The sequence below is a fragment of the Alnus glutinosa genome, chromosome 5 (assembly GCF_958979055.1).
Source record: "Alnus glutinosa chromosome 5, dhAlnGlut1.1, whole genome shotgun sequence".
NCBI lineage: Eukaryota > Viridiplantae > Streptophyta > Magnoliopsida > Fagales > Betulaceae > Alnus > Alnus glutinosa.
In genome coordinates this window covers 3,720,005-3,864,183 of record NC_084890.1, presented here as the reverse complement: position 1 = coordinate 3,864,183, position 144,179 = coordinate 3,720,005, and the positions used below count along the sequence as shown (strand labels likewise).

The following is a 144,179-nucleotide window of genomic DNA, read 5'->3' as shown; positions in this document are numbered from 1 at the left end:
CTTTCCTTATTTCTGGTTTGAGCCGTTAGACAACAAGAGAGTTGAAAAAGAGGGAGAGAAAGAAAAGAGTTGCAGAAAAATGATCAAGGAAGAAGGAGATAGCTTTGGAGAGAATTTTCTAGTTTTCCACTTTGTTTCTTTTCTATTTTTCTGGGCTACAAACCGTGAGCAAGAGAGAGAGAACTGCTGCTGAAATTAAAAGAAAAACATAGAGAAAGAGAGAAGAAGACTTCCTGCAGAGAGAAAAACAGAGAATGAGAAGGATCGAAGAGAAGAGAGCTTCGGCTTTGTGTGCAAGACCCATCACCCATGCTCTCTTTATATAGAAGACTTGAAAGGTGTAGATTATTCCAGCACCGATTTTGATCTACGGACAGAAATCTTGCAGGTGTTTCAAGAAATGATTACAAGATAGGATTTGGCTTGATATCTTTTATCTCCAAGGAACTACTTGGTTGGATTCTAACTAATTACTTCTAAACTTGACTTTGGTCTCTTGTAGTTAGGTATTGATGGTTAAGATTGTTCAAAAACTAATCAAGGGCTGGAGGTTAAACGTGGGGAACAAGTTTGAGGGATGAGATATTTTGGTTAAAAGTCCATGAACGGGAAGAAGGAAGAAAGCCATGCGTGAAGGAGAGCTTCATTTGGGCTCTAAGTTTTTGCTCCACATGTGTGTGCTGCTGGGTTGGTTACATAAGTCTGGGCTGTTATGTGGACTGGGCGGCTGGGTGCTGGGTTCATGGGCTGGGTTTATGGATAAGTAAAATGAGCCCACAAATTACATAATTGAATTTTCGTCCAATTCAGAGATGTAATTTTTCGCGGATGTTTTCGGGTATTAAACGGAGTCCAAAAATTATGAAATTCGGAGGGTAGTTAGAGGACTTCGAGACGTGCGTTCTGGATTTTGAATCGACGAAAACGGAGTTTGTTTGACCCTATTTTCGTTATTCCAAAGTTTAAGGTCCGTTTGAGTTTTTATCAAATTAAAACTATAAATGCTTCTAAATGAACATTTATTTTCATAAATATTCATATATATTCTTTTATCATATTACTAGGTCTTAAATCATATTTTAATATATTTTATTCAATATATTAAAATATGGGGTATTACATCCCTCCCCCCTTAACAGAATTTCGTCCTCGAAATTCGAAAACTGTAAAGTTTTCCTTAACGAAGATTTAGATTTCTAAATCTAAAGTCAAGGGTCAGATTTTAAGACAGAAAACTTAATTGTTGAATATGAATTACTCTAACTATCACCACTTAAAAGTATTCTAAGGAAAGAAAAATAGTGCATATTTCTATCATCTTGCCATAATACCTTACCTTATATGATCTTCTATCTGACCTTCACCATCCACATCATTTCCATTTCTCTGCTTCAACGTAAAGGTCTGCTCTTATCGTAGACCTCCATCTACTTTGTTTGTCCGTATTAGTAGTACCTGATCAGATCATTGTATTTCCAAATATCTCAAGTAATATGCTAGAATCTCATCTCTTATTGTTAAAATTTCATCTTACGTTATTGAAATTCCAGCTCCCAATCCTAGGGAAGAATCTTATTCAAAGTCCAACGTCTTGTTTAAAGGTTCGTCCTTTAGTTATTCCTCAAATAAGAATTAGCCCTTAATTCTTCGAACCTAAAAACATATATCATATCATGATAATAGATCACGCTAAGCAAAAATTTCGAATCAAGGCATCACTTACCTCAATCATTCTCAAGTGCGGTTTAGAGGGAAACTAAGGTATTTCTCTTTTTGTCCGATGAATCAAATTGTCATACATCACTAAGTTTATCTCGAACTCAGATTGTATTAGTCCATAAGTATTTTGATCTATGCAATCACAACTATCTTTAAAATTCATAATATCCTTAACTGGAGTGTAAGGCCACAAATAACCCTTATTCAATTAATTCTTGCTCCTCTTTATCCACAAAAAAAAAAGGGTGGAAGAAAATAATGTCTCTTAATTCTATCTTCAAATTAGTCCATAGACCTCAATTTATAATTTAAACACCCTCCTTGCATTCCATTGCAAGGTTTAACCTCGATATGGATCAGCTAGTAAACAAACATTCACTTAACAGACAATTCAAGGAATCAGTCATTCCAAAACCAATAAGGTATCACATCAAACATCAAAATCAGTTACCTGATTTAGAAACAATCTTCCTTCATCTACCACGTAGCATTTCTCACTTTCCTAAATTTCAACTGGGCATCGATATTAGCGGTATATCATAACCTAGTCTCCGTGTTGTCATAATCATTCTATCATGATTCCAAAATATAAATCCATAAACAAAATTTCTATCCGAATGAACTTCAAGAATGGATTTATTTTCATGTATTGTTTTCCAATATCAAACACTTAAGTCCTTTTCTACAAGGTCATCAAAATCCTTTCAGTGACTCGAATCATATCTCATAACTTTGAAATTAAAGATTACTTCAATAATATCAACTCATCATCAAGTCTCCAATATTTGGCGAATACAATATTTAATCTTTGAAAATCCTCAAGTTTAGCCCATCAAAAGTCAATTTGCATATCCTCAATTAAAATCTATCTCAGATTATCTAAAATATCACCTTCCCAATTCATTTGGCTAAAATTCATAAATATCATATCACATCTCAGTAGCCAAAGCAACTTAAACTCATCAGTACGGCTAAGCATCAATTTAAAATCATCAGAATAAATGCTAACTCATCCTCAAGCTTATCATAACTAAAACTGGGGAATCAAGAGTTTCAAAATTAAACCAACTTTAGCTCAATATATATATATATATTAGTCTTGGTGAGTACTAACCCTATATGAATAAGGCTATCATGCTAATACTGTACTTCTTAAGAATATAAATTCTTAATCCAAAAAGTTGAGTACTAGCTCTACTCAATTTTAAATATAACCAAGATGGTTTATGAACTTACCTTGTATACTTACCCATAGCAATCTTGCGTTGTATCAACTCTTGGTCTTCTTGGTGTGAGCGTAGGTATTCTCATTAAGGATGTGTGATTTTGATTTTGCTGACCATTGCTTCCTTTTGATGATTCTTTAGGCTAGTCTTTAACCCATTGGTTTGTGTTTGCGACGATTAAGTCAAGATCACTCTTTTCAAGGCGCGGCTTATCAAGACGTAAGGGTTTCCATTATCCAACAATGGTGTGAAAAATCCTTCTTGGTTCCGAACGTTACATGCCTTTGTCGACGTTGTTCTCCTTGTCATCGTTGTTCAATTGTGGCGAAGAACATTCAATTAGTCAATCAAACAAACACAGTGGCAAGGATAACCAATCGACCATTAAAGTGATAGGAAAGAAAAACAATGTCAGTTATAAAATGAGACCTATCATCTTACTATCCCGTAGGACTAAGGACTCAAAGCAAATCATATGCCACGTATATCAATCTATACCTCAAAAGGAAAGGCTTGGATATCAATATCTCTTCAAATGATTAACTCCTTAATTATCACAAAATTTCTATCTCAAAATTTAAATCAGCAACCCATTGCCTGTATGACTTCAAAATCCGCGGATCCAAATATCCTCTTGGGTATCATATACTATGATTTTTATCAAAACTTTAGCAATGTAAATCTAAAATACCTGAATGATCAATAATCCATACCTCAAAGTATTGCGGCCTCCTTTGTGAGTTCATTGCATTACCCAAATCACATATAAACAATCTTATCAAAGATGTGAGAGGAAATAATATGGTCTTATAAAATCATCATAATCCCTCAAACCTCTATTTCCTTATTTCTTTATATAGTACCATGATCTTCTCATTATCCCTACATAAATATTATTATCCTCGAAAGTCATTAGATTAGATCCCAAATATCAATCTAATTTAATAATGCAACCCACCATGCTTCCGCTGCGCTACTCTAATAATTAACATGTATGTCCATCAAGCAAGGGTTTCTAAGAGAACAAATAAATCACATATTTAATTCTTAACTTAAGCTCTTAAAAACCTCAACGATTCATCAATAGATCATCTTTTCCAAAATCCATCAGATGCATAGGAAGATAATCTCTCCAAATATCATCAAATCATTTGATCAACTAACTTCCTCAAACATAGATAAATCAGCAATCTACAATATATACACCTATCTTCAAAAGATAACAGATTTGGAATAATAGATACTCATTAGTCACAACATATCTTTTCTTACATTCTAGGGTTAATCGGATAGACCTCAAAGCCTCAAAATTATCTTTTGATTCTTAGGTTATCCTTATTATGGTCACGAGAAAATATTATCTCCAAAACACAAAATTATTAGCAAAGTGCTTAATAAATTTACCAACTTAATATCCATAAGTTCTGTCAAAGTATTGAGCATTTGAATTCTATATCTCCAAAAAGCATTTCATGACTATACCTCAAAATAATACTAGATATCAAATTATCATAATCATGAAATTACTTCTATTCACATACCTCAAGTGTCTTATCCATCTTATACTCGGATCGTCATTAGGGTGAGAGATCTCTGCACTAAGACATCTAAATCTATTAAACCTTGATAACAGAATGTTTACTCTACATTAATGCTTATCAAATGTCAATACCATCATCTATCTATGAGCTTTGTAGATAGATCAAATAAACTCACAATATCCATTCAATATTTATAAAATAATAGATTTTAAACTCAAGGTCATATACGAGAAATTGATGACATTTTTTTTTTTATAAATGAAATCAAAAGTGGTTCTATGTGCCATATATATATATATATTTTAAAAGCTTCTTCATATTAACTCCTTTGTTTTCATAAAACTCTATTTCAAAATCTTTTTGAACCATATTAGTAGTGCATAAAAGAGTATTTTTCATCCAGATACAAATTTTTTTTTATTTTTTTTATTTTTAACAAAAATACAAATATGCATGTATTTGTTATTTTCACAAACTTTTTAAGATGTTTTTATAGCATCAAAACATTATTTTTGTTAAGCAATCAAGGGAATAAATGTGGAAAGTTTATTCTTAAAACATTTTCCTCATTTCAAAATCATTTCTTAATAAAAGTAGTTTCATATTTAGTAAAATTTTCACTTAGTATGCAAATCAAATTAATATGTTTTCCAATATAGTACAAGATATTGAAAAGCATATATTCATACATCATCAAGGATGGAAGCATACATAAGCATACATCACACAATATCAAAATTCACACAAAGTATTTTTTTAGAAAAATGATTTATACTTATAGCTCTTGTGTTATTTCTAAACTTCTAAGGTCAAGTCTTCAGGTCCTCAGAGCAAACTGCTCTGATACCATTCTGTAACGCCCCGCCTTTTACAAAAAGGCGTAAGTGAAAATTTCGATTTTCACGTGACATTACTACAACATCAGAGTTATAAATTGGTAGCGGAATATAATTTATCCAACAGACTTGGATTAAATAACACATCAGAGCTTTTTAAATTAAATACCTCTAGACATTCATTAGAAAATACTTAGAACAAATACATGGAAACAGGTGTCCATAGTGACACAAGAGAATACATGGAAATTATTAGCAATCTTGTCAACATAAAATGTTATAAACACAGAAGACTACAAACAAAATACAAACTATGTATCTTTAACTTGAAGACCACTCGAGCTCTAATCTTTGTCTATAAACCTGCACCAATGTATATATATATATATATATATATATAGAAATAAAAACACAAAACAACCTAAGTGAGTCCACTGTTTCCCATAATAATATGAATGCTGATTTACTAATAAATGCCACATAATGCAAATATGGTTTTATAGTCATGTATATACGCAATATACAAACCGTGGTAGCTAATCACAGTCATATATTAAATGTATACCTAACCATAAAACAGTAATATGACTGTTTTAAATGCAAGGCTTAATTATCAATTTTATGCACTCATCTCGTGAAGGAACCAACGGTCCGGATTAGCGTGTCACGGGAGCCAACGGTCCCAGTTGGTAATACCATCAACACCCCAGCTGTATTAGCCAACTCTCACATTTATTAGTTTGTTACTGGAATCCAAAGGTCCCAGCAGACTATGAGCCAAAGGTCATAACCCGTTTAATTAATTAAGTGTCACGGAAGCCAAAGGTTCCACTGGCAGCCATCACCCCCCCGCTGCATACCAGCTTTGTTATTAACCATTTTAGTTAAAAATAGAAAACATGTAAGAACACATGCGCAAACAAATAAATAAAGCAGTAAACACAATATCATGGAAAAATCCACCAGCTTCGTTCTCAGTAAGTATAGAGATACTTACAGTTCTCTGCTACAAAGAGAGATCCACGGAATAAAGACTGCACAGTTATATACATTTGATAATATATTAGTATAAAATACTAAGAACCTATTTGAACATTTTATCACTTTCGACTTACAAATCACTAATCCCAATTTCTAATGTCGCTTAGATATTATAACGGCATAAAATAGGTTAATTATATTACCACATATTTTATGCGGACATTATTACGGCATTTATTAATTAATATCCACAATATCCTTTTAAGTAAAACGGTATTATAAAAGCTTATCTGTTTTTGTACCAAATCAACATAGTGACTTGATTAATATAATTAATTGGTTTTATATTTTAAGAGTACCCAAGCGGTACAATATAAATAATCCTTATTTTAATCTTATTATAAAATTTGGGTGGAATAACGGCATTAGTGTTACTAATGCCTAAAAGTACTTTTAGAATTTTGGACGGCATAATAGTGTTTTTGTAAAATATTGCTTTTTATTCGGGTATCACAACGTGATTTATTATTTAAAAATGCCACTTGAAATACCTTGTCAAAATAGAACTTATGATATTATAATATTTTAACTTGAAAATCATAATAACCAAGGTATATCACAAAATATATCATTTTTAAAATATACTTTATATAATCAATTATATATATATATATATATATATATAGCCATCATTAAAAACATACACACACTACACGTTTCACACGTTTAACAAACACACACACCCACCTTTTAACAAACACACAAATACATGTATTACACCCACACGCCTTCACTCACACACGCTCACATCTGCATCACACACACATTTTACTCTCACACACACATTCCTCATTCAGCACACGCATCTTTACATATTACCATATACACACAATTTTCTTTGATAAGGAACTTACTGAGTCTTTCTAAAATAAGTTGGCTTTGTCCTCTCCTTTGTTGGATGCTGACCGAGTGTGTGAGAGGGACTAAGAGAGGAAAAAAAAACAGGGTGTTCATGCTCTGTTCTTCAAGAGAGAGAGGGACAGTGGGTTCTTTGAGAGCTTTTCCTTTCCTTATTTCTGGTTTGAGCCGTTAGACAACAAGAGAGTTGAAAAAGAGGGAGAGAAAGAAAAGAGTTGCAGAAAAATGATCAAGGAAGAAGGAGATAGCTTTGGAGAGAATTTTCTAGTTTTCCACTTTGTTTCTTTTCTATTTTTCTGGGCTACAAACCGTGAGCAAGAGAGAGAGAACTGCTGCTGAAACTAAAAGAAAAACATAGAGAAAGAGAGAAGAAGACTTCCTGCAGAGAGAAAAACAGAGAATGAGAAGGATCGAAGAGAAGAGAGCTTCGGCTTTGTGTGCAAGACCCATCACCCATGCTCTCTTTATATAGAAGACTTGAAAGGTGTAGATTATTCCAGCACCGATTTTGATCTACGGACAGAAATCTTGCAGGTGTTTCAAGAAATGATTACAAGATAGGATTTGGCTTGATATCTTTTATCTCCAAGGAACTACTTGGTTGGATTCTAACTAATTACTTCTAAACTTGACTTTGGTCTCTTGTAGTTAGGTATTGATGGTTAAGATTGTTCAAAAACTAATCAAGGGCTGGAGGTTAAACGTGGGGAACAAGTTTGAGGGATGAGATATTTTGGTTAAAAGTCCATGAACGGGAAGAAGGAAGAAAGCCATGCGTGAAGGAGAGCTTCACTTGGGCTCTAAGTTTTTGCTCCACATGTGTGTGCTGCTGGGTTGGTTACATAAGTCTGGGCTGTTATGTGGACTGGGCGGCTGGGTGCTGGGTTCATGGGCTGGGTTTATGGATAAGTAAAATGAGCCCACAAATTACATAATTGAATTTTCGTCCAATTCAGAGATGTAATTTTTCGCGGATGTTTTCGGGTATTAAACGGAGTCCAAAAATTATGAAATTCGGAGGGTAGTTAGAGGACTTCGAGACGAGCGTTCTGGATTTTGAATCGACGAAAACGGAGTTCGTTTGACCCTATTTTCGTTATTCCAAAGTTTAAGGTCCGTTTGAGTTTTTATCAAATTAAAACTATAAATACTTCTAAATGAACATTTATTTTCATAAATATTCATATATATTCTTTTATCATATTACTAGGTCTTAAATCATATTTTAATATATTTTATTCAATATATTAAAATATGGGGTATTACAGACGGAGATGATACCTTCATCAAATTTCCGTCCAAAAATTGACAAAACTCCACGTCAACACTTCTAAGAAGCTGACATGTGTCCTATACCTAAATAAAAATTAAAAACTAAAAAAAAAAAAAAAAAAATTAATTTTAATCCTCTCTGTTTTTGGCCTACGGGGTTCGGCCACCCCACAAGGCCACCCCTCCCCCCCCCCCCCCCCCCCCCCCCCCCCCCAAAAAAAAAAAAAAAGGTTTAGGGTTTGACCCTAGTTTGGGGGTGGTCGAGCTACTCCCAAGACTCTTGGGAATGGTTTTGGTTACCCCCATTTTGCTCTTTGGCGGTGGGGTGGCCGAGTTACTCCCAAGACTCTTATGAATGGTTTTGGCCACTCTCGTTTTACTCTTCGGCGGTGGCTGAACTACCTCAAACTTAATTGTATGTATATATATATATATATATATATATATATATATAAAATAATATACAAGTACGTATAAATATTATGGCCATGTTTGGTTGTTTGATAAATGACAGACATATAGAATAATGGGTTGTTAATTTTTAAATTATAAAAAGTGATAGATGTGATATAAAGTAAAAAATGTTTCTATAGAAAAGTGAAAATTTTTTTTATTGTAATGAATTTTTTATTTGAATAATAATAAAAAAATTATTAATGCGATATAAAAAGTAGAAAAAGTTGAAATGTTGCGATGTCATTGTTATTAAAAAATGTTTAAATAAAATAAAAAATACCAAAACTCTCTCTCCTACTACTGTGGCCTGCTCACGGCGTTGCCAAAACAACGCCTATTTTTTTTTGGGTGACTTGCGTGTCAAGCAGACGCTATGCATAAATATCAGTCCCTTTGGTTGACTTGCGTCAGGCAGACGCCTCGCCGAAACGGCAAGTCTTTGCGACTGCACCGCCATGTATACTCGCGTTCATCAAAGCATAGTAATACAATACTGAAAAGTGAAAATCTTCCATAGCTGCAAATTGGTTCATCAAAATGCCTTCCTTCAATCCCTTCTCTCTTCCCATCGTGTTCCTTTTCCTGCTTAGCTTCCTCAGCCTGAGCGCTCATGTAGCTGAGCCATTTCAAATTTTCCACACCTGTGCAAACCATTCCTTCGCCCAAAATAGCGTATATCCCTCCCGTCTCAACTCCCTCCTCTCTTCCCTCTCCTCCAACGCAACCGGCAACATTGAATTCTACAACACCTCCGTCGGCGAAACCACCTCCAACCCCGTCTACGGTCTCTTCCTCTGCCGTGGAGATCTCGCTGCTGAAATGTGCCGAAGATGCGTGGTCAACGCAGTCCAAGCGCTCGCCAGGCAGTGTTCAAGCGAAAAGGTTGCTATTATTTGGTACGACGAGTGCATGGTACGCTACTCCAACTTTCCGATCGGTGTTAAAAAGTTTGGGGTTAAGAAAGTGAAATTTTCCGAATTTGAAGATCTGTACAACCTTGTACAGTGCACACCGGACCTGTCCAGCACCGACTGCAATAGTTGTCTTCAGTTCACTATAAACCGCCTTCTTATATTTTTTGGTGAAAGGCAAGGGGCAAGAGGTCTCTTACCTAGTTGTAATGTTAGGTACGAATTGTACCCATTCTACAATGAACCCACGGCGCCCGCGCCTGCACCAGGACTTGCTCCTCCACCTCCAAGCTCCGTAGCTGGATCAAAAGGTGAAGTGGTCTACTCTTTTCCATGCTTTTCATTCTTCTTTATTCTTATTATTTTCGCAGAACAGAACCCGAATTTGGTAGGATTTATTCATTGAAAAATTTATTATTTTCATAATTAGAATAACTATTTTCTTTTAAAAAAAATAATAATAATAAATATTTTTCTAAAAAATAGGGGAATAGCTTTACTACAATATTTTCTAAAAAAAAAAAAAAAAATTATATTATTTTCTATTTAGGTAAATCTACCTAACCTTCAAAACTTTCAATTTGGACAATATTTTTCGATCTACAAAAAAATTGACAATGTTCCCTAATAACAAAATACCCTTAATAAAATAAAAAATACTAAAATTAAAAAAGAAATACAAAAAATCAAGGGTGTCCAAATTTTAGTATTTAAGAGAAAAATTAAAAACTTTTGATTTTTTTTTCAAATTAAATAATTTCGTTTTCTACAAAAAAAAAAAAAAAAAAGTTAATTTTTTAATTAAAAATTTTTTCGTTTTTTATTTTGAATATTTAAGGGTATTTTTGTTTTATTGCAAAAATTATAAGGTCATTCTTGTTTTTTTTGCTGGCCTTGGAAGAACATTGTCCAAATTAAAAATTTGAGAGAGATTTATCGATTGGGTGGTACTTTTAAGAGGGGGTATATGAACCTTTTCTTTTCTATTTTCTCTCGAACTTAAACAAATAAAAAAAAAAAAAAAAAACTATGTGATTACTGTGTAGTGGTTGGCAGGCCAGCCAGAGATAGAACCAATTAAGTGTGGTCATATCACTCCCGAAACACCTCATGGTAGACTTTTGAGGCGTTTCGATGGTGGTACGACCACCCGGCTCACCCCCAATTCTGTGGCCACCACTCCGGGAGTGGTCATGGCTACCCACCATAATTCATGCTTTTTTTTTTAAAAAAAAAAAATGTGAAATTTTAGTAATTTTAATTTGAGTCAAATTACTGTAAGAAATTTCTGTCTTTATTAAATTCTTCTTCTTAGTGATGTAATGTCAACGTGGACAGCATGCTTTACGAAGCTTTATTAAATTAGGGAAAATGTGTTACTTGAAAGTCATTTATTATTTGACGTCAAAAAAATTTATAATTTAATATTTAGATTTTTTTTACTTAATTATTTTAATTTCATTAATCATCAAAATGTGAAGCCAAAAAAAGAAAAAGAATTATCAAGATCAACTATCTATTGCCATATTAATTTGTACAAAATTTTATAGTAAAAATTGTATCTCTTACTCCACTCATATAATTTCTATAGATACTTTGGTTTGAATCACGGCCTGTTTATATCTCATTATTGGAAAAATTAGGTACAACCGTACAAAGTGAAAGTCATGCCGACGTGGGTCGCAATTATAAATGATTGAGTTGTAAGTTTTAAGATTACTAGCACTAAATACTTAACTATTTTTTTTTAAAAAAAAATAATGAAAAAAAATTAATCAAATCAGACTACTTTTTCAATTTTTTTTTTATTTAAATACATCTTACAATAATTTTCTTAATTTTTCTTTATATCATTAAAATAATATTTTTTTGTTTTACTCTTCTCCTTTTTTTTTTTTGGGCCTTTTCTCCCATAGACATCCTTTTCTCTCTCTCTCTCTCTCATCTCCATCCATCTCTCTTGTATTCTCCATCTCTGTTTTTGGGTTGAAGACTTTGTGGATTTAGCATGTGGATTTCATGGATTTTGTTTATTCAATCCTCGGAAGCTTCATTGAGACCGTGAGAGAGATAAAGGCGTGAGGGGAAGAAGGGATTGGAAAACGTTAAAGGAGAGTGCTTTTTTAGGAATATAATAATTCATTGGATAGCTAAACTACAAGGTTTAGAGAAAATATAGAGGAATTGATGTAGGTGTATTTTTGTAATTTTTTCTATATATTAGGAAGGAAATGGGCTATAAGGTGTTTGCTGTTAAATTATCACTTATCTTAAAAGTTTAAGCTAATATGAAGATGTAAATTTAATCACTTTGTCAATACTTTAACACTGCCCTCATGTGTGAGTTCAAACTACATTTTAATAGATGCATCCCAACATGTGAAATATTTAATTGAAATGGAAGGCATATGACAGAGTCAATTAGGTTCAAACTCAAGACCTTTAACTCTGATACCATATTAAATTGACAGGGTTCGAACTCATGACGTCTACTCTGGTATTATATTAAATTACCACTTATCTCTAAAATTTAAGCTTATAAAAAAAAATTTAATCATTTTATCAATACTTTAACATCTACTATTAACAATCTAACGCAGATGATGAACTATAATAGTGTATATAATACAGCTAGTCATTTACTATTTTTTTTCTGCGATATCAACCGCGACCTTTACATCAAAGGTTCTTGACCGGCCGTTATATGAACTCCATTTGGTAGATCACTTGTAGCGAAAATCTCTTAGCAAAAGGGTAAGAGGATGAAGTAAGAGCAGACTTGATGTAAAAATTTGAATCATAACGAAAGTTCTTTGTGCTATAACAAACAGCTTCTTGTTGGTCGAGGACCATTGTACTGTTTTCACATGTGGCTGAATCATGATATGCATGCAGGAAAAAACAAAATCTCAACAGCAACGATAGTTGCCATTGCTGTTCCAATTGCTGGATCTGTGGTGTTATTCATTTTGGGCTACAGCTGTTTCCTAATTAGGAGAAAAAAGTACAATGCTGTCGAAGGAGAAATTGGTAAAGAATAAGTATATGATTATTCCGATCTTTAATTTAATTTGTCTCTTGTCTGCAAACGCTGCTATTTGTAGTGCTATCTCTTATGTCCACTGTTTACATTTGTAGATGCAAATGATATGACAAGTACTGTGGAGTCCTTGCAATTTGATTTTGCTACAATTGAGGCTGCCACAAACAAATTCTCAGATGATCATAACAAGTTAGGTGAAGGTGGATTTGGTGCAGTCTACAAGGTAAGTATAACCAGCTAATTAGCTCATACACATATTCGAAATCCAGAAGCTTTAATATTGGGATTTTAGGAATTGTACCAAGTGAACTGTTCTAAAGGTTGGGTGAAATACATTCTTAGGGTATACTTCCTAATGGGCAAGAAATAGCTGTTAAGAGGCAATCGAGAAATTCTGGAAAGGAGAAGAACAATTTAAGAATGAAGTTGTATTAGTAGCCAAACTTCAACACAGAAATTTAACAAGGCTATTGGGATTTTGTTTGGATGGAGAAGAAAAGATACTCGTTTATGAATTTGTACCCAACAAAAGTCTGGACTATTTCTATATGGTATGTCCACTTTAACATATATCCAATAGTCTTTGCCATTTTGATTGCATAAGAGTAATTTTTAGTCAATATGCATTTGTATCCAATCTTTTGTTCATATAGCATGAGTAATTTTTGTAATGAACTTGTAGACCCAAGAAAACAAGAAGAATTGGATTGATCAAGACGTCACAATATAATAGGCGGAATTGCTCGAGGAATTCAATATCTTCATGAAGATTCTCGATTAAGAATTATACATCGTGATCTCAAAGCCAGCAATGTATTGCGAGATGCCAATATGAATCCAAAAATTTCAGATTTTGGCATGGCAAGAATTTTTGGAATTGAACAAACACAAGGAAACACAAGTAGAGTTGTGGGGACTTAGTAAGTTCTAAAGTTTTCTTATTCTTTGCTTCATCAAAACTAAGGAGTACATTTATTGGTCATCCGAACGTATAGATTGTTAGAATAATATTTAAATGATTAAATCTTTTATTTCCTATCAATTTAAGCTTTTGTGATAAGTGATGATTTAACATGATATTAGATATGATATTTTCCTCGCCTTACTGATTTATTTCATTGTATAGGTTGATTTAATTTTATATTACTTTTCATTAGTTACTTGATTGTATTTCTTATTCTAATTGGCCTTATTCAACTATAAATAAGCACTTTCTATACACATAACACCGTTTTCTATTATCTTGTTTATTTTAATAAGAGCAAAGGTTCTTACTTTAAATCTTCTCTCATTTATTCACGTCACATTTTAATTAAATATTTAACAATATATTGGGTCTCACTTATTAAGGGGGAATGTTATAATTAGAAATTATTATATGATTAAATCGACTATATCCTACGAGCTCAAGCTTTTGAAATAAGTAATAATTTAATGTAGATCACTGAAATCGAACAACATATATAGGTAACTATATATAGTGTATAGTTTGATCAATGTGAGTACAAATGTTATGTGTCTTATATCATTTTGGAAAAGCAATTGGCTATGAATTCAATCCTAACAATTAGAGTATAGTTAAAAGGACTTTATTTATCTTTCAAATGGCACAGTTATATTTATGGTGCTGGCTTGCAGTGGGTATATGTCTCCAGAGTACGCAATGCACGGAGAATTTTCTGTGAAGTCAGATGTGTATAGTTTTGGTGTGTTAATTCTAGAGATTATCAGTGGCAAGAAAAACAATAGTTTTTATGAATCAGAAGGTACTGAAGACCTCTTGAGCTATGTGAGTATCAAACAGATACTGTAATTTCTTTTTCCCGTCTGGGAAGAGAAGCTTGACATTGTGTGTACTAGGTGATAATTTGTTGCAGGTTTGGATGCATTGGAGGGATGATAGGCCCTTGGAATTGTTGGATCCAAGTTTGAGAGATTCTTATTCTCGAGATGAAGTCCTTAGATGCATCCAAATTGGCTTATTATGTGTTCAAGAAGATCCAGCTAATAGACCCACCATGGCTTCAATACTTCTCACACTCAACAATGGCTCCGTTACACTACCATCACCGCAAGAGCCTGCATTTTTCCCCCGCACTGATCAGTCTACAAGTGAGGCAACGCCATGGTCTGTTAATGAAATGTCCATTATTGAACTACAACCTCGATAGTCCGAATAAAGCATCTACAACCTTTTGTTTATGGAATATAAACTCAAGACGTACAGTACGATCTAGTATGTTACTTACGAGCTCCACGTCAAACGTTTATCTTGAATGCTATGTTCCAATATAGACTGAAAAGGAATAAAGGATTGTTGATTTTGTAATAGCTTTTATTGTTAAAAACTTATATTGGGTGGAGAATATAAATAAATGTAAAGTACTAAGTGAGATTGTGCTATATAAATGATTATGAATCTCACTATTTTTTTTTTTTTAACCCAAAGCCATCCCATACTTTAAACTCTATAACTCCACTCGATGTCCTATCCAAGCTTTTCATATGATTCATCTTCCTCTTGAACCATTAACTTTTCGACAGGCTGCTGCTAAACCGGAGTGGTATGTTGCAATAAGCAGTGAATACAGTGCTTTAATGAATAATCAGACTTGGACTTTCTATCCATGACCTAATAATGATAATGTGATGAGAAACAAATGGGTATCTAAAGTTAAAGAAAAACCTGGTGGAAGTGTGGATAGATGCAAAGCCCAATTAGTTGCCAAGGTGTTTGATCAAAAAGTCGAATTGACTGCCATGAGACTTTTAGTTCTGTTACCAAATCAGCAACAATCCCCATAGTACGTTCTCATTTTTGTAGTTAATTTTAATCGGCGCATATGTCAATTGGGTACTTGATGAAGAAATGTATATGAAAAATCCTCAAGGCTTATCGCTTTTGAAAGGATTAGGGGCCTGTTGGTAGGCTCAGAGGCGATTGTCAATCAGGGCCCATATTTAGATCTGATTAAGTTGGTAGGAATAAATAAATTCAATCATTTAATTATATTTTAAAACTTCAAAACTGACATTGAGACAAGAAAAAATAATAATAATAAGTTCAACGCTGCACAATCGTCGTAAAAAAAATAAATAAAAATAGAGGAAATGTTCAAGTACTCTTACTGCAAAGTTCCTTACAGATTGAAGTGTCGGATGATAATTACTGAAATAATTAATGGTAGACTTTTCAATATTATAACTAACCTTAAGCTACGTATCCCCTAAAAGTGAATGGTTTTTTCCGTAAAGCAGCACTACAATGAAAATTCCTTAATAAATTTGTACATGCTATTGAAGTTTTCATGATTGGAGTCCTGCGGATTTTCACACCGTTTCTAGGGTTCATCAGTGCCTGAATTTGATGAGGTGCGGTCATGGCGAGTTATCCTGCAGCCCTCTCCTCATACTGCCGCACTCCTTGGGCCCGGCCAACTGGATGTTTTTTTTTCCTAATATTCCAATTTCTCAAATACTGAAAGATTTCTCAAATAATTAAGCAACTTTTTTTTTTTCCTAGGAAGATTGCTCTGTTTCTTACAGATGAGGCTTCTATCTCTGCAACCTTTACCTCCGCCTTGCAGCAAGTCGCAATACTTTGCAGCTTCATTTTCAACTTCTCTCTGATCTTGAACGTTGCCCAGAAAATTTTTGTTTGGTTAAGAGGAAATCAGAAAAGAGAGTACAAAAAATTGGCTTCAAACCAAAAATACTTCCAACGTTTGGTTCAGTCTCAGGCTTTTTAAAATGATGATGTTTGGTTCAGTCTCCTCAGCCCTTGTAACCCCTCCTTTTTTTGTTTTAATTTTTTTAAAAGTTTTTAATAATTTTTTTTTTTCAAGTTTATTAATTTTAATTTTTAATTAATTTTTAAAGATTTTAATTTTTAAATTTTTTGTGTTGTGTCACATGTCAAACCGTTAAATATTAGACAAAAAAAATAGACGAAGGTACTAAGTTCATTTATTTTCAAAATTCAAGTACATCTGCGGACTGCAATACGAATTGAAACTCAAATACTAAAAAATAAAGTTGTCAAAACTTAGGTACTAGAAGGGTATTTAACCCTAATAAGAACCCAAAACAATCATGGCCGTTCATAAAATTCCAGAATCTGCAGCCGGATCCAAACATATTTGTTTTCACTACTGCATTTTATTAGGCACATCTACTTCCAAACGGGCGTCTATGTTTATATATGAATGTACATATGTTCGACTAAAGTTTAGATTCTAGGTAGCAGATAACTAAGACAGACAACACCTCGCTTCCTCACACTATCGAGGGTGTATTTGAGTGATCCACCGAATATGGAATTGATTGGGTAGTAGAATCATCATGCGCCGCTTCCTTTGTTTTCATGTTCCTCTTTGCTCTTCTCCAAAACAAAAATGCCGGCTGCTGCGGCAACTGTAGGCTAACAAAGTGACTGTCGAGCACGAGAACAACTGTTGCCATTGTTGGTCGGCTGGCTGGATCCTCCTGAACACACAATAACCAAATATGGATGCATCTAATGACTTCATTTTTTGAAAATGAATCTCTCAATGTTGGATCCAACAGTTTCAAGGGGGTTCCATTCTTCCACTGTTTTCCATATCTTCAATAATTCATTTAACAATATTCAGAATCCTTTATCTTTTCCACTTTTTCAGTAGTGATTGATTATTAGTTTTTTTTTTCTCTTCAGCACTAGGAGGCGATTACATTGGCTTTCACAAAATAAAGCAAAATTGAAATAATCTGATCCATACTCACAAAGCTTAAGAGGTCCTCATCATGTTTTGATTGGTAGAAACAATTGTTCATTTTACCACTGATAATCTCTAGAAGTAGGACACCAAAGCTAAAAACATCGGACTTCATAGAGAATCGTCCATGCATTGCATACTCTGGAAACATGTAAACACTACAAACGAAAACCCACCATTGTAATAATTTTATATTAAAAAAAACAAATTTTTTTAAAAAAAAAACCAAGAAGAAGTAACATTTTGGAAGCTCATAGGCCAATTTATCTCCTAATAATTTCAGTTCAAACAGAACTCTCAAATTATCAAGGTTGAACTTTTTCTTATCATCAATTCTCAGAATTAAGCTACTAGCTAGAAAAGAAATAAATTTGTTGATTTAAACTATGAAAATACAGTTATAGTAATAAAAATTTTACTATGTTCCAACGATTCTACTTGTGTTTTCTTGGATTTGATCCATTACAAATATCTTTGTCATGCCAAAATCTGAAATCTTTGGATTCATATTGCCGTCTAATAAGACATTACTAGCTTTAAGATCGCAATGTATAATTCCAAGCCGAGAATATTCGTGAAGATAAAGAAGGCCTCGAGCAATCCTTCTTATAATCTTGTAACGGGTTAACCAATCCAGTTGTCTTTGCCTTTTTGTGTCTGTATTTGTCAAAATTAAATATTCAACTTGGAAATAAATAAGTCTCAAATGGACCCAAAATAAAAAATTAATAAAGAAGTAGATATAAGTTTAGATTGGCCAAACCGAATAAAAAGTAATCAAGGCTGCTGTTGGGCACATATTCATAAACTTAAGAGCCTTTTCGTCTCCTTCCAAGCAAAATCTTAGGAGCCTCACTAGATTTCTATGTTGAAGCTTTGTAACCAGCATAACCACATTCTTAAATTCTTCTGCAACCTGCCTGGAGCTTTTGGATAGCCTCTTCATGCTATTTCTTGTCCATTGTAAAGGATTCTCTGAGAATATATTTGAAACAAGGTTATATATATAGAACATTCAATGAAAACACACACACACACACACACACACACATATATAAATATAAATAAATTTCGTTGCTAACTATATATATTCTACCTTGTAAACCGTACCAAATCCTCCATTTCTAATCTTGTTATCATCGTGGCAGCTTCAATTGTACCCAAGTCAAATTGCAGGTACTCTACACATGTAATTTCAACCCAAACTACACATAAAAACAGTAAATATATTGAATTCTGATAATTCAGAAAATTATTATAGCCGAATGTTTAGTGATGATCAACTAAAACTTTTATTTTTTGTTTACCATTTTCTGCTAGTGTATAATGTTATTGTAAGTCTTCTTTAATTTGTTCTTCTACGCAGGAAGAAACAGCCAATGGAGAAAAGCACGACAGAACCAGCAATTGGTACAACAATGGCGATGATAGTAACTAGAGATGACTTGCTTTGTCCTGCATTAACAACTATCCTGCGTCATTGTGATTAATGAATGCATGAAATTCTCTTTCAAAAAAAAAAAAAAAACTATGATGGTTCATTGGTTGGTTCGTTGTAGGAATAGATGGCAGATGCAATAATATAAAGTAAATATCAGCTGGTAGGTACCGAAACATTAATTAGAAGTAGTTGCGAACTCAAAAGGCTTTGGCGTAGGACGTGGGAAATGGAACGATGACTCTGACTTTTGGGATGGTCTAATTAAAAGGTAGTAATTTTGCATTCATGATACTCTAAAAGTCTCTATCTACTACCATGTGCGTACGGAGAGATTTTTTCCACCTCTTCAAACCCACGCTAAAATGGTTATGTTTCTAAAATCATTCACGTAACGGTCTTAAAATAAGCTTTTCTTTTCAAACTCCATTCTTGTGGCCGTAGGCAAGTTCCTTCGAGGACAAGCACCTCGAATAGCCTTATTATTTATATCTTTCATTCATTCAATTCCATACATTTCCATCTCAATCACTTCACACGTATATTACATTCCACAATTCATACTCTGTATCCATTCATAATATAGAGTACATAGAAAAAAATATGTTAAGAGTTCCGCAACTTACTAACATATACTGATTTCAAAGAACAGCAAACTATCGAGGGTACATTTCAGTAAATGATGCTTCATTAACTGATGGGCTTATAGATTGATCAGACTGCAGGTCCACTGGCTTGTTCGGCTTTGCTCCACTTGGATGTAAAAATGCTGGCTGCTTTGGTAATGGCAGCGTAACAGAGTGACTGTTAAGTATGAGAACTATTGTCGCCATTGTTGGTCGGTTTGCTGGATCTTCCTGAACGCACAATAAGCCCATTTGGATGCACCTAACGACCTCATTTCTCGAACAAGAATGTCTCACTGTGGGATCCAACAATTCCAAGGGTGTACCACTTCTCCATTGTTTCCAAGCCTGCATTCGTTCATTCAAAATAAGCAACATATATTATTTTATTTTATTTTCATAAAAGCAACACAAAAATTGAAATTATACGATCCATACTCACATAACTCAGCAGGTCCTCAGCAAGTTCTGATTGATAAAAAGAGCTGTTCTTCTTCCCACTTATAATCTCTAACATTAAAACTCCGAAGCTAAAAACATCTGATTTTACGGAGTATCGGCCATGTATAACATATTCTGGAGGCATGTAACCACTACAAACCAATACCCCCATCAAAACAACAGTTGAAGTAAAAAAATTAGACAAAAATTATCCAAGATTGTTCTTAGTACCATATTAGTATGATTTAGTTTATCTCAAGCTAATTGATCTCCTAGGATATTGTATTGTGAGTATCCGAGTAAGTGTTGAATCCCACATTGATTAAAAATAAATAGAGTATTATTAGTAATTAGTATACATAAGTGGAACCAAACTTATTAGAATAAGCTTTTGGGTTGGAGTGATGTCTAAACATGTATATTAATGTGTTTTTGTGGACTACAACAACCATACATTTTCCTTTTTCGTATTTCTCACATTCAAAAATGTTGTGAGTGCACTTATGATTGTCCTGTCCCACATTAAGAAAATATAAAGAAAAACAGTACTTAATATACTTAAATGTACCTAAGCCCATAAGCTTAGGTTTTTGGGTTAGAAGTGGTGTCTTAATATGTATGTTAACTTTCTCTTGTCGGACTCCCTAAATGTTTCTCTCCCCAACAAAAAGATAATAGAGTTTGTTGATTTAGATTATGCAAAGATGAAATAAACATAAAAACTTACTTTGTTCCAACAATTTTACTTGTATTTCCTTGAGTTTGATCTACTACAAATATCCTTGCCAAGCCAAAATCTGAAATCTTTGGATTCATACTGTCATCTAACAAAATATTGCTAACTTTGAGATCACGATGGATAATTCTAATTCGAGAATCTTCATGAAGATAAAGAATCCCACGAGCTATTCCTCCAATGATCTTGTAGCGTATTGACCAATTTAATTGTCTTCGGTTGACAGGATCTATTATTTTGTCAAAATTACAAGTTAGAATTAAAGGATCGAAATTCAACAGATCAAGGAAATATAAGTTCAGATCCCTTAATGAAAAGTACTTAAAAAAAAAAAAAAAAAAAAAAAAAAACACTTTAGTCTCTCATTATTTCATAGAGCTTCAGCTCCTTAGCTATGATTCAGTTTGTGAAAAGTTCATGGTAAATGAATTATTGAAGGATTTGCAAGTCATTAATATCATGTATTCTTCAACGACTAATCATGCATTCATTTAGACATAAAATGAATGGTAAAAAAAGAAAAGAAGTGGACATAAGTTCAGATTGGCCAAACCGAATAGAAAGTAATCGAGGCTTTTGTTGGGCACGTATTCATAGACAAGTAACTTTTCTTTTCCTTCATCGCAAAATCCTAGTAGCTTCACTAAATTTCTGTGATTAAGCTTGGCTATCAATACAACCTCATTCTTGAATTCTGCTGCACCTTGCCCATGTCTTCCAGATAGCCTCTTCACAGCGATTTGTTGTCCATTAGAAAAGATACCCTGTACGTGTTAGAATATAAATTAAATGATTAAATTAATTTTCTTTCTATCAATTTTAGCTTTTGGGATAAGTACTAAACATATGATATCAGAGAGAAAATTATGAGTTCGAATCATGTCTCTATAATTCACATTCTATTTTAATTAAATATTTCACGTATTTATAATACTATTTTAATGTAATCCCATCAAATTAATTCTTAATTTTTACATTTTAAAAAATTAGCATGCTAAATAACTCCTACCTTATATACCGCGCCAAATCCTCCTTCACCAATCTTGTTATCATCTGAGAACTTGTCCGTGGCAGCTTCAATTATATCCAAATCAAATTGCAAGGACTCTATGGTTGTAATTTCAACTCCAACTAAACATCCAAACAGAAAAGATTTGAATCGCAAATTTATGACACCACAAAGACTTTTTTTTTTAAAAAAAAAATAAAATTAATTATTTCGTGATCAAAGAATTTTTTTTTTTTTCTTCACCATTTTCTTCGGATGAAGTGTAGTGTTTCTTCTTTGGTCTCCTCCGAAGGAAGGAATAGGCAATGAAGAAAAGAACCACAGAGATCACAGCAATTGGGATAACAATGGCGACAATTTTCAGCGACGACATTTTGCTTCCTCCTGCATACAACAATATGCATCATTGGCATGCTACAGATTAATAAGATAGTCCATTGAGAATAGCGGGGCAAGTGCTTAAGAGCTGTGGTTTGTGGTTTGTAAATTGGCTTGAAGAGCTACGTACAGTTTATACTTTGGAAGTGTAAATGTACAGGATCCTCAAATTATCCTCAAAATATTCCCTTTGAGGAGGGTAAGTGTATAAGATACTTTTCTAATTTCCCCTTTGATCCATTGAATAAAAAAATTATAAAAATTGGACAAGATACTTGTCATTTTTGAGTTGACAGAAGAGAACATTAATAATCTCAAATGATAGATAGTAAGCTATATTAATTAAATTGGAGTAATGTTATACCTACATCTGAATCTTTTGGAAATTGGTTTTTTATTAGAGGATCATGCCACATATTCGGAATGAAGAGTGATAAATAGAATTATTAATATTGGAAGGGATATTACAAATTTGTTGATAGCTAAAGGGAGTGTGCTTTTGGCCTTTTCCCTATCTTTAAAATAATATAATATTTTCAAAACTCGCAGACTTGGAAAAACAAAAATTGAGAATTAGAGATTTTTTATGGATAAGGATCAATCATAATTTACTTGTTCTAATTGCTAATAATTTAAATGAGATTCATCGATCTGTTGGGATAAAATTAAATTACTAAATAACTTAAAATTTATTTGGGCAAATACGTGATTACTTGTTAATGAAATTCTTTTCCATCACCTACCATTTACTAGTAACCTAGACAAATAATGGAGTGGATCACAATCTCTTTTCATACCTGGAGGAAGAGGAGGAGGAGGAGGAGGAAATGCAGGCGAAGCAGCTGTGAAGTTGTAAAATGGGTACAATTCATATCTAATATTACAACTTGGTAGCAGAACCCTTCCGCCTTGTGTTCCATCACAGCACGAAAATTGATTTTCTATGGCGACTCGGAGACATCTATAGCAATCGGACACACTCAGGTCCGGCGTGCACTGCACGAGGCTGTACAGCTTCTGTGGCGCGGCCAGTGAACTGTTGAATTCCACTTCCTTCGTCGCAAACTTCTTTCCTGTCACAGAATTCGACGCAAGGGTCGCCAACGAATCCAATGTGCTGTCCACCAACCCGATGAAGCTGTCTCTCTCTGCCTCTTGGATAGACTGCGGGTTCGGCAGGGCTTTCCCGGGCCCGTAGTTAATGGTGGAGAAGATGGAGAAGTTGGAGTAACGTAACAAGCACTCGTCGTACCATATTATAGCCCCTTTCTGAAGGGGGCAGCTTCGTAGTATCTGTTTGGCTGCGTAGGCAACGCAGTCTTGACAGACTGGGGTGTTGACGTCGCCACGGCACAAAAAGAGCCCGGAGACCTCGCCAGCGGAGGCGTTGGAGAACCCAGTGACCGGAGTGGCTTTAGAGGAAAGAGAAGAGAGGACGAGGTCGAGATTGGATTGGTAGGTGCTGTTGGCGGTGAAGGTTGCGTTTAGCCCTGAGCATGAGTATAAGTTGGAAGTGAGTGCTGCTTCATTGCCACTGGCAAGGCTAAGCAACGAAATCACGAAGAGAGACGAAAGGAATATAAGAAATTTGAAAGAAGTCATTTTTGGGCAGGGTTCGTTCATCAGTTAATCGATCGATCTCTCCCGTCGATCTTTTCCATTCCATGTTTGTTTCATCAATGAGGTGCAGATATATATGAAGAGGACACGGGTGGTGATCACTGATCAGAGATGCAATTGGGGCCTTTTGACTATGGTCAACAAAACTTATTTTTTCCAAAACCTAAAAGATACGCCAGGGACCATGCATGGACGGAAGAAGTTGATTTTAGAACATTTAGATCTGTGTCGAAGGATTTTACAACAAATCCTGATTGAAGGTTTCTCTTAATCTTTTAAGACACTATGTGAGGAGCAAAAAGTTTATATATTATATAAATTAAGAAATGCTAGATGTTCTTCTAGTATATTTTTGGAGTCCTTCTATGCTGATATGACATCTTATTTTTAATAAAAAAAAAATTATATATTAAATCGAAAATACATATTAAATTGCAGTCACGTTTGTTTGGTGATCAAATCAATTGTAATTAATAGTATCGTATGATATTATCACAGACCTATTGAAACTAATTGTATTTTTTTTTTTTTAAGGTCTCTCGTTTAAGTGATGTAAATTGACTATTTAATTTGAATTTCGGTTATGTATTTATTTATTTAGATTGTTTTATTTGATAAAACATGATCAAATGAATTTAAATGAATTTAATTCCTAAGTGACTAATTAATTTGAAATGATTGGTCTTAAAAATTAATTTGACTTTTAAAATTATTATTAAATTTATAATATATCATTATTGAATTATGAGTTAATAATAATCTTGGCCGGTTATCCCTCGAGCATTTCTTCTTCCCAAACTATTAATTTATGCCAGTTTTTTTCAGGCAACGACCTGAAGTGTTTTTAGGGATAGATTTTTTGACCGATTCAAATTCATAGAGCTTTCTTCCATGCATGGTTGCTTGACTAGCTAACTTGGTCTTAAATACTCACGTGGGTGGGACTCACCCACTCAGATGGTTCCCACCCATGTTGTGCTCAACTTATTGTGCACCAAACTTTTTCCAAATCTTAATGATGTATGAGGACAGACGGACAGACAAGCATTCAACTTTGCTTGACTAACTTGGTTGACTAAGATATGAAATTAATTTGCACCCCTTTATATATATATATATATATATATATATATATATATATATATATATATACTTTTTTAACATTTTATTTTTAAATTTATGGGACCATTTTAAGTTATACAAATTTAATAATAAATTTAAGAGTTAAAATATTTTATTTTTTTGCTCCATGTGATATATTTCGTATCGTAAATAGTATCTCGTTTATAGTTAAAAACGAAGATGGTATCTTCGTCCAACTTCCATCCAAAAATTGATGGAAGTCCGATCCACGTCAACACCTCTAAGAAGGTGACACGTATCATATACCTAAATAAAAATTAAAAACTAAAAATAATAAAACTTTTTAAAAAATTAATTTTCAACCCCCCGTTTAGCCCATGCCCGATTGGGGTGGTTCGGCCACCAAAAAAAAAATGTTTAGGGTTTGACCTTTGTCCAGCCAACGGGGGTAGCCGAACCACCCCCAAAGCTCTTCGGGTGGTTTCGGTTACCTCTATTTTGCTCTTTGGGGGTGGTTCGGCCACCTTCAATTTTTGGACGGAAGTTGGACGGATATATCATCTCCGTCTTTAACCATAATCAGGGTACCATCTACAATACGAAATGAACCACAGGCCTAGGGGCACTACTATTTTTTCTTTTTTTTCCTAACGAGTATTTCATGATGTGTCAGGAGGTTTGACACGTCATTAAATTTTAGTGACATGTGATTTGTGACGTGTCTTCTACGTCACTACTAAAAATTTAGTAATGTGCCAATATTTGACATGTCACCAAATTAGAGTTTAATATGGATCATTAATGTTGAATGCTATGTTCAGTAATAAAGGATTGTTGATTTTGTAATAGCTTTTATTGTTAAAAACTTATATTGGGTGGAGAATATAAATAAATGTAAATTACTAATAGCACTAGCTTTAGATTCCAACCATTTTTCTTATATTTAAGGAACAAAATTACTTTTTGCTTCTCTATAAGAAAAACACTCCACAATAGATTTCTTTACCTTTTTCTATATCAATTAAATATTATTTTTTACTCTTATTTTATTCTTTTTATTTCTTTTATATTTTTTCTCTCTTCCCTATATCAATTAAATATACTTTTTTATATTAAAATAATACATAGGGAATGAATAGTAGACATGTATATATAGAGAATTACTATTCATTCTCAACCCTCTCATCTAAATATAGGGCATCTGTTGTGTGAGGTTTTTTGATTTTTTTCATAAATATTTTTTTAAATATAGAGAAGGGAACCAATATAGGGTAACTGCTGCTAATGCTCTAAGTAAGATTGTGTTATATAAATGATTATGAATCTCACTATTTTTTAACTTTTGATTAACCTCATATGATTCATCTTCCTTTGGAACCATTAACTTTTCGACAAGCTGCGGCTAAACCGGAGTGGTGTGATGCAATGTGCAGTGAATACAGTGCTTTAATGAATAATCAGAAGTGGACTTTCTGTCCATGACTTACTAGTAATCATAATGTGGTGAGAAACAAATGAGTATTTATTGAACAAATCACTCATATTTTATTGAGCATAGAGAGGAATAGAGTGGTCAGTAGGATCTTGTTATAAATATGTTATATTGTAACTCTAAATTATTATTGAAATAGTCGCACTCTTGTGAACGTAAACATATTACCGAACAATGTAAATCTGTGCCTTGATTTTCTTTTGCTCTCTCTTTAATTTCATATTATTCATCATTGTTGTGCACAGTAACAATAGTATCTATTCACACCGATGATAATGACTCCGATATGTTAACGAAGGCTCTAGCAAGGGAGAAGCTTAAGACTTGTCGCTTGATCGCCGGGATGGCGAATCCCTCCACCTAGTCGAGAAGGGGGAGATTTGTTGGGTTTGGGTTTCCCTCCTAAGTGAGGATGGCCCAATGCTTGTCTATGTTTTAGCCCATGGGTAGAGAGGCCCAAGGAGGGTTAATAACCCTACCTTTTACTGTAGCAAACAGTAGAGAGAGTGTGAAATTAGAAAACAAAAGGAGAGAAGAAGGCTGCCGTCAATTTTCTGGAACTTCTGTCCAGATTTCATCAAGTGCTCCGATCAACGAGCATTTGTGGTCCGATTGAGCTGAAATTTTGTGGGGATGTTCATGACACGTGAATCTTCATTGTGAACGGTGGAGATCAGATTCTGAGCATCCGGTGGTTGTCTTTCAGCCCGTGAACAGTAGCCTCCTCTTTGGTGAGATTTTTCCTTTATTCTTGTAAAAGTTGATTTGAGCGAAGAAATTGTATTTCTTGAAGATAATCTCTAATTGTATGCCTCTAGTTGAGACTAGAGAAGATTCATGTATTCCCGTAATTGTTGATAGTGGAATTGTTTGAGTGACCCAGTGGTTTTTCGTTCTCACACCGAGAAGGTTTTCCACTTAAAAATTGTGTGTCTTGTGCTTGTGATATTTGGATATATATATATATATATATATATATATATATATATTTTGCATATATATTGCTCTATTTAGTAGTTTCCTTGTAGATTCACACAAAGAGGAAGTTTGGGTATCGTTGTTATTCCCATCAAGACGTTCTTGCTACCCTCTTAAATGGCGTCAAACCAAAAATATTTCCAACGTTTGGTTCACTCTCCTCGGGCTTTAAAATGATGACATTTGGGTTAATAAGAACCGCTGTAGTTTTACAGAAGCCGAATGCAAACATATTTGTTTTCACTACAGCATTTTATTAAGCACATCCACTTCCAAACGCGCGTCTATGTATATCAGTATATATATGTATGTAGACATGTTGGACCAAAGTTAGATTCTAGGTAGCAGATAACTAAGACAGACAACGTACACCACGCTTCCTCACACTATCGAGGGTGTATTTGAGTGATCGATGCTTCATCAACAGGAAATGGAACTGATTGGGTTGTCGAATCGGCATGCGCCACTTCCTTTGTTTTCATGTTCCTCTTTGCTCTACTCCGATACAAAAATGCCGGCTGCTGCGGCAACTGCAGGCTAACAGAGTGACTGTCGAGCATGAGAACTACTGTTGCCATTGTTGGTTGGCTGGCTGGATCCTCCTGGACACACAAAAAGCCAATATGGATGCATCTAATGACTTCATTTATTGAAAATGAATCTCTTATTGTTGGATCCAACAGTTTCAAGGGGGTTCCATTCTTCCACTGTTTCCACATCTGCAATAATTCAATAAACAATATTCAGAATCCTTATCTTTTCCCCCTTTTTCAGTTGTGATTGATTAATAGTTCTTTTTCTCTTCAGCACTAGGAATCGATTACATTGGCTTTCACAAAGTAAAGCAAAATTTAAATAATCTGATCCATACTCACAAAGCTTAAGAGGTCCTCATCATGTTCTGATTGGTAGAAACAATTGTTCATTTTACCACTGATAATCTCTAGAAATAGGACGCCAAAGCTAAGTACATCGGACTTCATCGAGAATCGTCCATGCATTGCATACTCTGAAGACATGTAACCACCACAAACCAAAACCACCATTGTAATAATTTTATATTAAAAAATAAAAAACCAAGAAGTAACAGCTCATGGGCAAATTTGTCTCCTAATAATTTCAGTTCAAACAGAACTCTCAAATTACCAAGGTTGCAACTTTTTCTTATCAACAATTCTCAAAATTAAGCTATTAGAGCACTAGTAGCAGATGCCCTGTAAGTAGTTTTATTCCCTAAAATAAGGAAAATTTGAAAAAAAATTACAAAAAAAACAAGCCACAGCAATTGCCCTATTTTAGGGCTCCATGTTTGGGTAGCTACCGTGCTACCCAATACCCAATCCCTTATTTTAATAAAAAAAAAAAAAAAAAAAAAAAAAAAAAAAAAAAAAAAAATTCTCTCTCCACTCTGGCTCTATCCTTCACGCAGAGGAACTTGACTTCGACTTGAACAACTTTTGTCCAAGAATGATGTTCCCTATTGCACTCTTCCTCTTCTTGTTCCTCTCTCTCCGCTTCTCTATCCTCCTGACTGCGTGTTTGTTGTATTCACTGTTCTCCCCCGCGTCTCAACCTCCAAATCTGATGTGTTCCTCTTTCAACAATGGTAGAAACTAGACTAGTGCTGAGATGGGTTTGGAAGCTGGGATTTAGGCAAATTGGGGTCCTGGATGAACTGGACCTGGGAGAAAAAGACAGCCACGATTTTGACCGAGAGAAATTGAGAAGAAGATGAAGAAGGGTTGTTGTGTTGAAGAAGAAGACGAAGAATGGGTGTTTGAAGGGACAAACAAGACGTTGATGAGAGAGAAATTGAGAAAAAAAAATACTTTTGAATAAAGTTAAAAAAAAAAAAAAAAGTAAAAGTAAAAGGTAAGAAAAATATTATTTTAATATATAGAGAAAGATAAAGGGAAACTGTTGTGGGGTGTTTTTATATAGGGAGAAAAAAAGTGGTTTGATTTCCTAAATTTTTCCTAAAATAAGGAAAATGGTTGGGAATCTGCTGCTAGTGCTCTTAGAAAATAAAGAGAAGGCAAAACATACAGAGAAGCAGGGAAAGAGAAGAGGAAGAACACATGAAAAAATTAAGGACTACATTGTTGCTAGATTTCATTACATGTTCTGATTACAAACTAGTCTAATATATAGACTTGAGAAAGGGTTAAGAACCAGAGGATAAAGGGAAAAACTAAATGAGAAATACAAGAAGGTATGTGTGGAAGATTTGAGGAATGGTCTTTAAACTGGCATGAATTACTTGCTACTGCAGAGGAGTGGGCTTGCTGCAGATATGCTTGACTTGCTGTGGATGACTTGCTGCAGATATGGCTTGCAGATCTTGGATGACTTGTTGTAGAGGTTAATCCTCTAATATTCCCCCGCAAACTGATGGTAGGAATTTCCTTCGGTTTGACTATTGCTTCTAATGAACATTTTTTTTAAAAAAAAAAATAGAAACTAAACATAGAAAATACAACCAAAAGGTCTAAGAACAGCAAGCTTACAAAAAAGAAGGGAAATACATAAAAGAAACAAAGATACAAAAGAGAAATAAAACACATAAAAGAAACAAAGACAGGAGAAAAGGTGCAAACCAGAAATAGGGTCAACTATGGGCCAAGATAAGAAAAGAGGCAAATGTCTTGAAAATAAGCTTGGGACTTTGACATTTTTCACAAGCAATTGGACCATCAATGGGTCAAAAAAAAGCACCATCAAAGGGCTGACATGGGCTTGGGCCTTTGGACATTTGCTACAAGCGAGACATTGGGTCTACAATAGACTAAAAAAGGAGTCAACTAAGTGTTGACATGGGCTTGGGTCTTTAGAAATTTACCACAACCTAAACAATAGACAGACAATGGGCCAAAAGGAAGGGTGTCAACTATGAGAGAGACCTCATTTTTAATTTCATAAACTGCTAGCATCGAGTGATGCTTTTGAGGACACACCGAGGCAAAACAAAGAAAATGATATGAGAAGAAATATGAGAGGAAGAAAGAGAGGAAGACTTCTAGCATTTTTGATGCTTTTGACTTTGAGGGGATACTGACCAAAATAAAACAAAGAAAAGAAGAAGAAAAAAAAAAAAAAAGGAGAGAAAAGAAATGAAAAGAGAGAGGGAGACTGGTTATAAGGATAGGAAAGAAAAAGAGAAGAAAAGATAGAAAAGAATAAGGGCATTGAGCTGCTGGCAGGAAAATAAAGGAGAGGAAGACGTGTTAGAGCATTCCTAGCAGCTTTCCTTTCCTTCCCATCCATATTTTCCTAAATATAGGGAACAAAACTACTTTTTGCTTCCCTAAAAAAAAACACCTCACATCAGCTTCCATTTTTCTTATATCAATTAAATAATATTACTTTACTTTTTCTTTAAACTTTTTTATTATTTTATTATTTTATCAGTTCTCTCTCTCCCTCATCAGTAATCGACAACTTCCATGAACAGTTGTCGCTGGAGACACTGACGCCGGAGTGGGTGAGCCGAAGGCCGGTGATGGGTCGGTCTCAAATTTCCCAAGAGCCCTTTGGTTGCGCCGCCAGAAACTGCTACGTTTTGCGCCATCAGAAACCCAGGCATCGAGACCTTTCCGACACCGACTGCCTCCTTTGCTACGCCACAAGCCGCACCAAGCTTCCTCGCTGCCTCCTGTCGATCTCTGCACGCATTTACCTCAACGGTTGCTTCCTATGTATGATAGCTACAGCTTCTACCAAAATCGGTTAACCCTTTGATCGACACTATCAACTATAACTCCAAAAGTGGTTTGGTCGTGGATGAAGTAGGGAGGGTTGAGTTTGTGAATTCAGATGGGTTTGTGATTGAGAACGTGACAAGGACTGCTGTCACAAACGGAGGTTTTGGGTTGCGAAAGAAAATGGCCGAATGAAGAAGAAGACAAGAAAGGAGCTGCGAGCTGCCTAAAAATATGTGAGAGGAGAGAAAAGTTTTTTTTTTATGATTATAATAAAGGATGAGAATGCTACAGTGCTTCCCAGGGAACAGAAAAATGTAGGGAAGCTGCTGTGGGTGACTTTTTGTGACTTTCTTAAAATTTTTCTTAAAATTTACGGAACAGACCCCTTACAGAGAAGCTGCTGTGAATGTTCTTAGGCACGGGAGGGAGGGAGACCTGAAAATTTTTGGAGAGGGATACTTTCCTGGAAGACGTGCCTGAAGACTGAAAAGAAGCTAAAGAGGGTATGGGCTAGGAGCTGCTGGCTGACACGAGATGGGCTAGCTGCTACTGACTCTGGATTTTTTTTTTTTTGAGAGGGAAAAATTAAAAGGTCGGATGATTAAAAAGAGGAGACATGAATAGAGGGAGACTTGGAGATAACTACAACTATTGTTTATCTCCTACTCCAATCATAATTGTAAATCCAAGTTGAAAAATAACGTGACTCTTAAATTAACGCGAGTGTGTGATCAGTTGTGAACAAAATATATAAGTACGGAATTTAAAGGAAATAGATATTTGGTTAACGAAGTGGAAACTCATTTAAGAAAAAAACCACTCCGAAGCAGCCAAACCTAGAATATCCATTATTCAGAAGACAAAGCTACTTACAAAGCACTCGTACTCACATACCTTCGATACAGTAGTCATACCTTTAACTCTGACACGTAACCCAACGTGAACGTCTCCCAACCAGGTCTCCTACCTGAAGGGGTCTTCAATGGAATCCTTTAACTTCACAGGTTGATCAAATCATACACAAATATTCTAAAAGAGCTAGCAAATATCTCTGTTGCTGCCTAAACACCCTCTCTTAGTACACAAGAATTCAATACCGAATTCTCTAAATAATACAAGCCTAGAGACCTCTATATATAAACTTCAGAAAACCAAGTACTGATAGAAGTTGTAAACACTAGGTGACGTCTGGACTACAAGCAGCAACCGACTTCTATTCACGCGGTCAGACGCATTTGTTCAGTAAATCGAGTCTTCTCGTTTGGACATTGTTGCCCTGGCATTCGGGCGGTTGCTTGCCTCTGTTCCACTGTTCACAACCATCGCAATCCCGTTCGGACTTTTCATCGAAAATGTGCTTTCGGGTCTAGGTGTCCGATGGGCTGTTCGGACGCTTGTGCGAACAGGTACTCCCGATGGCTGGTGTCCGCTGACGTGTTCGGACACTTTTTCGAACACTGATGAGCGTCCGAACTCTTCCTTTATCTGTTTGGACGGTAGCTAGGGAACCGACTTGCTTAGCTGTAATTCGCACAAACTCTTCTGGATCAACCAGAAATTGCCTTCTTCATGTTGTTGACACTGACATTGCAATATTAAGGCTCTTTCCAAGTTGTGCAAGTAATTCTGAATATCTGAAAGACTCTGGAATATTTCGACATCCTTGTTTTGGCAGCAGACTTACATAAAGTGATTTTGTCAACCAAAATGTAGCCAATTATAAAATACTAACACAAGTATATAAATAAAGGACCATAGTGAAGAATAATTGACACATTGATTGATTAATATAATTCATCAATTCGTAAGTTGAAAAATTGCAACTCAAATTTAATAAATATTTTTGTGAAAGGAACAAGAATGTGCAAAGTTAATTGTGAGAAATATTCAACAGAAAATATTTGGTTTTCTCAAGCTTATACTTCTATCTATTCTATTGATTTGAGAATAGTTTGTGAGTTCATACTCATAGTCATAATTAGTCATCAAAAAGGAGGAGTTTAATGCCACACATAAGTGAGAGTATTAAAATATAAATGAAATAATTAAGCTTTTGAAGTAAGTGATAATTTAACCCTTGAAAATATACTTTAACCTCTGTAGGGTGCATATGAAGCTATCTAATTCACCTCTCATTTTAATTAAATATTTCATGTGTTGACCTCACTTATATAGTATTTAGGAGTTTAATGTCACACATAAGTGAAAGTATTAAAATATAAATTAAATAATTAAGCTTTTGAAGTATGTGATAATTTAACCCTTGAAAATATACTTTAACCTCTGTAGGGTGCATATGAAGCCATCTAAACTTAGCATGCTAAATAACTCTTACCTTATAAACCGCGCCAAATCCTCCTTCACCAATCTTGTTATCATCTGAGAACTTGTCCGTGGCAGCTTCAATTATATCCAAATCAAATTGCAAGGACTCTATGGTTGTAATTTCATCTCCAACTAAACATCGAAATAGTAAATACAATAATTCTTAAAATGAAAAGATTTCAATCGCAAATTTTTGACACCACAAAGACGACTTTTTTTAAAAAATAAAAAATAAAATTAATTATTTCGTGATTAAAGATTTTTTTTTTTTCCTTCACCATTTTCTTCGGATAAAGTGTAGCATTTCTTCCTTGCTCTCCTCCGAAGGAAGCAATAGGCAATGAAGAAAAGAACCACAGAGACAGAAATTGCGATAACAATGGTGACAATTATTGTCAGGGACGACATTTTGCTTCCTCCTGCATACAACAATATGTATCATTAATCGACATGCTACTGATCCGTCAGATCGATTAAGGTAGTCCATTGTCAAAACTACTGCTTTCCTGCGTAAATAGCAATATCAGACAGATTATACTGAAGTGGCGGCCCAACCTCAAAAGCATAATATATCACATGGTAGTGTCTTCTCCGTTACGATTAGTTTTTAAGTTCATGTTGATGGTTAGAGACCTTAGTGAAAAGAAGTCAGGAGTACAAAAATTCTTAAAAATCCCAGATTTAAAAAATAAAAAAAAATAAAAAAATCCAATTTTTACAACAAATTGATGCTGTTATAGAGAATCAGTGTATTTTTCATACCTGGAGCAGGAGGAGGAAATGCAGGCGAAGCAGCTGTGAAGTTGTAAAATGAGTACAATTCATATCTAATATTACAACTTGGTAGCAGAACCCTTCCGCCTTGTTTTCCACCACAGCACATAGGCAGACCTCCTATGGCGCTTTGGAAACATACTTCGCAATCGGATTCAGTCAGGTCCGGCGTGCACTGCACGAGGCTGTACAGCGTCTGTGAACTGTTGAACGCCTCTTCCTCCGTCGCAAATTTCATGGCCGTCAAAGAATTCGACGCCAGGGTCGCCAGCGAATTCATTGTCCTGGACAACAACTCATTGAAGCGGTCACTCTCTGCCTCTAGGATAACCTGCGTGCTCGACATGGATACCGCGGGCACTACGTTTACGGTGGCGAAGATGGGTTGGTTGGAGCAACGTAACAGGCACTCGTCGTACCATATTATAGCCACTTTGTCTAAGGGGCAGCGTCCTAGTATCTCTATGGTTCCGTTGGCAACGCAGTCTTGACAGACGGTGGGGTTGACATCACCACGGCACAAAAAGAGCCCGGAGACTTCGCCAGCGGAGGCGTTGGAGAACCCAGTGGCCCGTGTGGCGTTAGAGGAAAGAGGACGATGTCGAGATTGGATTGGTAGGTGCTGTAGGCAGTGAAGAAGGTTGAGTTTGAACAATAATGAGAGTTGTAAGTGGGTGCTGCTTCATTGCCACTGGCAAGGCTAAGCAACAAAATCACGAAGAGAGACGAAAGGAATATAAGAAACTTGAAAGAAGCCATTTTTGGGCAGGGTTCGTTCATCAGTTAATCAACATCTAATGTCTCTTCCATTCCATGTTTGTTTCATCTTTTGTTTTGGTTGCGTAATAAGTTTCGTCAATGAGATGCAGTTACGACGAGGACACGTGTGGTGAATCTGGTCAACAAAGGCTGCTTTGACTTTTTTTGGCTTTTAGTTTGAAAAGGAAAATTACAATGTTACGTGTCGTCAAAGTCATAACTCGATCCAAATTTTTTTCAAACTTTTTATATATTATTAGTGACATTGATGTAGCAGGTGAGAACCGACAAAATCACATTTTCTTTTTTTAAAGAGATTTTCGCCAAACTTTTTTAATGCATTTAAAAAGCATACGAAAAGGATAGATAACAATTTTATAGACTAAAATTAGAGGAACTAAAATTAAAGGAAGTTCTTCTGTTCAATTTGAAGGAACTAAAATTAATTTTTACCGAGCAAATTACGTACCCATGCTTTTTATAACGTACCTGGAGGAAGAGAAGGAGATACTGCCGTCAGATTGTAAAATGGATACAACTCGTATCTAATATTAGAACTGGGAAGCAGAACCTTTCCGCCTTGTTTTCCCGAGCAGCACTGAGGAAGAGAGCCTACGGCGCTTTCCAAGCAACGCATACACAGATCCGCGCTCATCTCCGGCGAGCACTGCACCATGCAGTACAGCGTCTGTGAGCCCGTAAAGTTTACTTCAGCTGACCCAAATTTCTTGTCCGATTGAGAATTAGCGGATCGCGTCGCCAGCGACTTCATCGTGGTTGACAACAACGCGTTGAAGCGGTCCAGCTCTAGGACGTTCTGGGTACTGGTCGGCAAGTTCTGGTAAGGCACCTAGTCGTTCAGGTAGGACTCGTTGGAGTACTGTAGCGTGCACTCGTCGTACCAGATTAGCCCCACCTTGTCGGAGGGGCAGCGATTTCTTATATCTGTCATGGCAGTAGATATGCAGTTTTGATAAAGGTCAGGGGTTAGATCAGCCCGGCAGAGCAAACGGCCGATGACGACGTCGGGAGGGGCCTGGCCGGCCTTGGTTGTGTAGAAGCCGTTGGGGCGGGTGGCGTTAGAGGAAAGAGCGGAGAGGAGGAGGTTGAGGTTGGCTTGGTAGGTGCTGTTGGGAGTGAAAAAGCTTGAATTTGAGCAAGTGTGATCGGCGTAAGTAGGTGCTGCTTCGGTGGTAATTAGGCTAACAAGCAAGGTTAAGAGGGAGAGAGTGATCACAAGGCATATGGGAAATTTGAAGGAAGCAGCGCCGGCCATGTTGGTGATTATTCTGGCTGATCACTCTGTTACTTGCAAATTTGCAAGTGTCTTCAGCTTCACTTTACCAATCTTTCTTCCACTTCGTGCGGCTTTATTTGGTTTATTATGCAGATAAGACTGGAGAGGCAGGAAGGGGTTGACTATTCTGTATGCGGGTTGAAAAAAAGAAAAAGAAGAAATTACACGATTAAAGTTTGGACTTTACTAGCCATCTACACGTATGTGGTTTGGAGTATTACATATTCGTATGGTAAATTTTTCAACTTACTGACTTCTAACTCACGCTACTAATATATATTCCTTACAAATGGATTCCGTGAAGCAGCATTTGGGTCAGTTCACAGAAATAAAGCAACAATTGGTTGAGATCAACACCAGTATACATGCCCTGTTAGAAGAGAGACGGTCAAGATCAGATAGGGGTGGGTGTTGGGTATATCGGTGTCGGAAACACCATAAACAATGAAAAGGAAAGAAGAAGGAATGAAACCATTATATGAAATCTGAGAGAGCGAAAAACGACCACTTTCTAGGAAATTAAATTCACATGAAAGATCCTAAAGCGCATCAAAGATCTAATAAGAAAAAGTAACAAAATTCAACAACACAGACAAGGTCACAAGAGAATGAAGAGAGAGGAAGGAACTTTAGAAATGCAGGAGGGGGGGATACATATTGATGTCAGAAGATGAAAAAAAAAAAATCCCAAATTTCAGAGATGCAGAAAAGCGAACTCCAAAGAAAGAGAGTGGATGAGTGAATGAGTACCAGAGACTCGGCCACCACTACAGACTCAGCCACCCAACCACCTTGACCTGACCGAATGACCCTCACCACCCTCTAACTCCATAAACCACAGTGACTGAGGCGGGAGAGAGAGAGAAAGACGGGGCGGGCTAGGCGTGGGCGGCTGAGCAAGGGAAGCAGATGGGCGTGAGGCTTGAGCGGCAGGGAGGGAGTGATCTAGGGTTAGGTTAATCATCATCGCGTGTGTATGGACCTTCAACATCAAATGATGTGGTTTGGGAAAAAAATCAAATATAGAGTACCAAAACAGCATCGTTTTACTCATTATCAAAACGATGTCGTTTTGATAACGAGTAAAACAAAGTTGTTTTGGTACTCGGGTTGGTAACCAACAAAAAACTTCTCACCAATTACTAACCGACAACAATTTCGAAAATTATTTTTATTCCAATTTTCAAATTTTAAATTTTATAGTAGGCGGTCGAAGGTGATTCGGTGGCGGTCGACGGGTTTTCAGTAGTCAGTAATGGAATAATTTGCACACCCCTAAGATCAAAAAAGGAAGATAGGCGTGAAAAAAGCATGAAATTTCCAAGGTTTTCTAAACCTAAAATCTCTCTCGTTGCGTGTTTGCGAAAACATTAACCTAATAGTTTTAAAGTAGGCTTTTTTTTTTCAAACTCCTGCTTCTAAAGAGTAAGAAATGTAAGGGACATATTAGTAGTGTGAGGGGGTTGAAGTTTGGATTAGTGGATTAGAAGGGGTCCACTTGATTAACCGATTGGGTCTGTAAAAGGGAGATCCAATAGGTAATAGGCGACTGAAGAAATTAGTAGGAAGTTATATCTTTCATTCATTCAATTCCATACATTTCCATCCCAATCACTTCATACGTTTATTACATTCTACAATTCATACTCTGTATCCATTCATAATACAGATTACATATAAAAAAATATGTTAAGAGTTCCACAACTTACTAACATATACTGATTTCAAAGAACAGCAAACTATCGAGGGTATATTTCAGTGAATGATGGTTCATTAACAGACAACGAAATTGATGAGTTGTCCACTGCCTTGCTCGGCATGGTTCTACTTTGAAGTAAAAATGCTGGCTGTTTAGGTAATGGCAACGTAACTGCAGAGTAACTGTTAAGCATGAGAACTATTGTCGCCATTGTTGGTCGGTTTGCAGGATCTTCCTGAACGCACAATAAGCCCATTTGGATGCACCTCACGACCTCATTTCTTGAACAAGAATGTCTCACAGTGGGATCCAACAATTCCAAGGGTGTACCACTCCTCCATTGTTTCCAAGCCTGCATTCGTTCATTCAAAATAAGCACCATATATTATTTACTTTATTTTCATAAAAGCAACACAAAAAATTGAAATTATACGATCCATACTCACATAACTCAGCAGGTCCTCAGCAAGTTCTGATTGATAAGAACGGCTGTTCTTCTTCCTACTTATAATCTCTAGCACTAAGACTCCGAAGCTAAAAACATCTGACTTTACGGAGTATCGGCCATGCATAGCATATTCTGAAGGCATGTAACCACTACAAACCAAAACCCCATCAAAACAACAATTGAAGTAAAAAGATGAGGTAAAAATTATCCAAGGTTGTTCATAGTATCATATTAGTAGAATCCTATCAGAACAACAACTGAAGTAAAAAGATGAGACAAAAATTTTCCAAGGTTTGTTCATAGTATAATATTAGTTTTATAATTTAGTTTATCTCAAGCTAAATGATCTCCTAGGATAATGTATTGTGAGTATACGAGTAAGTGTTGAATTCCACATTGAGTAAAGACAAATAGAGTATTAGTAGTTAATATACATAAGTGAAACCAAACTTATTAGAATAAGCTTTTGGGTTGGAGTGATGTCTAAAAATGTATATTAATGTGTTTTTGTGGACTACAATAACCATACATTTTCCTTTTCGGTAATTCTCACATGAAAAAATGTTGTGTGCACACTTGTGCTTGTCATATCCCACATTAAGAAAGTACAAAGAAAAACAATAGTTAATATACTTAAGTGTACCTACACCCATTAGCTTAGGCTTTTGGGTTAGAAGTAGGGTCTTAGTATATGTATGTTAACTTACTCTTGTTGGACTCCTTAATGTTTCTCTCCCCAACAGAAAGATAATAGAGTTTTGTTGATCTAGATTATTATGCAAAGATGAAATAAACGTAAAAACTTACTATGTTCCAACAATTTTTCTTGTATTTGCTTGAGTTTGATCTGCTACAAATATCCTTGCCAAGCCAAAATATGAAATCTTTGGATTCATATTGTCATCTAACAAAATATTGCTAACTTTGAGATCACGATGGATAATTCTAATCCGAGAATCTTCATGAAGATAAAGAATCCCACGAGCTATTCCTTCAATAATCTTATAACGTCTTGACCAATCCAATTGTCTTCGGTTTATAGGATCTATTATTTTGTCAAAATTACTCAAGTTAGAATTAAAGGGGTGAAATTCAACAGATTAAGAAAATGTAAGTTCAAATCCCTTAATGAAAAGTACTTCAAAAAAAAAAAAAAAAAAAACTTTAGTCTCTCATTATTTCATAGAGCTTCAGCTCCTTAGCTTTGATTCAGTTTGTGAATAGTTCATGGTAAATGAATTATTAAAGGATTTGCAAGTCATTAATATCATGTATTCTTCAACGTCTATTCATGCATGCATTCATATAGATATAAAATGAATGGTTAAAAAGGAAAAGAAGTGGACGTAATATAAGTTCAGATTGACCCAACCGAATAAAAAGTAATCAAGGCTTTTGTTGGGCACGTATTCATAGACAAGTAACTTTTCTTTTCCTTCCTCGCAAAATCCTAGTAGCCTCACTAGATTTCTGTGATGAAGCTTGGCTATCAATACAACCTCATTCTTGAATTCTGTTGCACCTTGTCCGTGTCTTCCAGATAGCCTCTTCACGGCAATTTTTTGTCCATTAAAAAAGGTACCCTGTGTTAGAATATAAATTAAATGATTAAATTCATTTTCTTCCTATCAACTTCAGTTTTTGGGATAAGAGCTGAACATATGGTATCGGAGCGGAAGTCATGAGTTCGAACCATATTTCTATATATAATTCACCTCTCATTTTAATTAAATATTTTACGCATTGGCCTCACTTATATATTAATGAGGAGTTTAATGCCACACATAAGTGAGAGTATTAAAATATAAATTAAATAATTAAGCTTTTTTAACACCTTGAAAATATACTTTAACCTCTGTAGGGTGCATATGAATATCTAAACTTAGCATGCTAAATAATTCTTACCTTATAAACCACGCCAAATCCTCCTTCACCAATCTTGTTATCATCTGAGAACTTGTCCGTGGCAGCTTCAATTATATCCAAATCAAATTGCAAGGACTCTATGGTTGTAATTTCATCTCCAACTAAACATCCAAACAGTAAATACAATAATTCTTAAAATGAAAAGATTTCAATCGCAAATTTTTGACACCACAAAGACTTTTTTTTTTAAAAAAAAATAAATTAATTAATTATTTCGTGATCAAAGAATTTTTTTTTTCCTTCACCATTTTCTTCGGATAAAGTGTAGTGTTTCTTCCTTGGTCTCCTCCGAAGGAAGGAATAGGCAATGAAGAAAAGAACCCCAGAGATCACAGCAATTGGGATAACAATGGCGACAATTGTCAGCGACGACATTTTGCTTCCTCCTGCATGCATACAACATATGCATCATTGGCATGCTACAGATTAACAAGATAGTCCATTGTTCTGTGGCTGGCAATGACCAATGGACTTTTGATTGGGAATAAATTCTAGAGCAAGGGAATGGGAGAATGGTGGGGCAAGAGCCTAAGAGCTGTGGTTTGTGGTTTGTAAATTGGCTTGAAGAGCTACAGTTTATACTGTGGAGGCAAAGGATAAAGTGTAAATGTACAGGATCCTCAAATATCCTCAAAATATCCCCCATTGAGGAGGGTAACTGGGTAACTGTACGTACAAGATACTTTGTAATTTCCCCTTTCCCCTTTTTCCTCCGTTGAATTAAAAAAAAAAAAAAACATTAATAATCTCAAATGATAGATAGTAAGATATATTAATTGAATTGAAATATCAAAAGAAATTATAAATTGGAGTAATGTTATACATACATCTGATTTTTTTTTAACATTTGCGGTATGAAAATCAATTTTTTATTAGAAGATCACGCCACATATTCTTTTATAAAAATGAAGAGTGATAAATAGAATTTCTCTGTAAATTAATATTATTAGATTGAAGAAATAAGTGTAATTCTACAAAAATTAAATATGATTTCTACTTTTTTGTCTTTAAGTACGAACTCTTCAAAGGCAAAAGAGAAATAGACGTGACGTGACTCTCTTTCAATTGAAAAACCAAAAAACCCCATGTATTATTGATTATTAATTTTTCTTTTTTTAGGAGAAACTTCTTTTTTTTTTTTTTTTTTTTCCAATTTTTAGGAGAGCCTATATTTGCTCTTTTTAACTACTAACAAATTTGTAATGCCTCTCAATTTTAATTTTTGCAATATTTCTCAATTTATCATTGGTTATAATATATGTCTCCTTTTGATACATTTTGACAAAAACATTTTTAATAAAAAAAAAAGACAATTTATAAAAAAAAAATACAAGTAATATTTATTGCACAACTCTTACGCAACTTTTGTACAACTGTAACTACTTTGTTCTTTTGTAATGATCAACCATGAGATGTATTTTTCTATATGTGAAGCCTAAATTTTCAATGGTTGATCTTTAAAAAAAATTATTAGAATTATGTAACAAACATTACTCTTTTTTTTAAACATTATTATTTTTATCACTTTGAACACACAAGAAAACATTACAGATGATAAATTAGAAGACATTGTAAAAATTAAATTGGAAGGGACATTACAAATTTGTTGATAGCTAAAGGGAGTGTGGTTTTTCCTATTTTTAAAATAATACAATATTTTTAAAACTCGTAGATTTGGAAAAATGGCCACTGAGAATTAGATTTTTTTTTTTTTTTTTTTTTTTTTATGGATAAGGATCCATCGTGATTTACTAGTTCTAATGGTTACTTTAAAAAAATTTATTTGGGCATATACATGGTTACGTCTTAATGTAAAGGTTTCATATCTCTTACTAATAACCTGGAGATCGAGGTAATTGAGTGAATCACGGACAATCTATTTTCATACCTGGAGGAAGAGGAGGAAATGCAGGCCAAGCAGCTGTGAAGTTGTAAAATGGGTACAATTCATATCTAATATTACAACTTGGTAGCAGAACCCTTCCGCCTTGTTTTCCTTTACAGCACGAAGCAAGATTTCCTATGGCGGCTCGGAGACATCTATAGCAATCGAACACAGTCAGGTCCGGAGTGCACTGCACGAGGCTGTACAGCGTCTGTGACAGCGCCTGTGAACTGTTGAATTCCTCTTCCTCCGTCGCAAACTTCTTTCCCGTCAAAGAATTCGACGCAAGAGTCGCCAACGAATTCATTGTCCTGCCCATCAACACGTTGAAGCGGCCTATCTCTGCCTCTAGGATAACCCGCGTGTTCGGCAGGAATTTCCCGGGCGCGTCGTTAACGGTGGCGAAGATGGATTCGTTGGAGTAACGTAACAAGCACTCGTCGTACCATATTATAGCCCCAATCTGAAAGGGGCAGCTTTGTAGTATCCCTTTGGCTGCGTTGGCAACGCAGTCTTGACAGACTGTGGTGTTGACGTCACCACGGCACAAAAATAGCCCGGAGACCTCGCTAGCGGAGGCGTTGGAGAACCCAGTGACCGGAGTGGCTTTAGAGGAAAGAGAAGAGAGGACGAGGTCGAGATTGGATTGGTAGGTGCTGTTGGCGGTGAAGGTTGTGTTTGAGCAAAAGTGATAGCTGTAAGTGGGTGCTGCTTCATAGCCACTGGCAAGGCTAAGCAACGAAATCACGAAGAGAGACGAAAGGAATGTAAGAAATTTGAAAGAAGCCATTTTTGGGCAGGGTTCGTTCATCAGTTAATCGATCGATCTCTGCAGTCTCTTCCATTCCATGTTTGTTTCATCAATGAGATGCAGATAATGCAATTGGGGCCTTTTGACTATGGTCAACAAAAGCAGCTTTGATTATTTTGCTTGCCTCTAGGTAGACGGAGAGATCTTTTTTCCAAATTTAAAAGATACGCCAGGGAACAGGGCGGACGGAAGAAGTTGCACTTTTAGAACATCCAATTTATAAAATTTACATTTATAAATAAGGTGTTTTCATTTATATTGAATTGATTAATATTTCTTATATAACTCTTGTACAATTTTAACAATATATATATATATTTTTTTTTAAGAACAACTATTGAATATTTAAGGCCTACATATAGAAAAATAAATCAAATGGTTTATCATAAAATAAAAAAAATAAATAAATAAAAAATAAAAAAAAATTAATTAAAGTTGTGCGAGAGTTATGTAAAAATATTTGTGCAAGAATCATTACTCGATTGAATTTTTTGTTTTTAAACCGACATGTCAACCACTTATTGGATACGTAAAATATGAGTTTTACACCAAATCTTGATAGAATGTATTCTCTTAATATTTTACTACACTACATGAGAAGCACAAGTTTATATATATATATAAATTATAAAAAAAAAAAAACATGTATTTTGTATATCCTCAAAAAAAACACATAATAATTTTATTAACCCTGATATAATATGACCTTTGAATAAGATTGAAGGGTGGTACGACTGGTCGCAGCACTGTCTGAACACGATTGCAATCAACTAATTGAGCCACTGAGACTCTCGATCACATTCTCGTCTGAATTGGGCTGCGGCCAAGCGCCAGTAAGAGACCTCCCAAGAGCCTTGGTTGCATTCCCAACCCGAAAAGGTTGCAACCGCGTCACACCAAGAGACTTCTCATTAGGCTCGGTCGCTGCCCGTCCCAACCATCTTATTTATATACATTGCTTTAAAATTCGACCGCTACAAGTTGTGCAACTGGTTGTTCGTCGCCCAAGGATATTATGTCTGAAAGGCTGGAGCAATGTTTTAAAGAAGGATGTACAAGCATGATGACATATAATAGTTATTCAAAATCTTAAGTTAGCGGTAAAGTGTACGTCATTTTGATGTATCATGAATAAGATCAATCTATGGTCAACATATCTGTGTATAGGGTGATCGCATATAACAGTATGGGAACACCCTTTTCAAAAAGAAAACTAAATTATTTGATAAGATCGAACAAAGTAATAAGAAATATTCCCCTTGATGTATATTTAATAAGAATGATTATCATTAAGTTCGGGCCAAAGTGTTTCGGTGGGATATACTAAAACTTTATTTTGTGCAAGGTGAGACGAAATCTCATAGGGTACAAAAAGGTAAATAATATAATTAAATTAGGTTATCAAGGAAAAAATGTAATGAACAAAGTAACAAATTGACTTTGGTTCAACTAGGGAATGATTCCATTAAGTTGTAATATGTAATAAATAAGTACGTAACAATGATTAATTCATTAAATCGAAAATCCATATTAAAGTGCAGTCACGTTTGTTTGTTGATATCAATTGTAATTAATAGTATCGTGTGATATTGTCACAAACCTATTGAAACTAATTGTATTTTTCCTTTTAGGTCTCTCGTTGAGGTGATGTAAATTAACTATTTGATTTGGGCCTCGATTATGCATTTATTTATTTGATTGTTTTATTTGATAAAACATGGCCAAATGAATTTAATTCCTAAGTGACTAATTACTTAGAGATGATTGGTCTTATAAATTTATTTCCTAAAGGCTTAAGCAATTAAAGAGTTTTGGGCTCTTGGAATTTATTCCAAAAGGCTTTAGTGGAGTTAAATAAGTATTGAGTCTAAGGGATAAAACTCAAGCCCATGCTTAAGAGTAACTAGTACTGGGCTACAGTTAAAACCCTTTCCAGAGGACTCCAGAAGAATTGTTGTAAAATATTTTATTTCAAGATGAAAAAGGCTGAACAAGGAAGTAATCTACACAGAATTTCACTAAGAATGAAATATCCTGGTGAAGGAAAGAATCTAGAAGATTTACAGCTGAGAAAATCGGTTTTCCCTACAAACCATCCGAACGCCCTAATCAGAAACTATGTGTCTGATCAAGGTCTGAACAATATAGTAGACTATGGAGTCAATAGCTCAAGGTCCAGAAGAGGTTCAGACGCCCCAGTAGATACTAAAGTCAATAAGTCTCTGTTCGCACAAGGTCCGGACGAAAATGTGATGTAGACGAAGAAAGGGTTTAATTTCATGATATCGTCCAGATGCCAAGGTTACTGGTCCGGACACGCGTCAGAAATTTACTAAAGATTCAAGTGAAGGTCTGGACACCACAAGCAATGTCTGGACGCCACCTATGGAAATCCGAGTTTGTGTAGAATTAAGATTTCTGAAGCCTATTTAAAGAGGTTTTGAGGCTATGTATTTGTAAGAATTCAATATAGAATTCTCATGTGCTAAGAGAGAGTGTTTAGGTAGATATTGTTAGATATGCTAACTCACTTAAATTATTTGTGTGATTTGATCAACCTTTTGAAATCTATCTTAGAGATGAGCTCTAAGCTAAAGGAGTCCGTTAAAAAACTCTTCAGACAGGAGGTCTGGTTGAGAGGCGTTCACATATAGGTACGTGTCAGAGTTAAAGGTACAACTACTGCATCAGGAGTATGTGAGTACGATTGCTTTGTAACTAGCTTTTTTTTTTTTTTTTTTTTTTTTTTTTTTTTTTTATAAATAGTGCATTTCCTGAATTTGGATGCCCCGGAGTGGTTTTTCTCTTTGGTACAAAGAGTTTCCACTTCGTCACCAAAATATATGTGTCATTTACTTTCCGCATTTTATATTTTTGTTGATTGGTTGATCACACACACACACACAAATGAGTCTTTATTTTTTAAATTGGTATCAAAGCAGGTTCACTCGTGTTTGGAATAATTTCCTAAGTGCTATCCTAGACTCATATTTTCTGTTCTAACATATCTATAAATCTTAATTTCATTATTGCCTTTGATGGCAAAAATTATGGCTATTGGAAAGCAAGGATGAGTTTCCTTTTAAAATCTATAGACGTTTGGCACATTGTTGAATCTGGATGGACATCACCAAATGCAACAACTGCTGCATGGACTATCATTCAAACCAATTCTTGACTTTCCAATGATAAAGCCTTAAATGCCATTTTCCAAGCTCTTTCATCATCTGAATTCTCACGAATCTCACATTGTGAAACTGCTCGAGAAGCATGGGAAATATTGGAAACCACATATGAAGGCACAAAAATTTTTAAATTTGTCAAACTTTAAATGTTGGTTTCCCAATTTGAAGGAATTAAGATGTTAGAAGACGAATCTTTTAATGAGTTTTACACCATGATCAGTGATTTGAGAAATTCTATAGTAAGTCTTGGTAAAAAGATCTCGGATGCAAAGTTCATTAAAAAGATTCACATATCTTTGCCTAAATGTTTCAGAATAAAGGCGATCACAATTGAAGAAAGCAAGGATCTTAATGCCATGAAGATCGAAGAGCTCATAAGGTCTCTTCAAACCTATGAGTTTTCTCTGCCCCCTGTCAAGTAGGCCAAGTCCATAGCGCTCAAAGCATCAAAAGGTAAAAGCAAAAGTTCTTCAAATGAAGAAACAGATGAAGAGGAAGGATTTTTAATGCTTGCCATAAATTTTAGAAAATTAATGAAGAATAAGAAATTCAAGAACAAGTTTTCTGAAAATTTGAGAGGTGAACTCAAGAAAGCTAAACAAGATGAAGCCAATAAGAAGGATTCTAGAGACCCTAGATGTTATGAATGTTCAGGCTACGGTCACATGTGGGCAGATTGCAGGAATCTCAAGCAGGCAAAAGGAAAGGCTCTTAACGTCACTCTCAACGATGCTTCAGAGGAAGAAAAAGAGACTCTAGGCAAGGATCTGAAATTTTTAGCCTTTATAGCTTCACATAATGATCATGAGGAGTCCAAGTCTTATTACTTTGAGAGTAGTCATGCGGAAGAACTTAAGAAGGCTTACAAGACCCTGTTCGTCAGGTTTGTGAAACTAAGAAAGAGACACCAAAAGAATGTGCTAGAGCTGAACATGTTAAAGACAGAGAAAAGCACATTATTACGAAAGATCAAGGAATTGGTTGATGAACTGGTAGAAGCTTAGTTGATGTTGGAGAAATTCACAGACAACAAGCTAGCCTAGATGCTGTCAGAACAAAAGTGCTCATCAAACAAGACTAGTCTAGGCTTTGTAGCTACTACTTCTGATGTCTCCAATATTGCCTCGTCTTCAAAAACTATGTTTGTGAAGCCTAATGTTGACAAGCCTCCGAATGCTTGTATGGATAAGGGTAAGGGCATAGTTGGTGATGAAACTAAAGCACATACAGAGTCAGTCAAGAAGCCTCCCAACAAAAGAAGTCTATCCACCTGTCATCATTGTGGCATCAATGGTCACATCCGACCTCATTGTCCACATCTTCGTGCTCAAAAGCCTAAGGTCAAGAAGTAAGAACCCAAGAAAGCAAAATCAGGCTCCAAGGCACATCATGCTCCTTAGTATCAGCGACCACGTCCCCAGAGATTTGTTCATACTTGTCGTCAATATGGTAAGACTGGACACAACAAATCCCAATGCTTCAAGACAAAGCCCCGTGAGCCCAAGAGTGTCCTAAGCATATTGGACACACTAGACTAGGCTCACATTCTTGCCTTAAAAGTCAAGAAGGTATGGGTAAGGAAAGATAAGACCATTCACCCCTTGAGGGGGAGTTGACTCACCTAGTAGGTGAGTACATGGCATGTCTAGGATCATGGTTCTCAATCCTAGAACATATCGAATTTATGCATTGCATCTTGATTTCATTGTCATATATTGCTTATGTTATGCATCTCTGTTTGGTACTATACTTTTTATCCTCATTCTTCTCTTGTTGTTTTAAGAGAATCTTCTACAGGTCTTCATAAGGATGACAAAAAAAGCACGTCGTGTTGTTGCTTTTCTGTCTTGGTAATTTCAAACCTCTCTATAAGGACAAGTTTGTCTTTACATCACATGCTATAATTAGATTTTGTCTTATTCTCTGAAAGGCATGTTTTTGTTGTTTTTGTAAATTTTTTTTCAACAAAAAAAGAAAAAAAAGAAAAAAAGAAGAAGGGGGGATTGGGAGATGTAGTAACAAAAGTTATTTTTCTTTTTGTTTAGCTTTTTAGATATCTCATGTATTTTTACCTGATATCTCAGTTTATTGTGCTTTGATTAACTATGCTTATATATAATTGAGATTTTAGTTTGATGTCTGCTGAGTTTATTTGCTGCATTTAAATGTTAGATAGTCTATTCCTCTTATGCGATGAAATTATACACTATTCAAAGCTCCCCTAAGGTAAATTTTTTTTCTCTGATTTTTAACTTCTGGAAATTATTGTGAGAGAATTTTTTTCTTTTTTTCTTTTTTTTTTTTGTAAAGATGGTCAAATTGACCAACTCGTTAGTTGAACCTATAACATAAAAATTCTGGCATTCTTTTTAGGTTGTAGCACAAACAATAAAAAATATTAAAATTCTAAAAAAAATTGGATAGAAAAAGATCCATAGCTAAGTGTGATGTTAAATAAACTCTTGTATTTGTCCATATAAAAAGAGTCAGTGACTAAATCATTGCGGAAATAAACGATCACTAACGGACTAAGTAAAAGAAAAAATGTTGATTTTTAGGAGAAGTGTATCAGATGAGGGTGGTTAGGCCTTAGTAAGATAAGGTTTGACTTTTGGCTCATCAAACTTGAACTCATTTAGAAAATTCAGTTGTTTTAAACTTTATCATTGAACACATTACCTTACTGATAAATCTTTCACACACGACACGTATAGCATGAATTGAGTAAAATATTTAAATTTTTCATATGTAGAGAATTTTTGGCTCATAAATTACTTGACTCTCAATTATATGTTTGTATATTTTTTTTTTTTCAATTTGACTGTGTTATCAGTTTTAAATACATGAGTGTTATGAAACTAACTTTAGGGAAAAATTTGGTTGTTTGCTATTTTTTTTTTTTTTTCTTTTTTCAGCTTTTTTGTATGGAGCGTTTGGACGGCTGTGGCTAAGTGTCCGGACACGCATGGGACAGTCAGTCTGAGAGACTGTTGTCCGGACGCACGATCTTAGGGTTTTATATTGTTCTCCTTGAGCCGCTTGCCGCATTTTTTTTCCTTGACTTGAGATTATTGTTTTGATTTTCTCTCGTTTTCTCTCGAGATTTTGGATACTTTTCGACTCTAGTGCCTTATCTCATCTTCTTTTTTATCCCAAGTATGTCCTTTATCTCTACTTCTATTTTATTTGGCTTAATATCTTTCTAGGAAATAGGGTTATGAACTTATGAGGTTATTGGAATTAATTGAGTTATTTGTTTGAGATACGTGGGGAATATTCTTGCTGTTTGCTAGGATTGGAATTTTTTTTTGGGCATTATTTATGACATGCTTAAATTCGCTTTTTATTGCATGCATGCATATGTTATTCTTATCCTACATTAGTTTTTGCATGGGCAATTTTGTTTTGAAAAAGCATGCATTTTATAGCTATTCTAATGCTAATTTCTTTTTGGCATATTACTGGATTATCTAACATGTGTTTTGGAGATTTTTTTTTTTTTTTTTGATATTTTTTGTGTTTATTTTTCAAGAAAATGTCTTATACCGAATCCCATGCCAGGGCCGATCTCACAAGAAATCAAGGACTAAACTTGCTGCTGCCAAGGCAAGGATGGAGAAAAGAGGCATTGTAATAGAGCGGGCAATTGTTCGACAAGATGTGATGGTGGCTCCAATTGACTTTATTCATCAGATCTTCAGAGATAATGAGTGGATGAGCCTGTTGACATCCACCAAAAGTTATCCAAAGATAGTGTGTGAGTTCTATCTTCACTTGGAGACAGTTGATATTCTACAGTAGTGGCCGATGCTTAAGATTACTGTTCAGGGAGTAGAAATTCGGATTGATCCTGATCTCATCAGCTATAACTAGCATCCCTCTGGTGCATCCTATTGGGAGTCCCTTCCTAGGTCCTGCTAATGCCCTCACCTAAGAAGAATTGCTAGCATTCCTTGTTCCTTCTAGAGCACAACTCTGGGGACCCAATCAGACATATCTTCCTATTGGCTGGCTGCCTTCTCCATAGCGACTTACAGCTTGTGTACTACTCCAGAACATCTGGCCTCTCTCTCATCACTCTAGCCTCACTCTCAAAAGAGTCAGACCTTTGTTTGCCATTCTTAATGGCATCCCTTTCTGTTTATGCAAGCATATCATCCAGACGATAATGGAATCACAAGAGGATAATCAGTCTGCATTACCTTTTGGAGGACTAGTTACTACAATCTGCAAAAGGTTTATGACAGACATTCCATCTTATGAGCCTGAAGACAAACCAGAAGGACCTTTCAGCAAGAAGACAATGATGAAGTTTGATGCTCAGCTTCAGATAGACTGGGAGCCTAAGGAGCCAGCTCCTCCACCTCGTCTAGTTCAGCCAGAGCCATCAACAGCATCTTCCTCCCAGTGATGCCATCTTGAGTGCAATAGACCGGATCTCACGGCGTATAGAGTCCGTGGACAACTATTGGCGTGAGCAGTACCAAGTGTTGGATTCAAAAGTGGATCAGGTCAACATCAATGTGGAGTGGTGCCTTCAATATTTGGAATCTAATGATGAGGAAAATTAAGTGTTGTGTCACTTGCACTTTGTTTTTTTTGTTTTTTTTTTTTCTATAAAAAAAAAAAAAAAAAAAAACTGTCTTATTTCTAGGCTACTTTGAACAATTATATTTTTGTTTAGTATTTTTCAACCTTTTGTGTTTTTTTAATTTTTTTTTTCCTGACTTATTACTCTGTTTACCCTTTGCTCTTTTGAGAAAAAAATGGAGAGTAATCTTTATTTTTTGTATAAGTCGTTTTTTGTTCCAGAATGGCCAAAATAGGGGTTTGTTGGTTTATCTTTATTGCCTACATTCTGGTTCACAAAAACGCCTCCATATCTTGGACTTCCATATTAGGAACTTCCAAAGCGGAGATACCGTAATTCAAGAGGACTCCTGAAGAATTGTTGCAGAATATTTTATTCCAAGATGGAAAGGGCTGAACAATGAAGTAATCTGCACATAATTTCACTAAGAATGAAATATCTTGGTGAAGGAAAGAATTTGGAAGATTTACAGCTCAAAAAGTCGGTTTTCCCTACAAATCGTTCGTAAGCCTAGTTGCCAAGGTCCGGACGCCCTAGTTAGAAACTCAGTGTCCGATTAGGATCTCAATGCTAAAGCAGACTGTGGAGTCACTAGCTCAAGGTTTGGAAGATGTCCGAACGGCCCAGCAGACGTTGAAGTCAGTAAGTCTCCGTTTGCACAAGGTTCAGACGAAATGTGATGACTGCGGACAAATAAAGGGTTTTCATGATATCGTCTAGATGCCAAGGTTACTGGTCCAGACGCGCGTCAGAAACTTACTGAAGATTCAAGTGGAGGTTCGAATGCCACAAGCATTGTCCGGACGCCGCCTATGGAAATCCGAGTTTGTGTAGAATTAGGATTTCCGAAGATTATTTAAAGACGCTTGCAAGCAGTGTATTTGTAATAATTTAGTATAGAATTCTTGTGTGCTAAGAGAGGGTGTTTAGACAAATATTGTTAAATGTGCTAACTCTTTTAGAGTATTTGTGTGATGTGATCAACCTTTAAAGTCTAGTTTAGAGATGAGATCTAAGCTAAAATATTTCATTGAAGAACTCTTCAGATAGGAAGTCTGGTTGAGAGGCGTTCACATATAAGTACGTGTCAGATTTAAAGGTACGATTACTGCATCAGGAGTATGTGAGTACGACTGCTTTGTAACTAGCTTTTTCTTTTAAATAGTGGATTTTTTAGGTTTGTCTACCTCGAAGGAGTTTTCTCTTTGGTACAAAAAGTTTCCACTTCGTCATCAGAATAACTTGTTATTTACTTTCCGCATTTTATATTTTGGTTGATTGGTTGATCACACACACACAAATGGGTCATTATTTTTTCAATTTTCTCCCATTGGCCGTGCACCATAGGGTTAGGACTAAGTGTCCTAGTTCTTTTATGACTCCGGCTTGTCCTAGTTTTACTATGGCTCCAATCTTAGTTCTACTATAACTCCGGTCCTAGTTCTACTACAAATATAGTTTCTCTCCTACTCCAATCATAATTGTAAATCCAAGTGTATAATTAAAGGACCATAGTGAAGAATAAATGACACATTGATTGATTGATATTTGATAGAATTCACCAATTCGTAAGTTGAAAAACTGCGAGACTCAAATTTCATAAATATTTTTGTGAAAGGCACAATAACGTCTAAAGAGAATCATGAGAAATATTCAACATTAAATATTTGGTTTTCTCAAGTTTATGCTTCTACCTATTCTATTGATTTGAAAGTAGTTTGTGAAAAGTACATATACCTACTTTAAATTATTACTCAATTGTCAATGTGACCTTAAACTACCAATTTTGTCAATGTCTCATTATAAACTATCAAACAATGTCAATGTCCCTTCAATGACAAAAATACCCTTCATAAAATTATGAAATTCTTAAAATTATTTTAAATAAATTTTTTTTAAAATAAATTAAATATTTAAAAACAAAAACAAAAATATAAAATATAAAATATAAACCAAGGTTTTACATTTTTTTTTTTTTTAAGATTTTGTTTTATATAATTTTGGCCACCCCCTTGGATTTTTTTCATTTTTCTCATTTTATCATTTTTTTTTAAAAAAACAATATATATTTTTTTTAAAAAAAATTGTTTGGTTTTTAGTTTTAGTCTTAGTTTATTTTTTTTTAAAAAAAAAAATTATAAGGATATATTTGTCTTATTAAAACTTTTTTAGGGTTATTTTTGTCTTTTTGTTGGCTTTAGAGGAGATATTGTCATTTTTATGTAATTTAAGGGAGAATATTGACAATTGAGTAGTAGTTTGAAGAGAATATGTGTAATTTTCCTTTAAATATATATATATATATATATATATATATAGGGATGTAAACGAAGCAAAGCTACCCGTGAGCTCGCTCGGGCTCGGCTCGATAAGGCTCGGCTCGTGCACGACTCGGTTATTAAATGAGCTACTCGTGGACACGAAACTATACTCGATTATTAAATGATACATACTCGTATAAAACCCGGCTCGCTCGTTTAAAGTTCGTGAACATACTCGTAAAAAGGCTCGGCTCGCTTATTAGCTCGACTCGTATATTTATATATATATATATATATATATATATATATATATATAAAATTTAATTATAAAATATAATTAATATAATTATATCTTATATGATCTAAGAGATTGAGACTCTAAATCTGATAATTAAATATTTAATGATTGTTGAATTAACAATAAATTGTTAATAATATGATTTAATGAAAATCTTGATACTTAATCGCATTATTCAAATAATCATATCATATATAATGACAATGTAATTGGTATAATCCAAAATCAATTGTTAGCATTAAAATCAACAATATTTTTCTTATAATCACAAATTAAGAATAATTATTAGAATTCATATCATTAGATTATATATATATAAGAAATCATAGATCTTTTATAAAATCATCTACAAAGGCTTGCTCCGCAAGTACATATGATCATATGTATTATCACCAGAATTTATATGAAATGCTTATGATCTAATAATTTATATGATATAAAATCTCATGTCATATGGTACAACCGCACAATGTATAATGTAATAATGATATCAACAACATATATTTTGTATCATTGTATAATTAAATGTGATCCAAATTCTAACAATGTGCTATGATCTAACAACAATAATTAGGTGATATGATTTAACAATTAATTTTATTAAATTTAAGTCTGATCTAACAATTTATATGATATTAAATCTAATGTTATATGGCATAATATTTGATGTTTTAATCATATCAACAATACTTATTTTGTATCATCGTATAATTTAGTGTGATCTAAATTCTAACAATGTACTATGGTTTAACAATAATAGGTGATATGATGTAATGTCCAGGACATTTTGTAATAACTATAACACGAAATTTGGGTAAATAATTAATTTAAGTTAATTTAGCGTCTTTAAAATGCAAGAAAATATTTTTAGGTCCAAAAAAAGAAAAAAAAAAAGGAATTATAGAATTTAAATAAGAAAATATAAAGTAAAATAAGTAATTGAATATAATATATATAAAAGTACGTTATAGTTGTACTTTTCCGCTGAAATTATGATGGTATTATTATGTTTTCCGCCGTTAGATATAACTCTGATTATCATGCACAAGTTATGGGGCATGTGCCATATGTTGGTTGAGCGACAAATAGTTGTGCCACTGTGACGACTTGTTTTATTTTTGTATATAAAAAAAAAAAAAAAATGGGTCGTCACATATGATCTAATAATTCATTTAATTAAATTTAAGTATGATATAATAATTTATATGATATTAAATCTCATGTCATATGACACAATGTATATTTGTTATAGAATCTAATAATCCTATAGTCATATTTCCTATGTATCTTAATTATAATAAAAATGCTTATCTAGTTATATTATATCATATAAAAGTTAGGGGGTAACTATATTTTCCTTTCATCAACTACCATTCATTGTCAATATGCCCCATGAATTGACACTTCGACCAAAATAGAGCATCAAACTACCATCTTTACATACTTTGGCCCCTTCCGTCAGGGAATCCCGTTAACTTGGATGGAATATGCCATTTTTGACTGTTAATTTTAGTTTAAAGACCAAAATGCCCTATACAATAATTAAAAAAAAAATATTAAAATTAATATATATTGTTAAAAAAAAAAAAAAAAAAAAAAAAAAACCTAAGGAGGTGGCAACGCGGCCACCCAACTTCCGGGGTGGCCATGAGCCACCCTAGAGGTGGCCGGAGCAACCTTTAGGGGTGGCTTGCGAGCCACCCATGGCCTTTGGGGTGGCCGCACGGCCACCCTAGAGATAAGCTGGGGTAGCCCGCGGCTACCCCAGATGTGGCTGCCACCACTCCCTTTTGTTTTAGTTTTTTTTTTCTTTTTATTTTTTAAGATGATGGTATTTGGGTTATTTTCGAAATTGAGTTAGGGCATTTAAGTATTTGCATGAATTAGACTAACGGAATGGGCCAAAATATGTAAATTTGGTAGTTTGATGCTCTTTTTTGTTTGAAGTGTCAGTTCATGGGGGCATATTGACAATGGCCGGTAGTTGATGGGGAGAAAAGGTAATTACCCCTAAAAGTTATTATTAGATACCACGGAAGTTAGACTAAATAATTAAGTATGATTCATAATTTTCATATCATATTATAAATAATCTCATATCGAATTATATAAATCATTATTCATAACTATATATAATTAAAAATTAAGCTATAACAATAAATTATTATAGCCACATAATGACATAGTCACATAACTTATAATTACATAAGTCATAACTCATAAGTATACAATTTACACAAAGTAACTAATATAAATTATAATGATTATGTATCTAGTTACTTATATAATTATTTACATAATTTTGACATCTAGATATACTCAAAAAAAAAAAAAAAAAAAAAAAAAGGCACCAAAAAAATTTCATTTAAAATTTTTTTTTCTCAATAATATATTATGAAAATTACAAAAAAAAATCTGGATCATATATTCATATTACAAATAAATAAAACAAAAAATTCTAAAAATATTTTTTCATTATTTATTCTTGTCACCTTGTCAATTCCACATTGATTTCCTCCACGAGAGATGCCCCACACATACCATCTTAATTGATATTTTTTAGTGATTAAATTTAAAGGAGATATTTTTTAATTAAATAACATGTATTTTAATATTCAAAACTAGACATATCTATCTGATCTCTAGCACAAAACAATAACCTATGACCAATCTGAAAAAATCTTTTTATATTTCAAGTTGACTCAAGTTGTCCACAGCTGTTCCTCATTACTTGATTAATGAAAGATCTGAATGCCACGTAGCGTAAAGCCTCATCTTTACGCAGAGACCTGTTGAGAGAGCCTAGCTTTTCAACTTCGAGATTTGTCTATTTTTCTTCTTCCTTGTTCAAGTCCAACCTGCAGTTTCTTAAGAGAAAAGAACCTCTGAATATGGCTACGTTGAGATCATCTCTGGATATTTGCCAAGCTTTCGTTGCTTTCTCTTCAGCCTCTTCATCCACGAGTTTCCTTCATCCTCTCAACGAGGGTCCAAATGAGCTTATCTTTCATTTCCGATGCAATCAAATGAAGAACCAACAGGATAAAGTTAGAAAATGGTGAAACCGGGAATCCGTCAAAGAAAATGTAAATCTCAAGTTTCAATTTCTTTATACCCACCATGAGTAGATCTCGAAAATAATGTTAATTTCGTAGGATTTTGCTTGATTTATGTTGAGATTTTGAGGCTTTTCTTCTTGCGGTGTTGGCTTACCTTGATTTAGGTTATTCTGAAATCTCACGAGCCGTGCGAGCCGAGTGCCCGATAAGGCACTCGGCTCTTCAAAAAATCGAGCTCGAGCTCGAGCTTGAGCTTGGACAAGGATTTATCCTTCACGAGTCGAGCCAAGCCCAATAGTGAATACCCGTCCCGAGCTCGAGCCGAGCTCGAGCTCATGAAAATTCTGAACGAGCCGAGCTCGGACAACCAGAACTCGCCCAAGCTCGGCTCGTATACATGCCTATATATATATATATATATATATATAGTAGTATAATTACCATTTGGCATCGTTATAAAGGCTCTATACTCATTTCTTTTCGGGATAGGTTTTTTGACCGACTCAAATTCATAGGTTTGCTTGACTAACTAGGTCTTCATGATGTGTAAGAACGGACATACAGACAGAGACATGCATTAAAGTTGCTTGACTAACTTGGTTGACTGAGATATGATTCAAACATGCTTGCTTGCCTAACTTGGTTGACTGTACTTATAAATTAAAAAAAAAAAAAAAAACTTGGTTGACTGAGATGTGATTGATATTTACACTTTCTTTAATATTTTTTTTATACTTTTTAATTTTTTTAAAAATTTATTATTAAATTTATGAGACCATTATTAAATTATACAAATTTAACAATAAATTTAAGGGTTAAAAGATTTTATTTCTTATTCCATGTGATTTATTTTGTATCGTAAATGGTGTTTTATTTATAATTAAAGACGGAGATGATACCTTCATTCAATTTTCGTCTAAAAATTGACGAAACTCCACGTCAACACTTTTAAGAAGCTGACACGTGTCTTATACCTAAATAAAAATTAAAAACTAAATAAAAATTAATTTTAATCCTCCTTGTTGGCCTATTGGGTGGTTCAGCCACCCCACAAGGCCAAAAAGGAAAAAAAATATTAGAAAAAAAAAAGGTTTAGAATTTGACCCTTATTTAGGGGTGGTCGAACTACTCTCATATCAAACGGGGTGGCCCAACTATTCCTAAGGCTCTTGGGAATGGTTTTGGCCACCCCTATTTTGTTTTTTGGGGTTGGCCGAACCACTCTCATTAGGGGTGTAAACGAGCCGATCCTGAGCGGGTATTGCCTGTTCGGGCTCGGCTCGTTTAACAAACAGTAAAGCTCGAGCTCGAGCTCGAGCTCGACACGAGCTGAAAAATCTTGTGCGAGCTCAGCTCGCGTAACAAAAACTATTGTTCGAGCTCGAGCTTGAGCTCGGCCATTTTGGTCGATCCCGAGCTCGAGTACTCGGCTCGAGCTCAGCTCGTATCATAATTTAAATTATTGACTTTAGCAAAAAAAAAAAAAAAAATTAAAAATTAAACCACAAATTTTCAAAATAATGTGCACTTGCACGTATTAGAATTTTGCAATAAAAGCAAACAATAAGGCAATTGCCAATGAGTCTAGAATCTGAATTACAATTATCTATGAATCTATAATAAGTAATTAAATATGGTCAAATTGATCATTATGAATTTATGAGTCATAAATCATAATTTATAACTACCTACTAATAATACTAATATTATATGATCATACGATCTAAGTATTATCATATGATAGCATATTTAATGTATTAACATGATTTAACAACTCGTATGATCTTAAATCTTAGATCTTAGATCACGTGATGTAATGATTATTAAGTATTTAATGATAAACTCATAACATATAATAAAGTGATTGCATATTTTATATTTACATGTCATATGGCACAATGTTATATTATTATATGATCATATAGCCATATAATCTTATTATATAACATGAATAATATGATTAAGTATACAAATTGTCGTTATATCATATGACTAATAATTAATTATTGATATTATTCACTTTTATTATTTTATATACCTATAACCAATTAATATATACTAACTAATAACTATTGTTATTTATTACTTAATTTATGCTTACATATAGTATATTATTTATTAATATACTATATTATAAAACTAGTTATATATATATATATATATATATATATATATATACGAGTCGAGCCTTAATAAACGAGTCGATCCTTATACAAGCGGGTTCACGAGCTTTAGTCGAGTCGAGTCGAGTTTATACGAGTTTGCATCGTTTAATAATCGAGTTTGATTTTCGTGTTCACGAGTAGCTCATTTAATAATCGATTCGAGCACGAGTCGAGTTTATTCGAGCCGATCTCGAGTAAGCTCACGAGTAGCTCAACTCGTTTACACCCCTAACTCTCATGCCAAACGAAGTGGCCGAGCTACTCCCAAGGCTTTTGGGATAGTTTTGGCCATCTCTATTTTGCTATTTGGGGATGGCTGAATTACCTCAAACTTAATTATATGAATATATATATATACAAGTACATATAAATATTATGGCCATGTTTGGTTGTTTGGTAAATGACAGACATGTATGGAGTATTGAGTTGTTAATTTTTAAATTATAAAAAGTTATAGATGTGATATAACGTAAAAAAATGTTTGTATAGGAAAGTAAAAAAGTTTTGTATTGTAGTGAATTTTTTATTTAAATAGTAATAAAAAAATTATTGATGTGATAAAAAAAGTTGAAATGTTTCGGTAGTGATTGTTATTGAAAAATATAAAAATAAAATAAAAAACACGAAAACTCTCTCTCCCACTACTGTGGCCTGCTCATGGCGTTGCCAAACAACGCCTATTTCTTTGGGTGACTTGCGCGTCAAGCAGACGCTATGCAGAAATATCGGCCCCTTTGGTTGATTGCGTCAAGCAGACGCCTCGCCGAAACGGCAAGTCTTTGCGTCTGCACCGCCATTTATACTCGCGTTCATCAAAGCATTGTAATGCAATACTGAAAAGTGAAAATCTTCCATCGTTGCAAATTGGTTCATCAAAATGCCTTCCTTCAATCCCTTCTCTCTTCCCATCGTGTTCCTTTTCCTGCTTAGCTTCCTCAGCCTGAGCGCTCATGCGGCTGGCCCACTTCTAATTTCCTACACCTGTGCAAACCATTCCTTCGCGCAAAATAGCGTATATCCCTCCCGTCTCAACTCCCTCCTCTCTTCCCTCTCCTCCAACGCAACCGGCAACATTGAATTCTACAACACCTCCGTCGGCGAAACCACCTCCAACCCCGTCTACGGTCTCTTCCTCTGCCGTGGAGATGTCGCTGCTGAAATGTGCCGAAGATGCGTGTTCAACGCAGTCCAAGCGCTCGCCAGGCAGTGTTCAAGCGAAAAGGTTGCTGTTATTTGGTACGACGAGTGCATGGTACGCTACTCCAACGAGTCTATCTTCTCGATCCTGGCCAAAAGGCCTCGATTGGCCTGGACGAACCCAACGAACGTCACCGAGCAGGACCGGTTTAACAGGCTAGTGAACACAACGATGACCGAACTGGCACGCGAGGCCTCCAACTTTCCGATCGGTGTTAAAAAGTTTGGGGTTAAGGAAGTGAAATTTTCCGAATTTCAAAATGTGTAAAACCTTGTACAGTGCACACCGGACCTGTCCAGCACCGACTGCAATAGTTGTCTTCAGTTCACTATAAACCGCCTTCTTATATTTTATGGTGAAAGGCAAGGGGCAAGAGGTCTCTTACCTAGTTGTAATGTTAGGTACGAAGGGTACCCATTCTACAATATAGTGAATATACTGACGACGCCCGCGCCTGCACCAGTCACTACAAAAAAAAAGCAAATTCTGGACGGTTTAAAACCGTCCAGAAATGCAAAAAAACCGTCTGGAATTGATTCCAGACGGTTTTTTATGGACGGTTTAAAACCGTCTAGGATATAGCGTCGGTAAATCAATTTCTGGACGGTTTGGACAAAACCGTCCGGAATTCTAGACGGTTTCACAAAACCGTCCATAACTAATTATGGACGGTTTGGGACAAAACCGTCCAGAAAATTCTGGACGGTTTGGTCCCAAACCGTCCAGATTTGCTCCTTTTTTTTTTTTTTTTTTTTTTTTTTTTTTTTTTTCTGCTTTCAGTTCCCGTTTTCTTTATATTAATATAATTAATTAATTAATTATGTAATAAAAAAGTAAACAAGGCGTCAAAAGACTCAAAACAACGAATCAAAACAACAAATCCGGCCGACGCCTCGAGCTTGCTAGGGTTTGAGCGGGACCGCTCGATCTGCCGATCTGGTGGGATACGCGCCGAGGAAGGGAGGGTAGATCCAGTCGTTGGCGTTGTTGGGGTAGGGCCAGGAGGGGCCGTCGCCGTCGATGAAGAAGACGCAGAGGTCGAACGACCTTGGAGGGGTGGGAGTTGGGGAGGGTGGAGATGCGGCGGACGGCCGGGAAGAGTGGGCTAGGGAACTGCGGCGGACGACCGGGAAGAGTGGGCTAGGGAACTGCGGCGTGGACCGCGGGCCGTGTAGCCGGTGGATCCGAATCGAGGGACAGAGCCGTCACCGTCGATCTCTCCCTCAACGCCCAATCAGGTCGATCTCACTCTCACCCTGAAATGTTACTGCAGATCCGTGAGCATCGATGATGGCCGGTGAGCATCGATGATGGCCGGTTGTGAAGTTTCGGGGCAGCTGGGTTTATAATATCTATGTACAATTTTGTTTTGGTTGTCAAATGAAATGGATGGTTGTGATTTTGGCTGGTAACAAAATCAAACGGATGTGGTGAAGTTTGGGAGTTACATGCGGATCGATGACATGGGTGAGGAAAAAAATTTCCAGACGGTTTCATTTTGAAACCGTCTGGAATTGAAATGTTATCTCTAAAAATAATATTTATAAACGGTTTGGATGAAACCGTCTATAAATTTCTAGACGGTTTCATCCAAAACCGTCTGGAAATTTTAATTTCCAGACGGTTTAGTTCAAACCGTCTGGAATTTTATGGACGGTTTAATCAAACCGTCCATAAAATTTTTTTTGCAGACGGTTTCAAAAAAACCGTCTGCAAATTTTTTTTTCTAGACGGTTTTTAAAACCGTTTAGAATAAAACCGTCTATAAATGCCTTTTTTTTTGTAGTGAGTACTTGCTCCTCCACCTCCAAGCTCCGTAGCTGGATCAAAAGGTGAAGTGGTCCACTCTTTTCCATGCTTTTCATTCTTTTTTATTCTTATTCTTCTTTATTCTTATTATTTTCATAATTAGAATAACTACTTTCTTACCAAAAAAATAATAAATTTTTTTCTAAAAAATAAGGGAATAGCTTTACTACAATATTTTCTAAAAAAAAAAAAAAAATTATATTATTTTCTATTTGGGTAAATCTACCTGACCTTCAAATTACCAATTAATAATGTTTTACCAAACTTTCAATTTGGACAATATTTTTCAATCTACAAAAAAATTAACAATGTTTCCTAATAAGGAAATACCCTTAATAAAATAAAAAAAATACTAAAATTAAAAAAGAAATACAAAAAATCAAGAGTGTCCAAATTTTAGTATTTAAAAGAAAAATTAAAAACTTTTGATTTTTTTTTAAAATTAAATAATTTCCTTTTCTACGAATAGAAAAATAAAATAAATTTTTTTTTTTAAAAAAATTATTATTATTATTTTTTTTGAATATTTAAGGGTATTTTTGTTTTATTGCAAAAATTATAAGGCCATTATTTATTTATTTATTTTTTTGCTGGCCTGAGGAGAACATTGTCTAAATTAAAAGTTTGAGGGAGATTTATCGATTGTGTGGTACTTTTGAGGCCGGTATATGAACTTTTTCCTTTCTATTTTCTTTCGAACTTGAAAAAAAAAAAAAAAAAAAAAACAACAACAACAACAACAACTATGTGATTGTTGTGTAGTAGTTGGCAGGCCAACCACAGATAAAGCCAATTAAGGGTGGTCATATGACTTATATCACCCCTGAAACACCTCATGGTAAACCTTTGAGGCATTTTGGTGGTGGTAAGACCACCCGGCCCACACCCGATTCTGTGGCCACCACTCCGGGAGTGGTCGTGGCTACCCACCATTATTCATGCTTTTTTTTTAAAAAAAAAAATAATAATAATTAGAAAAAAAATAATGAGAAATTTTAGTAATTTTAATTTGAGTCAAATTACTGTAAGAAATTTCTGTCTTTATTAAATTCTTCTTCTTAGTAATGGAATGTCAACACGGACAGCATGCTTTACGAAGCTTTATTAAATTAGGGAAAATGTGTTACTTGAAAGTCATTTATTATTTGCCGTCAAAAAATTTATAATTTAATATTTAGATTTTTTTTACTTAATTATTTTAATTTCATTAATCATCAAACTGGGAAGCCAAAAAATAAAGAAAAGGAATTATCGAGATCAATTGCCATATTAATTTGTAAAAAATTTTATAGTAAAAATTGTATCTCTAACTCCACTCATATAATTTCTATAAATACTTTGGTTTGAATCACGGCCCGTTTATATCTCATTATTGGAAAAATTTGGTTCAACCGTACAAAGTGATAGTCATGCCGACGTGGGTCGCAATTATAAATGATTGAGTTGGAAGTTTTAAGAGTATTAGCACTAAATACTCAACAATTTTTTTTTTTTTTTTTTTGTTTTAAAAAAATTAATCAAATCAAACTACTTTTTCAATTTTTTTAGGGTTAAATACCTATTTGCTCCCTGTACTTTACGACCTTTATTTTTTTCCCCTCAGTTTTATTTTTTATCAAATTTGGTACCTGTGGTACATGAATTAACGAAAATGGTACATCCGTCTAATTTTTCGTTTAAAATTAACGTCCAGCCACGTCATCCTATAGGTGTCGGCGTGCATGCGCGACACCTGTACCAGTGATACACTTCAGCGCTGACGTGACTATCATTTTTCTTTATTATTATTTTAATGATTTCTTTTATATATATATATATAAAATTCTGGGGTAGCAAGGCCATTTTTGGGGGTGATTCGGCCACCCCCAAAGGCCAAAATGGGGGTGGCCAAAACCAGCCCCATTAGGCCTGGGGGTGGGTCGGCCACCCCCAAGGGCCAAAATGGGTGTGGCCAAAACAACCCCCATTTGGCCTGAGGGTGACTCGGCCACCCCCAGGCCAAATGGGGGTGGCCGGCCACCCTATGTGGCCTAAAGGTGTGGTTCGGCCACCCCAACAATTTTTTTTTTTTTTTTTTAAAAAAAAATCTTTAAAATAATATATATATATATATATATGGTACAAAATATATTTATTTTATTTTATTTTTTGACATATCCGCACAAGAAGAAGAGGGGGGATTCAAACTAGTAACCTCCATTTCATGTGGCGTGGTCTCCAGCTGATTGAGCTATTCCTTGGGAACAAAAATATATTAATTGTGTACAAAGTACCATGTGTGATATATTTATAAAACCAATGTATCATTTCTGGTAATTATTTAAACTACAAGGGGCACATCATGAAATATATAAAACCACAGGGGTATACATTGGGAAAAAAACTTGTGTTTAAGTAACAAATATTTGGTCATTTTTTTTGTTATATTAATTGGCCACGTATATTATTTTGTGTTTCCAATTGTTACACAGGATTGATAGCATTTTTTTATTTTTTTATTTTATGAAGGGTTCAATTCTTGTCAACATATTATTTTGATATACGACAGGCATATAGATTACTTTTGGTTCAAAACAAGCATACCAAATATACGAAATATTGTTTGTATATAAAGTACCATTTGCGATATAATTACAAAAACAAAGTATTATTTTCAGTACTTATTAAAACCACATGGGGCACATCGTGAAATTTATAAAACTATAGGGGTATCTATTGGAAAAAAAATGTGGTTCTTAATTTTAAGGCCTTTTTTTAAAAAAATAAAAAAATTAAAAGAATTAAAAAAATAAAAAAATATGGAAAAATATATAGGGGTGGCTCAGCCACCTCCATTTGGCTTGGAGGTGGGTCAGCCACCCCCATTAGGCCTGGAGGTGGCCGATCGGCCGGTCTGGGGGTGGCCAAACCACCCTCGTGGCCGGCCACCCCATAGACATCCTTTTCTCTCCCAGACATCCTTCTCTCTCTCTCTGTGTGTTTCATCTCCGTCCATCTCTCTTGTATTCTCTATCTCTGTTTTTGGGTTGAAGACTTTGTGGATTTAGCATGTGGATTTCATGGATTTTGTTTATTCAATCCTCGGAAGCTTCATTGAGACCGTGAGAGAGATAAAGGCGTGAGGGGAAGAGGGATTAGAAAACGTGAAAGGAGAGTGCTTTTTTAGGAATATAATAATTCATTGGATAACTAAACTACAAGGTTTAAGAAAAATATAGAGGAATTGATGTAGGTTTTTTTTTTTTTTTTTTTTTTTGGTGATTTTTTCTATATATAGGGAAGGAAAGCTATAAGGTGTTTGCTTTTAAATTACGACTTATCCTAAAAAGGTTAAGCTGATAAGAAGATGTAAATTTAATCACTTTATCAATACTTTAATACTGCCTTCATGTGTGAGCTTAAACTACTTTTTAATAGATGATGCCCAACATGTGAAATATTTAATTAAAATGGAAGGTATATGACAGAGTCAATTAGGTTCGAACTCAAGACATCTGTTCTGATACTATGTTAAATTACCATTGATCTCTACAACTTAAGATGATAAAAAAAAAAATATAATCATTTTATTAATAGTTTAACATTTACAATTAACACTCTAACGTAGATGATGAACTATAAAAGTGTATATATATATATATATATATATAGAGAGAGAGAGAGAGAGAGAGAGAGAGAGAGAGAGAGAGAGAGCTAGTCATTTACTATTTGTTTTCTGCGATATCGACCGCGACCTTTACATCAAAGGTTCTTGACCGGCCGTTATATGAACTCCATTTGGTAGATCACTTGTAGCGAAAATCTCTTAGCAAAAGGGTAAGAGGATGAAGTAAGAGCTGACTTGATTTAAAAATTTGAATCATAACCAAAGTTCTTTGTGCTATTACAAACAGCTTCTTGTCAGTCGAGGACCATTGTACTGTTTTCGCATGTGGCTGAATCATGATATGCATGCAGGAAAAAACAGAATCTCAACAGCAACGATAGTTCCCATTGCTGTTCCAATTACTGGATCTGTGATGTTATTCATTTTGGGCTACAGCTGTTTCCTAATTAGGAGAAAAAAGTACAATGCTGTCGAAGGAGAAATTGGTAAAGAATAAGTATATGGGTTATTACGATCTTTAATTTAATTAGTCTCTTGTCTGCAAACGCTGCTATTTGTAGTGCTATCTCTTATGTCCACTGTTTACATTTGGAGATTCAAATGATATGACAAGTACTGTGGAGTTCTTGCAATTTGATTTCGCTACAATTGAGGCTGCCACAAACAAATTCTCAGATGATCATAACAAGCTAGGTGAAGGTGGATTTGGTGCAGTCTACAAGGTAAGTATAACCAGCTCATTAACTCATACACATTCGGAGTCCAGAAGCTTTAATATTGGGATTTTAGGAATTGTACCAAGTGAACTGTTCTAAAGGTTGGTTGAAATACATTCTTAGGGTATACTTCCTAATGGGCAAGAAATAGCTGTTAAGAGGCTATTGAGAAATTCTGGACAGGGAGAAGAACAATTTAAGAATGAAGTTGTATTAGTAGCCAAACTTCAACACAGAAATTTAACAAGGCTATTGGGATTTTGTTTGGATGGAGAAAAAAAGATACTCGTTTATGAATTTGTGCCCTACAAAAGTCTGGACTATTTTCTATATGGTATGTCCACTTTAACATATATCCAATAGTCTTTGCCATTTTGATTGCATAAGAGTAATTTTTAATCAATATGCATTTGTATCTAATCTTTTGTTCATATAGCATGAGTAATTTTTGTAATGAACTTGTAGACCCAAGAAAACAAGAAGAATTGGATTGGTCAAGACGTTACAATATAATAGGCGGAATTGCTCGAGGAATTCAATATCTTCATGAAGATTCTCGATTAAGAATTATACATCGTGATCTCAAAGCCAACAACGTATTGCTAGATGCCAATATGAATCCAAAAATTTCAGATTTTGGTATGGCAAGAATTTTTGGAATTAATCAAACACAAGGAAACATAAGTAGAGTTGTGGGGACTTAGTAAGTTCTAAAGTTTTCTTATTCTTTGCTTTATCAAAACTAAGGAGTGCATTTATTGTTCAACCGAACGTATAGATTGTTAGAATAATATTTAAATGATTAAATCTTTTATTTCCTATCAATTTAAGCTTTTGTGATAAGTGATGATTTAACATGATATTAGATATGATATTTTCCTCACCTTACTGATTTATTTCATTGTATAGGTTGATTTAATTTTATATTACTTTTCATTAGTTACTTGATTGTATTTCTTATTCTAATTGGCCTTATTCAACTATAAATAAGCACTTTCTATACACACAACACAGTTTTCTATTATCTTGTTTATTTTAATAAGAGCAAAGGTTCTTACTTTAAACCTTCTCTCATTTATTCACGTCACATTTTAATTAAATATTCAACAATATATTGGGTCTCACTTATTAAGGGGGAATGTTATAATTAGAAATTATTATTTGATTAAATCGACTATATCCTACGAGCTCAAGCTTTTGAAATAAGTAATAATTTAATGTAGATCACTGAAATCGAACAACATATATAGGTAACTATATATAGTGTATAGTGTGATCAATGTGAGTACAAATGTTATGTGTATTATATCATTTTGGAAAAGCAATTGGCTATGAATTCAATCCTAACAATTAGAGTATAGTTAAAAAGACTTTATTTATCTTTCAAGCGGCACAGTTATATTTATGGTGCTGGCTTGCAGTGGGTATATGTCTCCAGAGTACGCAATGCACGGAGAATTTTCTGTGAAGTCAGATGTGTATAGTTTTGGTGTGTTAATTCTAGAGATTATCAGTGGCAAGAAAACCAATAGTTTTTATGAATCAGAAGATACTGAAGACCTCTTGAGCTATGTGAGTATCAAACAGATACTGTAATTTCTTTTTCCCGTCTGGGAAGAGAAGCTTGACATTGTGTGTACTACGTGATAATTTGCTGCAGGTTTGGATGCATTGGAGGGATGATAGGCCCTTGGAATTGTTGGATCCAAGTTTGAGAGATTCTTATTCTCGAGATGAAGTCCTTAGATGCATCCAAATTCGCTTATTATGTGTTCAAGAAGATCCAGCTAATAGACCCACCATGGCTTCAATACTTCTCACACTCAACAATGGCTCCGTTACACTACCATCACCGCAAGAGCCTGCATTTTTCCCCCGCACTGATCAGTCTACAAGCGAGGCAACGCCATGGTCTATTAATGAAATGTCCATTATTGAACTACAACCTCGATAGTCCGAATAAAGCATCTACAACCTTTTGTTTATGGAATATAAACTCAAGACGTACAGTACGATCTAGTATGTTACTTAAGAGTTCCACGTCAAACGTTTATCTTGAATGCTATGTTCCAATATAGACTGAAAAGGAATAAAGGATTGTTGATTTTGTAATAGCTTTTATTGTTAAAAACTTATATTGGGTGGAGAATATAAATGAATGTAAAGTACTAAGTGAGATTGTGCTATATAAATGGTTATGAATCTCACTATTTTTTTTTTTTAACCCAAAGCCACCCCATACTTTAAACTCTAACTCCACTCGATGTCCTATCCAAGCTTTTCATATGATTCATCTTCCTCTTGAACCATTAACTTTTCGACAAGCTGTTGCTAAACCGGAGTGGTATGTTGCAATAAGCAGTGAATACAGTGCTTTAATGAATAATCAGACTTGGACTTTCTATCCATGACCTAATAATGATAATGTGGTGAGAAACAAATGGGTATCTAAAGTTAAAGAAAAACCTGGTGGAAGTGTGGATAGATACAAAGCCCAATTAGTTGCCAAGGTCTTTGATCAGAAAGTCGAATTGACTGCCATGAGACTTTTAGTTCAGTTACCAAATCAGCAACAATCCCCATAGTACGTTCTCATTTTTGTAGTTAATTTTAATCGGCGCATATGTCAATTGGGTACTTGATGAAGAAATGTATATGGAAAATCCTCGAGGCTTATCGCTTTTGAAAGGATTAGGGGCATGTTGGTAGGCTCAGAGGCGATTGTCAATCAGGGCCCATATTTAGATCTGATTAAGTTGGTAGGAATAAATAAATTCAATCATTTAATTATATTTTAAAACTTCAAAACCGACATTGAGACAAGAAAAAATAATAATTATAAGTTCAACGCTGCACAATCGTCGTAAAAAAAATAAATAAAAAATAAAAAATAAATAAAAATAGAGGAAATGTTCAAGTACTCTTACTGCAAAGTTCCTTACAGATTGAAGTGTCGGATGATAATTACTGAAATAATTAATGGTAGACTTGTCAATATTATAACTAACCTTAAGCTACGTATCCCCTAAAAGTGAATGGTTTTTTCCGTAAGGCAGCTCTCTCCCACCGTACAGCACTACAATGAAAATTCCTTAATAAATTTGTACACGCTATTGAAGTTTTCATGATTGGAGTCCTGCGAATTTTCACACCGTTTCTAGGGTTCATCAGTGCCTGAATTTGATGAGGTGCGGTCATGGCGAGTTATCCTGCAGCCCTCTCCTCTTACTGCCGCACTCCTTGGGCCCGGCCAACTGGATGGATTTTTTTTCCTAATATTCCAATTTCTCAAATACTGTGCCAGATCTGAAGATTGCTCTGTTTCTTACAGATGAGGCTCCTATCTCTGCAACCTTTACCTCCGCCTTGCAGCAAGTCGCAATACTTTGCAGCTTCTTTTTTAACTTCTCTCTGATCTTGAACGTTGCCCAGAAAATTTTTGTTTGGTTAAGAGGAAATCAAGAAAGAGAGTACAAAAAATTGGCTTCAAACCAAAAATACTTCCAACGTTTGGTTCAGTCTCAGGCTTTTTAAAATGATGACGTTTGGTTCAGTCTCCTCAGCCCTTGTAACCCCTCCTTTTTTTGTTTTAATTTTTTTAAAGTTTGTAATATTTTTTTTAAAAGTTTATTAATTTTAATTTTTAATTAATTTTTAAAGATTTTAATTTTTAAATTTTTTGTGTTATGTCACATGTCAAACCGTTAAATATTAGACAAAAAAATAGACGAAGGTACTAAGTCCATTTTTTTTCAAAACTCAAGTACATCTGCGGATTGCAATACGAATTGAAACTCAAATACTAAAAAATAAAGTTGTCAAAACTTAGGTACTAAAAGGGTATTTAACCCTAATAAGAACCCAAAACAATTATGGCCGTTCATAAAATTCCAGAATCTGCAGCCGGATCCAAACATATTTGTTTTCACTATTGCATTTTATTAGGCACATCTACTTCCAAACGGGCGTCTATGTTTATATATATATGTTCGACCAGGGCCGGCTCGATACATTTTGGGGCCTTAGGCAAAAAGTTTAAATGAGACATTTTTAAAAATAAAATGGTAAAACTTGATTTGTCAAAGGAAAGGCAAATTAGTGTTAGAATGTTTCCTAAAACCGAATAAAAAAAATTAATGCAATTGATTAATTGAGTTTTGGTGATTAATTTTTTTTTTAATCACTAATCAGATATGGAATGATTTTAAGGACTTGAATGATAAGCTATTGGGAAAGAATGAAAATTGAGAAGAGAGAAATTCAAATTCAAATAAGACTTGAATAGGGAAATTGAGATAAAAAATAAAAACTTCTAAAGAATAGGATTTAAAATGGAAACTTAGAGACTTTTCATCTTCTTAGCATTTAATTTTTAATTTTTAATTTTTCATTTTATTTTGATTCTTGAACGTTGGACTTAACACCTTCAATTTTTTGAACATTGAACATAAAGCCTTCAATTTTTAATGTGAGTAATTAAGACCTTCAATTTAGAAGCTTTCATATCTCATTAATTCTATTTTGAACGTCAACGTTCAAAGAAATTGAAGGCCTTTAATGCAGAGACTTTCCATATCTCATAAGTCACAAGTCGTTGGTAATTAGACGAGAAGCTTTCATATCTCATTAATTCTATTTTGAACGTCAACGTTCAAAGAAATTGAAGGCCTTTAATGCAGAGACTTTCCATATCTCATAAGTCACAAGTCGTTGGTAATTAGACGAGAAGCTTTCATATCTCATTAATTCTATTTTGAACGTCAACGTTCAAAGAAATTGAAGGCCTTTAATGCAGAGACTTTCTATATCTCATAAGTCACAAGTCGTTGGTAATTAGACGAGAGGCTTTCATATCTCATTAATTTTATTTTGAACGTCAACTTCAAAGAAATTGAAGGCCTTTAATGCAGAGACTTTCCATATCTCATAAGTCACAAGTCGTTGGTAATTAGACGAGAAGCTTTCATATCTCATTAATTCTATTTTGAACGTCAACGTTCAAAGAAATTGAAGGCCTTTAATGTAGAGACTTCCATATCTCATAAGTCACAAGTCATTGGTAATTAGACGTACAAAAAAGTAAAGGCCTTTAATTTAGACTTTTCATATCTCACAAATCGTTGGTAATTAATTAAGGCCTGAATTTATTATTATTTTTTTAACCTGCAGTTTTTTGACGGGAGAAGGCTCCTACGTAGCATATTTTAAGGCATTGACTGAGGGCATTACCGAAAACAATGCTTTGATGATTCGTCTTTTTGTAAGCACTTTTTTTCTTAAAATAAATCTTCATTAATTGGGGCCTTATTAAATTGGGCCTTGCATTATATTATTGCCTTTTTTAATTTTATTTTTACCAAGATTTGTGGCCTTATTTAAGTGTATTGCTCATATTTAAGGCCTCAATTTTTATTTTTTATTTTTAAAAATAAATCTCTATTAATATTTTTAAATTAGGGGCCTTATTAAATTGGGGGCCTTAGGCGGTCGCCTAATCCACCTAAGGCTCCAGCCGGCCCTGTGTTCGACTAAAGTTTAGATTCTAGGTAGCAGATAACTAAGACAGACTACACCTCGCTTCCTCACACTATCGAGGGTGTATTTGAGTGATCGATGCGTCATCCACCGAATATGGAATTGATTGGGTAGTAGAATCATCATGCGCTGCTTCCTTTGTTTTCATGTTCCTCTTTGCTCTTCTCCGAAACAAAAATGCCGGCTGCTGCGGCAACTGTAGGCTAACAGAGTGACTGTCGAGCACGAGAACAACTGTTGCCATTGTTGGTCGGCTGGCTGGATCCTCCTGAACACACAATAACCCAATATGGATGCATCTAATTACTTCATTTTTTGAAAATGAATCTCTCAATGTTGGATCCAACAGTTTCAAGGGGGTTCCATTCTTCCACTGTTTTCCATATCTTCAATAATTCATTTAACAATATTCAGAATCCTTTATCTTTTCCACTTTTTCAGTAGTGATTGATTATTAGTATTTTTTTTCTCTTCAGCACTAGGAGGCGATTACATTGGCTTTCACAAAGTAAAGCAAAATTGAAATAATCTGATCCATACTCACAAAGCTTAAGAGGTCCTCATCATGTTTTGATTGGTAGAAACAATTGTTCATTTTACCACTGATAATCTCTAGAAGTAGGACACCAAAGCTAAAAACATCAGACTTCACAGAGAATCGTCCATGCATTGCATACTCTGGAGACATGTAACCACTACAAACGAAAACCACCATTGTAATAATTTTATATTAAAAAAAAATAAATTAAAAAAAAAAAAAAAAAAAAACCAAGAAGAAGTAACATTTTGGAAGCTCATAGGCCAATTTATCTCCTAATAATTTCAGCTCAAACAGAACTCTCAAATTATCAAGGTTGAACTTTTTCTTATCATCAATTCTCAGAATTAAGCTACTAGCTAGAAAAGAAATGAATTTGTTGATTTAAACTATGAAAATACAGTTATGGTAATAAAAAATTTACTATGTTCCCACGATTCTACTTGTGTTTCCTTGGGTTTGATCCATTACAAATATCTTTGTCATGCCAAAATCTGAAATCTTTGGATTCATATTGCCATCTAATAAGACATTGCTAGCTTTAAGATCGCAATGTATAATTCCAAGCCGAGAATCTTCGTGAAGATAAAGAAGGCCTCGAGCAATCCCTCTTATAATCTTGTAACGGGTTAACCAATCCAGTTGTCTTTGCCTTTTTGTGTCTGTATTTGTCAAAATTAAATATTCAACTTGGAAATAAATAAGTCTCAAATGGACCCAAAATAAAAAATTAATAAAGAAGTAGATATAAGTTTAGATTGGCCAAACCGAATAAAAAGTAATCAAGGCTGCTGTTGGGCACATATTCATAAACTTAAGAGCCTTTTCGTCTCCTTCCAAGCAAAATCTTAAGAGCCTTACTAGATTTCTTTGTTGAAGCTTTGCAACCAGCATAACCACATTCTTAAATTCTTCTGCAACCTGCCTGGAGCTTTTGGATAGCCTCTTCATGCTATTTCTTGTCCATTGTAAAGGATTCTCTGAGAATATATTTGAAACAAGGTTATATATATAGAACATTCAATGAAAACACACACACACACACACATATATATATAAATATAAATAAATTTCGTTGCTAACTATATATATTCTACCTTGTAAACCGTACCAAATCCTCCATTTCTAATCTTGTTATCATCGTGGCAGCTTCAATTGTACCCAAGTCAAATTGCAGGTACTCTACACATGTAATTTCAACCCCAACTACACATAAAAACAGTAAATATATTGAATTCTGATAATTCAGAAAATTATTATAGCCGAATGTTTAGTGATGATCAACTAAAGCTTTTCTTTTTTGTTTACCATTTTCTGCTAGTATATAATGTTATTGTAAGTCTTCTTTAATTTGTTCTTCTACGCAGGAAGAAACAGCCAACGGAGAAAAGCACGACAGAACTAGCAATTGGTACAACAATGGCAATGATAGTAACTAGAGATGACTTGCTTTGTCCTGCATTAACAATTATCCTGTGTCATTGTGATTAATGAATGCATGAAATTCTCTTTCAAAAAAAAAAAAAAAAACTATGATAGTTCATTGGTTGGTTCGTTGTAGCAATAATATAAAGTAAATATCAGCTGGTAGGTACCGAAACATTAATGAGAAGTAGTTGCGAACTCAAAAGGCTTTGGCGTAGGATGTGGGAAACGGAACGATGACTCTGACTTTTGGGATGGTCTAATTAAAAGGTAGTAATTTTGCATTCATGATACTCTAAAAGTCTCTATCTACTACCATGTGCGTACGGAGAGATTTTTTCCACCTCTTCAAACCCACGCTAAAATGGTTATGTTTCTGAAATCATTCACGTAACGGTCTTAAAATAAGCTTTTCTTTTCAAACTCCATTCTTGTGGCCGTAGGCATGTTCCTTCGAGGCCAAGCACCTCGAATAGCCTTATTATTTATATCTTTCATTCATTCAATTCCATACATTTCCATCTCAATCACTTCATATGTTCGTTACACTCCACAATTCATACTCTGTATCCATATATTCATAATACAAATTACATATAAGGAAAAATATGTTAAAGAGTTCCACAACTTACTAACATATACTGATTTCAAAGAACAGCAAACTATCGAGGGTATATTTCAGTAAATGATGCTTCATTAACTGATGGGCTTATAGATTGATCAGACTGCAGGTCCACTGGCTTGTTCGGCTTTGCTCCACTTGGATGTAAAAATGCTGGCTGCTTTGGTAATGGCAGCGTAACAGAGTGACTGTTAAGCAGGAGAACTATTGTCGCCATTGTTGGTCGGTTTGCTGGATCTTCCTGAACGCACAATAAGCCCATTTGGATGCACCTAACGACCTCATTTCTCGAACAAGAATGTCTCACTGTGGGATCCAACAATTCCAAGGGTGTACCACTCCTCCATTGTTTCCAAGCCTGCATTCGTTCATTCAAAATAAGCAACATATATTATTTTATTTTATTTTCATAAAAGCAACACAAAAATTGAAATTATACGATCCATACTCACATAACTCAGCAGGTCCTCAGCAAGTTCTGATTGATAAAAAGAGCTGTTCTTCTTCCCACTTATAATCTCTAACATTAAAACTCCGAAGCTAAAAACATCTGATTTTACGGAGTATCGGCCATGTATAATATATTCTGGAGGCATGTAACCACTACAAACCAATACCCCCATCAAAACAACAGTTGAAGTAAAAAAATGAGACAAAAATTATCCAAGATTGTTCTTAGTATCATATTAGTATGATTTAGTTTATCTCAAGCTAATTGATCTCCTAGGATATTGTATTGTGAGTATCCGAGTAAGTGTTGAATCCCACATTGATTAAAAATAAATAGAGTATTATTAGTAATTAATATACATAAGTGGAGCCAAACTTATTAGAATAAGCTTTTGGGTTGGAGTGATGTCTAAACATGTATATTAATGTGTTTTTGTGGACTACAACAACCATACATTTTCCTTTTTCGTATTTCTCACATTCAAAAATGTTGTGAGTGCACTTGTGATTGTCCTGTCCCACATTAAGAAAATATAAAGAAAAATAGTACTTAATATACTTAAATGTACCTAAGCCCATAAGCTTAGGCTTTTGGGTTAGAAGTGGTGTCTTAGTATGTATGTTAACTTTCTCTTGTTGGACTCCCTAAATGTTTTTCTCCCCAACAAAAAGATAATAGAGTTTGTTGATTTAGATTATGCAAAGATGAAATAAACATAAAAACTTACTTTGTTCCAACAATTTTACTTGTATTTCCTTGAGTTTGATCCACTACAAATATCCTTGCCAAGCCAAAATCTGAAATCTTTGGATTCATACTGTCATCTAACAAAATATTGCTAACTTTGAGATCACGATGGATAATTCTAATTCGAGAATCTTCATGAAGATAAAGAATCCCACGAGCTATTCCTCCAATGATCTTGTAGCGTATTGACCAATTTAATTGTCTTCGGTTGACAAGATCTATTATTTTGTCAAAATTACAAGTTAGAATTAAAGGATCGAAATTCAACAGATTAAGGAAATATAAGTTCAGATCCCTTAATGAAAAGTACTTAAAAAAAAAAAAAAAAAGGGAAAAGTACACATATCCCCCTCAAACTACCACCCAATTGTCAATGTACCCCCCCAAACTACCAATTGTGTCAATTGCCCCCCTCAAACTACCAAAAAATGTCAATATCCCCCCTAAGACCAACAAAAAGACAAAAATAACCTTAAAATTTTTTGAATAAGACAAAAATGTCTTTATAAATTCAAAAAAAAAAACTAAAAAATTAATTTTTTTTAAAAAAAAATTAAAAAAAATTTAATAAAATACGAAAAAGAAAGTTTTTTTTTTTTTTTTTTTTATAAAAAAAAATAATAAACGAAAAAATAACTGAAAAATATAAAAACAATACGAAAAAGAAAAAGGAAAAACCAGTTTTTTATTAAATTAAAAAAATGAAAAAGAATGATTTTTTTTTTTTTTTAAAAAAAAAACCAAACAAAAAAATAACTGAAACTTATAAAAACAATTTTTTTTTAAAAAAAAAACAAACGAATAAAAAAGAAAAAGAAAAACCAGTTTTAATTTTTTTTTGGTATAAATTTTTTTATTTTATATTTTTTTAGTTTTATTTTATTTTAATAATTTTATGAAGGGTATTTTTGTCATTAGGGGGACATTGACAGTTTTTGGTAGTTTAGAGGGGGACATTGACACAATTGGTAGTTTAGGGGGGACATTGACAATGAGGTGGTAGTTTGAAGGGGTTATGTGTACTTTTCCCAAAAAAAAACTTTAGTCTCTCATTATTTCATAGAGCTTCAGCTCCTTAGCTATGATTCAGTTTGTGAAAAGTTCATGGTAAATGAATTATTGAAGGATTTGCAAGTCATTAATATCATGTATTCTTCAACGGCTATCATGCATTCATTTAGACATAAAATGAATGGTAAAAAAAGAAAAGAAGTGGACATAAGTTCAGATTGGCCAAACCGAATAGAAAGTAATCGAGGCTTTTGTTGGGCACGTATTCATAGACAAGTAACTTTTCTTTTCCTTCATCGCAAAATCCTAGTAGCTTCACTAAATTTCTGTGATTAAGCTTGGCTATCAATACAACCTCATTCTTGAATTCTGCTGCACCTTGCCCATGTCTTCCAGATAGCCTCTTCACAGCGATTTGTTGTCCATTAGAAAAGATACCCTATACGTGTTAGAATATAAATTAAATGATTAAATTAATTTTCTTCCTATCAATTTTAGCTTTTGGGATAAGTGCTAAACATATGATATCAGAGAGAAGATTATGAGTTCGAATCATGTCTCTATAATTCACATTCCATTTTAATTAAATATTTCACGTATTTATAATACTATTTTAATGTAATCCCATCAAATTAATTCTTAATTTTTACATTTTAAAAAATTAGCTTGTTAAATAACTCTACCTTATAAACCGCGCCAAATCCTCCTTCACCAATCTTGTTATCATCTGAGAACTTGTCCGTGGCGGCTTCAATTATATCCAAATCAAATTGCAAGGACTCTATGGTTGTAATTTCAATTCCAACTAAACATCCAAACAGTAAATACAAGCATTCTTAAAATGAAAAGATTTGAATCGCAAATTTATGACACCACAAAGACTTTTTTTTAAAAAAATAAAATAAAATTAATTATTTCGTGATCAAAGAAATTTATTTTTTTTTCTTCACCATTTTCTTCGGATGAAGTGTAGTGTTTCTTCTTTGGTCTCCTCCGAAGGAAGGAATAGGCAATGAAGAAAAGAACCACAGAGATCACAGCAATTGGGATAACAATGGCGACAATTTTCAGCGACGACATTTTGCTTCCTCCTGCATACAACAATATGCATCATTGGCATGCTACAGATTAACAAGATAGTCCATTGAGAATACCGGGGCAAGAGCTTAAGAGCTGTGGTTTGTGGTTTGTAAATTGGCTTGAAGAGCGACGTACAATTTATACTTTGGAAGTGTAAATGTACAGGATCCTCAAATTATCCTCAAAATATCCCCATTGAGGGTAAGTGTACAAGATACTTTTGTAATTTCCCCTTTGATCCATTGAATAAAAAAACAAAATAAAAATAAAAAAATAAAAAAGTGTACAAGATACTTGCATGTCATTTTTGAGTTGACAGAAGAGAACATTAATAATCTCAAATGATAGATAGTAAGGTATATTAATTAATTAAATTGGAGGAATGTTATACGTACATCTGATTTTTTTGAAAATTGGTTTTTTATTAGAGAATCATGCCACATATTCTGAATGAGGAGTGATAAATAGAATTATTAATATTAGAAAAACAAAAATTGAGAATATTTTCAAAACTCGCAGACTTGGAAAAATAAAAATTGAGAATTAGAGATTTTTTATGGATAATAATCAATCATAATTTACTTGTTCTAATTGCCAATAATTTAGATAAATAACATAAAATAAAAAAATAAAAATAATTTTTTTTTTTTTTTAAAATGAGATTCATCGATCTGTTGGGATAAAATTAAATTACTAAATAACTTAAAATTTATTTGGGCAAATACGTGATTACTTGTTAATGAAATTCTTTCCCATCACCTACCATTTACTAGTAACCTAGACAGATAATGGAGTGGATCACAATCTCTTTTCATACCTGGAGGAAGAGGAGGAGGAGGAGGAGGAAATGCAGGCGAAGCAGCTGTGACGTTGTAAAATGGGTACACTTCATATCTAATATTACAACTTGGTAGCAGGACCCTTCCGCCTTGTCTTCCATCACAGCACGAAGATTGATCTACTATGGCGACTCGGAGACATTTATAGCAATCGGACACACTCAGGTCCGGCGTGCACTGCACGAGGCTGTACAGCTTCTGTGGCGCGGCCAGTGAACTGTTGAATTCCACTTCCTTCGTCGCAAACTTCTTTCCTGTCACAGAATTCGACGCAAGGGTCGCCAACGAATCCAATGTGCTGTCCACCAACCCGATGAAGCTGTCTCTCTCTGCCTCTTGGATAGACTGCTTGTTCGGCTGGGTTTGCCCGGGCCCGTAGTTAATGGTGGAGAAGATGGAGAAGTTGGAGTAACGTAACAAGCACTCGTCGTACCATATTATAGCCCCTTTCTGAAGGGGGCAGCGTCCTAGTATCTCTTTGGCTGCGTAGGCAACGCAGTCTTGACAGACTGGGGTGTTGACGTCGCCACGGCACAAAAAGAGCCCGGAGACCTCGCCAGCGGAGGCGTTGGAGAACCCAGTGACCGGAGTGGCTTTAGAGGAAAGAGAAGAGAGGACGAGGTCGAGATTGGATTGGTAGGTGCTGTTGGCGGTGAAGGTTGCGTCTGGCCCTGAGCATAAGTATAAGTTGGAAGTGAGTGCTGCTTCATTGCCACTGGCAAGGCTAAGCAACGAAATCACGAAGAGAGACGAAAGGAATATAAGAAATTTGAAAGAAGTCATTTTTGGGCAGGGTTCGTTCATCAGTTAATCGATCGATCTCTCCCGTCGATCTTTTCCATTCCATGTTTGTTTCATCAATGAGGTGCAGATATATATGAAGAGGACACGGGTGGTGATCACTGATCAGAGATGCAATTGGGGCCTTTTGACTATGGTCAACAAAACTTATTTTTTCCAAAACCTAAAAGATACGCCAGGGACCATGCATGGACGGAAGAAGTTGATTTTAGAACATTTAGATCTGTGTCGAAGGATTTTACAACAAATCCTGATTGAAGGTTTCTCTTAATCTTTTAAGACACTATATGGGGAGCACAAATTTTATATATTATATAAATTAAGAAATGCTAGATGTTCTTCTAGTATTTTTTTTTTTGGAGTCCTTCTATGCTGACATGACATCTTATTTTTAGTAAAAAAAAAACTACATATTAAATCGAAAATACATATTAAAGTGCAATCACGTTTGTTTAGTGATCAAATCAATTGTAATTAATAGTATCGTGTGATATTATCACAAACCTATTGAAACTAATTGTATTTTTTTTTTTGAAGTCTCTCGTTTAGGTGATGTAATTAAATTGACTATTTAATTTGAGTTTCGGTTATGTATTTATTTATTTGGATTGTTTTATTTGATAAAACATGACCAAATGAATTTAATTCCTAAGTGACTAATTAATTTGAAATGATTGATCTTAAAAATTAATTTGACTTTTTAAAATTATTATTAAATCTATAATATATCATTATTGAATTATGATTTAATAATAATCTTGGCCGGTTATCCCTCGAGCATTTCTTCTTCCCAAACTATTAATTCATGCCAGTTTTTTTCAGGCAACGACCTGAAGTGTTTTTAGGGATAGATTTTTTGACCGATTCAAATTCATGGAGCTTTCTTCCATGCATGGTTCCTTGACTAGCTAACTTGGTCTTAGACTCTTAATGATGTATAAGGACGGACGGACAAGCATTCAAGTTTGCTTGACTAACTTAGTTGACTGAGATATGATATTTGCACTTTTTTTTTGTTATACTTTTTTTTACATTTTATTTTTAAATTTATGGGACCATCTTAAGTTATACAAATTTAATAATAAATTTAAGAGTTAAAACATTTTATTTATTTTGCTCACCGTGAATAATTTCGTATCGTAAATGATATTTCGTTTATAGTTAAAAATGAAGATGATATTTTTGTTTAACTTTCGTCCAAAAATTGATAGAAGTCCCATTACAAAAATTGTTGCATTTCACCACGTGGCCACGTGCCTACATCTAGGGTTGGCAATTCGGGTTCACGGGTCGGGTTTGTGTCGACCCAACTGACCCGATTACATAAACGGGTCCGACATGAACCCGACCCGATTATTAATTGGGTTGTGACACGCGACCCGAACACGACCCGACAAACACGACTAATAAACGTGTCACCCGTTTACCCGACACGACCCGAAATTTTGTAGGAAAGAATATAGACACAGCTAATAGCCAGGAGGCCCAGGAAAAACAACTAAAATCTGAAACAGAGAGAGGCCTAGAGACTAACACCAAGCAAAACCAACAGTTCTACAACAGATCAACAAAAAGCATCAAAGACCGATTAACGAAAAATTCCATGAGGATTCGACATAGCAGCTAGCTGAAGATTCAACGAGAAAAGCTTAAATCTTTTCGCTAAATAATTTGTATCTTTCTGGAATAGTTCAAAGCTCTAAACAAATAGATCATAGATGGAAATCTATATCCAACCCATACACATTATAAGATTACAACGCATCATTCTTTTTTTTTTCATTTCAGAGCTTTCTCAAGCCTATGTCAATCCACTTTTAACCCATTATTAAAGAGAACAAGAACAAATCAGATCCACAGGATAAATTAAGCGAAACCAAACCAACACCCATACGGCCATACCTAACAGGGGGAAAAGGCCGGATGGTTGGCAGTCGCGCCGGTCGGGGGTGCGGAGTGCGGTGGCCAGTGGGCGGGCGGGCGGAGTGCAGGCCGGCGGGAGACGGGCTACTAGGCTAGGGTTCCAGTTCCACCGTTTCGAACTTTCGAGTTTCGACCCTTTCTGGCTTTCTCACTCCAGAAATCAGAGATTCAGAATATCAGATATGAGATATTCTCATATTCAATTTTCTCACTTTTCGAACTTTTGGCTTTCAGGTTAGTCGGGTTAGGCGTGTTAGACAACTTACCATTAGACTTAGTTTTTTTTTTTTTTTTTTTTTTTAACTTAACCGGGTCACATTCGTGTCTGGCGGGTCAACCCGCGGGTTGACCCGCCAGACACGATTATAATCAGGTCATAATCGGGTTGACCTGATTATGACCCGAACCCGATTACAGTAAACTCTAACCCTATTTTCCCGTGTCGTGTTCGTGTCGGGTTCGCGGGTCGTGTCAAAAATTGCCAACCCTACCTGCATCCCACGTGGCCGCATTCAGCCATGTGCCCGAATGGGGCCAAGTGTCCGAATGCCATTTAGCTAACTGTTGTAATTTTAAAAAAATTACAATATATATATTTTTTTTTCAAATGGGAGAAAATAATCCAACACATGGCGTTTTTGGCGACCGACCTATTGCATGCGGCACATCACTAATATATTAAATATATAATACATTTATATATTGATGCATACTTATTTAAATAATATATTTGACGTATTAAAAATATCCATAATGATATACCTCTCAATGTCTATTTTTTTTACGAGAAGTTAGTTACCAAATGATGTGTACTTTACATATGAAATAAACCATTTAAAAAATAAATACAACTTTTAATTAATACTACGTACATATTTTGGTATATTCTATGGTTTGAACCCTAATCGTAGTTTAGTATTTATATAGCATGCATATATATGCATGTATGCGGTATGACTAGGGTTTACATTTGTGTACTATATATAAACTGTTAATTATTAAAGCACTAACCCTAGTTTAATGCTATATATAGTATATATATGTAGGGGTAGGGTTGTGTACTACACATATAAAATATATACTTTAAAAAATATAACAATTTCCAATATATTAATACTATATACATAAACCGCAGTTATGCTTGTCTGGTATGTAGAAGGAAGTGAATGCACAAGTTCCTAAGGATCATTTGTAGAAAGGCCAACCTCGTCAAATAGAACATGGTAATGTGTTGGCCTTGTGATTTTGATCATTTCAACGTTCAAAACTTGGTCATAGATATTTGCATGCCTCTATCATTTGATTAGTTCAATGTTCAAAACTTGGTCAAATTGTGACTTGCTCACTCCAACCCCTTAAACATTATTTGTCACAACCTCAAATCCCATAATGTTGATTTTGCAATTTTTTTAAATTGCAAGCACTTAAATTGGTACATATGTAAATTTTTATTGCCTTACAAATCGAGGGCAATCTCTCAAATCATTGTGTGATCCATATGATTGAGAGTTAATTTCACGATAACGTAAACAAACTTCACCAAATCACCCTCTAATAAACACACCGGGAGTACCCCACATTTAAGAACAAAAGGTGTTCACTTGAAGGACTCAAAGTGGACCAAGTGGTAGGCTGCATGCATGACTACTTATTATTAAATATGTAATATATCATTATTGAATTATGATTTAATAATAATGTTGGCCGGTAATCCCTCGGGCATTTCTCTTTCCAAAACTATTAATTCCTGCCAGTTTTTTTCCGGCAACGACCTGAAGTGTTTTTAGGGATAGATTTTTTGACCGATTCAAATTCATAGGGCTTTCTTCTTCCATGCATGGTTGCTTGACTAGCTAACTTGGTCTTAAATCTTAATGACGGACGGACGGACAGACAGACAAGCATTCAAGTTTGCTTGACTAACTTGGTTGACTGAGATATGATATTTGCACTTATTCCTCTTTTTTTTTCTTCTTTTTTTCTTTTTAATACTTTTTTAACATTTTATTTTTAAATTTATTATTAAATTTATGGAACCATCTTAAGTTATACAAATTTAATAATAAATTTAAGAGTTAAAATATTTTATATTTTTTGCTCTCTGTGATTTATTTCGTATCGTAAATGGTATCTCGTTTATGGTTAAAAACGAAGATGGTACTTTCATCCAACTTCCGTCCAAAAATTGACGGAAGTCCGATCCACATCAATACCTTTAAGAAAGTGACACGTGTCCTATACTTAAATAAAAACTAAAAACTAAAAATAATAAAACTTATTACAAAATTAATTTTAAACCCCCCGTTTAGCCTATGCCCGATTAATTAAGGTGGTTCGGCCAACCAAAACAAAAAAAAAAAAAAAAAAAACGTTTAGGGTTTGGCCTTTGTCAGGCCAAACGGGGGTAGCCGAGCCACCCCCAAGGCTCTTGGGGTGGTTTCGCCCACCTCTATTTTGTTATTTGGGGGTGATTCAGCCACCCTCAATTTTTAGACGGAAGTTGGACGGATGTATCATCTCCGTCTTTAACCATAAACGAAGTATCATCTACGATACAAAATGAACCACAGGCTTAGGGCACTACAAATTTTTTTTTTCCCTGACGAGTATTTAGTGACGTGTTAAGAGGTTTGACACATCATTAAATTTTAGTGACATATGATTTGTGACGTGTCTTCTACGTCACTAATCAGTTCATCACTATTAAAAATTTAGTAATATGCTGATATTTGACAGGTCACCAAATTAGAGTTTCATATGGATCGTTAATGTCGGATGCTATGTTCAGTAATAAAGCATTGTTGATTTTGTAATAGCTTTTATTGTTAAAAACTAATATTGGGTGGAGAATATAAATAAATGTAAAGTACTAAGTAAGATTGTGCTTTATAAATGATTATGAATCTCACTATTTTCTTTTTCTTTTTTGTTAACCCAAAGCCTTCCCATTCTTTAAACTCTATAACTCCACTCGATATCCTATCCAAGCTTTTCATATGATTCATCTTCCTCTTGAACCATTAACTTTTCGACAAGCCGCTGCTAAACCAGAGTGGTGTGCTGCAATGAGCAGTGAATACAGTGCTTTAATGAATAATCAGACTTGGACTTTCTGTCCACAACCTAGCAATCATAATGTGATGAGAAATAAATGGGTATCTAAAGTTGAAGAAAAACTTGGTGGAAGTGTGGATAAATACAAAGCCCAATTAGCTGCCAAGGCGTTTGATCAGAAAGTGGAAGTGACTGCTATGAGACCTTTAGTTGAGTTACCAAATCAGCAACAATCCCCATAGTACGTTCTCGTTTTTGTAGTTAACTTTAACCGGCACATATGTCAATTGGATACCTTGATGAACAAGCGTATATGGAAAATTCTTAAGGCTTATCGCTTCTGAAAGGATTAGGGGCATGTTAGTAGGCCCAGAGGTGATCGTCAATCAGAACCCTTATTTGGATCTGATTAAGCTGGTAGGAATAAATAATTTATTCATTTAATTATATTTTAAAACTTCTAAACCGACATTGAGACAAGAATAAATAATAATAAAAAGTTCCGCACTGCACAAGCATCGTAACAAAAAAACAACAAAAAAAGAAAAAAGAGTAAATGTTCGATATTTATTACAAAATTCCTTACAAATTGTGGTGATGGATGATAATTAGTAAAATAATTAATGTTAGACTTGTCAATATTATAACTAACCTTAAGCTACGTATCTCCTAAAAGTGATTGGTTTTTTTCCCTAAAGCAGCCCTCTCCCACCGTACAGCACTACAATGAAAATTCCTCAATAAATTTGTACATGCTGTTGAAGTTTTCATGATTGGAGTCCTGCGGATTTTCACACCGTTACTAGGGTTCATCAGTGCCTAAATTTGATGAGGTGCGGTCATGGCGAGTTATCCTGCAGCCCTCTCCTCGCACTGCCGCGCGCACTCCTTGGGCCCAATTCAGGAACTGGGTGTTTTTTTTTTCCACTAATATTCCAATTTCTCAAATACTGTGCCAGATCTGAAGATTGCTCTGTTTCTTACAGATGAGGCTTCTATCTCTGCAACCTTTACCTCCACGGCTCCGCCTTGCAGCAAGTCGCAATACTTTGCAGCTTCATTTTCAACTTCTCTCTGATCTTGAACGTTGCCCAGAAAATTTTTGTTTGGTTAAGAGGAAATCAGAACAGAGTACAAAAAATTGGCTTCAAACCAAAAATACTTCCAACGTTTGGTTCAGTCTCCTCAGTCTTTAAAATGATGACGTTTGGCTTAATAAGGACCCAAAACAATCATGGCCGTTCATAAAATTCCAGAATCTGAAGCCGGATTCAAATATATTTGTTTTCACTTCTGCATTTTATTAGGCACATCTACTTTTAAACGGGCGTCTATGTTTATATATGAATGTACATATGTTCGACCAAAGTTTAAATTCTAGGTAGCAAATAACACCAAGACAGACAACACCTCGCTTCCTCACACTATCGAGGGTGTATTTGGGTGATCGATGCGTCATCAACAGAATATGGAACTGATTGGGTTGTAGAATCATCATGCCCCGCTTCCTTTGTATTCATGTTCCTCTTTGCTTTTCTCCGAAACAAAAATGCCGGCTGCTGCGGCAACTGCAGGCTCACAGAGTGACTGTCGAGCATGAGAACAACTGTTGCCATTGTTGGTCGGCTGGCTGGATCCTCCTGAACACACAATAAGCCAATATGGATGCATCTAATCACTTCATTTTTTGAAAATGAATCTCTCAGTGTTGGATCCAACAGTTTCAAGGGGGTTCCATTCTTCCACTGTTTCCATATCTGCAATAATTCATTAAACAATATTCAGAATCCTTATCTTTTCCACTTTTTCAGTAGTGATTGATTATTAGTATTATTTTTTTTTTTTTTCTCTTCAGCACTAGGAGGCGATTACACTGGCTTTCACAAAGTAAAGCAAAATTGAAATAATCTGATCCATACTCACAAAGCTTAAGAGGTCCTCATCATGTTCTGATTGGTAGAAACAATTGTTCATTTTCCCACTGATAATCTCTAGAAGTAGGACGCCAAAGCTAAATACATCGGACTTCACAAAGAATCGTCCATGCATTGCATACTCTGGAGACATATAACCACTACAAACCAAAACCACCATTGTAATAATTTTATATTAAAAAAGCTCATGGGCCAATTTATCTCCTAATAATTTCAGTGCAAACAGAACTCTCAAATTATCAAGGTTACAACTTTTTCTTATCAGCAATTCTCATAATTAAGCTACTAGCTAGACAAGAAATGAATTTGTTGATTTAAACTATGAAAATACAGTAATGCTAATAAAAAACTTACTATGTTCCCACGATTCTACTTGTGTTTCCTTGGGTTTGATCCATTACAAATATCCTCGCCATGCCAAAATCTGAAATCTTTGGATTCATATTGCTGTCTAATAAAACATTGCTAGCTTTAAGATCATGATGTATAATTCTAAGCCGAGAATCTTCGTGAAGATAAAAAAGCCCTTGAGCAATCCCTCCTATAATCTTGTAACGGGTTAACCAATCCAGTTGTCTTTGCCTTTCTGTGTCTGTATTTGTCAAAATTAAATATTCAACTTGAAAATAAATAAGTCTCAAATAGACCCAAAATGAAAAATTAATAAAGAAGTAGATATAAGTTTGGATTGGCCAAACCGAATAAAAAGTAATCAAGGCTGCTGTTGGGCACATATTCATAAACGAGTATCTTTTCGTGTCCTTCCAAGCAAAATCTTAAGAGCCTTACTAGATTCTTATGTTGAAGCTTCGCAACCAACATAACCTCATTCTTAAATTCTTCTACACCCTGCCCAAAGCTTTTGGATAGCCTCTTCACTGCTATTTCTTGTCCATTGTAAAGGGTTCCCTGAGAATATATTTGAAACAAGGTTATATAGAACATTCAATGAACACACACATGTATATGTGTATGTATTTGTAAATATAAATAAATTTCGTTGCTAACTATATTCTACCTTGTAAACCGTACCAAATCCTCCTTTTCCAATCTTGTTATCATCAGAGAAGTTGTTTGTGGCAGCATCAATTGTACCCAAGTCAAATTGCAGGGACCCTACACATGTAATTTCAACCCCAACTACACAACAAAACATTAAATATATTGAATTCTGATAATTCAAAAAATTATTATAGCCGAATGTTTAGCTGCAAGGAGATTAGAGATTATTTGCATATGATGATCAACTACAGCTATTCTTTTTTGTTTACCATTTTCTGCTAGTGATGTATTGTAAGTCTTCTTTATTCTTCTACGCAGGAAGAAACAGCCAATGGAGAAAAGCACGACGGAACCAGCAATTGGGACAACAATGGCGATGATAATAATTAGAGATGACTTGCTTTTTCCTGCATTAACAATTATCATGTGTCATTGTGATTAATGAAAGCATGAAATTCTCTTTAAAAAAAAAAAACAAACTATGATGGTTCGTTGTGGGAATATATATATATAACAGTGATTTTAATTTCCCACATTAGAGTTCAAACAATAATAATATCCATATGCTAGATGCAATAATAGTAAATATCTGGTAGGTACCGAAACATTAACCAGAAAAAATAGTTGAGAATTCAAAAGGCTTTGGCGTAGTTGGAAATTGAACAATGATTTTGACTTTTGGAATGGTCTAAGAGCATCCACTACAAAAATACAAGCATTTTGACGCGTGTCTACAGTACCCGTTACTGTAGACACGCGTCCAATTTGACACGTGTCTTTGGAGACACGTGTCTAATTGTACAGCCGTCACAAATTGACACGTGTATTTAATACACGTGTCAAACTGTTTTTTTTTCAAATATATATTTTTTTTAATTAAATAGAATTTCAACAATTGAACACGCGTATTAAATACACGCGTCCAATTTGACACGTGTATTTAATACACGTGTCCAATTAAATACACGTGTCAAACTGTTATTTTTTTCCAAATATAATTTTTTTTTAATTAAATAGAATTTCAACAATTAGACACGCGTATTAAATACACGCGTCCAATTTGACACGTGTATTTAATACACGTGTCCAATTGGACACGTGTATTAAATACACGTGTCAAACTGTTATTTTTTTCCAAATATAATTTTTTTTTAATTAAATAGAATTTCAACAATTAGACACGCGTATTAAATACACGCGTCCAATTTGACACGTGTATTTAATACACGTGTCCAATTGAACACGTGTATTAAATACACGTGTCAAACTGTTATTTTTTTTCCAAATATAATTTTTTTTTATTAAATAGAATTTCAACAATTAGACACGCGTATTAAATACGCGTGTCAAACTGTTATTTTTTTCAAATTTAATTTTTTTTATTAAATAGAATTTTAACAATTGGGGACGTGTATTTAAATACACGTCCCGAATTGGGCACGTGTACTAAGTACACGTGCCCAATTGTTTGGCCAGAACGTGTATATGTGTTTTCTCCCGGTTATATGTGTTTTTTCCCGCTTATATATGTGTGTGTATATATATATATATATAATTTTTAAAATTCAAATAATATAATAATATAATAATAGATTAAATATATATATATATATATATATATATATATATATAGATCGGAAATGGGTAGCAGACCCATTTCCGATCTGAATTATCTCTCTCTCTCTCTCCCTCTCTCTCTCTCTCTCTCTCTCTCTCTCTCTCTCTCTCTCTCTCTCTCTCTCTCTCCCTCTCCGTCACAGCCGCGCCGGCCAGCTTCCGACCACCTCGCATCAGCCCTTCCCGCCGGTGAGACGCCCTCTCTCCACCTTTCTCTGCTCGGTTCTCGGTCTCTCTCTCTACCTCTCTCTCTCTCCCTCTCTCTCTCTCTCTCTCTCTCCCTCTCCGTCACAGCCGCAGCGGCCAGCTTCCGGCCACCGCGCATCCGCCCTTCCCGCAGGTGAGCCGCCCTCTCTCCAGCTCTCTCTGCTCGGTTCTCGGTCTCTCTCTCTCTCTATCTCTCTCTTCCTCTCTATCTCTTTCTCTCTCTCTTCCTCTCTATCTCTTTCTCTCTCTCTCTCTCTCTCTCTCTCTCTCTCTCTCTGTGTATCTCTCCCTATCTCTCTCTGCCTCTCTCTCAGTATCTCTATGTCTCTCTCTCTACTCTCTACTCTCTCTCTCTCTCTCTCTCCCTATCTCTCTCTGCCTCCCTCTCTCTCTGGATCTCTACGTCTCTCTCTCTCTATGTTTTTTCCCGGTTGTTTTTTTTTGTATTTTTGTCGTCGAAAATAATAAAATTTGGAAAAAAAAAAAACGAAAATTTATTAACCCAAATAAATTTAAATAAACAATAACAAAATTAAATTGAAAAAAAATTCCAAATTTAAGTTTTAAAAATTCAATTTGGATTTTTTTTTTTAAAAAAAAAAACGTTTCGACGCGTGTATTTCAATACACGTGTCAAAATGTGCAATTAGAGTCTTACACATCTGACACGCATCTTACGCGTGTCAAAATACTCGTGGCAAACATTTTGACACGTGTACAGTGCCGTACACGTGTCAAAATGCACGTGGCAATTTGACAAAATTTTTGTAGTGATCTCCAACTATTCTAGGCTATATTAGCTATTCAAAATATATATATATTTTTTTAGCTATTAATTTTTCAATATAAACTCCAACAAATTCTTTATTAAACTTTCTACTTTCTTTAAACATTACTTTTCAATGTTTTAAAAATAAATATTAAAGTACAGATATCGAAATGACAAAACTCGATGGCTCAATTTTTACCCCCTCTCCAAAAAGTTCTTTTCTTTTCTTTTCTTTTCTTTTTTGAGTTTTTTCCCCAAACCCAAAATAGACCCTTACATCTGTAAAAATAAATATGATCTTGTGATCTTTTTAAGGTTTCCTCTCTTCAAATACTTTTTTTTTTAGATCAAAAGAGGTGATTTGGGTCTTTGCAGCCAGAAGACCCAAACCACTGATTTTATCTATTAGAATATTGTTTGTCATTGCTTCTATTTTTAAACTTGTTATACATCAAATGGAAGTCAAAATTGTTTTATAAATAGTGAAGAGATTTATGTGGAGCAACCCAAGGGACTTGTAATCCCCGGTCAAGAACACAAAGTGTATAAATTGGTGAAATCTTTATTGGATTAAAGCAAGCTTATAAACAATGGCATGAAAAGTTTGACATGTGATTTTGTCTAATGCATATTTGATTAATGGTATAGGTAAATGCATAGCAAGTTTACAATAATGAATGAGTCATTATTTGTTTATATATATATATATATTGGTGACTTGCTTATTTTTGAACTAGCATTAATGTTATGTTAAAGCTAAAAGAATTATTGCATCTAATTTTAATATAAAAGATATGGGTAAAGCCAATGTCATTTTGGACATTAAAGTTATTAGAGATAAAGATTGCACTATTTTATCTCAGACACATTATGTTGAAAAGATGTTTAAAATATTTGAGTACTTTAATCCACTTATATCACATCGTATGATTCAAAAATACACTTAGTTAAGAATTATGGTAACGGTGTTTTGCAAGAAAAATATGCACAAGTCATTGGTAGCTTTATGTTTTGACAAACTGTATATGCCATGATATTGTATATATTGTGGTAGATTGAGTAGATATACTCAAAATCTTGGTGTTGAGCATTAGGATGCTATCAACAAATTGTTGAGATAATTAAAAAGCGTAATTAATTTTGGTTTGTCATATTGTGGTTATCCTACTATATTGAAAGGATATTGTGATGCTAACTAGATTTTTGAATCAGATGACACTACAAAAAATAAAAAAATAAAAATAAAAGAAAGAGGTGTTTTGAGCCCTTTTTTTTAAAGCCGTTTTAAGGCCTTAAAATTTTGAGCTCTTTTTTTTTAGCCGTTTTCAAAATGGCTCAACATATAGCGTATTAAAATCTCGGTTTGATCCGTTTTGAACTAAAATGACTCTAATTTGAATCGTTTTAATTAAAACGGGTCAAACCGGTTTAAGCCGCTTTTTAAAACGGCTCCAATTAATTAGAGACGTTTTGTCAAAAACGGCTCAAACCGATTTTTTTTAAAAAAATAATAATAATTTTTTTAGAGCCGTTTTAGGGACCCTAAAACGATTCTAAATAAAAAATTTTACAAAAAAAAAAAAAAAAATTGAGTCGTTTTAGAGCACCTTTTTCAGTACACTATACATCCGAACAAAAATCCCCTTAACCAAAAACAACACCAATAAGCTGGACTAAATGGCTACAATCAAATCGCCGGAAATCAGCTTTATCTTCTAAGCAATGTGTTATTATCATGGACATATAGCATAAACCAGGGACAACATCTTGGGAAAGTATTCCCTATAATCATTAAAGAAAATGAATACATTGTCCAATAACAAGATTTTTAACTCAAAAAACTATTCTAATTCAAACATCAACCTTCTGAAAATCCAGAACACTGACAGTCATACCAAACACCAAATGAAAAAACTAGGAACCATTCAAAACCTAAGTCAGTTACAAAAATATCTCGACTGAGTTTTTTTCCTCGTGCTCTTCTTCCTTCTTGGCCGAGCTCCTGGGCTAGTCACCATCGTTGGCGGCAACTCGGGCTTCGCTGTCTATAAATTAAACCCTCCTTCAAGCAAATTTCGCACCTCACTCACTGAACTGCTTCTCCTTCCTTCTCTTCTTTCTTCTCCTTCCTCCTTCTTTCCCGTTCCTTTCCTTGCTCTCTTTTCTGAGAGACACAGGGAGACTAAGCGAGAGAGTGAGAGATCGGGAGATTGGGAGAAATAGAAAAGGAACCAAGAGACCAAACCACTCCCTTTCTTCTCATTTTCTCCTTTTTCCTTCTTGTTCTTTCTTCTCCTTTCTCTCTTTTCTTCTTATTTGTTCCTTTTCCCTTCCTATTCACCGAACCCAGACAGAGGACGAGAGAGAGAACCAGAGACACAGAGAGAGAGAGAGAGTAAGAGAGTACCGATCATGAGAGAGAGATAGCCCGATAGGGAGAGAGAGTGATTCAGAGAGGAGAACCGAGAGAGGGAAACCGCCGGAGAGGAGGAACCCAGACCCGATTTCCGACGAGCAGAGGCGTGATTTCCGGTGGTTCTGGCCGGAAATCTGGCAACTTCCAGGGGAGATCTTCCGGTGAAATTTCCGATGAAGCCCAGAGATATTTTCCGGTGGAATCGGAAGTTTTTCCGGTGAATTTCTCCAGTGGATTTTCTGTGTTGAGCGAAAATTCCCCTACGTAAGTGATTCTCATGATTTCTATTTGATTTCTTGTGGATTTCTGCTGGGTATTTGGATTTATTGTGTATTGACCCGATTGTATGTATTTTTGGGTAGAACCTGTGTGTGCGGATGATCGGCTTTGCCTCTGTTTTGGGTTCCCTGTCTCGGCCTGCCGTGTGTGTGTGCGTGTGTGGTATTATAGCCATTTGGTGTTTGGATATCATGACTAGACCAGGTTTAGGAATTAGGGGGAGTGTCTTCACTGATTTAGAGTGGGTGTTTTGGAATATAATTTTGTGATATTGATTTTGGGTATTTGATTGATGATTTCAGGTGTGTATTTGGTGTAAAGATTTTGTTGTATTGATGAATGGCTTTTGGTTGGATTTTGGCGCTCTAGGTGTTTTGTGTGTGGTGTCTACCCACTTTCCCCTGTCTCGATTATGGTTTGTGTTTCCCCTGTTTTCGGTTGTGCTAGCATAATGGTTTTTGGTAGTTATCTTATTAGTGGTTTTTATCACAAGGGATTGTTATTTAAAGAAAAAGGATTTTGAGTGTTAAAATAATATGAGTTTTAAATGATTTATGGAAGGTAAATATATATAAATAATTGTATCTATAAGTATACAGTAGGATTTATAAAACAATAAATGGATCTATGTAAATGAGTGATGATGTTAACACTCGGAGTACATTTATTGCAGATAATGAGCTAAGAGACTGCACATAAGGGATGTAAGTATTTCTATACTTACTGAGGATGAAGTTGATGGATTTTTCCTATAATATTGTGTTTACTGCTTTATTTATTTGTTTTCGCATGCAATTTTACATATTTTATATTTTAACTAAAATGGTTAGTAACAAAGTTGGTATGCAGCTGGGGGGTGATGGCTGCCAATGGAACCTAATAAATAAACGGACTAAGACCTTTGGCTCTTAGTCTGCTGGGACCTTTGGATTCCAGCAACAAACAAATAAACTTTAAGTGAGAGTTGGCTAATACAGCGGGGGGTGATGGTATTGCCAGTTGGGACCGTTGGCTCCAACAACACACTAATCCGGACCGTTGGTTTCATCACGAGAGAAGTGTAAAAGATAATAATTAAACTTTGCATATAAAACTGTCATATTACTGCTTTATAATTGTGTATATATTCAATTTATGTCTATGATTCGCGACATGGATTATATATTGTATATACATGTAATTATAAAGTCATATGCGTTATGTTGCATTTATTAAATAAATCAGCATTTATATTACTATTGGAAACAGCGGACTCACTTAGGGTATTTTGTGTTTTTGTTTCTATATATATGTATATGTATATTATTGCAGGTTTTATAAATGATGGTTAGAGCTCAAGATGTTTTAAAGCTAAGGACACATAAATTGTAATTTGTTTGTAATCTTCTGTGTTTAAAACCTTTTATGTTGAGAAGATTGCTAATAATTTCCATATATTCTTTTGTGTCACTATTGACACCTATTTCCATGTATTTGTTCTAAGTATTTTATTTATGGATGTCTAGAAGTATTTTAGTTAAAAGCTCTGTCGTGTTATTTAATCCAAATACGTTGGATAATTATATTTTCCACTACCAATTTATAACTCTGATGTTATAGTAATGTCAAGTGAAAATTCAAAATTTTTACTTACGCTTTTTGCAAAAGCGGGGCGTTACAACTAGCAAGAAGGCTGATGAGTGAAACATCGAGGGGGATAGGCAGGGACAGAGCCAGAAGTTCTTATGAGCAGGGGCCGGTGGTAAAAAAAAATTATTGGTAGGGGCCAATAGGCTAAATTTTTAGTTTTTTAGCTTATATATATTTATTTTTTTTGAGATTTTTTTTTTTTAACCTAAGAAATTTTTTTTTTTCAAGGAAATTGGGGGGGGCCATGGGCCCTGCCAGCCCCCCCCTCCCTCCGTCTCTGGGGATAGGACTAATACCCAAAGGATAGAACAACCTACATATAAGAGTGACATGTGTCCTTTAAACATGTGAGAAGCATATGTTTTTTTATTAATACTATTAAAAAAGCATGTGAGAAGCACATACTATTAAAACATGTGTTTCTCACATGCCAAGGAACACATGTAGGAACACATGAGTTGTATGAAATTTCCTACAAACTGGTTTGTAGGAAATTTTTGTCTATACCCAAATTATGACACTGTGATTGATACCCAACCTTTGTGATTAGAGATTCTATGAATTGGGTTTCATGGGAAACAAAGTTAAAAGTGATCATGGTGAGGTACTGTCATATTCTATGTTTATCCACTATCTTAAATGAGAAGATTAGTGAGGAGTCCATCCCTATGGTGTAAAACAGTACAAGATGTAGAGTGGCTAAGGATGAGCTTAAAACTTTTAATGGATCCATAGTCTCTACATGTTGGGATGAAGTATTCCTTGCACGCACTCTTGATAGATGTCACCTATGTGAGTGTAGAGGTGGTGCCATTTTCTACGAGACTTGGGTAGGTCTCTAGAGCGCTCATAAAACTTTGGGGCGTATGGCCTGTATAAGGCCCTAACCCGCTATAGAATAACCTAATTTTTTTGGAGAAAGTTATGTGGGTGATAAGTTTGGTCAACTTGTGAATTTGGTTAAAAGACTTTAACTCTACCACGATTCATTAAGTTCCCACTTATTTATCCTAGGTGCGGTTAAAACTTTCGGATACCACATTGATGCATGCTTTCAATCTTCTTATATTTTAGTATTGGTAACATGTGGGGATTGTTGTAATGTTACAAACATGGTTTCATTTTTTACTGTTTTCAAAAATATTTTGTTTAACATTAAGACATTGATGAGTTTTTATGCGAAAAAGAAGAAAAAAGAAATCAACTTTAAATTAGTTTTTATGGCTTTACCGTTGTATTTTAACAAAGATTTTATGGCATTTGACAATATGACCAATAACAAATGCTTTTGACGTTATTACTGTTTGGTCATTAATATTTTTATGACCAAATGATTTTCTATGAAATCTTGTTCTCATACGGTTTTTTATTGTCTTTAACAAATGGAAATAGTCATTGGCTTTAATAAGAGAAATCAGCTTTAACTGGTTAATGGTTTTAATCATTGGACATTATTAAGCTTTATGGTATCTATGAAATTTGATTTTTTTACCATTAGTCATAACATCCCAAAATATATCCATTTCATCATAAAGTGTTTTCAATGCCTTTGGATACTAAGTAGATTTACTATGTCATCTATCATGTATATATATAAGATACACTATGAGTACTTGAGTGATATATATATATACATTTTTAAATACTTACATTTTTTACATGATACAAACATGATAATATAACCATTTGGTCATGTTTGTCCACGGGACTCGCACGTGTGCGAGCCTGAATCATTTTGGGGGGAGGGGGAGGGGGGGGGGGGTACCCATTGGCCCAAGTAATGAGTCAGCAGTCTGGCATGTCCGAATAGCGAGGGTGTTAGTGTCTTTTCTTATACACGAGAGATATTTCCCCAACAAAAGTCATGGTCGTTCCATTCGAGCAGAAATGGGAGCGGTAATTTGGGACTTGTGCACCGGTGAGGCTATGGAAGCTGAGCAAGGAAAGAATTACAAGGATCAGACATGGAGACATTGAAAGAAGGCATGCACGTTTTTTTTTTTTTGTCAACAGGTATGTTGGATTCTGGAAGAGGTCTCAAATTTTCTTATTTTTCTTAGAAAATGCTTGTCAATAAACAGATGAAAGGAATCTGTACGTGGGGAGTGATACAAATACAATTTTTTTACACAATTATTACACAACTCCTTTCACATGAGGCGGAGCCTACCATCACATGAGTCCTACCCTATATGAGAGGGGTCGTATAAAAGTTGTGTAAATGTCATTTTCCTATATAAAAAATAGGGCATGAGAAAGTCTTTCGAATAGTACAGAATTCGAAAAGCAAAGTGCATGGACTCATTCTTTTTTTGTTTTTCTTTTTTAAGAGAAATTATATATATATTTTCTATAAATCTCCTACTTAATTCTATACAATTAAGCTTAAAATATATTATTGAATTTGTAAGATTCACATAAATCTAATGATGAAATTAAAAATGAGATGGGTAGAGAAAATGCGTTCCATGCTTTGTTAGGTTGGTATATTTGACATACATTATGACGGTGAATTTTCTTTTGTTATTTTTTAAGTGGCTAATTTGAGAAGTTATTTAAAACTCATTATGTCAATCAGTATGAAATGATTAGTAATAAATGGGTTTGAAGAGTAGTATTACTATAATTTTTACGATCATCAATTTTCCTGAAATTAAGACAGATAAAGGCTGACCCAAAACATAATATCTAAAGAACATTACAACATTTTAAGAGTTATCCTCGAAAATTCTTATGTTTCTCCCTTGTCAAAATGCATAAACAGCAGACGATAGATAAGTCTGCATATTGTGCTTGAGAGAGACTAAACTTTAAAGATCTAGTTTTTTAAGTCCAAGGGAGACTCAGACTACCCTCATCGATAGTTCAAGTCTTCAAACCCTCACTCAAAAAGGTTCACCTAATTATCTAAAAAAAAAAAAAGGGTTTACCTAATTAATGAACGTGTTGAATGACTTTGTGAACGTGTAGTTTGGTCTAAGAGTGAATCTGTGTCTAATTGTAGTCGTCCAAAAAACCACTCTCTTCTCTCTCCCCAAGGCGATTTTTCCTCTTTGCAGAAAAAATCTCTTTTCAGGTGAAAATGGAGGAGGGGAGCCTTCTGTTTCCCTCCTCCCTCGTAGGCTGTGGTATTTTTCTTGTTTATAAATAATTTTTCTTCTCTTTTTGGGGATCGTCGGCAACTGAAAGGGTTGAAGGGCTGTTTTTGTCTCGTCCTGGTCAGGGATGGAGATGTGATTTTTCGTTTGGTAGGATGTCAAGGCGGTTTCTTCTCCCGATTCGTGGCGCACGGTGTTTGATTTCTACGAGGAGTTCGGAAAAGCCGTTTCTGTTTTGAATGGCCACGCCAATGACGAAATCGTACTGGTCCGAGATTTTGGTTTCTTCTATGGATATTCTGGCCTGACGGTTTTTTATTTTGAATAGGAGGCTTTGTTCCGCCGCTGCTGGTTTAGATGGCCACGCTGGAGACGAAATCCCTCGCTCTATTGTGTTTCGTGGTTGTTTGCTGCAGTGCCGGTTTAGGGATTTCCACTGGAACGGCGGTTTTAGAGCGAAAGGGGTTTGGCGATTTCGGCGTTTCCTGATTCTTCAGCTTCGGCGGTGCTGTAACAGTGATTCAGACGCTTTTTCTGGGCGTGGCTTTATGGGTAATCAAGGCGTCCTTCCAGGAGCGATTTTTCGAATTTTCTGAAATCTGCAAACCGTCGAGCAAAATGGGAAAGTGGGGAATAGTCCGGCTTGTACATTTGTAGTTTTTTCTTTATCTTTGATTGTGTCTGGTTGTTGTTAATGCGGCTATTGTGTTGTTTGTATAAGATCAAAACCTGGTCTGCAAAAGCCTTCTCCTAGATCTAGCAGCGGTATATGTTATGTAGATGTATCTTTCTGTTTTTTAGGTTTTTGAGTGGTTGTATTTTGTAATGGTCTTCGTCTATTTGGCCTGGGTGGAGGAAACTCTCACCGCGGTGTCTCTGACTTGGTGTATTGGGAATTCTTTGTAACCCTGTACATTTGGCCTGTTTGGTCTTTTTCATATATTGAAAGGGATTTCTTAAAAAAAAAAAAAAAAGAAAAAAAAAAGAGTGAACCTGTCATAAGCCATTCTCACCGACCCTCTGGAGTACGTCCTCCCAATGGAAGACTTCAGACTCTATGTATGCGCTGACTTGACTCGTTTTTAAAATAAACGACCTTACCTACCCATCTCAATCAGCTTTTTGTCATTTCACATCCATAATTTTATTTCGAAAAAAAATACACATTCTTCCCAAACTATCCCCTATAAACTATAAAAAAAAAAAAGAAAAAAAAAGAAAAAAGAAAATATCAATATCATCCTTAAAGTTATCAAAAAAACAAAAATAACCTTTAAAAAATTTTCAATAAGACAAATATATCCTTACAAATTCAAGAAAAAAAAATTTTCTTTTCAAAAAAAATTTTAAAAAAAATTTTAAAAAAAAACGAGAAAAATGAAAATGCAAGGGATGGTGGTCCAAATTGAGAATTATATAAAACAAAATCTCAAAGAAAAATACAAATTTTAAAAATTATTTTTTTAAAAAAATTATTTTTTTTAATATAATTTTTTTAAAAAATTATAATTTTATAAAGGATATTTTTGTCATTGGAAAACATTGACATTGTTTAATAATTTAGAGGACACATTAACAATTAGATGATAGTATAATGAAGTATATGTACTTTTTTTTTTCTTTTATCATTTTATCTCTTACGTTTTCTTCTATGATTAGGCACATTTGATAAAACTTTTTAGAGGTTTATAAATGTGATGTATCATAAATGTGAATTTTTTTTTATTTAAAAATAAAATAATTGTCCTAAAAAGATTTACCAAACGAATTGCTTTTCACCATTTCATATGTATCAGTTTCTATTATACTTTTCCTTCCATGTTTCTTCTCACCTTCTTTTTTATTTTATTTTATTTTTTTTCATTTGTGTTGAAATATTAATTAAATTATTAAATTTATTTATTCTATAAGTCTAAAATTTTGAACAAATAATAATTTAATATGGTATAAGAACCAAAACAACATACCTTAACCCATCGCTTTTCTCTTACTTTTTCTTCCATGATGCTTTTGTCTTGGGAATGATCTATAAACTCATAGTGCACAATAAATGCACTACCCAAAACACATTGGGTTGGGGTGGGGCCTCTTATTGCTTTTCTTCATTTCATATCCATCATTTTCTTTTTGACCTTTTTCTTTCATTGTTTTCTGTTGTACTTTTTTCTTCTTCCATGATTGGGCTCATTAGATAAAACTTTTTAGAAGATATTTTTTATTTTTTAGTTACGATGTAATGTAAATATAAAATCTTTTTCTCTTATTTAAATATAAAAAAAATTATCTTTAAATTAAATACTTTATGTATTAGGTCTCACTAAAAAAAATAGAATTAATACAATTTAGCTTCTCAAATTACTACAATTTCTTTGGATGACTTCTTAAACTATCAAGACTTGCACTCTAACCCTTTAAACTATCAATTACTTGTTTTTTAGGCCCCTCCATCAGTTTATGTCGTTTAAATTGATGGAAACACTACATGTGCATGGGACTTGACGTTAAAGGCTGAAAAACCCAAAAATGCCCTTCTCATATCTTAAGAAGGGTGTCTGGCACAGAGGTCAGTTCGGCCTCCTCAATCTCCTCAATCTTGGAGATTCTTGGTGGCAGTCGTTGGGAGGTGACTATCGGCCAACTCGTTTGCGGTGGGTTCAGCTTCTTGGTGGCTGTCGGCAGGTTCTGTATGTACCGGCAAATGGTGTCCAACAGCAAGAACGCTCAGCTATTCCACGGCAGTGCTTACTGTGCCGGGGATGACCCTGACCCGGGTGCTGGCTCACTCGAGAGCAGTCCTCACAATAACATCCACTTATCCACTTATGGTGCAGTGACTCGACCATGCCTAAGTTGGAGGACATGGAGAACTTTTACTCCGATGGTAGAGATCCACTCTTTTACGCTCACCACTCGAATGTGGACCATATGGAAGACGCTAGGAGGGAAACGAAAAGATTTCAAAGACCAAGATTGGTTAAACTCCAGCTTCATCTTCCACGATGAAAATGCTCAGCCTGTTCGTGTTTATGTTAAGGACTGCCTTGAAACTAAGAAGCTTTGAAAACTAAGCCAACTCCTCGCAAATCTAAGGTCAAGAAAGTAGCAACGCTTTTTCCTTCAGGACCTGGGGGTGTGGCGCTTGCGGCTCTGCAAGCCTTGCGTTTCCAGTTGTTTTGGACAAGGTGATAAGCACTGTGGTCGCTAGGCCCAACAAATCGAGAAGTAAAGGTCAGAAGGAAGAAGAGGAAGAGGTGCTGGTGATTGAAGGCATCGAGTTGGAGAAAGCTACGGCGGTGAAGTTTGACATTTATATTAATGATGATGATAAAGACACTCCCAGCAGGCCAGACAAGACGGCGTTTGCAGGAAGCTTTGTGCACGTGCCATACAAGCACACGCATGAGAAGAAGAAGACGATCGTCCTGAGAGTGGTTAACAAAATGTAATTTAGACGTCTCTATGTAGATGGATAGCGAAGTAGTGTAAGAGTTCTTAAAAGTAGAAAAGTGGTCGTGTCCTGGGGGTTTATCCTCAAAACTAGTACACTCTGTTTTATGAAGCTAAAACAGAGTGTAATAGCAGGTCAGCAAAAATTCAGGTCAACGAAATTTTCTTAATTGCTACTGCATTTTTACAGTATTCTGGGCCCCTTGAAATCAAAAATGCTCGCTTACTTCACGATGCGTGTTTCCTTTGCAGCAGGCTGCACCAAGTGTTTATCTTTACAATGTTGGAATTCAGGGCATGTGCGCGAGTGCGGTCTTCAACTTGATGGCAAAACACGTGCTTTGATGCTTGAAAACTTACCGAAAGATTTAGCTAGACAAAGAAACATGTCCTTACTATCACTGTTGCTTGAAGCTGGATTTGCTTCCTTACTATCATTGTTTCTTGATGCTTTGCAATAGCAATACTTTGCATTTAGCATTCCCGACCTTCCTCTGTCGCCTCCCCTGTCTCTCTCTCTCTCTTCAAAAACCTCATCAACTCCACCCTCCCCCCGATCTGATCGATCTTCAACACCTCAACTTGTCACAGAAACCTCCTCAAATGCCTTGTACGAACTTTGACCGAGTGTAGCTTAGCGTGTAGAACATCAACACAGAAAAACCATCAACCAGCAAAATAGCACCAAACTGAAAATTAGACAAAATCAAAGTGAAAGAGTTGAATTCTAAAGGATCTACCAACAGGTCTTATATGGCAAAGGTTTGATTATCTGAGAGACGACCTTGAGTCCAGAAGGCCGAACTCTGGAGAGATCTCGGTGAGAGAGTCCGAGCGCAATGACGTTGGGTCATCTGGGAGGTCTCGTTTGGAGCTTTAATGGTGGAGATGATACAGTCGATGAATCCAGAAGCTGAATGGCATTTCCGTAATATTCTGGCTCTAAACCACTCATACATGTGTTTTTCTCCAGGAGGGCAATCTAGTAATTTCAATGTTAAAATTAAGGGTATTTGCGAATTTTCTTGTCCTTCAGAGTCATGTGTCGTGCACATGTGTTTTTCATCCACTTAGATGGCATAAACTGACGGAAGTGGCCAAAAAACAAGTAATTGGTAGCTTGGAGGGTCAGAGTGCAAGTCTTGATAATTCGGAAGGCCATTCGGAGAAAGGGTGGTAGTTTGGAGTGCTAAATTATATTTAACCCAAAAGAATAATAATGAACGAGCCATCTTCTTGACCAAATGAAAAATGGGAATGGTTGTATCACACCTAAGGTCATTGGGGCACCCATCCCCTCTGGCCATATCTGGAGGTGGTTGAACCACCTCTATAGCCATTGTGGTTAGCCAAAAGGGGTGGTCGAACTAACCCCTAATTCGGGCACCCCATGTGTCCAGCAATGTATTTTGACTTTTTTTAAAAAATAAATAAATAATAATTAATTTGTAGTTTTTTTTTTTTTTTTAAAAAAAAAAAAAATGAATCACACTATTGGTCCCTGTAGTATAAAAATTAACTTAGAGGTCCGTGTGTATGCAATAAAACAATTTACTTTTTGAAATCAATTTCCCTCCAGAAACTTAACAAAAACCGTTAGGTTGCCACGGTAGGTCAATAAAAACGCGACATGTGTTACTTTAATAAAAATATAAATATATAAGACTAAAAAAAATTATTTTGATAAAAAAAATAAAAAATAAAAATAAAAAAAAAAGGAAAAGAGGAAGGGGTGGCTGCCTATCGGCCACCCCTTTAGGGATAGCTTGCGAGCCACCCCCGGCCCATGGTGGGGTGGGGTGGCGGTTCAGTTTGAGTGTGTCAGATCTTCGACAGCAATACCTGTTCCAACAAAGTTGCCATACGGGGATTCGGGTATTCTGGATTCTCATGTGGTGGAAGGACTTGCTTTGGGTCCCTCTCATTGCTCCCTGAGGTTGAATCTAAATTGTACTAGTGTGCCTGTGGAGGCTCCCCTGTTGAAGGATGGTTTGGATGTACCGAATCTCTCGTTCTCTATAGCTATTCAGTTTAATTCACCTTCATCCTTCCTGTGTGTGGTTAAGAAGAGGGCTAGGAGAGTTTCTGGGGGCTCCCTTTCCTATAGTTCAATTGTGGGTAAGTGAAAAATAGGTTCGGGAAAAGCTTTGTCCCTTACAGAAGCTGTTTCTAAGAAATCTAAGGCAATGGCGGCGGCTGTCTCATAACCCCGCCTGCTGCAATGAATCTATTAAGTTGGAACTGCCGGGGCTTGGGAACCTTCGGACAGTTCGAAACCTTCACCAGTTGGTGAAGGACAAGAAGCCCAATGTGGTGTTTCTTATGGAAACAATTTGCACAACGAAGTTCATGGAAGGTTTACGTGTCCAGCTAGGCTTTAGTGGTCTTTTTGTGGTTGATCCGGTTGGTCAAAGTGGGGGTTTGGCTTTGTTGTGGAAGGATATAGTAAACATTGAAATTTTTAATTTTTCACGGCATCACATTAATGCTGTTGTGCATGAAGGGGATGATAACTTCATGTGGAAATTGACTGGCCTTTATGGACAACCAGATATAGCCCGTCGAGGTGAAACTTGGGCGCTTCTCAGTCATCTAAAATCTTTCCAACCTACCCCTTGGCTATGTGTGGGTGATTTCAATGAGATTTTAGACCAATCTGAGAGGGATGGCGCGGTCCTTAGGCAAGAATCTCTTATGGAACATTTTCGGGACACCTTAGAGTTTTGTGGATTATGTGATCTGGGGTATGTTGGACTTCGGTTCACTTGGTGTAATAATAGATCGGGTGATTTCTTTACCCGGGAGAGGCTGGACCGTGCAGTGGCCAATTAGGAATGGTGTTCGAGATTTCTACATGTTATTGTTAGTGTTCTAGGAGCAGTCAATTCTTGATCATCATCCCATCCCGGTGGCTGTTCAAGGGGAGCTGAATGATAGTAGGAATTATAAGAGGGGTTTTAAGTTTGAAGAGGGGTGGAAAAATGATACTGAGTTCCTGGATACCATTCGGTCTGCTTGGGGGAATGAAGCTGATGGGAGTGAGCCTATGCTGGATGTGCAGAATAGATTGATGGCATGTCAACGTTCTTTATCTCGGTGGAGTAAGCAAAAGTTTGGGAAGGCTGATGAAGAGTTAAAGAAGATGACTCGGCAATTGTTGGAGCTCCAGCATCGGAACCATCCTGATTTGGCTGATACTATAAGGAATCTCAAAGGTGATATTGATGCTCTTTTGGAGAGGGAAGATCTGAGATGGAAGCAAAGGGCTAAAAGACATTGGTACAATAAAGGGGACCGAAATACATGATATTTTCACTCGTGGGCAAATCATCGGAGAAAGACTAATACCATCCGTGCCATTGTTCCTGAAGATGGGAGAGTTTGGAGGAGAAAGCCTGATGTTAGTAAGGCTTTTGTTGATTTTTATTCCCATCTTTTCACTTCTCAGGTTCCAACTGATATTGCTCGTTGTTTGGAGCATGTGGAAAGCCGGGTTAGTGTTGAAATGAATGCTCGGTTGGTTAGGCCTTTTGTAACGCTCCAAACCCGCTAAGGGTTAGGTTCGTCCATTTTCATACATCAAACTGCAAAGATTCGTAAGGTTTGCCAGATAACCTAGCTAATATGCTAAATTAAATAACTAAAATAATAGAGATTTAAAAACTCAGAGCTTTAATGAATGCGGAAACAGTTATTTCGAAAAAAGCAATTATGCTTGATTCAATAATTGAAAATCTAAAGAAAAACTAAATTTATTGTGCAAGTGCACTTATTAAGGTAACTGAGATGCAATGTCCCAATGCTAGCCTAGATCCCATCCTGGCCGCCTAGGTCTCTCTGCTCATAACCTGAAAACAAAACAAAATAAGGGGTGAGCGAAATATGCTCAGTAAGGTAACCCTCAACCATAAAACGGTTGAGTTAAATTCATTTTCTTCAAAACGAGTATTCAAAAGCACACTTGAAATTAAAAATTTCCATAATATAAAATATAAAATTCAGCATCTTTCGTAAAACATAAAATTACTGGTTGGTAAATAAACTTCTCATATTTAGGGCCCATGTACACTATTACGCCCTGTGTACTAGGGTTGCGCGGTCTACTGCGACCTCAGGCAGGTAAACTGTGGCCACAGGCCCTGCCCCGTCAGCTAATTAATTGAAGTGCACTTAGCATGACATAGGGATGGATTCCGCCTTCTCTAAGTCCTTGAGCGGTTGCGCTTCCATCCAAGCAACGGTACCGAGCTTAAACTCTGTAAATCTCTGTAAATATCTCTGGGGCCGAAATAATAATCTCCTCCACACACGCCCCTCATTTATAAAAATCTCATTCTCATAAATTATCATTAATCCTTTGATAACTCTATAGGCAACGTATGAGGAGGGTTTTTGCTCTCATTTTCTCATTAATTTCAAAAAGCTATAATTTTCCGTCTTGGGAGCAATTCACTAATAATAAAAAAATTCTTTATAACCAAAGCTTCTCTTAAAACTGTGATTTCAAGAATAATATTTAGACCGACAACTTTCATCTCAAAACTATTTTTAAAACAGTCCTTCATGCATCAATATAATTTGAAATACAGAATGAGAACAATTAATTGCAAATATGCTAATAAAAAGGTAAAGTAATATGACATAAAACAATTTGAGAAGGGGTAGAGGATCCCTTACCTCTGACTGCAATTAAAACAAAATCCTTGACAGCTAGCTAATCACCTGAATACAGGTTCCAACAAATTAATACTACGTACATACTCGACACTAGAAAATATCCAGACACCACTACGGTTCGTCTTACTAGCCTATTGAGAATGGATTCCCGAGGTACGTTTGACGACATTAACCGTATAATAATTAAACTATTAAGTAGGAAGTAACATATTTTTATTATTAGAAATAGGATTTAATAAAGACAAATATCATAAGAATTATTTTCTATTGGAGTCGTGTAATTTGATGAAGTTTCATGTGGTTCATAAAATAAGAAAAGAGGTTGCATGTGCAGTGAAGACAAACCTTATTATATATATACATATAAATTACCGAAAATATTATAGGTTGTTAAAAGAACTCCATAAAATATATATATTAGGACTAATCAACATCAGTCCCTTTACTCTTTGTATACACGTGTCAACTTATATTAAAATATAACATTGACACATGCTAATAACTGTAATTTTGATAAACTTAGGTATCAAAAATTATACATATACTCAAAATAAATTATTAAAAGCACACTGTGGCCATCACGGCCGAAAAGAAAAGTAAGAAAAATTTATTAAGGGCAGCACCCCTCATCTACGAATGGTAATAGAAGAGAAAATAAAAGCAAGTTGTTATGGTGCTAAGGCTAAACAAGAAGGAAAATAAAAAAAATAAGACAACATCCAATTAATGAAAGGTTGCAAGACTTGCTACTGTACAGTAATGAAAAGGGAGAGAAAACAAACAAAATAAATGAGAGAACTTAAAGGCTACCCAATCTGTGAGGCTACGGTAATAGTAAAAAAAAAAAAAAAAAAAAAAAAAAAAAAAGGAAATACAAATAGAATTAGCAAAAGAAATAAAAGGGAAAAGAAAGCTAAACAAAGAAAAATTACGAATGACCTCTCGGCTGCAGTATCAAGAAAGAAGGAAAGAGAGCAACAAGAAGTAGTGAATGCAAAAAGAACAAGTCTTGCCTCTAGACTTGCTACGGCATGACTAAAAAAAATAAAGAAAACAAAATAAAAGGGAAAAAGAATACAAAACCAAATAGAAAACGGCTGGAGATCATGCTGTGACTAAACCGAAAAGAAAACAAACAAAATCAATAAAAAGAGTAAGCAATAAGACGTGAAGAGACAGTCAACAAAAATCAAGAACAACAGGGACTGTCAAGCGTTGAAGATACAGTACCCAAAGAAATAGAAAAGAATGTAATGCTTCAGATGACGTCAATACATCATGTGGAAAAAAAAAATAAGAACAAAAGGAGTCGGCCAAGCTTTTCACTAAAAGAAATAGAAATAAAGAAATAGACAAGCTCACCTTGTTGTAGAACCCCAGGTCATGCGAGAGAGAGAGAGAGAGAGAGAGAGAGAGAGAGAGAGAGAGAGAGATGGTTGAGAAATTTATGAGGGAATAAGAGAGGCTGACGGCTAAGGAGAATATTTATAAGGCTAGGGTTTTGACAGTTAGGGTTTAGATGCGATAAGGGGGTATTATAAAATAATAATAATAATAATAATGGATAAAAATCTGTAAATGCCCGAAATTTCTATTTAAAACAAATATTGCCTCTTTATAGGTTTGAGAAAAATATTAAATTGTGAGACTGCATTAAAATTCTTTAAATACCGTTTCTAAAATTTTTCTTTGCCATTTAATTATTCATTGATCAATATTTTAAGAAATTAATGAAATTTATTATTTTATTCTCTTAACAAAAATAATTTTCCATGGCTATTGAAATTACTTAAATCTCCCTAAATGAATATCGGGATCGTTACAATCATTCCCCCTTAAAGGAATTCCGTCCTCGGAATTGCTAAGACCTTTAGAAAACGAACCTATGCCACAAACTGCAAAAGTGTAGAGGTAAATAATCCATAGTAACCTAACCAATATGATCATCCTCACAAGATGGAGATTCGGAAGAGATGGAGACTTGGGTGAAGGTGTACATAGGCACCTCTCGTTGGCAATCCAACTCATCTTCTGTAATAACTCCATGTCTCTCGACGATTCTAGCACTCAACGACGATGAATTTGCGGTGTCATCCTTCTAGACTTGCTCACTCTCTCTCAGTAGTGGTTATCCTCTCAGGGCTCTGTCTAGGATCCAAACACGACATCTTACTCCCGCGTTTAACACTTGGAGTCCTCACTTAAAAAGGCGCAACTGAAGAATGTCATATCTTGTACAACTCGCCAATGTACCAGTTCGAGCAACCGCCAGTTAGGGTCCTGATCCTCGCGTAGATTGTTCTTGCCTACCATACGGGTCTCGAGGATGTATATGGGAAGAAGACACTAATAAATATGCCATATGCGCAAAAAAAAAAAAAATGCATGCATTTATTTACTAAACAATTTTGTTACAACTATTAAAACATCACCAGTCAAAAGGCGGGGGGTACTTTGGTCGCAATCCTCCTCTAATTCCCATGAAGCTTTAGCCGATGATTGATGATTGCTCCACAATACTTTAACCATTGGAATTCGTCTCCGGCGTAATTTGTTCTCCTTCCTATCAACAGTTCATACAGGGATTCGTACGGTGTCATCTTGATGCTTGCATGGCAATTATTATTGTAGGCAAATTCTATCAAGGAATAGATTGAATCCAATTACCCTTAAAGTCCAGAGCACATGCTCTCATCATGTCTTCAAATGTTTGGGTTGTGGGTTTTGAACAAAGGCTGTGTTGTTTGTAGCTGTAGCTGTCTGTGCTTTGAGTTGGGGGTAGAACTCTGTGAAGCCTCCAAAAGCAAAAGCTTCTCTCAATTTTCATGGCGGCTGAAGAGGTTAATAAACCTAAATCACTCCCTCCTTACCCAGAGATTATTTTGAAAGCAATTGAAGAATTAAACGAGAAGAATGGCTCAAATAAATCGTCGATATCGAAGCACATTGAGTCGACATATGGGGACTTGCCTGCTGGGCACTCAACACTCTTGACACACCACCTCAACAAATTGAAAGACAGTGGAGATCTGGTATTTTTGAAAAACAACGCGTCTGGAGCCCAAATGGTAGGGTGTAAGGAACAAAGCCTTGAGGTTGAGGGTTCGAGTAGTCCCAAGATACCAAAGAGGACAATATTAATGAGGATGTGCTTATATGTATAAATGCACTATTTATGACACAACGTGTTTTAAAGCCGTGATGGTTATGAACCTATCAGAACTCCGCAGTTAAGCGTGCTTTTGCGAGAGCAATCCTAGGATGAGTGACCTCCTGGGAAGTCTAGTTTGGGGAGCGAAAAGCGGACAATATTGTGTCATTGGGGGTGGATCGTTACAAATGGTATAAGAGCCATTGCCCAGCCTGAGATGGTGGGAGCGTGCACAAGCCCAATGAGGCATGCCAGCGGGGACGCTGGGTCCAAAGAGGGGGTGATTGTGACGTCCCATATCGCCTGGGAATGAGGATGTGCTTATATGTATAAATGCATCATTTATGACACAATGCGTTTTAAAGCCGTGATGGTTATGAACCTATCAGAACTCCGCAGTTAAGCGTGCTTTTGCGAGAGCAATCCTAGGATGAGTGACCTCCTGGGAAGTCTAGTTTGGGGAGCCAAAAGCAGACAATATTGTGTCATTGGGGGTGGATCGTTACACCTTTTGTGAAGGAGGAAGTGGTGGTGGCGCTTTTTCAATCTACGTGGGGTATTGTTGGTAAAGATGTGGTCAAAGCTGTTTTGCATTGTCTTCGTGGAGGTCCTATGGATAGAAGCATTAATGAGACTCATTTTTGTCTTATCCCTAAGGTATCGTCCCCTTCTCGAGTAACTGATTATTGGCCTATTAGCCTTTGTAATGTAATTTATAAACTTATTTCAAAGGTTCTGGCCAATCGGTTTAAGGAGGTGTTGCCTTCTATAATTTCCCCCGAAAAAAGTGCTTTTATTCCAGGGAGATTAATTTCTGACAATATTATGGTTGCTTTTGAGGCCTTGCATACTATAAATTCAAGGATTAAGGGGAATGAAGGGTTTATGGCTCTAAAGTTAAATATGAGTAAAGCTTATGACCGTATAGAGTGGAATTTTCTGGAGGCTATTCTTCGAAAGCTGAGATTTGTTGAGCAATGGATACATCTCTTTGATGAGATGTGTTCGATCGGTGTCTTACTCGATACTCCTTAATGGACAGCCTTCTGGTAATATAGTTCCTTCTCGTGGTATCCGCCATGGTGATCCACTTCCTCCATATTTTTTTATTGTGTGTGCCGAGGCTTTGAGCACGTTATTGCAACAGGCTGAGAGGGTGGGCGAGTTGTCTGGAGTTCCTATATCCAGGGGGGCTATCCGCATCTCACATCTTTTATTTGCGGATAATAGCCTTGTTTTTTGTCGAGCTAATTTACGGGAATGGGGAAGAATTCACGAGCTACTTTCTTTGTATGAGAGTGCATCAGGTCAGCAAGTGAAAAAGGGTAAAACAGCAGTGTTTTTCAGCCAGAATACTAGCAGGGCAGATCGAAATGTAATTATCCAGGGATCGGGAGTTAGTTGTGTGTAGCAATATGAAAGATATCTACGCCTTCCAGCTTTCATAGGAAGGTCTAGAGTCTCTACTTTTAATGATTTGAAGGGCAGGTTTTGGAAGAGGATTCATGGATGGCAGGAGAAGTTTTTGTCACATGCTGGGAAGGAGATATTGATCAAAGCCGCCATTCAACCATTGCCGACTTACACGATGAGTGTTTTTCGGTTACCAAAGACTCTTACTCGAGAACTGAACTCCAATATGAGTAGATTTTGGTGGGGACACAAAGAGAACACTCATAAAATTGCTTGGATGGCTTGGAAAGGAATGGGCAGGAGTAAGAAGATGGGAGGGTTGGGTTTTAGAAAGCTTGATTGCTTTAATACTGCTCTCTTGGCAAAACAAGGATGGAGACTTCTAAAACATCCTCAATCTCTAGTTGCCAGGGTGTTTCAAGCTAAGTATTTCCCAGGAGGATCTTTTATAGATTCTTCCTTAGGGTTGAGACCGTCTTATATATGGCGGAGTTTATGGAATGCTAGGTCACTTCTTAAAGAAGGTATGGGGTGGCGTATTGGGGATGGCTCTTAAGTTCGGATATGAAAGGATAAATGGGTTCCTTCTACTCAGTCTCATAAAACCCTAGCTCTAGTCAATGTTTTGAATGCTGATGCTACAGTTAATGAGATTATAAATCATGATGCGAATTGGTGGAACATACCATTGATAGAGGATTTATTCCCTCCAGAAACGGCTCAACAAATCTGTCGTATTCCTATTGCCCCATGATCTTTGATGGATACTAGGATCTGGAGTGCTAGATCTTCTGGTCTTTTTTCTGTGCGTAGCGCATATTTTTTGGAGTTAGAGAAGCGTTCTCGTGCTCTGGCTTGTAGCTCTATTTCCCCTTCTTTGAGTTCTGTCTGGAAAATTATATGGATGCTTGATATTCCTCGTGCTGTGCAGTTGTTCTTGTGGCGAGCTTGCAGTAACATTTTGCCTACCATGGCAAAATTGTATCGACGGAAGATTGTAGAAGACCCTCTGTGTCCCATGTGTGGAAAGGATGGGGGAGGACTCTGGGCATGCTTTGTGAAATTGTGATGCCGCTAAAGATATTTGGGCGGTTTGTCCTCGGAGGATAAGTAAATGTATCCATACAGCCTCTGATTTTCTCGCTACTTTTGAGTCTTTGAGCACCAGATTTGACTTACCAGAATTGGGATTTATGGCGATGGTGGCGTATCATATATGGCTTCAGCGGAATAGCTATATATTTGAAAGGAAAATCGAGCCCCCCAATTGTCTGCTGAAATGTGTGAGTGAAGCTGTGGAGGAATATCGTCTTGCAAATACTCAGGCACCGGGTATTCCTACTCTGGTTCATGGTTTTCAGGCAGCATCATGGTGCGCTCCATCTCATGGTTGGATTAAGGTGAATTGGGATGCTGGTTTAGATCGGCATCAAGATTTGATGGGGGTGGGACTTATTGCCCGTGATGAGGAGGGATGTGTCAAGGCGACTATGTGCTATCTTCAAAAATATGTTCTAGATCCAACTGAAGCAGATGCGTTTGGTGCTAGACTGGGGTCTGAATTTGCTCGTTTTATGGGTTTCTCTTCCATTGCTTTGGAGGGTGATTCGCAGAAGGTAGTCCGGAGGATGCGTCGGGAAGATGGTGGCTGTTGTTCTTTTGGCAGCTCCATTGTCGATGCCAAGGAGATTCTTAAGTATGTTCATGCTTGGGATATTTGTTATGTACCGAGAGGAAGGAATGGAGCGGCCCATCATCTTGCGAAGCTAGCTTGTTCTAAGCGGTTGAACAAGATTTGGGTCGATTCCTATCCTTCATGTCTTGAGGGAATTGTAAATGCTGATCTTCAGTTATCTATCTAATATCATCACAAGTTCCTTTCCAAAAAAAAAAAAAAAAAAAGCCTCCAATTTATATAAATTAAAGAAGGATCCTGTTTTATTAAAATCATATTATTTATTAATTAACATTTGACCCCCGCATATCTTTAAACTAAACTTTAATCAATGTATTTAATTATTTATTTAATTATGACCTACTATAATAATTATCCATCATAACTCTATTGTATTTTATTTTCATAACATGATTATGATTATCTAGAATATAATTACTAATCTCATCCAGTTAATAAACATAATTTATTGAATTGCTAAATTCTCTATTTATTTTCTTGGTCTTCACAATTTGGTTGGTTTATTTTTGCTTCTGGCAGTGAGATTTAGAGGGGTTTGAGTAAATGGCAAGAAAATCAACCAGGGGTAAAAGGCGGGGGAGAGGTAATCTGACTGTAGTAATTGGTAAGAGTATCCCTGTAAATAGTCTAGTAACGGAAATCTCTGTAGATCAAGGTGTATTTGCTAATGATACCCTTGATCAAGGTTCTGGTCAAGAAGGGGGTTGTATTGATGATATTCTCCATTCTATTTCTAATCATTCGAAGGCAGGGTCTCAAGCAATTGATGATCATATTGTTCGTGATGATCACATTACTGATAATGGTCTTATTCATGAATTAATCATTCGTGACGAATATTTTGATTGTCACAATGAGGATTCAAATGATGATAGTATTGTCATAGGGAATTATAAAGAAGATAATGTTATATTTTACTTAAAATATAACAAAATAGTTTGTGTGCATCTAGATCTCTCTGATCTCTTACTCCTTCTCAAAGAGTCGTGTACGAGGACAGATCGTGTGAGTCAATATCAATGAATTGTACGTGTGATATATAAAACAACCAAGCTCATGGAAAATGAATTGGGGCATATTTTCCCCATTATTTTTCTTTCTTGTCTTTGGTTCATGACAAGTTAATTAAAGAACGGTCGAATGGAACGTAGTGTTTGCTTTTCATGACAAATAAAAGAGATACCTCATTTTTAAGATACCCTTGCTTCATTGGCAAACAATGGCATTGACTAATTGCTTGTAGATTGAGCTGACTCCTGCTCCTTTATGGCATGTTTGGCTCTGTTTCTCTGTGACAGAAAAACACTGGCTTTTAAGGTGATGATAGAGTAATAGTGTCACTGTTGAGCATGAGATTTATTGATGCCATTGTGGGTCTATCGGCTGGATTTTCTTGAACACAAAGCAAGCCAATATGGATACAGCGGATGACTTCATTTGTTGAGTAAGAATCTCTCAAACTCGGATCCAACAACTTCAAGGATGTTCCACTGCTCCAATGTTTCCAAACCTGCATCGATTGGTCAATATTCTTTTAGTGTCACCCTTCTATTCGTTTCACTTGGAGGTGATGTTACAAAAGAAAAGGAAGGTAAATTACACTCTGGAACTATTATCTAGGTTGTATTATATGTACTTTTAAACTATTTGTGTCAGATTAGATGTTAGTTGGAGTAATTCTTGAATTAACTCTGTGTCATTCTTGTGTCCTTCTAAAAATGATGTAGCTTTTAAAATCAACACTTGATCAAAATTCAATAGTGATCAATCACAAGTTCAATGGTGATTTTAAAAGTCACATCATTCTTCAAAGGACACAAGAATAGCAAAAGAGTGACTTCTAGTTATACTCTGGTAGTTCGGATGGAAAACGTCACACGTGACTAGCATTCACACATGCAAAAGTTGTTTTTGCGTTACTATTGTACACATGTTTTGTCTTATAACGGTATTTTTTTTTTTTTAAGAAAAAAAAATAACGAAATTAAATGAGTAGTTGTGCAGCCACTCATAGCACCATCAAAACAAATGGGGGTTGTTGGACGACTACCTATAGGTTGAGATGCGGGTGGCTAAGCGGCAAGTTTTTAGTAAAGAGGGTAGCAGTAGCATCACAAAGATATCGTAAACATTATAAATATCCCAAGGGGTGTTACAAATACTATGTGTTTCTATACAAAATAATAGGAAATTAGTCATCCAAAAATGCGCTAGACACAAACAGTTTCCATCCAAAATAACAGTCAAATTTGGCACAGAATGTAACTCAAACTATTTTGGTAGTTGTAAGTCCTATTTGCAGTTAGTTGTATTTTAGAGGTGTAATTGAAAATGATGTTCTAGTTTGAGGAGATATACTGTAATACCCAAAAAAAAAAAAAAAAAAAAAAAAAAAAATCATAATATGTACATTTTTCATACTCACATGGGTCAACAAGTCTGTAGCAGTGTCTGATTGAGAGAAAGATGAGATGTTGTTGCCACTTAAAATCTCTAGTATTAAGACACCAAAACTGTATACATCAGACTTTACAGAGAACTGGCCATGTATTGCATATTCTGGAGAAATGTAACCACTGCAACCCAACATTATCAATTGATCAACGACGTCGCTAAACAACTATGAAACCTTAGAATTATATCTATCAATGACAAGATGTTAATTTCTTCAGGTTAGAATGACATTTATTTTTCCTTCTTTTCCTAGGATTAGATTTTTAGTATGAACAAATTAGTAAAATCATTAATCATGAATAACATTTTTCTTAGATTTTAATCACACACACACACATATATATATATATATATATAGATATTGTATAGTCAACACTTACTACATCCCAACAATTATACTAGTATTTCCTTCGGTTTGATCAACTCTAAAAATCTTTGCCACACCAAAATCTAAAATTTTTGGATTCATGTTCTCGTCTAAAAGTATGTTGCTAGCTTTTAGATCATGATGTATAACTCTAAGCTGTGAATCATCAAGCAATTCCTTCAATAATCTTGTGTCGTTTTGACCAGTCTAATAGTCGTTGCTTCTTAAAGTCTACACATTCATCAAAATCCAATATCCACTTAGAATAAATTAATCAGAATTAGTTGGTTGAAGAGAAGAGATGATAAAAGTTGACTAAAAATTGAGCTGCAAATAGGATCCAAGCATTTCATATGATAAACAATGACATGGACATATGCTTAGAAAGGACGGACCAAATAGAAGATAGTTAAGGCTTATGTTGGGCACAAATTCATAGACAAGTAGCTTTTCCTCTGCTTCCAAACAAAATCCCAAAAACCTCACGAGATTTCGATGTTGAAGCTTGGCTGCCAAAATAACCTCATTCTTAAATTCCATTGAGTCTGGAACTTGTATTGAATTCATTGAGAGCCTCTTCACAACTATTTTTTGTCTGTTGGGTAACATACCCAAAAAAGATATTTCAACCCGGAGTTAGAACAGTTTACTTTATATATAAATTTGAAGCTTCTAAATTTTGAATTTTTGAGATTTTGCATGCATTAAATTCATTATACTTACACGGGTACTATTCTCTTGAAAAAATAATAATAAAGGGAAAAATGCAAAAACCAATCCATGTGATTGCATCGATTTGCAATTAGCTATTTAGGGTTTTCAAAGTGGCTTAAAAGTTAAATTGTGATAAGCAAAAATAATAAATCGCTCCTGGCCTACCTCAAACTTCGGTTTGAAATTTTAACTTAAACTGTCAGAGTGATACGATAACACTAATAATAATACAACATGTGTCCAATGTAATACAAAATATAAAAAGAAAAAAAAATTATAAATATGAAAAAACAAATTTAAGATGTGATTGGGGTAGTTCGGCCACCCCATTTGGCCAATATAGGGGTGGTCTGACTGTGCACTTGAATTTATTTTTTAAAACAATTAATTTATTTTTTTGTTTTTATTTATTATTTTTCATTATTTTTAGTTTTTTTTTCAAATTTATAAAGATATTTTTGTTTTATTGACGACTTTTAAAACAATTTTTGTTTTTTGGTTGGCCATGAGGGGATATTGACATTCTTTTGGTAGTTTGAGGGTGACGTACATTGACAATTAGATGGTAGTTAGAATGGGGTATGTATACTTTTTCTTATTTTTGGTGTTGAATGGTAGTTTTGGGGGACACATATCACATTATTGGTGCTGATGTAGCACTGTGATAGTTTCCGTCAAATATTTCAAACCAAAGTTTGGGTTAGAGAATGATTGTCAATTTTACTTATCATAAAGAATTTTAAGCCACTATTTAAACTCTAGAATCGGTGCAAGCACACCTACTGATTTTTTATGAAAAACAAAAGAGAAAAAGAAAGAAAGAAAAAAAACAATAAATACTAATTCTATACCTGGTAAACCTCACCAAATCCACCTCCACCCAGCTTGTTGTCATCTGAGAATTTGTGTGTGGCAGCTTCTATCGTAGCCAAATCAAATTTCAAGGATTCTTTGGTAGTAATTAAGTGTGCTGGCTGCCATGCATACAAATGGTATAAACATAAGGAGTACACCACAAGAACAATTTGCAGGCCTGAGAAAACTAAAACATTACTGTAAAAGCCCCAAACTTTCTTCTCTTTGTATTTTTCTTTTTTATTTATTTTTTCTTTTTTCTTTTTTATTTTTTATCTTTTATTAATGAAATCAAACTCCCCCAAAAAAACTCTAAACTTTCTTCTCATATTTTTATTCATGAATTGATTGATAATTAAAGATAACAAGGGCTACATTTGAGATTGAGAGAAATGGAGGGACAACATTGCAATTGTCACAAAGTCTTTGTTTATTTTAGAAAAAGAAGGGGGACGCAGCACTGTTTAGTGAAAACCCCTATGTATTGCTGGCAAGGCCAGCAAAGAATGAAAGAGAGGGAGGGAGAAAGATATGGAGAGGGAGAGAGAGAGAGGCGGGGGTGAGCTGTTGTTGCCCCTCTCCCTCACCGTTGCCGCCGAAGAGGAGCGAGAGTTGAACTCTCCTTGGCCAAATCTCACAAAATTGTTTGGTTCTTTGCCCGATTCAATCCAACTCCTTGGTCCGCCTTCTCTAGCCTTGAAACCGTCGTCTTTCGACCCAAAAACTGCCAAAAACTTAAATTTCCGACCAAACCAGTGGCGACCCGTGATCCAACAAGATCCAAATTGCATGTTTTTCTTCAATTGATTATATGGAGGTACAAAAAACTGATCTAGTCTTTCATTTTATGGTGTCAATTTAAGGAAATATGTATTAGTTTGTTGTGAAATTTGGAAGTCTTTGAACTTAGTTTTCTAAAAGGTCAAATGTTAGGCTTTTTATGATTCGGTTTTCATTTATTGGAGTTGATGGTTCGTTTATGTTAATAGGTGTCAGAATCATGTATTAGATCATCCACATTGTATTGGGTTATGATAAATTTGAGAAATTTTAATATCAGGGTTGTTTATGCATGAAAAGTAAGGATTTCGGCTCTTGGAGTCAATTGTTTCAAATTGATAGTTCCATTGTGTTATTAGAGGAGTAAATTGCTTGCTTGAATATTTAATTTAGGTTGGATATGATAAATTTGATAAAAATGGGAAACTAGGGTTTTGGATTAAGGTGAAGTTAAGGTTCGAAGAGATGTCAAATATCCAAATTGATAGTTTGAAAATGAAATTGGGTGTTAAGGACGTTAATGGAGAGACTGGTTAAGGTTAGAAGGCTAAAATGTTTGGCTATGGAGGAAGACCAGTCAAGAGAGACAAGTCTTGAAACTGGAGTGATGGACGGTGGGCACGGTTGTGTTACTCAATGGCAGGAATTCAGGCAAAATTCAAGTAACGCGCGTTTTCCAAGATACGCGTGTAGGAGCGGAAGAATTGAGAAGCCAGCTGTCTTCAACTATCTTTAATTTCTGCATTTAATGTGTTATGGGATTGCGTTTTGTATTTCCTTTATTTTCTGCGTTTTATTTGTTGTTGTTTGCGTTTTGGCTGTAGTAGATTAGCTGATCCACCTGGATGGCCGTTGCAACAGAATAGGCTCTATAATATTCTTGGCAATCGGCAGTGAGAAAGTAGCTAAGAATATTTGTGGAATTGGTTGTAATCTTGGAGATTGAGCATCTCAAATTGTTCATATCTTTTCAATATAACTTTACTCAGTATATTTCCATAAACATCAAAAAGATTCCATCTATAATTTTCTGAACATTCATTCATCCATCATCATACAAACCAAAAATATACACAAAACCAAGAAAAATACTTTTAAGGATAGAAAATCCTTTCCGTTAATTGGGATTCCTAATTCAAAAAGAGACCATGAGAATATGCCAAGGCCTGAAGTTGATGTTTTATGATCTTGGCAATGATGAATTAGTTTATTGATTGTAACCTATATGCAGAAATATTTCCATGATTGATACTGAATTAAGTTAAAAGTGAATTTTATTACTTGTTATGTTTATAGTTGAAAAGCATGTTTGGTTACCTGATATGATATTTTGTTGTTCATGTAAGTACTGTATTATTTTACTTTATGTTGTATTTCCAGTTTCTAAGTTGTTATAATGAATTGTTTTTGAAGATGAAAGAAAAAATAGGTTAGTTCACTCAATCTCACTGCTTAGATTAACTTTTTTCTCCTGGCTAAGATGACTCATCAAATCTCTTATTTGAAATGTATTAAAGAGATTTAATGTGTCATCTTAGTCAGTAGAAAAAAGAGATTTTTTCGATTTACTCGGTATGATGGACACGTGTCGATTTCCTACTTGGTATGACTTGGCAAACTAAGACTCTATTAACTTGGTGGACAAAAAATAGGTTTAATGAGTGATTCGTAATTATAGTTTACCACAGACCCTTCATGAACTTTTTGTATCACATGTAATGATTCATAATTTAGGCCAACCCTAGGGATCCTTTCATCTTTTATTTTTTAATTAACCCTTTTATGTAACAAATGCACCAAAAAACCTTATGAATCAAATTTCTTTTGTTGATGACAGTTTCCATATGGTGTTGGTCGTTGATTGTGTTTTCACTGGAGAACATTGCGTTATGCAAGACAGCAAAGGCTTGCTAGGGGTTGGTTGGCGGCACCTCCTCCGATAGTTAAGTCAGTGAGGGTTTTTGAGAATGAGCATAAATGCTATTAGAGAAGTTAGGTGTTACCAAATTTATCGCTGCTATTTATATCACCCTCATTTGCTCGAATTTGCACATATGAGCTTTCACCATCTTTAGATTGATGTCCACATGGTGTGGGTGAATAGTGACTGGAAATGACATAATTGACGATCATTTATGACGTTCTGACCGTTTGGCATAATGTGCCGGCCTGAGGAGCGACGTGTGATGCTGCTATCCATCTTGCCTTCTGACTCAATTTGACCATCTAGTCTCTTGTCTAATAAATGCCTAAAGATCCTAAAAAATGTGGGGATCTTCCATCTCGGGCTCTTCGTTGGTTGTTCATGAAGCGTGCGCTTTATGTAATTTGGTGTCGAGGTGTCCTCGGAACTATGAGATTCCGGTCATCCGAACAAAAACCTCATCATTCAAAGTAGCCCTCACCAGTTGAACAGGGATTCACTACCCGAGGAAGACTTGTCAAACTGATTGGGCCAACCTATTGGCCCTGGTTGAGATGGACCACTCGAAGACCCATTTTCAAGTTGGGGTCGGATATTTACCTAACATCTTTGATCACTACTTGAAGGAGTTCATGAACGACAACATCAGTCAAGCCTTCAGCAAATTAACGTGATCAAGAACATACTTATGAATCAGTTGCAAGTCAGATTCCACCAAGAACACGTCCTCATGATGATCATGATCAAGGGTTAATTCACTTATAAAGGTGAAATTTCAATGGTGGGATGGAGGAGACACAACTTGTTTGATATACATATATCAAGAGCAGAAAAATTGATCCACTATCATCGGGGACGCTCGAATCTTCAAAAGTCAAGATTGATGCGACTAATCTTGATGTAGATGCAACAATTGTTTAGGTATGTTCACTGCACATACTTTAACCAATTATTCCAACCCTCAAACTATGCGGCAAGTTCACCATATCCAAACGCAGTGACACAGGAAAAAAAAATGGTCCCACATTTTTTGTATAGGTGAACGATCGCAAGAAAAAAAACAATTACAATCAATCTCTAAATATTCATAAGTTAAGACTGGAATACAATAGTCCAACCCTAGCTATGTCACTATGTAAGCATAGAGAAATGTCTTTCACCACATTTTATAAGATATATAATTATATATGGTGTAGCATTTTTCAAGGAAACTCTCTCTCCGTTATTAAAATCATCTTTTTGTCTAATTTTATAAAAAATAAAAAAAAAAAAAAAATCTATCTATTTTTACGGAATTTATAAATAATATATTACAATTATATTATTTTTCCAAAAAAAAAAAATTTCAATGGATGACTTGGCCACTCCCTAACATGGGGTGGAGTCATTCCCAACTGCAGTCACCACTACAAACAAAGGGAGCGGAGTTAACCCTGTAATTAGCTAGCCACTCTCCTCTTCTTTTCATAATTGAACACAAAATGAAATTTTCTCTCCAAGTTTCGAACGATTTGTCTCAATGTAAAATTGTATATATACAACATTGTGTAAGGAAGCAAAACACAGCAACAAGATCATCTATTCTTTTTTGAATTTTAAGATACAATTGCACAGATTTGAAATGTTTGGTTTTTATGACTATCAAGTCACGGAAGAATCTTAAGGTGACGTGGTAGGTGAAACCAAGAAAGGCTTTGGTGGAAATGGAAAGGCTTGAAGGGATCCTTCTAACATCTCTATCGCCTTACCAATTGATGGCCGATTTGAAGGATTGGTCTGAATGCACCACAAACTAACTAGTATCATCTTTTTTGTTGTCTCTTCTTCTGCCACTTCTGTTATATTCTCAAAAGTATCAAAATTTTTGCCCTGTTCAAATTTCGTATAAATCCAATGTGGAAAATATGTCTCGCTGGTATGAGAGAGTTCACCATCAAAAGTTTTCCTTCCTCCAACCATTTCAAGAACTAACATTCCATAGCTGTAAACGTCAGACTTGTGAGAGACTCCACCAAAGCTCCGACTAAATACTTCTGGGGCAATAAATCCTACAGTCCCTCTCATGCCCGTCATTGACACAATACTCTCTTTTGTTTTGCATAATTTAGCAAGGCCAAAATCAGAAATTTTTGGGCGCATATCCTCATCCAAAAGTATATTATGTGGTTTTATGTCAAAATGTAAGATCCTTGTGTTACATCCACGGTGCAAGTATTCTAGTCCTCGGGCAATGCCAACCGCAATTTGGAACATAGTCTTGCTGTCCAAGTGACAATTTGCAATTGGAGATCCTTTATCATATATGAACTTATCAAGAGATCCATTTGGCATGAATTCATAAATTAGAGCTCTTTTAGTCCTTTCGTAGCAAAATCCTAAAAGAGTGACTATATTAACATGCGATGTTCCACTAATACTAGCCACTTCGTTGATAAATTCTTCTCCATTACCTTTGGACGCGCTCAAGATTTTTACTGCCACCATACGCCCATCAGGTAGCTTCCCTTTGTATACGACACCATATCCTCCTTGTCCAACTTTTTCTTTCAATGAGTTGGTCAATTTCTTCACATCTGAATAAGTATATCGCTTTGGGGCCATTGATCCGTACTTCTTTATGATTTCCTCAGTTTTAAAGTGATCGTTCTTTGCATCTCTTTTCCAAAAGACCATTAAATTACTTGTAAAGTATCCTCTCTTCTGCTGCCTGATCGAAAAGATCACCAAACCTAGAAAAATGGCAACAATGCCTGCACGTACTATGGCAATGCCTGAAGACGGAAACAAGAGTTGGATAAATTTTCTCCTCTATAATAATACCCAACTCAATGAAAAGATGCACAACGGTTGTAAACTCATAACATCATCCCCGTTTAATAATCCTCTCCCCTACCCTTATGGGGAGAATTTTTTTGTTAAGTGACAGTAAAAAATTATTGATATGATATAAAATAAAATGAATTTATATGAGAAAGTAGAAAAATTTTGTATTGTAATGAGCTTTTTTATTTAAATAATAATAAAAAAATTGTTGATGTAATATAAAAAATAAAAAAATTAAGAATGTTTTGAAGTCGATGTATTTTTTTTTAAATTATATTATTGAACTTGATATTTGGTGAAATGGTTAAAGAATTTAATTTCACAAAGGAAGATAACTATAATTTTACTCATTTTTTAATTTCACAGCCGTTCAAAAATACAAATACAAATACAAATGTATTATTGTGCTGATCAAAAATAATATGATTTCAAATTATATTATTGATAAACATTACCTAGTGCAAGGGTTAGAGTAGTAGTCTTAGACTTGCCTGTAACAGTCAAAAGATGGAGAAATGTCAGTCAAATGAGGACGAAAGATATTTTGTACAGGAACATCTTTAATCAAATCATCATACACAAATAGTCAAGGCCAAATTTAAGCAACAATTAATCCAATTTACTGCATTTTGAAACCGATCATTTCCTTAGATTTGAAACCAATCATGCAGGCTTTGGAACAAACTGGTGTCAATGGGGGAAGAAAGCAGGTGACAAGTCGAGAATGAAACAATTAATTAAAAGCAAATTACTCATCACCGAAGAAGAATAGAAATAAAATAATGTATTGCAGGAGCACCCTCTACTCTTCTGAAACGAACAGAAAGATATATAATGCCTTTTCATTATATACATGTTAGAGCATTCACATTAGATCGTGTATATTTTAATCTAAAATAGCTAATCAAAACTCACTTTATCTAGTTTAGATAATAAATTTTAAAAGGCACACTCCATCCGATTATTTATTCTTAACTCTATACTCTTTTTTTACTCTTATTTTATTCTTTTTATCTCTTTTTTACTTTTTGTCATTTTACTTTTTTTACTTTTTGTATGTAGAAAAGAATAAAATAATGGATAGATTGGTGAATAGTGCAACTCCACATGTAGAGTTGCACTATTCACAAATCTACCAAAACTCTATTTTAGATTTAAGATAGATAATCCAATGGAGGAATGCTTTTGTGAATTTGTTATTTATTATAGATTTAAATGGACTTTTAGAGCAAGAAAGAAAGAAAAAAAAAAACTAGAATAGCTTTTATACAATATTGGTCCTCATACAATTAAGTTGCAATTATTTTTTTTATATAAATAATGATTTAAAATGGTCAAAAAAAAAAACCCTCCTTACATACTTCCCCTCTCACACCCACATATTGATCCTCATACCATATCATGTCTCTTAAACTCAAAGTTCATTAATAATTTACAAGGGCTGTTTTCTATCTCTCATTCTCGCATGTTCGTTCATATGAGAGAGTTGCAAGCCCTTTGTATCTGGTATTCTATAACGAACTGGACATAGCTTATTGAGGCGCAAGGGAAACGAGAAAAAGAGAGAGGCGAGGGAGGGGTGAAGAATAATTCAAATCAACCACCAACACCAAAGCCCTTGGTGAGAGATAAGGATGTCATAACATTTTAAAGAAATTATAAAATTTAAATTTACAAAATTTAAGCCATTTTTTACATCGAGCGGTTTAAAAAATATTACTTATTAAATAGGAAAAAATATAATTTAGCCTCCTAAACTACTACATTTTTTTAGGATGGCCTCACAAACTATCAAGGCTTGCACTCTGGCTCCCCAAACTATTAAAACCTTTGAAAAATGCACATTTTGACAAAATATTTCCATAATACCCTTGTCACATGTCATTTTTCAATTAAAATAAAAAAAAAATTCGAAAAATTAAAAATAAATAAAAATTTTATTTCTTAATTTTATTTTTATTTTTATTTTTACTTTTAAAAAAGGTCGTTTCCCCTATTTTAAAAATAATACAGTATTTTTAAAACTCAAAAATTAGCTATTGAGAATTAGAAATTTTTTTAGGGATAAGGATCCATCGTAATTTACTTGTTCTAATGGTTAGTAATTTAGACAAATAATATAAAAAAATTTATATGAGATTCATATGTTCGGATAAATTACTAAATAACTTAAAAAAAAAAAATTATTTGGCATATACATCTTTACGTACATCATAATATCTCTTGCTAATAACCCAGACGGATAATTGAGTGGATCACGTACAATCTCTTTTCATACCTGGAGGAAGAGGAAGAGGAGGAGGAGGAAATGCAGGCGAAGCAGCTGTGACGTTGTAAAATGAGTACAATTCATATCTAATATTACAACTTGGTAGCAGAACCCTTCCGCCTTGTTGTCCATAACAGCACGAAGGAAGAGTTCCTATGGCGCCTCGGATACATTTATAGCAATCAGACACAGTCAGGTCCGGCGTGCACTGCACGAGGCTGTACAGCGTCTTTGACAGCGTCTGTGACAGCGCCTGTGAACTGTTGAATTCCTCTTCCTCCGTCGCAAACTTCTTTCCCGTCAAAGAATTCGACGCAAGAGTCGCCAACGAATTCATTGTCCTGTTCAGCAACTCGTTCAAGCGGTGGCCTATCTCTGCGTCTAGGATAAACAGCGAGTTCGGCAGGGATACCCAGGGCCCCTCGTTAATGGTGGCGAAGATGGATTCGTTGGAGTAACGTAACAAGCACTCGTCGTACCATATTATAGCCCCAATCTGAAAGGGGCAGCTTTGTAGTATCCCTTTGGCTGCGTTGGCAACGCAGTCTTGACAGACTGTGGTGTTGACGTCGCCACGGCACAAAAATAGCCCGGAGACCTCGCTAGCGAAGGCGTTGGAGAACCCAGTGACCGGAGTGGCTTTAGAGGAAAGAGAAGAGAGGACGAGGTCGAGATTGGATTGGTAGGTGCTGTTGGCGGTGAAGGTTGTGTTTGAGCAAAAGTGATAGCTGTAAGTGGGTGCTGCTTCATTGCCACTGGCAAGGCTAAGCAACGAAATCACGAGGAGAGACGAAAGGAATATAAGAAATTTGAAAGAAGCCATTTTTGGGCAGGGTTCGTTCATCAGTTAATCGATCGATCTCTGCAGTCTCTTCCATTCCATGTTTGTTTCATCAATGAGATGCAGATAATGCAATTGGGGCCTTTTGACTATGGTCAACAAAAGCAGCTTTGATTATTTTGCTTGCCTCTAGGTAGACGGTGAGATCTTTTTTCCAAACCTAAAAGATACGCCAGGGACCAGGGTGGACGGAAGAAGTTGCTCTTTTGGAACATCCGATTTGTAAAATTTACATTTATAAATATGTTGTTTTCATTTGTATTGAATTGATTAATTTAAACCTGAAAAGGTTGCAACCGTGTCACACATTAGGCTCAGTCGCTGCCCGTCCCAACCATCTTATTTATATACATTGCTTTAAAATTCGACCGCTACAAGTTGTGCAGCTGGTTGTTCGTCGCCCAAGGATATTATGTAAAAAAAGGCTGGAGCAATATTTTAAAGAAGGATGTACAAGCATGGGGTTTTACAATAAATCCTAATAAAAGGTATTCTCTTAATTAATCTTTTAAGACACTATATGAAGAGCAGAAAGTTTATATATTATATAAATTAAGAAATGCTAAAGGTTCTTCTAGTATTTTTTTTTTGGTCTTTTTTTTGCTGACATAACATCTTATTTATAATAAAAAAAAAAAACTACATATTAAATTGAAAATACATATTAAAATGTAGACACGTTTGTTTAGTGATATCAACTGTAATTAATAGTGTCATGTGATATTGTCACAGACCTATTGAAACTAATTGTTTTTTTTTTTCTTTTTTTCTTTCTTTTAGGTCTCTCGTTTAGGTGATGTAAATTGACTATTTGATTTAAGTTTCAGTTATGCATTTATTTATTTAAATTGTTTTATTTGATAAAACATGGCCAAATGAATTTAATTCCTAAGTGACTAATTAATTAGAAATGATTGGTCTTAGAAAAGTATTTCCTAAGGGCTTAAGCAATTAAAGAGTTTTGGGCTCTTGAAATTTACGCAGAATATTCTCTATTCAAAAGACAAAGTTAGTTACAAAGCACTCATACTCACATACCTCCGATGCAGTAGTCATACATTTAACTCTGACACGTAACTTAACGTGAACATCTCCCAACCAAATTTCCTACTTGAAGGGGTTTTCAATAAACTTCTTTAACTTAGGGCTCCTCCATAGGTTAGACTCACAAATTGATCAAATCACACACAAATACCCTAAGAGAGCTAGCAAATATCTTTGTTTCTACCTAAATATCATCTCTTAGTATACAGGAATTCAATACCGAATTCTTTAAATAATACAAGCCAAGAGATCTCTATATATAGGGTTCAAAAAACCTAATACTGATAGAAGTCGTAAACAGTACTAGGTGGCGTCCGGAATCTATAGTAGGGCGTCCAGATAACAAGCAGCAACCGACTTATTTTCACACAGTCAGATGCGTTTCTTCAATAAATCTAGTCTTCTCGTTTGGATGGTGTTGCCCTGGCGTCCAGGCAGTTGCTTGCCTCTGTTCCACTGTTCGCAGCCATCGCAATCTCGCTCGGACTCTTCATCGAACAGGTGCTCTCGGGTCTAGGTGTTTGCTGGGCTATCTGGACGCTTGTGTGAACAGGTACTCTTTGTGGCTGGTGTCTGCTGACGTGTTCAGACACTTCATTAAACATTGATGAACATCCGAACGCTTCCTCTAGGCATCTGGACGGTAACTAGGGAACCAACTTGCTTAACTGTAATTCGCACAGAGTCTTCTGGATCAACTGAAAATTGCATTCTTCATGCTGTTGACACTGACATTGCCATATTAAGGCTCTTTCCAAGTTGTGAAAGAAATTCTAAATATCTGGAAGACTCTGGAATATTTCGGCATCCCTGTTTTGGCACAATAGACTTACGTAAAGTGATTTTGTCAACCAGAATGTAGCCAATTATAAAATACTAACACAAGTATATAAATAGAGGACCATAGTGAGCATAAATGACACATTGATTGATTAATAGAATTCATCAATTCGTAAATCGAAAAACTGCAACTCAAATTTCATAAATATTTTTGTGAAAAGGCACAAGAACATGTAAAGATTATTGTGAGAAATATTCAACTTAAAATATTTGGTTTTCTTAAGTTTATGCTTCTATCTATTCTATTGATTTGAGAATAGTTTGTGAGTCCATACTCATAGTTACAATCAGTCAACAAATAGAAAATATGAAGGTTTAATCAAGAATACCAAGAACGTATTCTAAATCATTCAACATGCAAGGAGAATCTCAGTTGTAGTTATATAGCCCTACATGCATAGAAGAAACCGAATTTGATTGTAAGTATTACGAAATTGAGTATTTGTTTTATCTAGCTTTTTCTTTTATCTTAAAGCAAAATTTTTACTGGAATAGATTTTTCGCTGCTTGTACTCTTTATATGCATGATCTCCAACAGTTATAAAAAACCAGTAACATTCTAGGGAGGGGTGGCCGGTTAGGAGTTTGAGGGGTAGGCGAAAGCCATTAATTACCACTAATCGCATACCCTTACATATATCAAAATATATACATATAATATAATAATAATAAGGGGACTGCTACACTTACACTCACCTTTCCACACCCAAACCCATACACCCTGACGTGGCATGCCTCGTCAGATTTTTTTTTTTTTTTTTTTTTTTCATTTTCCACCCCTGAACTGCCCACCTCGAGGCCGGAATTCGGCCGGGGAAGTGCCAGATCCCGGCCAGCCGGCCAGGATCTAGTCATTCTGGCCGGCGAACGAACGAATCCTGGCCAGCCGGCCTGGATCTGACCTGGCCAAAACGGCTGGATCCGGTCAATTGGCCAAGATCCAACCATTCTGGCCAGGGAACGAACAGATCCCAGCCATCCCGGCCGGCTAGCCGAGGCAAGGACGGCCAGCTCTCCAAATCTTGAGATGCAGTTGCTGGCCGTTCAGATCTCGTTGTCTGGAGCTTCATTCGCCGGCCGGAAAGAGAGAAGAAGAAGAACCAGAGAGAGAGAGAGAGAGAGAGAGAGAGCGTTGGTTGAAAAAATAAATAAATAAAAGAAAAGAAAAATCTGAGGTGGTGGGTGTGAGACTTTGGGTGTAAGTGTAGCATTTTTCTAATAATAATAATAATTAAAAAAAAAAAAAAAGAAGAAGAAGAAAGAAAGAAAAGAACATATACCCTCGTTAATCTACAACCAATTGTTAATGTACTCATAAACTACCAATTGTATCAATGTCCCCTCCTAAACTATTAAACGATGTCAATGTCCCCCAATGACAAAAATAGCATTCATAAAATTATGTAAATTCTTAAAATTATATAATGAAAAATATATATATATATTTTTTAAAAGAATAAATTAAATATTTTTTTTTAAAAAAAAAAGAATAAAGAAATAAAAAAACAAGGTTTTTCATTTTGTTTTTAGATTTTGTTTTATATAATTTTGGTCACACCTTGCATTCTTTCATTTTTCTTGTTTTATAATTTTGGTTTTTTTTTTTTCTAAAAAAAAACACAATCTTTCAAAAAAAAAAAATTGTTTAGTTTTTTAGTTTTAGGTTTTTTTTTTTTTTTTTTTTTTCAAATTTATAAGAATATATTTGTCTTATTGAAACTTTTGTAGGGTTATTTTTGTCTTTTTGTTGGCTTTAGGGGGATATTGACATTTTTTTTGTAGTTTAGGAGACACATTGACAATTGAGTGGTAATTTAAGGGGAGCTTGTGTACTTTCTCCATAAAAATAGAGATATATTATTTGCACAACTCTTACATAACAATTCACAACAATGCTGATGTGAAAGAGAGAAATAAGTGATGCACTATGCTTCATTTTTGAAAAAAAAAAATTAAAAATATTTTACACATCATTATTATTGTGGAATTGTTGTGTAAGAGTTGTGCAAATAAGATATCTCATAAAAATATATATGTATAATTACCATTTGGCGTCATTACAAAGGCTCTAGCTATAAACTATACTCGTAAATCTTCTCGAAATTGTAATGTTAGAAAAAAGGATTTTTTTTTTTTATTTGTCTTCTTAAAATTAATTTAATTTTTAAAATTATTATTAAATCTGTAATATATCATTATTGAATTATGATTTAATAATAATGTTGGCCGGTAATCCCTCGAGCGTTTCTCCTTCCAAAACTATTAATTCATGCCAGTTTTTTTCCGGCGACGACCTGAAGTGTTTTTAGGGATAGATTTTTTGACCGATTCTTCCATGCATGGTTGCTTGACCAGCTAAATTCATTTGGCTGACTTCAGAGTCTATGTATGCGCTGACTTGACTCGTTTTAAAATAAACGAGCCTACCTACCCATCTCAATCGGCATTTCATCATTTCACATCCATAATTTTATTTTGAAAAAAATTCACATTCTTCTCAATCCACCCCCCATAAACTATAAAAAAATAAAAAAAAAAATAAAAAAATCAATATAATTCTTAAAATTAACAAAAAGACAAAAATAACCTTTAAAAAGTTTTAATAAAACAAATATATCCTCACAAATTCGAAAAAAAAAATTCTATTTAAAAGATTAAAAAAATAATAATAAAAAACAAGAAAAATAAAAATTCAAAGGATGGCGGCCAAGCTGAAAATTATATAAAACAAAATCTCAAATAAAAAAAAAAATTAATTTTAATTTTTTTTTTTTTATATAATTTTTTTTAAAAAAATTTATAATTTAATGAATGGTATTTTTGTTATTGGGAGACACATTAACAATTAAGTGATACTTACAATAATAATAATAATAATAATAATAATAATAATAATAAAATTAGGTGATAGTATAATGGAGTATGTATATTTTCTCTTCTTCTTCTTCTTTTTCTTCTTTTTTTTTTTTACTTCTTTTTCTTTCATCATTTTCTCTCTTACGTTTTCTTCTATGATTAGGCACATTTGGTAAAACTTCTTAGAAGATTTTTTTTTTTCCTTTTGTTTTTATTTCCTTTTTTTCTTTCTTTTTTACAATGATGTAATGTAAATGTGATTTTTTTTTTTTATTAAAAAATAAAATAATTGTCCTAAAAAGATTTACCAAACAAATTGCTTTTCAACATTTCATATGTAGCACTTTCTATTATACTTTTACTTTTATGTTTTTTCTTATTTTATTTTTTTTATGATTTGTTTGTGTTGAAATATTAATTAAATGATTAAATTTATTTATTCTTATAAGTAAAATATTTTTAAATAAATAATAATTTAATATGGTAAGAGATCAAAATAACATACCTTAACCCATCGTTTTTCTCTAACTTTTTCTTCCACGATTCTTTTGTCTTAATGCTTTTCATCATTTCACATCCATCATTTTCTTTTTGACCTTTTCTTTCATCGTTTTCTCTTTTACTTTTTTTCTTCTTCCATGGTTGGGCTCATTAGATAAAACTTTCTAGAAGATGTTTTTTATTTTTTAGTTACGATGTAATGTAAATATAAAAATTTTTATTCTTATTAAAATATAAAAAAATTATCTTTAAATTAAATTTTTTATGTATTAGGTGTAACACTCTGGTCCCATATTGAGAAGAGATGAATAGTTCACATAGAGTGAGTAGTTTATATAAATATTCACAGGTGCTAAGTCCCACATTGCCTAGTTACTAGGTGAAACTGGACTTTATAATGGATTCTAAGGAAGCTTCAAATTGACTAGTCCTTTTGAGGTGATAGCGCAGATGTAGCTAGCGCTTTTCTTTAGGTCGTTACAAATGGTATCAGAGCCACCTAGTAACGCCAGGTCATGTGTTACTAGAGCACCGCATAACATGGCCCTGACGAGGACGTCAGGGGTTTAAGGGGGGGAGTTTGTAACACCCTGGTCCCATATTGAGAAGAGATGAATAATTCACATAAAGTGAGTAGTTTATATAAATATTCACAGGTGCTAAGTCCCACATTGCCTAGTTACTAAGTGAAACTGGACTTTATAATGGATTCTAAGGAAGCTTCAAATTGACTAGTCCTTTTGAGGTGATAGCGCAGATGTAGCTAGCGCTTTTCTTTAGGTCGTTACATTAGGTCTCACTAAAATAAAATAATAATGAACAAGCCATCTTCTTGACCAAATGAAAAATGACCGAGGCCAAATAGGAATGGTCGTATTACACCTAAGGCCATTAGGGCGGTCATCCCCTCTAGCCATATCTAGGGGTGGCTAAACCACCTCTATAGCCATTTGTTGGTAGCCAAATGGGGTGGTCGAACTAACCCTTGATTCGGGCACCCCATGTTCTAGCAATGGATTTTGACTTTTTTTTAAAAAAATAAATAATTAATAATTAATTTGTAGTTCTTTTTTTTAAAAAAAAATAATAAATTACACCATTGGTCCTTGTGGTATAAAAATTAACTCAAAGGTCCGTGCGTATGCAATAATAACAATTTACTCTCTGAAGTCAATTTCCCTCCACAAACTTAATAGAAACCGTTAAATTGTTATGTTAGGCCAATAAAAACGTGACACGTGTTACTTTAATAAATATATATATATATAAGACTAAAAAAAAAATATTTTGAAAAAAAGAAAAAGAAAAAGAGGAAGGGGTGGCTGCCTATCGGCCGCCCCTTTGGGGATAGCCTGTGAGCCACCCCTAGCCCATGGGGGTGACCGGCAGCCACCCCTTCCTCTTTTTCTTTTTATTTTTATTTTTTAAATAATATTTTTTTTAGTATATATATTTATATATTTTTTTTATTAAAGAGTGACACAGATCGTATTTTTATTGGGCTGACATGGCAACGAAACAATTTTTGTCAACTTAGTGTACGTATAGAAATTGACTTAAAGGAGTAAATTTTTATTATCGCCTACCATAGGGACCTCTAAGTTAATTAATTTTTATACCATAGAGAGTGATTAGGCCAACTACATGGATCAATAGTGTAATTTTTTCAAACAAAAAAAACATGAACTTTTATTTTATTAAGAGTATTTTTGTCATTTGAAGTGATGAGGGCATTGACAAGTTTGGGGAGACATTGTTGCAATCTAAAGTTTGGATAAAACATAGTTAACTGTGTAGTAATTTGAGAACTCAAATATGAACTCAAATATGATAATGTTGTGGATGTCATCAGAATGTTTTCAATTCCAATCGATCCCTTCTAACAATGAAGAGATTGTCGATGGTAATTGTGTCATGTGCGTTTTATTAGTTATTCATATTAATTTTTTTTTTTTTAAATTGCTGGTTGTTTGCTTGTCCACATGTTAGAGCATTAGAGGGAGGAGAATATAAAAAAAGCCAAATTAGAATCTTATTATGAAACATCTCAACAATTTTTTAGACTAAAAAAAAAAATGCAAAATAAAGTGGTGTGGTATGCATGGCTCCCATTTAGTGTTGGATTAATAATAAATAAATTTTGTAAGAGAATGGATAGAGCCGAGGCCCATACCGGCTCTCCCTCCCTCCATCTCTGCCTCCTCCCTCTACTTATGTGAATGAGAAGAGACTCAATCCACCTCTCTTTTTCTTTCGATGATATATAATTTGAAATTTTACATAGATTCTACATTTGATATGCCCACATTATTACGTGGGTGCAAGCCTAGCCTACATGTGACTTAGCAACTGATTGACGTGGTGAATACCTTGTCAACAAATTGACGGAAAAACTAATGGAGTTAGTGTTTTTAAAATGATAACAACTGATGATGTGATTTTTCTTTTCGGAAACCTAAGACCTAATTTGTTACTTTTCCTTATAATAATATCATTCCAAGATAAATATAAAAGAATCTTGAGTACGTAGCAAAATAAGAAAGGAAGAAAACAGAAGATAGGTTGGCGAGAATGGAGTCATAAACTTTAATGGGTAGGAGTTAGGGGTTAAAAAAATTTGTTGTTAAAGGTTAATAGGCTAATTTTTTTACCTTTTAATTATTTATTTATTTTTTTTTTGGAATTGAGGGGGGGGGGGGGGGGGGCGGGGGGCATGGCCCTACCGGCCCCCCTAATTCCGTCCGTGTTCCTAGGTAGATTGTTAGATTTTTGTGTAGTGATTATGATAACAAGTCTAATTAATGAGGAGATTTTGTGAGAAATGTATCCGAATTTTTCATTTCTTTGGGTTATTGGTCATCAATCAGGAGTTTTCGGGTTTAAGTGCTGATAGAGCTCTCTCCATGTCAGCTCCCCCTTTGTGATTTGAGCGGGAAAAAGAAAATTCGAACCTTGGACGGCGCGTGACAGCGCGTGCTTGCTGGGGTTGATGGCTGGAGATCGAAGAAATCATCGAAGCAGGTTTCTTTTCCTTTCCAATCCTTCCTGATTTGGTTGGTTTATTATTGCTTCTGGTGGTGAGATTTAAAGGGGTTTGAGGAAATGGCGAGAAAATCAACTAAGGGTAGAGGGCGGGGGAGAGGTAATCTGACTGTAGTAATTGGTAAAGGGGTAATGGTAAGAGTATCCCTGTACATAGTCTGGTACCGAAAATCTCTGTAGATCAAGGTGCATTTGCTAATGATATCCTTGATCAAGGTTCCGGTCAAGAAGGGGGTTGTATTGTTGATATTCCCCATTCTGTTTCTAATCATTCGGAGGCAGGGTCTCAACCAATTGATGATCATATTGTTCGTGATGATCACATTGCTGATAATGGTCTTATTGATGAATTAATCATTCATGACGAAGATTTTGATTGTCACAGTGAGGATTCAAATGATGATAGTATTCTCATAGGGAATTATAAGGAAGATAATGTTGATCGGGTTGGTTCAGAGCCTCTAATTGGAGGGGATTGTTTCAAACAGTCAATTCCTTGAGCAAATTGGAATACTTTGCTCCTAAGATAGCTGGAGGTAAAGCTGCAGTTTCACCCCCGGAAGAGGCTGTGGAAGAGGGTATTGACAAATAGAAAACAAGCTTAGTTGGGCAATTCTTAGATAAACCCCTGCCTTATTTCTTGTTGAAAAAGTATGTGGAAGCAATATGGGGAAGTTGAGGTGTTTTCATTAGAAAATGGGATGTACATTTTCCGGTTCTCTGATGAAGCTACCTATAATGAGGTGTGGAAGCTAGGATTTGGCATGTGGCCAATAAGCCTCTAATCTTGCGTAAATGGTCACCAGGTATGCAAGTATTAAACCTCACCTTAACATCCATTGTAGTTTAGGTAAAATTACTCCATCTTCCTCTGGAATTTTGGAACCCCACTTGTCTTAGTCATGTTACTAGTGGTGTGGGTAAAGCTTTGCATGCTGATACAATCACAGAAGAACAAAAAACATTGGGCTTTGCGAGGGTTTTGGTGGAGATTGATACTAAATCAGAATGTCCGAAAGAATTGGTGATTTGTAGGGCTAATGGAAGCTCAATTACTATAGGAGTGGAGTATCCTTGGCTACCTCCTAAATGCTAGTTATGTGGAGGGTTTGGACATGCAGTCTATGCATGTTCCAAGAAGGAAAAGAAAGTCTGGATTCCGAAACACCCAGCTCAGAATGTGTCACAGCTTATTCAACAGAAGTTCTCTGATACTTGTATAGCAGGGATGAATGTTGAGATCGATGTCTAATGAGGAGATTAGGAAGACTATTTTTGCTATGAAAAATAGCAAAGCCCCAGGCCCTTATAGCTTTTCGGCTGGGTTTTATCATAAGGCCTATCGTCACGGGCCGAATTTTTCGCTCGACAGCAAGCCTAGCTTCAGCCCCGTGATGGCCTTAGGCAAAGCACCAAGCAGTCCTAAGCAACCCCAACACCTTCCCAAGCCACTGTCCAGCAAGCTTTAGGAAGCTCTTTTGCACCAACCCGAGGTTAGGGAAATCACCAAGCACCGCACAGCACAACACAATACGCAGCGTCTAGTTTTACGGGAGCAACACCTCCCAACCTTTACAATTCACTCAACGAATGTACAAAGGAATGACTAGGGTCCTTACACACATTGGAGCCCATAGTCCTATACAACTCAGCCACCAAGGCTAATACAAGAGACACATGAATGACCCAAGCCACCAAGGCTTTACAAGGAAACCCTTCCCCAAACAGTCACTCACCAAGCTCTCACTGTGGCTGGCCCTCTTCCAGCACACACACGTCTCCAACAGCACCACAGCCCAGCTTTGGTCTCAGCCGCCTTCGACACTTTGGCTTCCAGCACCCTTTGGCCTCCTGCACTTCGGAATGCTAGTCACCTCTGCAGCACACCTTCTGTTTCCAGCAGCCTTGAAGTCCTCTTGACTTGCCCTCAGCTACTCATAACTCTCCAGCATACATTGTCACGCCCCCGTTTTGGGAAATAAGGGAAACGTGAGTTTGAGTACTAAAATCATAAAATGGAAGCTTGCAATTACAACAAATAAATTTAAAACTCATATTTTTATACCTTTCTATTAATAATCTATACAAAATCATGAACTCCAAAAGGAACAAATCATACTATACAATATTAGGGTTTGGCTGGTTCATCACGAACTATCGCTCTCAGCGAGGTCTACTCCCTTACAAGAAAAAGACTTCGTCTTACGGTTGTCATCTGGAGAGGGGTGGAGGAAGAAGGGGTGAGTTCGACAACTCAGTAAGGAAAATACAACACCAGGGGAATAAAACATGTTATAAACCTTTATGCCATAATCTTTAGTCATGCATAATGACAGATTTATTCTACTCATTGATAAGAATTATTTTCACATATGATGAATTGCATAATGTAAATTGATTTATAACCTAAACCAATAGTATGTTGATTTTAATTTATTTTAGATGAATTAAGTGTTTTTGAGTATATTAAAATTTACGATGATGTTTAAAAGTATGAATATGATATGTGACTTTAGATTGAGTATAAGTTCAAGATTCAAGTTATGAATAGTTGTCTGAGAAGTGATATGCTAGGCTGTTTATGTTTTATAAGAAAACACATATTAAAGCATGCTTCATAAAGTGAAATGTATTGTTTTAGGACATGTGGCATGGCATATGAACAATTAAATAAAATTTGAAGAATATGAATAATGATATAAGAATGACAGTTTATAAATGAGAATGACAGTTTATTATGATCCAGTATATTCTTTTTATCAGTTTTCTCTTTAATCCTTTCTCTGTGGTTTAACCCTTTATAGACTCTAAACCGCTGTTACCCGTGAGCGGAGCACGTTGGCTTTTGTCACACAGACCTATGGACTCAGCCTGTCGTCACAGGGGAGAGCCGGTTCCGAGTTGGGGATCTTCCCTAGGCGAAGGCCAACCTCGGCTGGTAGCACACACCAACACATGGTATGCTTGCCATGCTACCCTATGGGTACCAATCCTAACTGTAATAGTGCCTCAGGGTTAAACAGTTACTGCACATGAACGTTTTTCTGTAATACTGTGGGCTCTGCTTTAACTGTATACTTTATTTTAAAACTGTAAGAGCCGTTTTCATAACTGTAGTCATGTGCAGAATTTAACTTTAGAATCTCTTTTCTTTCCAAAACTGTATTCTTGAATAGAATCATATACTTTGGAATTCTCTGTAATCATATCTTGAAATGCTCTTTATCATTTCTCTGAGTATGCATAATTCATAATTTTTGAAATGCTCATAATCATAACTTTAATTATGCATAAATCATAACTTTAAAATGCTCTTAATCATATCTGTAATTATGCATAAATCATATCTTTAAAAATGCTCTTACTCATAACTATAATTTATGCACAAAATTCTTGAATAATAACATATGAGCAATAAAAGCTTCGCATTAAAAATCACATGATCAACGCTTTGTAAAATTCCCCAACACTTTTACAAAAGATTTATAATAAAATCTTGTTGGGGGTTTTTCGGTGTTGTATCCCCTTACCTGGACTTGCCATTAGCGTCAGGATCGACCTTTTACCTAAATAAAACACGAGGATAAATTTAGCTGAGCGTTCTAAAATTATAGCTTATGACTTTTCTTGAAAATCAGAGTAATCCAACTAACATCACTACCTTAGCAAACTAAATCCTCAATAGTTAGCAATTCCAACATATAAGAAGCAAGAAATCATTTGGCTTATTCACATAAATCCCCAAAAATCCATGACCCCCAGCAACCAGATATTAAACCAAACTCATGCCAATAAAGTCCCGCAAGTGCTAAAACAGGAAATACATGTGTCTCTTAGCATAAGATCCAACTTGACATCCATAAAAATCCTAATCACATTGATTCTTAAATCACCAAATCCATAATCCATACTAAAGTCATTCACTAATGTCATCTTCCAGAATTTATTCTAAACATAACCAAATGAAATCACAATTTCCGGCACTAATATCCAAAATACCTTTTATTATTTAAAATCATCTTAATTAAAATAAAGTACTCTACATATCTTCAAAATCCCAACAATCTCAAATATGTGTATTCAACCAACTACAGTAAATATACCAAAGCCATTTAAAATTCCAACTTCGACCAATTCTAAATCAGCCACTAAAAACACAGATAAGAACCCCTTGATTTTTAATTAAAAGCCATTTCCAACCGCTCTAATTTCACTATTGCTTTGCTTAAAACAGTGGATAAATCCAGCTTTAAAAATCATTTCAAAAATCACCCACATAATCCATTGGCCGAAACACCACCTAGAAAAACAAGACACTAACTCACTACTGCTAGAGCACACACCCACTAGCCGAAACAGGAACAATCCACAACCCATCATAATCCACAGTTTACACCTCAAACGACCAAGAATCATCCACAACCAATATTCAAAATAAACCCATCATAGGTTGGTAGAAATTTACCCCAAGGATCTTTCACTGGAAAAGCCACTGATTCCGCCGGAAAGTCGCCGGGAAAAGCACAGAAAGAACCGGGTCTTCCTCTCGGGTCGTCGGTCACGGGTTCGCGGGTTCTGGGTTGCGGTCACACAGGTTGCACGGGCCGTGGGTTTTTGAAGGTTCGGCTGGGCTGCTGCACACGGGTAACGGCTCACCGGAAACCGCTATAGGGACCGCCGGACATGGAGGATCGAACCTCCGGAAGGTTCGGGTCGCACAAGTTCTCCCGGATCCGACTGGTTTGGCTCGCGGGTCGCTCGGGTCCTCCACAATCGACAGGAAATCGGCCTGGGCTCCACCGGAATCGCACTGCCTCGCCGGTTTTCAATTCTGGCCACCGGAGCTGCGCCACCTGGGTCGACGGGTCACGGCCTCTCTTCCCTCTTCGTCTCTCTTATGCTCGGTCTCTCTCTCTCTCTCTCTCTCTCTCTCTCTCTCTCTCTCTCATCTCTCTAGTCTCTCAATCTCAATCTCTCTCTCTCTCATCTCTGTTTCTCTCCTCTCAAGCTCCCTCTCTGTTCTCGGGTAGAAGAAGAACAAAAGAAGAAGGAAGGAGAAACAAGACCAAAAAGAAAACAGAAGAGCAGAAAATTTTAAAAGGATAATTTAACTTGCCGTGCAAGTTCTTCCTCTCTTTTTAACTAAGGTTAAATTTTATCCTAGTTAGATTAACCTAAGTTAATCTTTAAAAAAAAATCTAGTTAACTCATAGTTAACTTTTATCTAGTTAAATTAACTAGAGTTACTTTTATAATAAAAACTAATTATTAATAAACATAGGTATTTTTATAAGTTGTCTAATAAAAATTTGGGGTATTACATACATGCAGCACATGGACTCACTCAGCAGCAACTCACTAACCCTCACAGCATGGAGCACACTTAGTGAAGTCTGTCCAGAGAATAAGCCATCCAGCAATGAAGCCCCAAGCTTCTATTATAAAGCCCCAGCAGGTCTTCATGCTCCTGGCAGTAGGCTGACACCTAGCCCAACGCCTACTGCCCTCACTCAAGGCAGCATGGCATGCTGTCACCACTCAGCATGCCTAGTAACCAGCCTGCCATGTGTTGCAGGCTCAGCAGCCCCATTTGAATTCGCCCATCCATGCTTCCCAGCAGCACAGCAGCATCTCAGCACTCAGGCCACGTGTAGCAAGCATCTTGGTCCATTTGAATTCAAGCAACAGCATGTCAGGTGCACTGTCCCCAAGGCAGCACACATGCAGGTCCTCCTGCAATCGCACAGCAGCCCTCACAAGGCAGCAGCAGCTTCAACACTGTCCAGACAGCACACTGCCACATGCCTGCCTCTTGCAGTCATGTAGCAGCACCCAGCTTTCTGCCTTGCACAGCCACAGCACAATTCAAATTCGCCCACCAGCAGCTGCACCATTGTCAGGGTCTGTCTGAGCTCACTCAGCAGCATGTCTTCCCCGCAGACATCTTGGACAGCGCCCTTGTTAGCCTCACTGACACACACAGCAGCAGTAGATCACTTGGGCAGCGCCCATGGCAGGGTCAGTACCATCTTCAGATCCTTCTGCACGCCCAGCACATGCAGAAGCCTTCTGGTGCGCACATTGCACACGTGCACAGCACGCTCACTCGTGCTGGCACTACTCAGCATACTCAGGGACATTCAGGGTGCCATGTGGCCCCTCTCAGCAGCATCCAGCGACAGTCATCGGGTCAGCAAGCAACCAGGGGCTTGGGCCACGCCCAGCCCACTCACAAGCCTTCACCAGCATGTTCTGCGCCCCACAGCAGCACTTGGGCCTCATCAGCATTGCTCAAGCTCCAGCATGAGCCAACCCACGAATTCCGAGCAGCATCACCGAGCCAACATCTCAAGGTTGGGCCTCAACCAACCATCCAGCAAGTAGCTAGGCCATGTGCCATCCATGGACCCAGCAGCAACCTTCTGGCACCCATGGCATGCCATCCTCATACCATGGCTCGGCGGTCAACAAGGGTGCAAGGCACACACCCCTGCTGCCGCGCCACAGCCAATGTTAGGGCCGTGACACCTATCCTATTGTTGGAGATGGAGTGGTAGAGGCTATTAGGGAATTTTTTTCTCTCTGGGAAGTTATTGAAGGAAGTGAATGCAACCATCATTACCCTTGTCCCAAAAAAGAGGAATCCTTCTTCAATGGGGGAATATAGGCATATTTCATGTTGCAACTTAATCTACAAAAGTATTACTAAAATACTTGCTAACTAGTTGCTTCAAGCCTTGCAGATATTGTGAGTCTTAATCAGTGAGCCTTTATCCCTAAGAGGAGTATTGTGGAGAATATCCTCCTTGCTCAGGAGTTGATAACCGATTATCATAAGGACAAAGGTCAGCCTAGGTGTACTCTTAAGATAGACCTCATGAAGGCCTATGACTCGGTCAGCTGGGACTTCATTTTACATTGTCTTCACGCTTTGGGGCTCCTAACAAATTTATTGCTTGGGTTTAGGAATTTATTACCAGTCCAAGCTACTCCATTGCCCTCAACGGGTCATTGGTAGGTTATCTCCAAGGAAGAAAAGGGCTGCGGCAAGGGGATCCTATTTCCCCTTACCTTTTTGTCTTGGCCATGGAGATCCTATCCCGGCTTTTAGCTGAATCTGCAATTGATAAAGGGCATTTTGGTTTTCATCCTAGATGCCAAAACTTGAAGCTAACTCATTTGTGCTTTGCAAATGATTTGCTCATCTTCATTGCAGCGGATATGGCTTCGATCACTATAGTTAAGAATGTTCTTGGAGAATTTAAAGAACTCTCGGGTCTGAAGGCCAACCCTTCTAAGAGCACGGTGTTCTGTGTTGGTCTTCCGGTTGATTTGAAGCATGATTTACTGAACTGTTTGCAGATGGAAGAAGGGATTCTGCCAGTCAGGTATTTGGGGGTGCCTCTCATTTCTAAGAGGCTTTCGGCTGTTGACTGTAAGTCTCTTCTTTCTAAAATTACTGCCAGGATTGACTCTTGGCTTGTTCAGCATCTCTCATTTGCTGGTAGACTTCATTTAATATCCTCAGTTTTCAGCCTCCAGGTGTTTTGGGCCAGAGTTTTCATTCTCCCTAAGAGGGTTATTAGGCTTTTATAGCAGAAGTTCAAAAGATTTTTATGGTGTGGTAGGGATACTAAAGCTAATGCAAAAGTTTCTTGGGACAAAGTTTGTGTAACTAAAAGAGAATGAGGGTTAGGGCTTAAACGGTTGGAGCTTTGGAACGAAGCAGCAATGTTAAACCACATTTAGAACCTGTTTACACAAGCAGGATCCGTGTGGGTTGCATGGGTGGAAACTAATTGTCTCAAGGGGAACAGCTTTTTGCAAGTCTTTATTCTTGGAGTTGGAAGAAAAATGACCTGATTTCTTATTGATATACAAGAAAATTATATTCCAATAAAGAGACAAACCATATAGAAAGTAGTCGAGACTTTTGTTCTGCACAAATTCATAGACAAGTATTTTTTCCTCTCTTTCTAAGCAAAATCCCAATAGCCTTACAAGATTTCTGTGTTCAAGTTTTGCAACCACTATAACCTCATTTTCAAATTCTCCTACTCCTTGTCCAGAACTTTTTGATAACCTCTTTACAGCTATTTCTTGTCCATCAGAAAGTATTCCCTGAGAATACAAATTAAGTAGTTGTTAGAACAATTTACTAGGTACTTACAATTCCTATAATGCCAGCAACAAAAGCTTAAGCATTGTCAGATTTTGCATTACTGGATACGCTATACTCAAATGAGTATTTTGTGGTTTGAATTGTTTATTAATATATATTTTTTTACTTCAAAACAGAAATGCCTTGCACAGCCACAGCACAATTCAAATTCGCCCACCAGCAGCTGCACCATTGTCAGGGTCTGTCTGAGCTCACTCAGCAGCATGTCTTCCCCGCAGACATCTTGGACAGCGCCCTTGTTAGCCTCACTGACACACACAGCAGCAGTAGATCACTTGGGCAGCGCCCATGGCAGGGTCAGTACCATCTTCAGATCCTTCTGCACGCCCAGCACATGCAGAAGCCTTCTGGTGCGCACATTGCACACGTGCACAGCACGCTCACTCGTGCTGGCACTACTCAGCATACTCAGGGACATTCAGGGTGCCATGTGGCCCCTCTCAGCAGCATCCAGCGACAGTCATCGGGTCAGCAAGCAACCAGGGGCTTGGGCCACGCCCAGCCCACTCACAAGCCTTCACCAGCATGTTCTGCGCCCCACAGCAGCACTTGGGCCTCATCAGCATTGCTCAAGCTCCAGCATGAGCCAACCCACGAATTCCGAGCAGCATCACCGAGCCAACATCTCAAGGTTGGGCCTCAACCAACCATCCAGCAAGTAGCTAGGCCATGTGCCATCCATGGACCCAGCAGCAACCTTCTGGCACCCATGGCATGCCATCCTCATGCCATGGCTCGGCGGTCAACAAGGGTGCAAGGCACACACCCCTGCTGCCGCGCCACAGCCAATGTTAGGGCCGTGACACCTATCCTATTGTTGGAGATGGAGTGGTAGAGGCTATTAGGGAATTTTTTTCTCTCTGGGAAGTTATTGAAGGAAGTGAATGCAACCATCATTACCCTTGTCCCAAAAAAGAGGAATCCTTCTTCAATGGGGGAATATAGGCATATTTCATGTTGCAACTTAATCTACAAAAGTATTACTAAAATACTTGCTAACTAGTTGCTTCAAGCCTTGCAGATATTGTGAGTCTTAATCAGTGAGCCTTTATCCCTAAGAGGAGTATTGTGGAGAATATCCTCCTTGCTCAGGAGTTGATAACCGATTATCATAAGGACAAAGGTCAGCCTAGGTGTACTCTTAAGATAGACCTCATGAAGGCCTATGACTCGGTCAGCTGGGACTTCATTTTACATTGTCTTCACGCTTTGGGGCTCCTAACAAATTTATTGCTTGGGTTTAGGAATTTATTACCAGTCCAAGCTACTCCATTGCCCTCAACGGGTCATTGGTAGGTTATCTCCAAGGAAGAAAAGGGCTGCGGCAAGGGGATCCTATTTCCCCTTACCTTTTTGTCTTGGCCATGGAGATCCTATCCCGGCTTTTAGCTGAATCTGCAATTGATAAAGGGCATTTTGGTTTTCATCCTAGATGCCAAAACTTGAAGCTAACTCATTTGTGCTTTGCAAATGATTTGCTCATCTTCATTGCAGCGGATATGGCTTCGATCACTATAGTTAAGAATGTTCTTGGAGAATTTAAAGAACTCTCGGGTCTGAAGGCCAACCCTTCTAAGAGCACGGTGTTCTGTGTTGGTCTTCCGGTTGATTTGAAGCATGATTTACTGAACTGTTTGCAGATGGAAGAAGGGATTCTGCCAGTCAGGTATTTGGGGGTGCCTCTCATTTCTAAGAGGCTTTCGGCTGTTGACTGTAAGTCTCTTCTTTCTAAAATTACTGCCAGGATTGACTCTTGGCTTGTTCAGCATCTCTCATTTGCTGGTAGACTTCATTTAATATCCTCAGTTTTCAGCCTCCAGGTGTTTTGGGCCAGAGTTTTCATTCTCCCTAAGAGGGTTATTAGGCTTTTATAGCAGAAGTTCAAAAGATTTTTATGGTGTGGTAGGGATACTAAAGCTAATGCAAAAGTTTCTTGGGACAAAGTTTGTGTAACTAAAAGAGAATGAGGGTTAGGGCTTAAACGGTTGGAGCTTTGGAACGAAGCAGCAATGTTAAACCACATTTAGAACCTGTTTACACAAGCAGGATCCGTGTGGGTTGCATGGGTGGAAACTAATTGTCTCAAGGGGAACAGCTTTTTGCAAGTCTTTATTCTTGGAGTTGGAAGAAAAATGACCTGATTTCTTATTGATATACAAGAAAATTATATTCCAATAAAGAGACAAACCATATAGAAAGTAGTCGAGACTTTTGTTCTGCACAAATTCATAGACAAGTATTTTTTCCTCTCTTTCTAAGCAAAATCCCAATAGCCTTACAAGATTTCTGTGTTCAAGTTTTGCAACCACTATAACCTCATTTTCAAATTCTCCTACTCCTTGTCCAGAACTTTTTGATAACCTCTTTACAGCTATTTCTTGTCCATCAGAAAGTATTCCCTGAGAATACAAATTAAGTAGTTGTTAGAACAATTTACTAGGTACTTACAATTCCTATAATGCCAGCAACAAAAGCTTAAGCATTGTCAGATTTTGCATTACTGGATACGCTATACTCAAATGAGTATTTTGTGGTTTGAATTGTTTATTAATATATATTTTTTTACTTCAAAACAGAAATGCCTTGCACAGCCACAGCACAATTCAAATTCGCCCACCAGCAGCTGCACCATTGTCAGGGTCTGTCTGAGCTCACTCAGCAGCATGTCTTCCCCGCAGACATCTTGGACAGCGCCCTTGTTAGCCTCACTGACACACACAGCAGCAGTAGATCACTTGGGCAGCGCCCATGGCAGGGTCAGTACCATCTTCAGATCCTTCTGCACGCCCAGCACATGCAGAAGCCTTCTGGTGCGCACATTGCACACGTGCACAGCACGCTCACTCGTGCTGGCACTACTCAGCATACTCAGGGACATTCAGGGTGCCATGTGGCCCCTCTCAGCAGCATCCAGCGACAGTCATCGGGTCAGCAAGCAACCAGGGGCTTGGGCCACGCCCAGCCCACTCACAAGCCTTCACCAGCATGTTCTGCGCCCCACAGCAGCACTTGGGCCTCATCAGCATTGCTCAAGCTCCAGCATGAGCCAACCCACGAATTCCGAGCAGCATCACCGAGCCAACATCTCAAGGTTGGGCCTCAACCAACCATCCAGCAAGTAGCTAGGCCATGTGCCATCCATGGACCCAGCAGCAACCTTCTGGCACCCATGGCATGCCATCCTCATGCCATGGCTCGGCGGTCAACAAGGGTGCAAGGCACACACCCCTGCTGCCGCGCCACAGCCAATGTTAGGGCCGTGACACCTATCCTATTGTTGGAGATGGAGTGGTAGAGGCTATTAGGGAATTTTTTTCTCTCTGGGAAGTTATTGAAGGAAGTGAATGCAACCAT

General features: G+C 35.7%; 6 protein-coding genes, 3 long non-coding RNA genes and 2 pseudogenes across 9 annotated transcripts in view; 2 read left to right on the top strand and 9 right to left on the bottom strand.

The window, feature by feature from the left end:
• LOC133867967 (uncharacterized) overlaps nucleotides 1–283 on the bottom strand; it is a 2,054-nt gene extending 1,771 nt beyond the window's left edge. The window contains exon 1 of the long non-coding RNA XR_009900251.1: nucleotides 1–283. This exon is cut by the window's left edge and continues 150 nt beyond it. This is a non-coding gene — a long non-coding RNA (uncharacterized LOC133867967).
• Nucleotides 284–5,529: 5,246 nt separating this feature from the next.
• On the bottom strand, nucleotides 5,530–7,672 carry LOC133867966 (uncharacterized). Its single transcript, XR_009900250.1, has 3 exons — nucleotides 7,218–7,672; nucleotides 6,320–6,356; nucleotides 5,530–5,685 (listed from the first exon to the last, which is right to left on the bottom strand). It is a non-coding gene; the product is annotated as an uncharacterized LOC133867966 (long non-coding RNA).
• A 1,790-nt stretch (nucleotides 7,673–9,462) lies between these two features.
• Nucleotides 9,463–15,121, top strand: LOC133867963 (cysteine-rich receptor-like protein kinase 10; annotated as a pseudogene).
• Nucleotides 15,122–17,178: 2,057 nt separating this feature from the next.
• On the bottom strand, nucleotides 17,179–19,670 carry LOC133868268 (cysteine-rich receptor-like protein kinase 10). Its single transcript, XM_062305082.1, has 6 exons — nucleotides 19,660–19,670; nucleotides 19,032–19,129; nucleotides 18,421–18,465; nucleotides 18,077–18,314; nucleotides 17,614–17,815; nucleotides 17,179–17,388 (listed from the first exon to the last, which is right to left on the bottom strand). Exons 1-6 carry the CDS (start codon nucleotides 19,668–19,670, stop codon nucleotides 17,179–17,181), a joined length of 804 nt encoding a protein of 267 aa, XP_062161066.1.
• Nucleotide 19,671: 1 nt separating this feature from the next.
• On the bottom strand, nucleotides 19,672–23,916 carry LOC133867956 (cysteine-rich receptor-like protein kinase 10). The gene is made up of 7 exons (XM_062304745.1): nucleotides 23,083–23,916; nucleotides 22,151–22,291; nucleotides 21,908–22,029; nucleotides 21,452–21,662; nucleotides 20,890–21,127; nucleotides 20,164–20,314; nucleotides 19,672–20,069 (listed from the first exon to the last, which is right to left on the bottom strand). Exons 1-7 carry the CDS (start codon nucleotides 23,906–23,908, stop codon nucleotides 19,752–19,754), a joined length of 2,007 nt encoding a protein of 668 aa, XP_062160729.1. The 5' UTR covers nucleotides 23,909–23,916; the 3' UTR covers nucleotides 19,672–19,751.
• Nucleotides 23,917–30,882: 6,966 nt separating this feature from the next.
• On the bottom strand, nucleotides 30,883–35,789 carry LOC133868267 (cysteine-rich receptor-like protein kinase 25). Its single transcript, XM_062305081.1, has 5 exons — nucleotides 35,589–35,789; nucleotides 34,247–34,880; nucleotides 33,763–33,903; nucleotides 33,495–33,616; nucleotides 30,883–31,149 (listed from the first exon to the last, which is right to left on the bottom strand). The coding sequence occupies exons 1-5, from the start codon at nucleotides 35,787–35,789 to the stop codon at nucleotides 30,883–30,885; spliced, it is 1,365 nt and encodes a 454-aa protein (XP_062161065.1).
• Nucleotides 35,790–38,053: 2,264 nt separating this feature from the next.
• Nucleotides 38,054–43,062, bottom strand: LOC133868266 (cysteine-rich receptor-like protein kinase 10). Its single transcript, XM_062305080.1, has 7 exons — nucleotides 42,276–43,062; nucleotides 40,633–40,773; nucleotides 40,367–40,488; nucleotides 39,834–40,044; nucleotides 39,269–39,506; nucleotides 38,460–38,610; nucleotides 38,054–38,365 (listed from the first exon to the last, which is right to left on the bottom strand). Exons 1-7 carry the CDS (start codon nucleotides 43,060–43,062, stop codon nucleotides 38,054–38,056), a joined length of 1,962 nt encoding a protein of 653 aa, XP_062161064.1.
• Nucleotides 43,063–59,519: 16,457 nt separating this feature from the next.
• On the top strand, nucleotides 59,520–68,113 carry LOC133867962 (cysteine-rich receptor-like protein kinase 10; annotated as a pseudogene).
• A 5,892-nt stretch (nucleotides 68,114–74,005) lies between these two features.
• LOC133867964 (cysteine-rich receptor-like protein kinase 10) lies at nucleotides 74,006–79,142 on the bottom strand. Its single transcript, XM_062304750.1, has 7 exons — nucleotides 78,199–79,142; nucleotides 77,252–77,392; nucleotides 76,985–77,106; nucleotides 76,530–76,740; nucleotides 75,271–75,508; nucleotides 74,545–74,695; nucleotides 74,006–74,450 (listed from the first exon to the last, which is right to left on the bottom strand). The coding sequence occupies exons 1-7, from the start codon at nucleotides 79,022–79,024 to the stop codon at nucleotides 74,133–74,135; spliced, it is 2,007 nt and encodes a 668-aa protein (XP_062160734.1). The 5' UTR covers nucleotides 79,025–79,142; the 3' UTR covers nucleotides 74,006–74,132.
• A 6,136-nt stretch (nucleotides 79,143–85,278) lies between these two features.
• LOC133867959 (cysteine-rich receptor-like protein kinase 10) lies at nucleotides 85,279–124,342 on the bottom strand. The gene is made up of 7 exons (XM_062304748.1): nucleotides 123,529–124,342; nucleotides 87,204–87,341; nucleotides 86,951–87,072; nucleotides 86,631–86,841; nucleotides 86,287–86,524; nucleotides 85,922–86,072; nucleotides 85,279–85,755 (listed from the first exon to the last, which is right to left on the bottom strand). Exons 1-7 carry the CDS (start codon nucleotides 124,340–124,342, stop codon nucleotides 85,423–85,425), a joined length of 2,007 nt encoding a protein of 668 aa, XP_062160732.1. The 3' UTR covers nucleotides 85,279–85,422.
• A 10,370-nt stretch (nucleotides 124,343–134,712) lies between these two features.
• Nucleotides 134,713–137,219, bottom strand: LOC133867971 (uncharacterized). The gene is made up of 3 exons (XR_009900254.1): nucleotides 137,109–137,219; nucleotides 136,174–136,209; nucleotides 134,713–134,858 (listed from the first exon to the last, which is right to left on the bottom strand). It is a non-coding gene; the product is annotated as an uncharacterized LOC133867971 (long non-coding RNA).
• Between the last annotated feature and the right edge of the window lie 6,960 nt (nucleotides 137,220–144,179).

What these genes read in the sequence shown, in the direction of transcription:
- LOC133867959 (XM_062304748.1), bottom strand. Translation starts at nt 124,342, where the DNA reads ATGGCTTCTTTCAAATTTCTTATATTCCTTTCGTCTCTCCTCGTGATT. An exon ending in GATTTGGTACGGTTTACAAG is followed by an intron (nt 86,842 to 86,950) that starts GTAGAATATAGT and finishes ATATATTCTCAG; the next exon opens with GGAACCCTTTACAATGGACA. An exon ending in ATGAGGACCTCTTAAGCTTT is followed by an intron (nt 85,756 to 85,921) that starts GTGAGTATGGAT and finishes GAATTATTGCAG; the next exon opens with ATATGGAAACAGTGGAAGAA.
- LOC133867964 (XM_062304750.1), bottom strand. Translation starts at nt 79,024, where the DNA reads ATGAACGAACCCTGCCCAAAAATGACTTCTTTCAAATTTCTTATATTC. An exon ending in GATTTGGCGCGGTTTATAAG is followed by an intron (nt 76,741 to 76,984) that starts GTAGAGTTATTT and finishes TAACACGTATAG; the next exon opens with GGTATCTTTTCTAATGGACA. An exon ending in CTGAGGACCTGCTGAGTTAT is followed by an intron (nt 74,451 to 74,544) that starts GTGAGTATGGAT and finishes GAACGAATGCAG; the next exon opens with GCTTGGAAACAATGGAGGAG.
- LOC133868267 (XM_062305081.1), bottom strand. Translation starts at nt 35,789, where the DNA reads ATGAAGTCGCTGGCGACGCGATCCGCTAATTCTCAATCGGACAAGAAA. An exon ending in CGGGAAAACAAGGCGGAAAG is followed by an intron (nt 34,881 to 35,588) that starts GTTCTGCTTCCC and finishes CACTGCCTACAG; the next exon opens with CACCTACCAATCCAATCTCG. An exon ending in CACTTTATCCGAAGAAAATG is followed by an intron (nt 33,617 to 33,762) that starts GTGAAGGAAAAA and finishes TTCGATGTTTAG; the next exon opens with TTGGAGATGAAATTACAACC.
- LOC133868268 (XM_062305082.1), bottom strand. An exon ending in CCTTGATTACTTTTTATTCG is followed by an intron (nt 18,315 to 18,420) that starts GTTTGGCCAATC and finishes TGACAAATACAG; the next exon opens with ACACAAAAAGGCAAAGACAA. An exon ending in AGTAGAATCGTTGGAACATA is followed by an intron (nt 17,816 to 18,076) that starts GTAAAATTTTTA and finishes TTTCGTTTGTAG; the next exon opens with TGTTTACATGTTTCCAGAGT.
- LOC133868266 (XM_062305080.1), bottom strand. Translation starts at nt 43,062, where the DNA reads ATGGCTTCTTTCAAATTTCTTACATTCCTTTCGTCTCTCTTCGTGATT. An exon ending in CCTTGATTACTTTTTATTCG is followed by an intron (nt 39,507 to 39,833) that starts GTTGGGTCAATC and finishes ACAAAATAATAG; the next exon opens with ATCCTATAAACCGAAGACAA. An exon ending in AGAAAAATTGTTGGAACATA is followed by an intron (nt 38,611 to 39,268) that starts GTAAGTTTTTAC and finishes TTTGGTTTGTAG; the next exon opens with TGGTTACATGCCTTCAGAAT.
- LOC133867956 (XM_062304745.1), bottom strand. Translation starts at nt 23,908, where the DNA reads ATGAACGAACCCTGCCCAAAAATGACTTCTTTCAAATTTCTTATATTC. An exon ending in CACTTCATCCGAAGAAAATG is followed by an intron (nt 22,030 to 22,150) that starts GTGAAGAAAAAA and finishes TTGGATGTTTAG; the next exon opens with TTGGAGTTGAAATTACAACC. An exon ending in GATTTGGCGCGGTATATAAG is followed by an intron (nt 21,663 to 21,907) that starts GTAGGAGTTATT and finishes TAACACGTACAG; the next exon opens with GGTATCTTTTCTAATGGACA.